The sequence below is a fragment of the Hordeum vulgare genome, chromosome 2H (assembly GCF_904849725.1).
Source record: "Hordeum vulgare subsp. vulgare chromosome 2H, MorexV3_pseudomolecules_assembly, whole genome shotgun sequence".
NCBI classification, from domain to species: Eukaryota; Viridiplantae; Streptophyta; class Magnoliopsida; order Poales; family Poaceae; genus Hordeum; species Hordeum vulgare.
The window spans coordinates 429,667,727-429,811,905 of NC_058519.1; positions in this window are offsets into that span (position 1 = coordinate 429,667,727).

Consider the following 144,179-nt stretch of genomic DNA (forward strand, 5'->3'; position numbering starts at 1 on the left):
TTCAAGGAATATTTTTCTAGGGGGGGGACTTCTCTTGGGGGAGAAAACCTCATTGATCCCATACAATATAAGAGGGAGAATCATCTAGGATCCCTAACATAGGGGAGATAGTTCAAGGAACTCTTATCCATATCAAAGGGGGAGAATCTTCAATGAACCCTTACCTACTATCGAAGGGGGAGAAAAGTTCAGGGAACCTTTATCAAAGAGAGAAGTATCAAGGATCCCTTTCTCTCAATGAGGCCTCTAACCTTTTTGGAAATTAATGCCAAAAGGGGAGAAAATCAAAGCTTCCCATGAACCTATTTATAGGGGAGAAATATCAGCAAGAAGCTTACAAAAAAGGGGGAGAAATATCAATCGGGGAGATATATGTTCCTAAAGGAAGGTCTACCTATGGGGCGATCTACCTTAGGGGAGATATATCAAACCTTACATATTAAGGGGGGGAGAGATAAAATTGTTTCAGATATCATTGCTTTACTATCTTTGGATTGAACTTATCTTACCCGACCTACTCCCAATATCTACAATGCTATCATTGGATTGAACTTATAATACCCCACCTACTCCCAATATCTTGTCCTTCTACCATGTGTGTGCCCATGCAGTCCAAAGCAACTATCCTTTAAAAGGGGATTGCACACACTTAGGGGGAGCTTGTACTAGTCATGTTTCCTTCAAAGCTGTCATATTCTAATGCTTATGTTTACTTGAAGCTTTGATTGTATGCTGTCACCGATAACCGAAAAGGGTGGATTGAAAGCACAATATGCTCCCTTGGTGGTTTTGATATGTAGTGACCCGACTCAAAACGAGTCAAGCCTCTATGTATCTGTGCCATCCCTGGATTAGTATGCTGGCACACACAGTACATCAATGTATATATCAAAGTGCAATCACATGTAAATAGCGTAAAACTGATATATACCTTAAATATCTCAGCGGAAGCAGTCAAGGGAGTGGAGTCCCAATAAACACCAACGGCAAGTTGAGTGTAGACCGTAACCCTGAATCGTACTCTTACTCGTCGAGGAAAATATCTGCAACATAAGACATTGCAGCCGTGTAGGTCAGCATATTGAATATGCCGGCAAGTCACATATGAGAGGGGGTAAAATATCATCTATACTATATGCATATATGGAAGGTGGGGCTGTAAGTTTTAGCGTAAAGCAAATTTTCTCCTACAACAAGAGGGGCTAAAAGCAAAATATTACTACAAGGTTGGTTGTTAACGAGATGGTTCCGCCAACCAGTTCTCATACCCAAGTTATAAATATTACCCTCATCAAATATATATAATGGTGTTGAGAATTCCAGATAACTTCAGTTCCTTTGGCTCAAGTTGTCCATGACCGTGGACACGGCTAATCGATTAGGTTTGAGTACTCTGCACAGTTTTGCACACGTTCCCCACAAGATTTGATCGCCTCCGTGTATGTCCTCGCACTTCAGGGTGTTTGAAGACCGGATGATCAAAACATGGTCTTTCAACGGGTCCCTCTGAATCCGTTTCGGTGCCCATCCAATCCTACCGTTCTTCTACATCTGCTAGCACCGCCTGTCCAAAGTCGCCGCGTTGTCGAACCAAGCCAGAGCCCATAATGACTTGTGGCTGTGTAGGTAAGCCTTGGGTCTTGAAAATATCTGTCCATCTCTTTGAGCCTGGGTGAAGCTTTCCGCAAGATGTCATGGCCGTCTCCAGCATCCCGGGTCATCCACTCGGTTCTCCAGGGAGCCGATCAACCGTCCTTCACCCAGAGTTGCATTGCATCACGAGGTCTTGAAAAGTCTTGACTTAACCGGTCTTGGTTATTAAAGTATCCTCGCATCACTCGTGATAAACTCTCAACCAGAATCCCGTCTACTCAAGCATAGCAATATGAAATTTGTCATCCCGGGCCTAGTAACGGGGTTGTTGGGTGCCTACCACATGATACTACAATATGTAACCATAATTTCCAAGTACCTAGTGAGCATGCAATTGGGCATAGGATGCTAGAACTACGATGCATAAAACATAGGTGATACATGATCAAATGACTTGCCTGGTGATGTTGATGAAGAAGAATTATCGTTCTCGAGAAATAACTTGATAAACTATTCGTCACTCTCCGATGAAATCTATATAACAAACATATCATTCACATAAGCACTCATACTAGCAATCATTCTAGCAATCAAAACAAAAGAGAGAGCGAATAAGAATCCGAAAGAAACTTCAACTAAAACCAGGAGTCTTCTACTACATCAAACACTAAATAGTTTTTTTTGTTCTAATTGAAAATAAAACATTAAATAACAGAGAACTAAGTTATAAATTTAACCAAGATAAAATAAAGTATTTTACATCAAACTATTTTGGAAGTATTTTCAAATGGGAGTTGAAACAGTAGATAAATCAATTGCAAGTTATTAGAGAACTAGAATTGATTTCATGATAACAAATAAAATACAAATAAAAACTTGTTGAGAACCTACTGTTTAACTAACAGAAACTAAACATAAACTTTATGAAATATAAAAGAAATGAATTTAAAAACAATTATAGAAAAAGAAATAGCCATAATCCTAAAAGAACTAAAACTGAATCTGTTTTGGTAAAAACCCCAAGTAAAAATATTTAAAAAAACTGAAACTTATACTACTGAAAGATATGATCAATACAAAGCAGCAGCAAAAAGAATCAAATTAAAAGCTATTTTTAAACTCCCGGAATAAGAAAAACAAGATTTAATTCAAATCTGATCTAGCTCAATTTTTATAAATCCAAACATAGACAAATTATATATCTACAGAACTTGCATAAAATTTGTGATCCAACGCAAAAAGAATCATCTAATTTGGAGTTATACACTAATAGATATGAATTTTATAAGTTTGCTCTTTTTCTGAAAAATAACTCTTACGGGATTTCGTGGATCTCACCGTGGACACAGGAGGCTGTGAGCTCCGGTGGCTGCTCCGGCGAGGGTGGAGAGGCACTCCGGCGAGGGGAGGGATCTCCTGGGAGGGGGGCCGGTGGAGGAGAGGGGGGCTCTTGGGGAAGGGGGGCGCAGGGGGGCGAGGTGCTTATGCTCCTGCCGAGCTCCGGTCGACACAGAAGATGGCGATGGTGGCGCCGAGGTTACGGGCAAGGAAACGGAGATTTTTTTAGGGGAATGGAAAGAGGAGGCCGAGGGGGTTCTTATAGGGGTGGTGGGAGGCGCCGGGAGTGAAAGGATCTTGCGAATCCCGGGGAGGAACCTTCCTCTGAGGTGAGTGCCATGGCCACGGAAAGGAAAGCGCTGGAGGTAGAAGAAAGGAAATAACGGGCGAGATTCGGATTTCCTAATGGGCCCAGATAACTTTGCAAATAAAGTGATTTGTTTCCTTTTATACAAAAACCGGAAAGGAAACTAAATAAAAGAAAATCTGTAATACTTTTATATGGACATATTATATATAAAAATTTGCAGAAAAAGATTTCCTACGAGATGAACATATTTTCGAGACCAAATAAAATTCTCACAAAATCAGAAAATTCAAACATTGTTGCTGGTTTAAGAAAAATGCAAAGAAAACATTTTGAAAATACAAAAATGGATTCAAATTAATTCCTCTCCATTTTTATATTGAAGGGAATCGTTTTACCCTATTTTCCATGTATTTTATTTTTGGAGAAAAAAAATTGAAAACCACTTAAAAAAATTGTTTTTGAAACATAATATAAAACATTTTCAAAATAGCCTTGTGAGTTTCATAAGTTCAAATATAATTTCAAATGGCCCCTGGTTTGGAGTGTCATATTGCTCCTCTCAAGATTCGAATTTGGGCAAGGGGATTGGAATTCATTTAAACTTTAAAATAGGACCAAAAAAGAAATAGATTGCAAAAGGAATTATTTTCACAAACCACTTTTTTTTCGTGTCCTTTATTTTGAAGAAGTCATGTTATCTTCTCTCAGTGATTTGTATCAGATGAAATTGGAATTCAAAAGAAAATGGGAAAGTCATTTTATTCCCTCTCATTCAATAGTTTTAAAAAGTTTAAATTTCACTCAAGTTTCAATCACTCAAACAAACAAACGATCATTCTACTGATATTAACATTTCGAAATTTGGGATGTTACAAACCTACCACACTTAAAATGAATCTCGTCCTCGAGATTCGAAGAGGCTAGAAGGAAAGGTTAGGGTTTGGGGGTATTCTAACAATTCCAACCTCCTGCAAAGTGGGATGCTACCACACTTAAAATGAAGGTTACTGGTCCCTTAAGATTTTAACAAAACTCTGGGGTTTTTGGCATCTGACTCCTCACAGTCTTCATATCTTCCGCTATATTCATAACGTTTCCATTAAAACGAGGGTCCTTTTGTTGATATAAGCTTCTTCCTTTAGTGGGTCTTCTTAACTCACAGTCTCGTGGTCAATTCTAAATAACATATCGATGGTTCTCATGGTGGTCTACCATTTGTGGTTATCCTGCAGAGAGAGGGGTCTTGGTTTCATCCTCACCGTAAAATTTCTTACGCATGACAACAAGTGCCATGTACATGGGCTTTTCTTATACCATTCTAAGGCTTAAACAAAACCTTCAAAGAACGTCATCTCTCACTATGGGTAAGTCTCTCAGATTTACCATTCCGAATAGCAAGAGAATGATAATAGTAAGTCATCATGGTGGCCAAGCCATGTCGCACTGAAATCATTACCTTGTATAAGGCTTAGTGAATCTCGTATTCTAACACTTGGGCATCCTCACAAGCATTGCATAATTTCTCTTGTCCACGAACGAGGTTCGGCTAATCCAATGATTCTGCAAGCTGAACAAACATCTATCGTTTCTTCAGAACTCTCAGGTTTTCGTATGCTCCTAGGGAAATGTTGCTGATACAAGTTTCCTTCTCCAAAAGATAGTACTGGATCCTTGTTAGTCCCGGGGTCTGTGGGTTTCAGGCATACTTGGAGTTACTCCGCTTTTAAATTTCCATAGTGTTTCATTCCGTCATACTCTTGGGGTAACCATCATATGATAATAATCCTCAGACTTATTTTTGGCACACACGCCACTCTTTGAGATACTTTCCATTGGTGTGTTTACCATGAAAAGGTATTGGTTCATCCATAAATCATATTCATTTAATAATCAATCCTTTATTACATCCTTAATTTCTTCAAAATTCTAACTCAAAAGTAATTTATTACAAATGCTGCCATCCACATTGTTCGGTATGGTCAAGCATTTCTGCCAACTTTATTCATCTGTCTCTCCTGGAGATACTTTAGTTCCACTCGAAATTTCCAATGTGCTCCTTGAAATCATCCATCTTTTGCTTCATCATGGTGGTCATGAGCTTCATCTCCATCATCTCCGCACGTACCTCACTTAGGTATTCCTAGGTATGACGGAGTCTTGCTTCAAGTATTTCTCCAATCTGACGTATGGCTTCCATGGCAGCTTCACGAACAGCATCAAAGAAGGTTGCTCGTGGTACATGTGAAATGAAAAAGTATTGCCCCATAGTCTTTGGACAAACTCCTTTCACATGGTGGAGGTGTACTTCCACGTACCAAAGTTCTACTCCACTTTCCATGAATGGGTAGCCTTTGTAGACTGCATCTCCTTCAAGACGAATGTGCTTCATCATGTCCTTCAGGATTTTCGGGTAATCATGCTCACTGGTCAGGGTCATGATCGTTTCTGGGCCCTTGAGGAATGACTCATAGAGAGTTGTCATCTGCAGGTGTCAGTAAATAGGTACTCAGAGGAATGTATGTGTCTCCTTGGTAATCATGGTACATTCCTTCTCAGTGGATCCTGTGGGTTTACCGATTACTACCACACTTAAAATGAATTATACTCATTCCTGCATAGACCATATTTTCTCATATCCTCATAATTGTTCAGAGATCTTGGTTCGAAGAGAAACAACGCATACAGTTTCAACATAGGCAATCAAGAGGCAATAAATTCCATTTATTCATGATGTTATTACAATCTCAGGGACTTCTGTTACAAAAATTTTCACTCCATGATCTCATGAAAAACAAGAGTTCTTCATATTACACTAATTGCCGCGGTCAAAACTTAACTACTCCTTCTTTGCTTTCTTCCTTTGTGGACAATCACTAGCATAATGTCCTGCTTCCTTGCAACGAAAGCAAATGAGTTCTGACAAGTCTCGAGGCTTCTTAGCGTTTGCTTTTGCTCCTTGGGTTTCTGGCTTCCTTCCTGAGCACATGTATTTGTGGTGGCCAAATTCCATACACTTGTAACATCTGACATGACTCAGGTCTATGTCTGCAGAGATTTGGCTCTTCCGAGGGTACTTTTTCTTCTTTCTGGACTCCTTCATTTTGGCCAGTTCTTCTATTTCAAGTGGATCAAACTCCACTTTTTCCGTCGGGAAGTTTCCCAGATACTCTTGGCTTCCCTTCGTGCAATCCTGTGAATAATGTCCTTCTTCTCCACATGAGTAGCATGCATTGGAGAAAAATCTGGTCAGACCTTGTCCATCAGGGTCTTCAATATTTTCGTTCATCACCGGTTCTTCTAGAATCTTCTTCTTGAGTGTTTCCTTCACTGCATCTTTCTGCTGCTTGACAACTTGTTGCACCTTGCGGTAAATGTGACACTAAGCTGGGTAGTGGGTGGTTCCTTCACAAAGGAAACAAGTCACCTGACTACTTGGGCACTCCTCAGCTGGGTGATTTTCTTCACAATGAGTGCATCCATCCTTGTGTTCTTCCTGGGTGCGTCCTATTTCTCCACAGATCTTGCATGCACAAGTCTTCTCCTTCGGATTGTCATAGCACTTCTGAATAAGTCGGGATCTCAACAAAGTGTTCTTGAATTCGTCCCAAGTTTCTGCTCCACTAAATCCTTGTATGGCATGGTGCATTTTCCACCAGATTTCAGCACTTTGTGTAAAGTACTGAAGAGTGTGTTCCACTTCATACTTCCTTGAGATCAAGTTTCTCCCGAAGTGGTTCTCCATGTTCTGAATCCATATTTCAGCCTCCAGCTGGGTCATTGGTCCATAGACTACAAGTCCAGCTTCATACTCCATCTGGTAGGGTTGAGGTTTTGGGGATGAGATGGGTAAGAGAGGGAGGGAGATACACACAATACAAACAATATTTTTGAGAATAGGTTTTTATTTGTGGCCGTCGGAAAACACACACCAATGACGGCTCACAAATCATCGTATCTAACGTGAGTATATAAAAGGGGCTTGGTCTTCTAATGGTCATATAATTATTCGAACACTTCAGGGTCTTCGAGTTCTTCGGGTCTTGAGAGTCCTCTGTTGGTGTAGCTTCAATTCTTCAACGCGTGGTGAAATCCTCTTTACTTTGAAGTAGAACTCCGTTGATTCTTCATGAGGTCGAAGGGGTAAGTGTATTGTCTAACTATTGGAGGTGAGAGAGAACGTTTGATGAAATCAGAAGAGATGAGAAGTGAAAGGTGTTCTCGAAAATAAGATTTTTGAGAGATCCTATCCTAAGAAGTTTCCAGTTTCTAGGGTCACGTCCTACAGTCAACATGTGCTCTGATACCATTTCTGTAGCGACCCGACTCAAAACGAGTCAAGCCTCTGTGTATCTGTGCCATCCCTGGATTAGTATGCTGGCACACACAGTACATCAATGTATATATCAAAGTGCAATCACATGTAAATAGCGTAAAACTGATATATACCTTAAATATCTCAGCGGAAGTAGTCAAGGGAGTGGAGTCCCAATAAACACCAACGGCAAGTTGAGTGTAGACCGTAACCCTGAATCGTACTCTTACTCGTCGAGGAAAATATCTGCAACATAAGACGTTGCAGCCATGTAGGTCAGCATATTGAATATGCCGGCAAGTCACATATGAGAGGGGGTAAAATATCATCTATACTATATGCATATATGGAAGGTGGGGCTGTAAGTTTTAGCGTAAAGCAAATTTTCTCCTACAACAAGAGGGGCTAAAAGCAAAATATTACTACAAGCTTGGTTGTTAACGAGATGGTTCCGCCAACGAGTTCTCATACCCAAGTTATAAATATTACCCTCATCAAATATATATAATGGTGTTGAGAATTCCAGATAACTTCAGTTCCTTTGGATCAAGTTGTCCATGACAGTGGACACGGCTAATCGATTAGGTTTGAGTACTCTGCAGAGTTTTGCACACGTTCCCCACAAGATTTGATCACCTCCGTGTATGTCCTCGAACTTCAGGGTGTTTGAAGACCGGATCATCAAAACATGGTCTTTCAACGGGTCCCTCTGAATCCCTGTCGGTGCCCATCCAATCCTACCATTCTTCTACATCTGCTAGCACCGCATGTCCAAAGTCGCCGCGTTGTCCAACCAAGCGAGAGCCCATAATGACTTGTGGCTGTGCAGGTAAGCCTTGGGTCTTGAAAATATTCGTTCGTCTCTTTGAGCCTGGGTGAAGCTTTCTGCAAGATCTCATGGCCGTCTCTAGCATCCCGGGTCATCCACTGGTTTCTCCAGGGAGCCGATCAACCGTCCTTCACCCAGAGTTGCATTGCATCACGAGGTCTTGAAAAGTCTTGATTTAACCGGTCTTGGTTATTAAAGTATCCTCGCATCACTCGTGATAAACTCTCAACCAGAATCCCGTCTACTCAAGCATAGCAATATGAAATTTGTCGTCCCGGGCCTAGTAACGGGGTTGTTGGGTGCCTACCACATGATACTACAATATGTAACCATAATTTCCAAGTACCTAGTGAGCATGCAATTGGGCATAGGATGCTAGAACTACGATGCATAAAACATAGGTGATACATGATCAAATGACTTGCCTGGTGATGTTGATGAAGAAGAATTATCGTTCTCGACAAATAACTTGATAGACTATTCGTCACTCTCCGATGAAATCTATATAACAAACATATCATTCACATAAGCACTCATACTAGCAATCATTCTAGCAATCAAAACAAAAGAGAGAGCGAATAAGAATCCGAAAGAAACTTCAACTAAAACTAGGAGTCTTCTACTACATCAAACACTAAATAGTTTTTTTTTTCTAACTAAAAATAAAACATTAAATAACAGAGAACTAAGATATAAATTTAACCAAGATAAAATAAAGTATTTTACATAAACTATTTTGGAAGTATTTTCAAATGGGAGTTGAAACAGTAGAGAAATCAATTGCAAGTTATTAGAGAACTAGAATTGATTTCATGATAACAAATAAAATAAAAATAAAAACTTGTTGAGAACCTACTATTTAACTAATAGAAACTAAACATAAAATTTCTGAAATATAAAAGAAATTAATTTAAAAACAATTATAGAAAAAGAAATAGCCATAATCCTAAAAGAACTAAAACAGAATCTGTTTTGGTAAAAACCCCAAGTAAAAATATTTAAAAAAACTGAAACTGAAACTACTGAAAGATATGATCAATAGGAAGCAGCAGCAAAAAGAATCAAATTAAAAGCTATTTTTAAACTCCCGGAATAAGCAAAAAAATATTTAATTCAAATCTGATCTAGCGGAATTTTTATAAATCCAAACATAGACACATTATATATCTACAGAAACTGCATAAAATTTGTGATCCAATGCAAAAATAATCATCTAATTTTGAGTTATACACTAATAGATATGAATTTTATAAGTTTGCTCTTTTTCTGAAAAATAACTGTGACGGGCTTTCGTGGATCTCACCGTGGACACATGAGGCTGGGAGCTCCGGTGGCTGCTCCGGCGAGGGTGGAGAGGCACTCCGGCGAGGGGAGGGATCTCCTGGGAGGGGGGCGGTGGAGGAGAGAGGGGCGCTTGGGGAAGGGGGGCGCAGGGGGGGCGAGGTGCTTAAGCTCCTGCCGAGCTCCGGTTGACACAGAAGATGGCGATGGTGGCGCTGAGGCTACGGGCAGGGAAACGGAGATTTTTTTAGGGGAATGGAAAGAGGAGGCCGAGGGGGTTCTTATAGGGGTGGTGGGAGGCGCCGGGAGTGAAAGGATCTCGCGCATCCCAAGGAGGAACCTTCCTGTGAGGTAACTGCCATGGCCAGGGAAAGGAAAGCGCTGGAGGTAGAAGAAAGGAAATAACGGGCCAGATTCGGATTTCCTAATGGGCCGGGATAACTTTCCAAATAAAGTGATTTGTTTCCTTTTATACAAAAACCAGAAAGGAAACTAAATAAAAGAAAATCTGTTATACTTTTATATAGAAATATTATATATCAAAATTTGTAGAAAAAGATTTCCTACGAGATGAACATATTTTCTATACCAAATAAAATTCTCTCAAAATCAGAAAATTCAAACATTGTTGCTGGTTTAAGAAAAATGCAAAGAAAACATTTTGAAAATACAAAAATGGATTCAAATTAATTCCTCTCCATTTTTATATTGAAGGGAATCATTTTACCCAATTTTCCATGTATTTTATTTTTGGAGAAAAATAAATTGAAAACCACTTAAAAAAATTGTTTTTGAAACATAATATAAAACATTTTCAAAATAGTCTTGTGAGTTTCATAAGTTCAAATATAATTTCAAATGGCCCCTGGTTTGGAGTGTCATATTGCTCCTCTCAAGATTTGAATTTGGGCAAGGGTATTTGAATTCATTTAAACTTTAAAATAGGACCAAAATAAGAAATTGATTGCAAAAGAAATTATTTTCGCAAACCACTTTTTTTTGTGTCCTTTATTTTGAAGAAGTCAAGTTATCTTCTCTCAGTGATTTGTATCGGATGAAATTGGAATTCAAAAGAAAATGGGAAAGTCATTTTATTCCCTCTCATTCAAAAGTTTTAAAAAGTTTCAAATTTCACTCAAGTTTCAATCACTCAAACAAACAAACGATCATTCTACTAATATTAACATTCAAAAATTTGGGATGTTACATGATAATTCATGACAACATACATTGTCTCTTGGACTAACACTTTTACCTAGATATTTCAGGAATAGTCCATGGAGAGCATTGGCTAAAGGCTTATGTGGAGATGCTCCTTGATGCAAGAAAGAAATAGGATTGGCCCAAGCTTCAATCTAGAAGGATCTTCATTTTATATTTGTGAGAAATCACTTTTGAGTCCATAGGAAAGCCAATACTATTAAAACGGGGTGATGTATTAAAATAAACTGGTTGCTCAAGTGCTCAAAGTTAGCCACCAAAATACTGAACCATTTTTCCCACATAACCATTCTGTCGAATTCCACACACTCAAACTCGGTGCCACCAACTTTCCCGTTTCGGCCCCATCGAGTTTGATTTCACACAGAACCCTAGCCATTCCCACTAAATCAGTGAAACCGAAACCATATCGGTGCCACCGAGTTCAGGGTGACCCGCTTCTGTTGCCTCGGTACACAAAATCCTAATTTCCTAGTTTGCGTATCGGTGTCACCGAGTTATGTCATCTAAACGTTAGCCACCTTTTCGGTGCCACCGAGTTGTGTATCTCGGTCCCACCGAGATTCAAATGTTGTTGCATTTAGTGCAAGATGATACCACCGAGCTGATGACTTTGGTGTCGCCGAGTTAGCCACTTTAGGTGTAATGGTTGGATTTTGTGTGCTGCCTATATATACCCCTTCACCCAATTCTCATTCGTGGGAGAAGCACTCAGAACACACACTTCATTGCGAGATCCATTTTTCAGAGACAGAGCCACCTACTCATGTGTTGAGACCAAGATATTCCAATCCAATCATTTGAAAATTGATCTCTAGCCTCCCAAAGGTGCTTTCCACCAAATCAATCTCTCTTACCCATGCCTGTTCTGTGAGATAGTGCATTTTTTGTTGAGGAGACTATCATTAGAAGCACAAGAGCAAGGAGTTCATCTTTCTACGACATCTATTACCTTTTGGAGGGTGGTGCCTCCTAGATTGGTTAGGTGTCTCTTGGGAGCCTCCTACTTCGAGTTGTGGAGTTGAACCAAGATGCTTGTAAGGGCAAGGAGATCGCCTACTTCGTGAAGATCTACCATGAGTGGGGCTAGTCCTTCGTGGGCGGAAGCCGTGGTGGAATAGACAAGGTTGCTTCTTCGTGGACCCCTTGTGGGTGGAGCCCTTCGTGGACTCTCACAGCCGTTACCCTTCGTGGGTTGAAGTCTCCACTAACATGGACATACGATAGCGCCACCTATCGGAACCATGCCAAAAATTGCCGTGTCAACCTCTTTGCGTTTGATTTCCTAAACTCTACTCCTTTACATGTGCAAAGTTTTTATTTTTCCGCTTCCATATATGTGGGCTAGCATGTGTAGGGTGTACTAGACTTATTAGAATTGCTAAAATTATGCCTTCCATAAAATTGGATTAGGCTAGGACTTTTATCTTGACAAGTAGTCTATTCACCCCCTCTAGACACACCTTCTTTTGATCCTACAAGTCTATATCAACATATCGGTGCATTGCTCGTCTATACGAGTCGCCCAATAGACGCACACAAGATGTCGCCCCTGTGGTCGAGTCTACATCAACATATCAGTGCAGTGCTTGCCTATACGAGCCGCCGAACTGATGCACGCAAACCGCCCTCGCGGCCAGTCTCCTCCAACACATTGGAGGAAAGGAAGAAATGACATTCATGTCTTACACAACATCATCAAAACACGCACCAGCTCCCAATCGCGCTGGGTTGCTCAAATGGATAGACGCATTGGCCTGTTATCCTGGCAATACTATCTACTTCAACATATCAAAAATAACAGGAGAGTTTATCATGAAGGAAACATCCCTGGTGATGCTACAATTTGAGCCAACCATCATTGATCCGACAATTCAAAGCAAGTGGTAAAGAAAAAGGAAAATAGCACTGGAGGAGCGAGGAGAGCCGGACTACTTGAGAATAAAGCATGGGCCAAGAAGCATATGCACTCAATTTGGCCATGATATTGGCCAAAGACATCTGATGAGCGTCACAAAGATCATCAGCTTACTACGTTGTCTCCAGTCTGGATAAAATTCATTGTTCAACCTTCGACCTTATGCCAACTTATGTCACAATTAAGTATGGATACTCTCAAGACGCCTCCTTGAGTCGACTTAAGACTTGGGGGCTACACAGACATGGCTCAGTAGATTCAACCGGTGTGCAGAATTCAAGAACCCCGGGTCATTACACGAAAGTTAAGCCGGTCTCGGGGGCTGCTGCCTCATTGGAGAAAAGATTTAATGTCGCCCAAGAGGACAAGCCGCCATGATGCGACCATTCAAACATGGGTGCCCTGCCTCATTGGCGGGTGATTTTAAAGTCGCCCAAGAGGATGAGCCCCCATGATGTGGCCATTCAAACATGGATGTTAATGATGCCAAAGAGGATGAGCCGACATGACGCGACCGTCCAAACATAGGTGTTATGATCCAAAGAGGAGCAGTTGGCATGATGCACGGTTCAAACATAGGCACCAATTGTGGTCAGTGGATTAATGTCGGCTTATCTGGGGGCCAATGGTTCCCGGATTGTTTGGCAGTAATAATATTGTCTTCTGCAATCCTATGCTAGGCTTTTCCCTGATCATGGGTCACTTGGGGACTTCCAACTCACTGAGTTTAGCTTTATCACCCTCTTGGCTTGTGAAAAATTAATGATATACGATGGTTAGACCTGATTGTATGTTTGTGCGCCCCCAAGACCCCATGTACTCTTGGCAAGTCAATCCATTGTGGACCCTGCACTTGTCAAGATTATAACATTGAGTGTGTCGTGTGAGAGCCGGCATACGGAAAAGGGAGAAACCATGGGTTAACGTACCTACTTCATTGAAGCTTGACTTGAGCCTCATCAGCCAGTCTAAATCATAAAGGGTTATTGCAAAAACCCATATTAGGGCATGACTAGAGCCTTGCAAGCCAGTCTCCCTCCCGAGTTTCACTGAGTCAGCCTATTTAAAGTGACTTATTACCATTATATGGTATTACCTTTTTTAGAAAACGGACACTATTATATCATATACATGCATCATCTTGCATTGCATCATGCATCATACATACATATCATGTCGGTCTTCAAACCGGGTCAAATCATAAATTTCTGGAGGAGCAAATAAATCTTTGATAGCCAATATGGATGGATCTTCAACATGGTTTATCATAACCAATATTAAGTGATTGGGGTTTTTAAGAATAATTGACTATTTTTGAAGAGCCGCCCTATCACATATAATGCGAGGTCATCTAATTGACCGACTCTTGGATTTTATTTCAACTTGTGCTCTGTAGTAAACTACAACACTTTTGGATTTCTCAAACATATATATGTCGGATTACATTGCAACCATGGTCAAGGATTTCTTTCATCACAAAGGCATCATCAGTTCACAGAGTGGATATGATTTTATTCTACAATGGAAGGAATAGTCCTGTGTCACTTCAGGCACACGACCCGACACTTGGGAGCTACATTATTCAAATGAAGATTACATCAATGTATGAAAGTCCCATGTCACTGCAAGCATGCAACATGACACTTGGGGGCTAATGCAAACTGCTCTCTCAAATCATCACATCATCAACAGACCCGGCTATCTCAAGGAGATAAGCCGGCCCTAGGGTGCTACACGTCACTTTTTATTCAAGTATGGATTTAAGGAAGAACCGACTGTTCATTTTTATAATGAATCGGTCCTTGGGGGCTACACATTGCTGCTCTTTACATAATGAGATCTACAAAGTCCTTGCTGATTATTGTATAATGACCCGGCCCTTGGGGGCTACACTGGTTGAATTTTTATGAACATAAGACAAATACAAAGTCCTAGGTTACTGCAGGCAAGACAACCCGACACTTGGGGGCTACAATACTGAGTTGTTTTAGAGGTCATGAGGTCCAAATTGAAGACCCGGACCATCACACACTGATGATTCGGCCCTTGGGGGCTACACCAGCTAAAGCTTTATAAATATAACATGATTACAAGTCCCAGGCTGCTGCAGGAAAGACAACCCGACACTTGGGGGCTACATAGTCAAAGATATTATTGCAAATCACAAGTCATCACGAACTGATAAACTTGGAGCTTGGGGGCTACAGGTAATATGGATATATCAAAAATTTGAAGAGAGCTTTCAAGATGTCAATTGTGTGAAAGACCGGCTCAACATGAGATGGATTTTTCATCCCAATAATTTTATTTAGCCGAAGCAACATAAGCCGGTTCAACATCGTGTGGATTTCTTATTCCCAAAATTTTCATCAAGCCAAACCATTGGAGGCCGGTTCAATGGCATATGTATTTTATTGCAAAGGAGACATACCTGCAAGATGATTGTGAAAACGGCTCGAAGAAACCAAGATTTTCGAGGAGACACTTCATTGAAATAAGGCGGCCAAGGATCAAGCCAGTCCCTTAAACATATTTGTTATTCTTATTTCAGGAGCTTACCATGAAAAAATTCAAGCTAACATGGGGACTAATGTCACGGATATACCCCGCGGTGTAACCCGACTTGAAATATAACTCGGCTGGGACTTGGCAACTCATTAGTGACCTGGCGGGCGGCTCATACATGACCCGACAGGTGAGTCAGACAAACGACAAAGACCCAGCGGCCCAGAAGGCGGCTCATGGGAGGGTCGGCTCACACAGAAGGCCCAGGAAGAGGAAAGACTCCCCCGAGAAGGAAACAAGACCCGAATTAGGATTGAAGAGAAACTAGTCCTAGTCCTACTCCTAGTAGGACTCTACATGTAAACCTACCCCTTCCACCTATATAAGGAGGGGTAAGGCGCCCCAAGAGGGACAAGTTGAAGTCATTAGAGATAGACAAATTAGACACCCTCGAGATTAGAGGTAGCGATTCCGCACCCTTGTAATCGAGATCATCATCTTCATCAATGAAACACAAGCACGATGTAGGCCTTTACCTCTATCGGAGGAGCCGAACCTGGGTAATCCCGTGTCTCTCAATTTCGACCAACCCCTCTCAAGCCGCCACATAGCTGCGATGGCTCCACACCTAAGTCCTTGCACGAATGGGAAACAAAAACTTTCCTACGCACACGCAAGACCAATCATGGTGATGATCCTCTACGAGAGGGGAGATCGTATCCACATACCCTTGTAGATCGCTAAGTGAGAAGCGTTAAGAAATGCGGTTGATGTAGTCGGACGTCTTCGCGATCCGAATCGCAATCATCCCACGAACTCCGTCCCGATCCAATACCGAACGGACGGCACCTCCGCGTTCAGCACGCGTACAACTCGATGACGATCTCCACCTTCTTGATCCAGCAAGAGAGACGAAGAGGTAGCTGAATTCTCCGGCAGCACGACGGCGTGGTGGTGATGGTGGTGGAGCTACTCCGGTAGGTCTTTGTCGTGTTGTATCGGACTAGCTACGGGGTGTCACGAAGTGGTGGAGGGAGAGGGCTGCACTATGGCTTAGGGTGCCAAAAGCCTCTCTCACCTCCACTATATATAGGTGGGAGGGAGGGTGGTGCCCTAGGGAAAAATCCTTAGGGTTTTGGTCGGCGCATGGAGGAGTCCTCATCCAATACTTGGACGGAGGAGTCCTCCTTTCCCAATTCGGTTTGGTCCACCTCGCCTTTCCTTTTTCTCCTATTTCGGCTGAATTGACCTCCTTGGGCTGGACACCAGCCCACCAGGGGCTGGTGCGCCACCCTTGGGCCTATTTGGTTCTCTGCTAGGTGGGTGGCCCCTCTTGGTGGAACTCCGGAACCCATTCATCACTCCCGGTACTTTACCGGTAATGCCCGAAAACCTTTCGGAAGCCAAATGGATACTTCCTATATATCAACCTTCGTCTCTGTACAATTCTGAAAACCCTTGTGACGTCTGGGATCTCATACAGGACTCCGAGCAACATTCGGTTACCAACATCCATAATTCAACTATACCAAAAATGTCACCGAACCTTAAGTGTGCAGACCTTGCGGGTTCGAGAACTATGTAGACATGACCTGAGATACTCTACGGTCAATAACCAATAGCGGGACCTGGATGCCCATATTGGCTCCTACATATTCTTTCAAGATCTTTATCGGTTGAACCTCTATGTCAAGGATTCAGTTAATCCCTCATGATGTTCCCTTTGTCCATCGGTATGTTACTTGCCCGGGATTTGATCGTCGGTACCTCTATACCTAGTTCAATCTCGTTACCGGCAAGTCTCGTTACTTGTTCTGTAATAGAAGATCCCGTGACTAACTCCTTAGTCACATTGCTTGCAAGGCTTATTGTGATGTTGTATTACCGAGTGAGCCCCGAGATACCTCTTTGTCATACGGAGTGAAAAATCCCAGTGTCGATGCACGCCAACCCAACATACACCTTTGGAGATACCTATAGAGCACCTTTATGGTCACCCAGTTACGTTGCGACGTTTGATACACACAAGGGATAGCTCCGGTGTCCGGGAGTTGCATGATCTCATGGTCATAGGAACAGATACATTGACATGCAGAAAACAATAGCAATAAAATGACATGATCATATGCTACGTTTATAGTTTGGGTCTTGTCCATCACATCATTCTCCTAATGTTGTGATCCCGTTATCAAGTGACAACACTGTCTATGGCTAGGAAATCTTGACCATCTTTGATCAACGAGCTAGTCAAATAGAGGCTCACTAGGGATCGTGTGTTGTCTATGTATCCACACATGTATTTGAGTTTCCAAACAATACAACTCTAGCATGGATAATAAACGATTATCATGAACAAGGAAATGTAATAACGATGCAATTTATTATTGCCTCCACGGAATATTTTGAACAGCTCCCACTTGCACTAGAGTCAATAATCTAGTTCACATCATATGTGATTGTAATGAATCTAACACCCATGGGGTTTGATCATATCTTGCTTGTGAGAGAGGTTTTTAGTCAATGGGTCTGAATCTTTCAGATGTGTGTGTGCTTTATAAGTCTCTATGTCATGTTGTAGATGCTACTACCATGCGCCATTTGGAAGTATTCCAAATGACGGCTCCACTATACGAATCCGGTTTACTACTCACAGTTATCTGGATTAGTGTCAAGCTTGCATCGACGTAACCCTTTACGCCGATCTCTTTTATCACCTCTATAATCGATAAAAAATTCCTTAGTCCACTAGTTACTAAGGATAACTTTGACAGTTGCCCAGTGGTCCATTCCTAGATCACTCGTTGTACCCCTTGACAAGCTCATGGCAAGGCACACATTAGGTGCGGTACACAGCATGGCAAACTATAGAGCCTACGGCTAAGGCATAGGGATCGACCTTCGCCCTTTCTCTTTCTTCTACCGTGGTCGTGTTTTGAGTCCTACTCAAATTCACACCTTACAATACAGTCAATAACTCCTTCTATGGCTCATCTATTTTGAACTCCTTCAAAATCTTGTCACGATATGTATTCATTTGAAAGTTTTATTAACAGTTTTGATCTATCTCTATAGATCTTGATGCTCAATGTTCAAGTATCTCAATCCAGGTTTTCCTTTGAAAAACACTTTTCAAACAACCCTATATGCTTTTGAGTAATTCTACACCATTTTCGATCAACAATATGTCAATCACATATACTCATCAGAAATTTTATAGTGATCCCACTCACTTTCTTGGAAATACAAGCTTCTCGTAAACTATGTATAAACCCAAAAAAATTGATCATTTATCAAAGTACTTATTCCAACTCCGAGATGCTTGCTCCACTCTATAGAAGGATCGCTGGAGCTTGCATACTTGTTAGCATTCCTAGGATCAACAAAATCTTCTGGTTGTATCACATACAACCTTTCCTCAAGGAAACCGTCGAGGAAACAATGTTTTGACGTCCATTTGCAAGATTTCATAATAAATAATACAGCAACTGCCAACATAATTCAACAGACTTTAGCATCGCTACGAGTGAGAAAGTCTCATCATGGTCAACTATTTCAACTTGTCGGAAACATCATTGCGACAAGTCGAGCTTTCTCAATGTTAACATTTACCATCATCATTTGTATTCCTTTTAAAGATCCATCTGTCCCTAATAGTCTTATGACCATCAGATAGTTCTTCCAAAGTATACACTTTGTTTTCATACATGGATCCTACCTCGGATTTCATGGCGTCCAACCATTCATCGGAATCCAGGCCCACCATCGCTTCTCCATAGCTCATAGGTTCATTGTTTTCCAACAACATGACCTCCAAGACAGGGTTGTCGTACCACTCTGGAGTTGTACATGACCTTGTCGACCTACGAGGTTTGTAGTAACTTCATCAGAAGTTTCATGATCACTATCATTAGTTTCCACTTCAATTGGTGTAGGCGCCACACAAACAACTTCCTGAGCCCTGCTACACACTGGTTGAAGTGATGGTTCAATAACCTCATCAAGTTCTACCATCCTCCCACTCGATAATTTCGAGAGAAACCTTTTCTTGAGAAAGGACCCTTTTTCTGGAAACAAACACTTTGCTTTCGGATCTAAGATAGGAGGTATTCCCAACTTTTTTGGATATCCTATGAAGATGCATTTATTCGCTTTGGGTTCGAGCTTATGAGACTGAAACTTTTTCACATAAGCGTCGCATTCCGAAACCTTTAAGAAATGACAGCATAGGTTTCTCCAAACCATAGTTCAGATGGTGTCATCTCAACAGAATTATGTGGTGCCCTATTTAAAGTGAATGCGGTTGTCTCTAATGCCTAACCCAAAAACGATAGTGGTAATTTCAATAAGAGACATCATAGTATGCACCATATCCAATAAGGCGCAGCTATGACGTTCGGACACACCATCACACCATGGTGTTCCAGGTGGCATGAGTTGTGAAACAATTTTCACATTCTCTTAAATGTTTACCAAACTCGCAACTCAAATATATATTTACCTCTATGATCACATCATAGACATATTATCCTCTTCTCATGAAGATCTTCAACTTCACTCTGAAATTGCTAGAATTTATCAATATTTTAGACTATGTAATTCATCAAGAAAATACACGTGTATCTACTCAAATCATGAGTGAAATAAGAACATAACTATATCTACTGCGTGCCTCAGCACTCATTGGACTGCATACATCAAAATATATTTCTTCCAATAAGTTACTTTCTTGTTCCATCTCACTAGAAAACAAGGCCTTCAGTCATCTTGCCCATGTGGCATGATTTGCATGTCTCAAGTGATTCAAAATAAATTGAGTCCAAATGATCCATCTGCATGGAGTTTCTTCATGCGTTTACACCAATAGGCATGGTTTGCATGTCTCAAACGATTCAAAAACAAGTGAGTCCAAAGATCCATTAGTATGGAGCTTCTTCATGCGTTTTATCGCAATATGACTCAAGCGGCAGTACCACAAGTAAGTGGTACTATCATTACTACTTTGTATCTTTTGGCACCAAAATTATGAACATGTGTATCACTACGATCGAGATTCGATGAACCATTCATTTTAGGTGCAAGACCATTGAAGGTGTTATTCAAGTAAACAGAGTAACCATTATTCTAGTTAAATGAATAACCGTATTGCAATTAACACGATCCAATCATGTTTATGCTCATCGCAAACACCAAGCAACATTTAAGTTCAATGCTAATTTCGAAAGTAGAGAGAGCATGCGTTGGTGATCACATCAACCTTGGAAACACTTCCAACACACATCGTCACCTTGCCTTTAGCTAGTCTCCGTTTATTCTGTAGCTTTTATTTCGAGTTACTAACACTTAGCAACTAAACTGGTATCTAATACCCTGGCGCTACTAGGAGTACTAGTAAAGTACACATCAATATCATGTATATCAAATATACATTTGTCGACTTTGCCAGCCTTCTTATCTACCGAGTAACTAGGGTAGTTCCGGTTGAGTGACCGTTCCCCTCATAATAGAAGAACTTAGTCTCGGGTTTGGGTTCAACCTTAGGTTTCTTTACTAGGGCAGCAACCGGTTTGCCATCTCATGAAGTATCCCTTCTAACCCTTGCCCTTCTTGAAACTAGTGGTTTTACTAACCATCAACACTTGATGCTCCTACTTGATTTCTACCTTCGCGGTGTCAAACATCGCGAACATCTCAAGGATCATCATCTCTATCCCTGATATGTTATAGTTCAACACGAAGCTCTGTAGCTTGGTGGTTGTGACTTTTCAGAACTATGTTAATCACTATCTTATTTGGAAGATTAACTCCCAATTGATTCAAGCGATTGTAGTACCCATACAATCTAAGCACATGCTGAGTGATTGAGCTTTTCTCCCTTACTTTGTAGACAAAGAATCCTGTCGGAGGTCTTATACCTCTCAACATGGTCACGAGCCTGAAATCCCAATTTCATCTCTTGGAACATCTCATATGTCCCGTGACGTTCAAAACATCTTCGGTGCCTCAATACTAAGTCGCTTAAGCATAACGCACTGAACTATCATGTAGTCATCAAAAACGTGTATGTTAAATGTTCGCATCATCTACACACGACACTCGGGGTTTAGCACCCCTAGCGGTCCATTAAGGACATAAGCCTTCTGTGCAGCAATGAGGACGATCCTCAGTTTCTGGACCTAGTCCGTGTAATTGCTACTATCATCTTTCAACTAAATTTTCTATAGGTACATATAAAAAATAATAGAGGTACAACACAAGCTACAACATAATTTGCAAAGACATTTTGACTATGTTCATGATAATGAGTGCAATTAATCATATTACTTAAGAACTCCCACTCAAATTGACATCCCTCTGGTTATTCGAGTGGTCCATGATCCAAATTCACTAACTCAAGTCTAATCATCACGTGAGTTGAGTTCAGCTTCAATGGTGAACATCTCCATGTTGACCATATCCACTATATGACTCATGCTCGACCTTTCGGTCTCTTGTGTTCTGAGGCCATGTGTGTACATGCTTGGCTCGTCAAGTTTAACCCGATTTTTCCGTGTGTGCAACAGTTTTGCACCCGTTGTATGTGAACGTAGAGTCTATCACACCCGATCATCACGTGGTGTCTCGAAACTACGAACTGTCGCAATGATGCACAGTCGGGGAGAACACAATTTTATCTTGAAATTTTAGTGAGGGATGATACGTCTCAAACGTATCTATAATTTTTGATGGTTTCACGCTGTTATCTTGTCAACTTTGGATGTTTTGTTTACCTTTTATATCTTTTTTGGGACTAACTTATTAACTCAGTGCCAAGTGCCAGTTCATGTTTTTCTGTGTTTTTTGACTCTTTTCAGATCTGATTTTGGAACGGAATCCAAACGGAATAAAATCCCCAAAATGATTTTTTCCAGAAAGGAAGAAGATCAGGAGACTTGAGGGCCAAGCAAGTGGGCCCATAGGGAGCCCACAAGCCCTGTTGTCGCGGCCAGGGAGAGGCCATGACAACCAAGCTTGTGGCCTCCCTGGCGCCCCCCTGCCCTAGGTCTTTGGCCTATACATTCCCTAAAAATCCAGAAAAAATCAGGGCGTCCACGAAAACACTTTTCCGCCGTAGCAAGCTTCCGTTTCCGCGAGATCTCATTTGGAGACCCTTCCCGGTGCCCTGCCGGAGGGGACTTTGGAGTTGGAGGGCTTCTTCATCATCATCATCGCCCCTCCAATGACTCATGAGTAGTTCACTTCAAACCTATGGGTCCGTAGTTAGTAGCTAGATGGCTTCTTCTCTCTCTTGGGTCTTCAATACAAAGTTCTTCTTGATCTTCATGGAGATCTATCCGATGTAATCTTCTTTGGTGGTATGTTTGTCGAGACCCGATGAATTGTGGATTTGTGATCAGAGTATCTATATATATATTTGAGTCTTTGCTGATTTCTTATTTGCATAATTTGATATCCTTGTAAGTCTCTCCGAGTCTTGGGTTTTGTTTGGCCAACTAGATCTATGATTCTTGCAATGGGAGAAGTGCTTGGTTTTGGGTTCTTACCGTGTGGTGACCTTTCCCAGTGACAGTAGGGGCAGCAAGGCACACATTGTGTAGTTGCCATCAAGGGTAACAAGGTGGGCTTTGTCGTAGATATGAGATTGTCCATCTACATCATGTCATCTTGCTTAAGGCGTTACTCTATTCTTTTGGACTTAATACACTAGATGCATGCTACATAGCGGTCGACGTGTGGAGTAATAGTAGTAGATGCAGAAAGTATCGGCCTACTTGTTTTGGACGTGATGCCTATAGATATAATCATTGCCATAGATGACGTCATGACTTTGCGTGGTTCTATCAATTGCTCGACAGTAATTTGTTCACCCGCCATTTACTTGCTTTCATGAGAGAAGCCACTAGTGAACACTACGGCCCCCGGGTCTATTCACACCTATCGTTTCCACTTTCGCTTTTACTTTGCTTTGTTACTTTGTTGCTTTCAGTTCTCACTTGGCAAACAATCTATAAGGGATTGACAACCCCTTCATAGCGTTGGGAGCAAGCTCTTTGTGTTTGTGCATGCACTTGTGATACTCCTTCACTGGATCGATACCTTTGTTCTCAAAACTGAGGGAAATACTTACCGCCGCTGTGCTACATCACCCTTTTCGCTTCGAGGGAACACCAACGCAAGGCTCCAAGGCCACGGGGGAATCCTTTGCATATTTTCCAAGGAAGTCCCTAAAGGCGTAGCCGCAACAGCAGGATTCCTGGCGCCGTACCAGGGAAGGTCTGTTGTCGCAGTAGCAAGGGATCACCTTATAATGCTACCGTCATCCTAAGAAAAACAAGGTGCATAAAAGTATTAACATCACATGAAAATCATAAGTGACATGATATGGCCATGAACTTCTCCTTCTTGATCTCCATAACCAAAGCTCCGGCATGATCTCCATCGTCACCAGTACCACACCATGATCTCGATCATCACGATCTCCATCATTGTGCTGCCATCGAGGTTGTCGCGCCAACTATGTTGTTACTACTAAAGCTAGTATTAGCAATAAAGCAAAGCATCACCAAGCACAAAATAATTAAATACAACCCTATGGCTCCTGCCAGTTGTCGTAGCATCGATGTGCAAGTTGATATTTAAATATTACAACATGATCATCGCATACATCCAATATATCATATCATGTCTTTGGCCATATCACATCACATGCATACCATGCAAAAACAAGTTAGACGTCCTCTAATTTGTTGTTGCAAATTTTACGTGGCTGCTATGGGTATCTAGTATGATCGCATCTTACTTACGCAAAACTAGAACGGTGATATGCAAGTTGCTATTTAACCTTCTCCAAGGACCGCCTCGGTCAAATCTGATTCAACTAAAGTTGGAGAAACACACACCCGCCAGTCATCTTTATGCAACAAGTTGCATGTCACTCGATAAAACTAGTCTCTCATAAGCGTACGAGTAATGTTGGTCCGGGCCGCTTCAATCCAACAATACCGCTGAATCAAGAAAATACTAAGGAGGGAAGCAAATTGAACATCAACGCCCACAAACCCTTTTGTGTTCTACTCGAGATGTCATCTACGCATAGACCTGGCTCTGATACCACTGTTGGGAACGTCGCATGGGAAACAAAAAATTTCCTACACACACGCAAGACCTATCATGGTGATGATCATCTACGAGAGGGGAGATCGGATCCACATACCCTTGTAGATCGCTAAGCGGGAAACTTTAAGAAACGCGGTTGATGTAGTCGAACTTCTTCGTGATCCGAATCGCATGCGTCCCACGAACTCCGTCCCGATCTAGTACCGAACGGACGACACCTCCGCATTCATCACACGTACAGCTCGATGACGATCTCCGCCTTCTTGATCCAGTAAGAGAGACGAGGAGGTAGCTGAATTCTCCGGCAACACTACGACGTGGCAGTGATGGTGGTGGAGTTAATCCGGGAGGGCTTCGTCGTGCCGTACCGAGCTAGCTACGGGGTGTCAAGAAGTGGTGGAGGGAGAGAGGGCTGCACTATGGATTGGGGTGCCAAATGTTGGAATTATGCCCTAGAGGCAATAATAAATATAGCTATTATTATAATTCATGTATCAAGATGATCGTTTATTATCCATGCTATAATTGTATTGAATGAAGACTCATTTACATGTGTGGATACATAGACAAAACACCGTCCCTAGCAAGCCTCTAGTTGGCTAGCCAGTAGATCAAAGATAGTCAGTGTCTTCTGATTATGAACAAGGTGTTGTTGCTTGATAACTGGATCACGTCATTAGGAGAATCACGTGATGGACTAGACCCAAACTAATAGACGTAGCATGTTGATCGTGTCATTCTGTTGCTACTGTTTTCTACGTGTCAAGTATTTATTCCTATGACCATGAGATCATATAACTCACTGACACCGGAGGAATGCTTTGTGTGTATCAAACGTCGCAACGTAACTGGGTGACTATAAAGATACTCTACAGGTATCTCCGAAGGTGTTAGTTGAGTTAGTATGGATCAAGACTGGGATTTGTCATTCCCTGTGACGGAGAGGTATCTCGGGGCCCACTCGGTAATACAACATCACACACAAGCCTTGCAAGCAATGTAACTTAGTGTAAGTTGCGGGATCTTGTATTACGGAACGAGTAAAGAGACTTGCCGGTGAACGAGATTGAAATAGGTATGCGGATACTGACGATCGAATCTCGGGCAAGTAACATACCGAAGGATAAGGGGAATGACATACGGGATTATATGAATCCTTGGCACTAAGGTTCAAATGATAAGATCTTCGTAGAATATGTAGGATCCAATATGGGCATCCAGGTCCCGCTATTGGATATTGACCGAGGAGTCTCTCGGGTCATGTCTACATAGTTCTCGAACCCGCAGGGTCTGCACACTTAAGGTCCGACGTTGTTTTATGCATATTTGAGTTATATGGTTGGTTACCGAATGTTGTTCGGAGTCCCGGATGAGATCACGGACGTCACGAGGGTTTCCGGAATAGTCCGGAAACGAAGATTGATATATAGGATGACCTCATTTGATTACCGGAAGGTTTTCGGAGTTACCGGGAATGTACCGGGAATGACGAATGGGTTCCGGGAGTTCACCAGGGGGGGCAACCCACCCCGGGGAAGCCCATAGGCCATAAGGGTGGCGCACCAGCCCTTAGTGGGCTGGTGGGACAGCCCAAAAGGGCCCTATGCGCCATACAAAGAAAAATCAAAGAGAAAGAAAAAAAAAGGGAGGTGGGAAGGAAGGGAAGGACTCCCACCCACCAAACCAAGTCCAACTCGGTTTGGGGGGGAGCCTTCCCCCCTTGGACTCGGCTGACCCCCTTGGGGCTCCTTGAGCCCCAAGGCAAGGTCCCCTCCCTCCCACCTATATATACGGAGGTATTGGGGCTGATTTGAGACGACTTTTCCACGGCAGCCCGACCACATACCTCCACGGTTTTTCCTCTAGATCGCGTTTCTGCGGAGCTCGGGCGGAGCCCTGCTGAGACAAGGTCATCACCAACCTCTGGAGCGCCGTCACGCTGCCGGAGAACTCTTCTACCTCTCCGTCTCTCTTGCTGGATCAAGAAGGCCGAGATCATCGTCGAGCTGTACGTGTGCTGAACGCGGAGGTGCCGTCCGTTCGGTACTAGATCGTGGGACTGATCGCGGGATTGTTCGCGGGGCGGATCGAGGGACGTGAGTACATTCCACTACATCAACCGCGTTCACTAACGCTTCTGCTGTACGATCTACAATGGTACGTAGATCACTCATCCCCTCTCGTAGATGGACATCACCATGATAGGTCTTCGTGCGCGTAGGAAAATTTTTGTTTCCCATGCGACGTTCCCCAACAGTGGTATCAGAGCTAGGTTCATGCGTAGATGTCTTCTCGAGTAGAACACAAAAGTTTTTGTGGGCGGTGATGTGCGTTTTGCTGCCCTCCTTAGTCTTTTCTTGATTCCGCGGTATTGTTGGATTGAAGCGGCTTGGACCGACATTACTCGTACGCTTACGAGAGACTGGTTTCATCGTTACGAGTAACTCCGTTGCTCAAAGATGACGGGCAAGTGTCGGTTTCTCCAACTTTAGTTGAATCGGATTTGACCAAGGAGGTCCTTGGATGAGGTTAAATAGCAACTCATATATCTCCGTTGTGGTGTTTGCGTAAGTAAGATGCGATCCTACTAGATACCCTTGGTCACCACGTAAAACATGCAACAACAAAATTAGAGGACGTCTAACTTGTTTTTGCAGGGTATGCTTGTGATATGATATGGCCAACGATGTGATGTGATATATTGGATGTATGAGATGATCATGTTGTAATAGAAATATCGACTTGCACGTCGATGGTACGGCAACCGACAGGAGCCATAGGGTTGTCTTTATACTAATGTTTGTGCTTGCAGATGCGTTTACTATTTTGCTAGGATGTAGCTTTAGTAGTAATAGCATGAGTAGCACGACAACCCCGATGGCAACACGTTGATGGAGATCATGGCGTGGCGCCGGTGCTTTGGTGATGAAGATCAAGAAGCACGTGATGATGGCCATATCATGTCACTTATGAATTGCATGTGATGTTAATCCTTTTATGCACCTTATTTTGCTTAGAACGACGGTAGCATTATGAGGTGATCTCTCACTAAAATTTCAAGACGAAATTGTGTTCTCCCCGACTGTGCACCGTTGCTACAGTTTGTCGTTTCGAGACACCACGTGATGATCGGGTGTGATAGACTCAACGCTCACATACAATGGGTGCAAAACAGTTGCGCACGCGGAACACTCGGCTTAAGCTTGACGAGCCTAGCATGTGCAGACATGGCCTCGGAACACATGAGACCGAAAGGTCGATCATGAATCATATAGATGATATGATTAGCATAGGGATGCTTACCACTGAAACTATACTCAACTCACGTGATGATCGGACTTGAGCTAGTGTAAGTGGATCATGAACCACTCAAATGACTAGAGAGATGTACTTTTTGAGTGGGAGTTTAACGAATAATTTGATTAAGTTAAACTCTGATTATCTTGAACATAGTCTAAGTCCACTTTGAATATATTTGTGTTGTAGATCATGGCTCACGCAACAGTCATCCTGAATTTTAATACGTTCCTAGAGAAAGCTAAGTTGAAAGATGATGGAAGCAACTTTGTAGACTGGGCTCGTAACCTTAAGCTAATCTTACAAGCTGGGAAGAAGGATTATGTCCTTAATGCTGCGTTAGGAGATGAACCACCTGCTACGGCTGATCAGGATGTTAAGAACGCTTGGTTAGCACGTAAGGAGGACTACTCAATAGTTCAATGTGAAGTCTTGTATGGCTTAGAACCGGGACTTCAACGTCGCTTTGAGCGTCATGGAGCATTTGAGATGTTCCAGGAGTTGAAGTTTATCTTTCAGAAGAACGCCCGGATCGAGAGGTATGAGACCTCCGATAAATTCTATGCTTGCAAGATGGAGGAAAACTCATCTGTCAGTGAACATGTGCTCAAAATGTCTAGGTACTCAAACCGTCTAGCTGAGCTGGGGATTGAACTCCCACAAGAAGCTATCACTGACAGAATCATTCAATCACTGCCGCCAAGCTATAAAGGCGTTGTGTTGAACTACAACATGCAAGGGATGAACAAGTCTCCCGGCGAGTTGTTTGCGATGCTGAAAGTCGCAGAGTCTGAACTCCGTAAAGAGCATCAAGTGTTGATGGTGAATAAGACCACTAGTTTCAAGAGAAATGGCAAAGGCAAGAAGGGCAATTCGAAGAAGAGCGGCAAGCCTGTTGCCAATCCGACGAAGAAACCCAAAGCTGGACCTAAGCCTGAAATGGAGTGTTACTATTGCAAGGGTATGGGTCACTGGAAGCGCAATTGCCCCAAGTATCTGGCAGATAAGAAGGCGACCAAAGAAAAATCAGGTATATTTGATATACATGTTATTGATGTGTACTTAACCGGCTCTCGTAGTAGTGCCTGCGTATTCGATACCGGTTCTGTTGCTCATATTTGCAACTCGAAACAGGAACTGCGGAATAGACGAAGGCTGGCGAAAGATGAAGTGACGATGCGCGTAGGAAATGGTTCCAAGGTTGATGCAATCGCCGTCGGCACAGTGTCACTTCAGTTACCGTCAGGATTAGTGATGAACTTAAATCATTGTTATTTAGTGCCTGCGTTGAGCATGAACATTATATCTGGATCTTGTTTATTGCGAGACGGTTACTCTTTTAAGTCAGAGAATAATGGTTGTTCTATTTCTATGAGTAACATCTTTTATGGTCATGCACCGAATGTGAGAGGATTGTTCATATTGTATCTTGATAGCGATACGCATATACATAACATTGAGACCAAAAGAGTTAGAGTTAACAATGATAGCGCCATATTTTTGTGGCACTGCCGTTTAGGTCATATTGGTGTAAAGCGCATGAAGAAACTCCATGCTGATGGACTTTTGGAGTCACTTGACTTTGATTCACTTGACACGTGCGAACCATGCCTCATGGGCAAGATGACTAAGACTCCGTTCTCCGGAACAATGGAGCGTGCAAGTGACTTGTTGGAAATCATACATACCGATGTGTGTGGTCCGATGAGCGTGGAGGCACGCGGCGGATATCATTATTTTCTCACCTTCACTGATGATTTAAGTAGATATGGATATGTCTACTTGATGAAGCACAAGTCTGAAACATTTGAAAAGTTCAAGCAATTTCAGAGTGAAGTGGAAAATCATCGTAACAAGAAGATCAAGTTCCTACGGTCTAATCGTGGGGGTGAATATCTGAGTTTCGAGTTTGGTACTCACTTAAGACAATGTGGAATTGTTTCACAGTTAACACCGCCTGGAACACCACAGCGTAATGGTGTGTCCGAACGTCGTAATCGTACTCTATTAGAGATGGTGCGATCTATGATGTCTCTTACTGATTTGCCGTTATCGTTTTGGGGTTATGCATTAGAAACATCTGCATTCACTTTAAATAGGGCACCATCAAAATCCGTTGAGACGACACCATACGAACTGTGGTATGGCAAAAGGCCAAAGTTGTCGTTTCTTAAAGTTTGGGGATGTGATGCTTATGTCAAAAAGCTTCAGCCTGAAAAGCTGGAACCCAAAGCGGAAAGGTGCGTCTTCATAGGTTACCCAAAATAGACAGTTGGGTACACCTTCTATCTCAAATCCGAGGGCAAAGTGTTTGTTGCTAAAAACGGAGCTTTTCTCGAGAAGGAGTTTCTCTCGAGAGAATTGAGTGGGAGGAAGATAGAACTTGACGAGGTTGTCGAACCTCTCATCCCTCTGGATGGTGGCGCAGGGCAAGGGGAAACCTCTGTCATTGCGACGCCGGTTGAGGAGGAAGTTAATGATGATGATCATGAAACTCCAGTTCAAGTTTCTGACGAACCACGCAGGTCGACGAGACCACGTGCTGCTTCGGAGTGGTACGGTAATCCCGTCTTATCAATCATGTTGTTAGACAACAATGAACCTGCAATTTATGAAGAAGCAATGGTGGGCCCAGATTCCAACAAATGGCTAGAGGCCATGAAATCCGAGATAGGATCCATGTATGAGAACAAAGTGTGGACTTTGGAGGTACTACCTGAGGGCCGCAAGGCCATTCAGAACAAATGGATCTTTAAGAGGAAGACGGACGCTGACGGCAATGTGACCGTTTATAAAGCTCGACTTGTGGCAAAGGGTTTTTCACAAGTTCAAGGAGTTGACTACGATGAGACTTTCTCACCCGTAGCGATGCTTAAGTCTGTCAGAATCATGTTAGCAATAGCTGCATTTTTCGATTATGAAATCTGGCAAATGGATGTCAAAACGGCGTTCCTTAACGGTTTCCTTAAGGAAGAGTTGTATATGATACAACCCGAAGGTTTTGTCGATCCTAAGAATGCTAACAAGGTGTGCAAGCTCCAGCGATCCATTTATGGACTGGTGCAAGCATCTCGGAGTTGGAACAAACGCTTTGATGAGGTGATCAAAGCATTTGGGTTTATACAAGTGGTTGGAGAATCTTGTATTTACAAGAAAGTGAGTGGGATCTCTGTGGCGTTTCTAATATTATATGTGGATGACATATTGCTGATTGGAAACAACGTAGAGTTTTTGGAGAGCATAAAATGTTACTTGAATAAAAGTTTCTCTATGAAGGACCTAGGAGAAGCTGCTTACATTCTAGGCATTAAGATCTATAGGGATAGATCAAAACGCCTGATAGGACTTTCACAAAGCACATACCTTGATAAAGTTTTGAAGAGGTTCAAAATGGAACAGTCCAAGAAAGGGTTCTTGCCAGTTCTACAAGGTACGAGATTGAGTAAGACTCAGTGCCCAGCAACTGATGAAGATAGAGAGCATATGCACTCCGTCCCCTATGCTTCAGCCATAGGTACTATCGTGTATGCGATGCTGTGCACTAGACCGGATGTTAGCCTGGCCATAAGTATGGCAGGTAGGTTCTAGAGTAATCCAGGAGTGGATCACTGGACAGCGGTCAAGAATATCCTGAAGTACCTGAAAAGGACTAAGGAGATGTTTCTCGTGTATGGAGGTGACGAAGAGCTCGCCGTAAAAGGTTACGTCGATGCAAGCTTTGACACAGATCCGGACGACTCTAAGTCGCAAACCGGATACGTATTTATTCTTAATGGGGGTGCGGTAAGCTGGTGCAGTTCCAAGCAAAGCGTCGTAGCAGATTCTACATGTGAAGCGGAGTACATGGCTGCCTCGGAGGTGGCTAAGGAGGGTGTCTGGATGAAGCAGTTCATGACGGATCTTGGAGTGGTGCCAAGCGCACTGAATCCAATAACCTTGTTCTGGGATAACACGGGTGCCATTGCCTTAGCAAAGGAACCACGGTTTCACAAGAAGACCAGACACATCAAACGACGCTTCAACCTCATCCGCGACTACGTCGAGGGAGAGGACATAAATATATGCAAAGTGCACACGGATCTGAATGTAGCAGACCCGCTGACTAAACCTCTTCCACGGCCAAAGCATGATCAACACCAGAACTGTATGGGTGTTAGATTTATTACAATGTAATTCACATGATGATGTGAGGGCTAGATTATTGACTCTAGTGCAAGTGGGAGACTGTTGGAATTATGCCATAGAGGCAATAATAAATATAGCTATTATTATAATTCCTGTATCAAGATGATCATTTATTATCCATGCTATAATTGTATTGAATGAAGACTCATTTACATGTGTGGATACATAGACAAAACACCGTACCTAGCAAGCCTCTAGTTGGCTAGCCAGTTGATCAAAGATAGTCAGTGTCTTCTGATTATGAACAAGGTGTTGTTGCTTGATAACTGGATCACGTCATTAGGAGAATCACGTGATGGACTAGACCCAAACTAATAGACGTAGCATGTTGATCGTGTCATTTTGTTGCTACTGTTTTTTGCGTGTCAAGTATTTATTCCTATGACCATGAGATCATATAACTCACTGACACCGGAGGAATGCTTTGTGTGTATCAAACGTCGCAACGTAACTGGGTGACTATAAAGATACTCTACAGGTATCTACGAAGGTGTTAGTTGAGTTACTATGGATCAAGACTGGGATTTGTCACTCCGTGTGACGGAGAGGTATCTCGGGGCCCACTCGGTAATACAACATCACACACCCTTTCAAGCAATGTAACTTAGTGTAAGTTGCGGGATCTTGTATTACGGAACGAGTAAAGAGACTTGCCGGTGAACAAGATTGAAATAGGTATGCGGATACTGACGATCGAATCTCGGGCAAGTAACATACCGAAGGATAAAGGGAATGACATACGGGATTATATGAATCCTTGGCACTGAGGTTCAAACGATAAGATCTTCGTAGAATATGTAGGATCCAATATGGGCATCTAGGTCCCGCTATTGGATATTGACCGAGGAGTCTCTTGGGTCATGTCTACGTAGTTCTCGAACCCGCAGGGTCTGCACACTTAAGGTTCGACGTTGTTTTATGCGTATTTGAGTTATATGGTTGGTTACCGAATGTTGTTCGGAGTCCCGGATGAGATCACGGACGTCACGAGGGTTTCCGAAATAGTCCGGAAACGAAGATTGATATATAGGATGACCTCATTTGATTACCGGAAGGTTTTCAGAGTTACCGGGAATGTCCCGGGAATGACGAATGGGTTCCGGGAGTTCACCGGGGGGGCAACCCACCCCGGGGAAGCCCATAGGCCATAAGGGTGGCGCACCCGCCCTTAGTGGGCTGGTGGGACAACCCAAAAGGGCCCTATGCGCCATACAAAGAAAAATCAAAGAGAAAGAAAAAAAAGGGAGGTGGGAAGGAAGGGAAGGACTCCCACCCACCAAACCAAGTCCAACTCGGTTTGGGGGGGAGCCTTCCCCCCTTGGACTCGGCCGACCCCCTTGGGGCTCCTTGAGCCCCAAGGCAAGGTCCCCTCCCTCCCACCTATATATACGGAGGTATTGGGGCTGATTTGAGACGACTTTTCCACGGCAGCCCGACCACATACCTCCACGGTTTTTCCTCTAGATCGCGTTTCTGCGGAGCTCGGGCGGAGCCCTGCTGAGACAAGATCATCACCAACCTCCGGAGCGCCGTCACGCTGCTGGAGAACTCTTCTACATCTCCGTCTCTCTTGCTGGATCAAGAAGGCCGAGATCATCGTCGAGTTGTACGTGTGCTGAATGCGGAGGTGCCGTCCGTTCGGTACTAGATCGTGGGACTGATCGCGGGATTGTTCGCGGGGCGGATCGAGGGACGTGAGGATGTTCCACTACATCAACCGCGTTCACTAACGCTTCTGCTGTACGATCTACAAGGGTACGTAGATCACTCATCCCCTCTCGTAGATGGACATCACCATGATAGGTCTTCGTGCGCGTAGGAAATTTTTTGTTTCCATGCGACGTTCCCCAACACCAAAAGCCTCTCTCACCTCCACTATATATAGGTGGGAGGGAGGGTTGCACCCTTGGGAAAAACCCCTAGGGTTTCGGCCGGTGCAAGGAGAGGAGGAGGAGTCCTCCTCCAATACTTGGAAGGAGGAGTCCTCCTTCCCTAATTCGGTTTGGCCCACCTCTCCTTTCCTTTATATCCTATTTCGGCTGAATTAGACTCCTTGGGCTGGCCACCAGGCCACCAGGGGCTGGTACGCCACCCTTGGGCCTCTTTGTTTCTCTCCCGGGTGGGTGGCCCCTCGTGGTGGAACTCCGAAACCCATTCGTCACTCCCGGTACTTTACCGGTAATGCCCGAAAACCTTCGGGAAGCCAATGGATCCTATGTTGGGGAACATTGCATGGGAAACAAAAAAAATCCTACGCACAGAAAACCTATCATGGTGATGATCATCTACGAGAGGAGAGATTGGATCCACATACCCTTGTAGATCTCTAAGCGAAAGCGTTAAGAAATACGGTTGATGTAGTCGAACGTCTTCGCGATCCAATGACGATCTGTCCCACGAACTCCATCCCGATCTAGTACCAAATGGACGGCACCTCCGCATTCAGCACACGTACAGCTCGATGACGATCTCCGCCTTCTTGATCCAGCAAGAGAGACGAAGAGGTAGCTGAATTTTCCAGCAGCACGCCGGCATGGCGGTGATGGTGCTGGAGCTACTCTGAAAGGGCTTAGCCAAGCTGTACCGAACTAGCTACGCGGTGTCACGAAGTAGTGGACCGAGACAGGGTTGCACAAAGGCTTGGGGTGCAAAAAGCCTCTCAAACCTCCACTATATATAAGAGGAACAAGAGGGTGGGTGATTTGCCTCCTACTCCAAGTAGGAGGGTTCGGCCAAGCCCAAAAGGGAGGAGTCCTCCTCCAATTCTATTTGATGGAGGACTCCTTCCCATATTGTCCACATCCTTCCTTTTATTTTCTTTTTCCTTTTCATTATTGTTCTTAGACGAAATAGGCTTATTGGGTTGGCTTCACCAGACCACTAAAGGTTGGTGCGTGATGACCCACAAGTATAGGGGATCAATCGTAGTCCTTTCGATAAGTAAGAGTGTCGAACCCAACGAGGAGCAGAAGGATTTGACAAGTGGTTTTCAGCAAGGTAAAATCTGCAAGCACTGAAATTATCTGTAACAAGTGATTGTGTGGTGAGATGATTTGTAGCAAGCAATAAGTAACAAAAGTAGCAATGATGTAGCAAACTGGCCCAATCCATTTTGTAGCAAGGGCCAAGCCTGGACAAAGTATTATAGGAGGAAAAATGCTCCCGAGGACACACGGGAATTTCTGCCATGCTAGTTTTCATCATGTTCATATGATTCGCGTTCGTTACTTTGATAGTTTGATATGTGGGTGGACCGGCGCTTGGGTACTTCCCTTACTTGGACAAGCATCCCACTTATGATTGACCCCTCTCGCAAGCATCTGCAACTATGAAAGAAGAATTAAGACAAAGTCTAACCATAGCATTAAACTAGTGGATCCAAATCAGCCCCTTACGAAGCAACGCATAAACTAGGGTTTAAGCTTCTGTCACTCTAGCAACCCATCATCTACTTACTACTTCCCAATGCCTTCCTCTAGGCCCAAATAATGGTTAAGTTTTATGTAGTCCACGTTCACATAAAACCACTAGAGGAAAAGCAACATACAACACATCAAAATATCAAACGAATACCAAACTCGCATGACTACTATTAGCATGACTTATCCCATGTACTCAGGAACAAAAGTAACTACTCACAAAGCATAATCATATTCATGACCAGAGAGGTAATGAGTAGCATCAAGGATCTGAACATAGACTCTTCCACCAAGTAATCCAACTAGCATCAACTACAAAGAGTAATTAACACTACTAGCAACCTAACAAGTACCAATGGGAGTCGCGAGATGGAGATTGGTTACAAGTCATGAACTAGGGTTTGGAGATCAGATGGTGCTGATGAAGATGTTGATGGTGATGAGTCCCCTCCGACGAGAGGAGTGTTGGTGATGACGATCGCGACAATTTCCCCCTCCGAGAGGGAAGTTTCCCCGGCAGGATCGTCTTGCCGCAGCTCTAGATTGGTTCTGCTCAAGTTCCGCCTCGTGGCGGCGGCGAATCCTCCGAAAGACCTCCTCCTTAAAAAAAATTCCGGACGAAACCCTTCATATAGCAGAAGAGGGGGGCCATAGGGCCAGCTGGGTGCCCACAAACCCCCTAGGCGCGGCCAGGGGGTGGCCGCACCTAGCAAGCTTGTGGCCACCTGCTGGCGCCCCTCTGGCGCTTCTTTGGCCCAGTATTTTTTATAATTCCCGAAAAAATCCTCGTTGATTTTTACGGCGTTTGGAGTTGCGCAGAATAGGTATCTCAAACTTGCTCCAATTCAGGCTAGAATTCCAGCTGCCGGCATTCTCCCTCTTCAAGTAAACCTTGCAAAATAAGAGAGAAAAGGCATAAGTATTGTACCGTGAAGTGAAATAACGGCCCAAGAAGCGATAAATATCAACATGAAAGCATGATGCAAAATGGACGTATCAACTCCCCCAAGCTTAGACCTCGCTTGTCCTCAAGCGAAAGCCGAGCTCAATAAATATGACCACATGTTTAGGGAGAGAGGTATCGACAAAACAAGATACGAACATGCATGCATCATGATCATGATCAGAACAACAATACCAACATATAATCTCTCATGCTAAACTGACAATTCCTTCACAAAGTAAAGCATGGATCAAGAACCTTACCGAGAAGTAAGAACTGATAGCCTTTAGTCATTGAAGCAATTGCAATTTATCACAACATCAGAAAGAGTCAAATAAGAGCTTGTAAAGCAAATCCACATACTCAATCATCCTTTCGTTCTCTACAATTGCTACAACTCACGTGGTACTCATGAGATCAAAGTTTCAGCTGGACACAGAGAAAGATAGGGGCTTATAGTTTTGCCTCCCAACTGCTTACCTCGAAGGTAATGTCAACAATAATAATTCATGAATGCTTACCTCCAAGTTGACATATGAATATAGATCTTTCCCTAGCATATGAAATTAGCCAAGATAAATGCGAAATAAGGAATTGGTGAAGATCACCATGACTCTTTGAAGGGAAAAAAGTAAAGGTACAAGATAGGCCCTTCGTAGAGGGAAGCAGAGGTTGTCATGCACTTTAGAGGTTTGGATGCGTGTCCTCTTAGTGTGGAGGAACGTCACTTTATATTGCCTCCTGTGATAAAGAACTTTATTATGCAGTCTATCGCTTTTATGTCTTCCTCATCAGAGGTTCGTACAAAGCTTATTTTCCACACACTAATAGATCATACATATTAGGGAGCAATTTTTATTGCTTGCACCGATGACAACTTACTTGAGGGATCTTATTCAATCCATAGGTAGGTATGGTGGACTCTCATGGGAAAACTGGGTTGAAGGTTTATGGATGCACAAGTAGTATGGATATTATTCCGGTCTTCTTGGGCCCCTCAACATCACGGATGTGCAACATCCCCTCACGCATCTCGATAGATTGAGGGTGTTGCAGCACTCACGTGAGGTAGGGATTGATGACCTTCTCGAAGATCTTGTCATTTGGAGCTTTTGGGGACGTCATAGCGATCTAGATCTGCAACAGAAACAGGCTCGAAACGAAAACAGAGGAAATCTACGTGATACGAGGGTCAGACCTTGCGCGAGAATATATATTATTTTTTCCAGACCAGAAGGAGTATTCCGCACGAAAACGGAGTCCGGGAGGCACACGAGGTGGCCACAAGCCCCCCAGGCGCGGCCAGGGGGTTGGCCGCGCCTGGCACGCTTGTCGCCTCCTCGCGCGCTTTCCGAACTACTTCTGATTTTTCTATTTTTTCAAATATTCCAAAACGGAGAAAAATTCCTACTGGAAAAGTTTTGGAGTCTGTTTTGGAGAAAAATTCCGAATCACATACCTCTTCGTTTTCGGACTCTAAAACAGGCTGATAAATATCCCTTAGGTATTCTTCCGGAGTTATGGTATTGATGATATTGCTTTCAACATTTATGGGAGTACCTGAGATATAATGCTTGATTCTGTGCCCATTTACAACTCTCGAACAATTACCTTCCATGTTGTTGATCTTGATAGCACCGGAACGACATACTTCCTCAACAATATAGGGACCTTCCCATTTAGGGAGAAGATTGCCTGCAAAAAATCTTAAACGAGAATTATATAGCAAGACATAATTACCTACATTGAACTCACGCTTTTGTATCCTCTTATCATGCCACCTCTTAACCTTTTCTTTGAACAACTTGGCATTTTCATATGCCTGAGCTCTCCATTCATCAAGCGAGTTAATGTCAAATAACCTCTTCTCACCAGCAAGTTTGAAATCAAAGTTGAGCTCTTTGATTGCCCAATAAGCTTTATGCTCTAGCTCAAGAGGTAAATGACATGCTTTACCGTACACCATTTTGTACGGAGACATGCCCATGGGATTCTTATAGGCAGTTGTATAAGCCCACAGTGCATCATCGAGCCTCTTAGACCAATTCTTCCTAGACCCGTTGACAGTCTTTTGCAGAATTAGTTTAATCTCTCTTTTGCTTAGCTCTACTTGACCACTGGACAGAGGGTGATAGGGAGACGCAATTCTAAGGTTGACATCATACTTAGCAAGTGTTTTACGGAAAGCACCATGAATGAAATGTGAACCACCGTCGGTCATTAGGTATCTAGGGACTCCAAATCTAGGGAAGATAACTTCTTTAAGCATCCTGATAGAGGTGTTGTGATCAGCACTACTAGTGGGGATAGCTTCTACCCACTTAGTGACGTAATCAACAGCAACTAGGATGTGAGTGTACCCGTTGGATTTTGGAAAATGTCCCATATAATCAAAGCCCCAGACATCAAATGGTTCAATGACAAGTGAATAGTTCATAGGCATTTCCTGACGTTTACCGATATTACCTACTCTTTGACATTCGTCACAAGACAAAACAAACTTACGGGCATCCTTAAAGAGAGTGGGCCAATAGAAACCTGATTGTAATACCTTGTGTGCAGTTCTTTCTCCCGCATGGTGTCCTCCGTAGGCCTCGGAGTGACACTTCGGCAGGATTTGTCCTTGTTCATGTTCAGGTACACAACGTATAATAACACCATCTACTCCTTCCTTATAAAGGTGAGGATCATCCCAAAAGTAATGTCTCAAGTCAAAGAAGAATTTCTTCTTTTGCTGGTATGTGAAACTAGGTGGTATATATTTGGCAACGATATAGTTTCCATAATCAGCATACCACGGTGCACTACGTGAAGCATTGATGACATTCAGTTGTTCATCAGGAAAGCTATCATCAATGGGTTGTGGGTCATCAAGAATGTTCTCCAACCTAGACAAGTTATCTGCTACGGGGTTATCAACACCCTTCCTATCGACAACGTACAAATCAAATTCTTGTAACAAGAGAACCCATCTGATAAGTCTAGGTTTAGCGTCTTTCTTCTCCATGAGGTACTTAATAGCAGCGTGATCAGTGTGAATAGTGACTTTGGAATCAACTATGTAAGACCTGAACTTTTCACATGCAAACACGACTGCTAAAAATTCCTTCTCCATAGTAGCATAGTTTCTTTGGGCACTGTCTAGAGTTTTACTAGCATATGAATAACATTCTACTTCTTATCAACTCTTTGCCCTAGGACAGCACCAACACCATAATCGCTAGCATCACACATGATCTCAAAAGGTAAGTTCCAATCAGGTGGTTGAACAATAGGTGCAGTTATCAAAGCTCTCTTAAGTATTTCGAAGGCTTCCTCACAATCATCGTCAAAAACATAAGGAATATCCTTTTGCAAGAGATTGGTAAGAGGCCTAGAAATCTAAGATAAGTCTTTAATGAACCTTCTATAGAAACCAGCATGACCAAGGAAACTTCTTATACCTTTGATATATGTGGAGTATGGCATTTTCTCGATCGCATCAACCTTAGCCTTATCGACTTCAATACCTCTTTTAGAAATTTTATGTCCTAAGACGATGCCTTCATTAACCATAAAGTGGCACTTCTCCCAATTCAAGACAAGATTGGTGTCTTTACATCTCTGCAAGACTCGATCAAGGTTGCTGAGGCAATCATCAAAGGAAGACCCGTAAACGGAGAAGTCATACATGAAAACCTCAACAATCTTTTCATAAAAGTCAGAGAATATAGCCATCATACATCTTTGAAAGGTGGTAGGTGCATTACATAAGCCAAAAGGCATACGTCTATAAGCAAAGGTACCAAAAGGGCGGGTGAAAGTGGTTTTCTCCTGGTCAGATTGTGCAAGTGGTATTTGGGAGAAACTAGAATATCCGTCTAGAAAGCACAAGTGTGTGTGTTTAGACAGTCTTTCTAGCATTTGGTCAATAAAAGGCAAAGGGTAATGATCTTTCCTAGTGTATTTATTCAATTTCCTAAAATCGATCACCATCCTATAGCCAGTAATAATCCTCTGTGGGATCAATTCATCCTTATCATTAGGGACAACGGTAATGCCTCCCTTCTTAGGGACGCAATGCACCGGACTCTTCCAATCGCTGTGAGCAACAGGATAGATAATACCTGCTTCCAGGAGCTTTAGTATTTCTTTTCTCACTACTTATTTCATCTTAGGATTTAATCTCCTTTGATGATCAGCAACTGGTTTGAAATCACGATCAGTTTTAATCTTGTGCTGGCATAGAGTGGGACTAATGCCCTTCAGATCATCAAGAGTATATCCAATAGCAGCACGGTGCTTTCTCAGAGTTTTTGGTAACTTCTTTTCTTCATGGTCTGAGAGGCTAGCACTAATAATAACAGGATATATCTCCTTTTCATCAAGATAAGCATACTTAAGAGTATCAGGCAACTGTTTAAGCTTGAACACAGGATCACCTTTTAGTGGGGGTGGATCCCCAAGCAGTTCAACAGGCAAGTTATTCTTAAGGATAGGATATTGTTCTAAGACAACCCTATCTATCTCATCCCTTTCATCCATATGCATATCATTTTGATGCTCAAGCAAGTATTGCTCTAAGGGATCAGTAGGAGGCACGACAATAGAAGCTAAGGCAATAGTTTCATCCCTACTAGGCAACTCTTTTTCATGAGGTTGTCTACCAAACTTGGAGAAATTGAACTCATGTGACACACCTTCAAAGCCAACAGTGACAGTTTGCTTCTCACAGTCAATATGAGCATTGACGGTATTGAGAAAAGGTCTGCCAAATGTGATGGGACAAAAGCTATCTTGTGCGGTAGCAAGAATGAGGAAATCAACATGATACTTTCTTTTACCACACAAGACTTCAACATCCCTAAGAATTCCCACAGGGCACATAATATCTCTATTGGCAAGCTGAATAGTGACATCAATAGGTTCTATCTCAACAGGTGCAATCTTTTCTTTGATTTCATCATATAAGGATTGAGGTATTGCACTAACACTAGCACCCACGTCACATAAACCATGATAACAATGATCTCCTATCTTAACAGAAACAACAGGCGTGCCAACAACAGGCCTATGTTTGTCTCTAGCGTGAGGTTTAGAAATTCTAGCAGCATCTTCACATAAGTGAATATTATGTCCCTCAACATCGTCAGACAAAAGATCTTTGATAATAGCAATGCTAGGTTCAACTCTAATTTGCTCAGGGGGTGTAGGTGTTCTAATGTACCCTCTACGTATCACAGTTGAAGCTTTAGAATGATCCTTTGTCCTAACAGGGAAAGGTGGTTTCTCAATGTAAGCACTGGGAACAATAGGATCATTATAGGCAATGACTTTCTCTTCAACTGGATTTGGTTTAACTACATTGACTTCTAAAGAAGGATGATATTTAAACCACTTCTCTTTGGGGAGATAAATATGAGAGGAAAATGATTCACACAGTGAAGCTACTATCTCAGAGTCAAGTCCATACTTAGCGTTAAAATCACTAAAGGTATTTGTTTCAACAAAGGATTTAACGCAATCAAACTTGAAATTCATACTTGACTCCTTACCTTCTTCAAGGTCCCAATCTTCAGAGTTGCGTTTAATTCTCTCCAATAAATTCCATTTGAAGTCAATATCTCTCTTCATAAAAGAATCGGTACAAGAAGTGTCAAGCATGGTGCGCTCATCATGAGAAAGCCGAGCATAGAAGTTCTAAATGATAATTTCTCTCGAGAGCTCATGGTTGGGGCATGAATATAACATTGATTTAAGCCTGCCCCAAGCTTGAGCAATGCTTTCTCTGTCACGAGGCCAGAAATTGTAAATATAATTCCGATCACGATGTACTAAATGCATAGGATAAAACTTTTGATGAAATTCCGATTTCAACGGATTGTAGTTCCATGATCCAGTATCATCACATAGCCTATACCATGTCAACGCCTTATCCTTCAAAGGTAAAGGAAATACCTTCTTCTTGACCTCATCCTCGGGCAAACCTGCAAGCTTAAATAAACCACAAACTTCATCTACATAGATTAGATGCAAGTCTGGATGTGATGTTCCATCTTCTGTAAAAGGATTAGCCAGCAATTTCTCAAGCATACCCGAAGGAAATTCAAAGCAAATATTTTCAGTAGGTGCAGCAGGTTGAGGAGCAACTCTTTGTGCTTCCGTTTGAGGTGAAGATAGCCCGAACAAGCCCCTTGAAGAATTAGTTTCCATAGTGACAAGTGACAATAAATTTCAGCACACTATATGAATGTTTCCTTACCAAGTTCCACTTGCCAAAGGCGCTTCACTCCCCGGCAACGGCGCCAGAAAAGAGTCTTGATGACCCACAAGTATAGGGGATCAATCGTAGTCCTTTCGATAAGTAAGAGTGTCAAACCCAACGAGGAGCAGAACGATCAGACAAGTGGTTTTCAACAAGGTAAAAACTGCAAGCACTGAAATTATCTGTAACAAGTGATTGTGTGGTGAGATGATTCATAGCAAGCAACAAGTAACAAAAGTAGCAACGATGCAGCAAAGTGGCCCAATCCCTTTTGTAGCAAGGGACAAGCCTGGACAAAGTCTTATAGGAGGAAAAACGCTCCCGAGGACACACGGGAATTTTTTCATGCTAGTTTTCATCATGTTCATATGATTCGCGTTCGTTACTTTGATAGTTTGATATGTGGGTGGACCGGCGCTTGGGTACAGCCCTTACTTGGACAAGAATCTCACTTATGATTAACCCCTCTCGCAAGCATCCGCAACTACGAAAGAAGAATTAAGACAAAGTCTAACCATAGCATTAAACTAGTGGATCCAAATCAGCCCCTTACGAAGCAACGCATAAACTAGGGTTTAAGCTTCTGTCAGTCTACCAACCCATCATCTACTTACTACTTCCCAATGCCTTCCTCTAGGCCCAAATAATGGTGATGTGTTATGTAGTCGACGTTCACATAACACCACTAGAGGAAAAACAACATACAACACATCAAAATATCGAACGAATACCAAATTCGCATGACTACTATTAGCATAACTTATCCCATGTCCTCAGGAACAAAAGTAACTACTCACAAAGCATAATCATATTCATGACGAGAGAGGTAATGAGTAGCATCAAGGATCTGAACATAAACTCTTCCACCAAGTAATCCAACTTGCATCAACTACAAAGAGTAATTAACACTGCTAGCAACCTTACAAGTACCAATCGGAGTCGCGAGACGGAGATTAGTTACAAGTGATGAACTAGGGTTTCGAGATGAGATGGTGCTGATGAAGATGTTGATGGTGATGAGTCCCCTCCGGTGAGAGGAGTGTTGGTGATGATGTTGGCGACGATTTCCCCCTCCGGGAGGGAAGTTTCCCCGACAGGATCGTCCTACCGGAGCTCTAGATTGGTTCTGCTCAAGTTGCGCCTCGTGGCGGCGGCGAATCCTCCGAAAGACCTCGTGTTGATTTTTTTTCCGGATGAAACCCTTCATATAGCAGAAGTGGGGGCCAGATGGCTAGCTGGGTGCCCACAAGCCCCCTAGACGCGGCCAGGGGGTGGCCGCGCCTAGCAGGCTTGTGGCCACCTGATGGCGCCCCTCTCGCGCTTCTTCGGCCCAGTATTTTTTATGATTCCCGAAAAAAATCCTCGTTGATTTTTATGGCGTTTGGAGTTGCGCAGAATAGGTATCTCAAACTTGCTCCAATTTCAGGCCAGAATTCCAGCTGCCGGCATTCTCCCTCTTCAAGTAAACCTTGCAAAATAAGAGAGAAAAGGCATAAGTATTGTACCGTGAAGTGAAATAAGAGCCCAAGAAGCAATAAATATCAACATGAAAGCATGATGCAAAATGGACGTATCAGTGCGCCACCCATGGGCCTATTAGGTTCTCGCCCGGGTGGGTGGCCCTTCCCGGTAAAACCCCGGAACCCATTCGTCATTCCTCGTACTTTACCGGTAATGCCCGAAATCTTTCCGGAAGCCAAATGCAACAATCCTATATATCAATCTTCCTTTCCGGACCATTCCGGAGACCCTCGTGATGTCCGGGATCTCATCTGGGACTCTAAACAACATTCGGTTACCAACATCAATAATTATACTATACCGAAATGTCACTGATCCTGAAGTGTGCACACCCTGCGGGTTCGAGAACTATGTAGACATGATCGAGACACTCTGTCGTCAATATCCAATAGTGGGACCTGGATGCCCATATTGGATCCTACATATTCTACGAAGATCTTATCGGTTGAACCTCTGTGTCAACGATTCAGTTAATCCCGTATGTTGTTCCCTTTGTCCATCGGTAAGTTACTTGCCCGAGATTCGATCGTCGGTATCTCTATACCTAGTTCAATCTCGTTACTGGAAAGTCTCTTCACTCGTTCCATAATACAAGATCCCATGACTAACTCCTTAGTCACATTGTTTGCAAGGCTTATTTTGATGTTGTATTACGGAGTGGGCCCCGAGATACCTCTCTATCATACGGAGTGACAAATCCCAGTCTTGATTCACGCCAACCCAACAGACACCTTCGTAGATACCTGTAGAGCATCTTTATAGTCACCTAGTTATGTTGCTACGTTTGATGCACACAAGCCATTCCTCCGGTGTCCGGGAGTTGCATGATCTCATGGTCATAGGAACAGATACATTGACATGCACAAAACAGTAGCAATAAACTGACACGATGATATGTTGCGTTTATAGTTTGGGTCTTGTCCATCTCATCATTCTCCTAATGATGTGATCCTGTTATCAAGTGACAACACTTGTCTAAGGCCTGGAAACCTTGACCATCTTTGATCAACGAGCTAGTCAACTAGAGACTGAGTAGGGACAATGTGTTGTCTATGATCCACACATGTATTTGAGTTTCCAATCAATACAATTCTAGCATGGATAATAAAAGATTATCATGAACAAGGAAATATAATAATAACCAATTTATTATTGCCTCTAGGGCATGTTTCCAACAAGGATATATACCGTGACAAAACCGCGACACCATGTTTTCACATGGAAGCAACTGCACATGCAACTCGCAACGCTATAAGAAGGATGAGCAAGTGGTAACATAGTCAAACCGTGGTTTGCAGGGTTGTGGAAAGGTTAGAGGCTTTTCATGGCAATGTTGGGAAGCTTATTAAACAGGTGGTAGGCAGTCGAACATAGTGAAGAAATGAGACAACTAGCATGGAAAATATAGTAATGATATCAAGGGAAATGGTCATCTTGCCTGTGATCCCGTTTGGAATAAGAACGTATCCATGATGCAAAACAACCAACGTAGTCGAATGAATCCTCACACTCTGACACGCTTGCAGAACCCTATCAAAAAGAAACAATCTTGAAACAACAATCGACACACATTAAACACCACAACATATGCATGACATGATGCACAAACACATATGATGCATGTCTAGTTTAGTTATGCAAGGCATGGCAAATCACAAAATTTATTACTACACATTAAATGAAGCTCAATTTGCTACGAGTTGCATGTTGACGAAACTCCATATTTGGATTACTTAGTTCACTCCCGTTAGGTACATGACAATATTAGATGTTGTTAAACATGGCAAGAGTTGAAGCATAAATAAACTACACTAGCTAGGCATTTTAAATGAGGTCGAAAACTACATATAGCATTTATGAAATGACCCCACATGTTAATTTCAAAATTGATCCAGATCTGTACTAAACATATTTTCATATTTATTAAACAGCACAATAAAGTGGACCATGTGGTTCTACACGTCATTCTAGTCGATTTACATATATAGATCATCTAAAACAGAGTTATGGTTTAAAATATATGAGCAACACAAGATGATATGACATGAATGCAAAATGCATGTAAATGACGACTACAACATGTTAAACAAGGATGCGACAAGATATTATGAAACTACCTAAAATTCTAAGCAAGTTTAAATGAGGCAGGAACGACGAATAATAATTCCGAAAAGTCTCCATATGTAATTTTCAATTTGCTACAGATCTGCCTAAAACACAATTTTAGAGTTGTTAAATAGCAAATTAAGTGTCATCATGTTGTTCCACACATTTTTCTAGCCAAGTTACATATATGAAACATTTCAATCACAACTACGGTTATTTAGTTATGATGAAAATTGTTTTAGCATGGCATAATGCAAATTAAATAAAACAACAAGTTAACTATTTTAAACATGGTTGAAAGCTGGATATTGTGAAACTACTCAAAATTCTAAGCATTTTTCATGTATAAAGTTTTTAAATCCGCCACACACTTATTTTGCTAAGAATTAAATCATTTAATGTGTCATCACGCAAATCAATGCAAACAACAGTCTAAATATTTTTATCATGTGTGCAAGTAGGAAATTATTAATCTACACAAAATCCTACACATTTTACATGTTGAAATCGTTTAACCCAATGCACTGTTAAAGAGTTATTAGCATTTTGAAATGATGCATTTTTTTGTAATTAAGGCGCACTAGTTAATTAGGAAAATTCATAGCAGGGAAAAAATACTATGCGGGCCGAATTATACACGGGTCTAAACACAGAAATGGCGTAGGATATTAAAACGTTCCTGGAGCAGGATTTAGGTGCACTCACCATGGGCCGAAAGGCTGGCCTAGTGGAGTGGCTCGGGCAGGCCGTACGCGGGGCGGTTTGGCCGGCCCATACGGACGCGGAGCTTCGTGAGGCCGAGCGATGCTGGGCTGGGCCTTGGCGGATCAGGGCCGAGATGGAGGCACGCCGGCCTGGAGGTGAGGTGTTGCTGGGGCGATACGCTAGCTTCGGATAGGCCTTGCTCTCGTGCGGGCTTCGCACGTGGGACGAGTTGGGCTGGGGCGTTGCAGATGGCCAACATCGGTCAAGGCAGCGAGCGATGCCCTCCTCCTCGGTCCCGATCGGGAGAAGGAAGCAGGTGGCGGCTACACGATTGCCGGTGAGTGGCGGCGGAGAGGAGGCGTTGTCCGACGGGGAGTGGGGCGGATCTCGGTGCGGCGGCCTCGGATCTCACCGGATCCGAGGGCAGTGGGGAGGGGGAGGCCCTGTGGCAGGGGGCCATGGCGCTTGAGGCCGGCGGGCGGGGAGCGGTGGCTTGCCGGAGGTGGCGGGGTCTGATGGGTCGAGGGGAAGGTGAGGAGGCGACTCGAGCGCTGGTTGTGCACTGCGGCTCTATGGTCATGCTGACAATGCCGAGCGGCCATGGACAATGTTCGGTAGGGCTAGGAGACAAGAATCTGCCCCTAATTCCATATTTCTGTGTTTAGAATGGAGGCTAGGGGTGCATTTCTGGATTATCGGGGTGTGGGGCTAGAAGGTGGGGGTTTTGAGGGGGTGGCTACAATTTTGGCAAGGGGAACCTTAGAGATTGAGGGGCTCTCTCCATAGGGTGGGTTGGACCTCGTCCATCTGATCGTGATCCGATGACCACGAACGGAGGGAGGGGCTAGGTGGATCTAGTGGGCTGTGAAGATGGGCTGGGTGGGGATGAGAGGGAAGGTTGTGGCCCGTGACATGGTTTTTAAAACACCGAAAACGTCTGACCAATAAACCGATGATGGTGTTGATACTGTCGATCGTTCGGGTATCAAAATACATCCTAATGAGATAAAATTCAACACGCGGTCTACCTACAAAATAACAAGACCGCGCACCAAGTTTCAACCCAATCAGAGAAAAGTTATACACACTTTTAAAAACAATATTGTTAACGATGTCGCGGGCGCATGCGTGTGTGGTTGGTCTTGAAACGGTCAACAACAAAAGCGGAGAGAACCGGCAACTAACAACAGATGCAAGTTTTGAAAACAGACGACGACGGAGTATCGATGCAATGCGCATAATGGGATGATGAATGCGACAACCAAATATATCACACGACGATAACGACATAAAAGGGGAATCTTGTGAGCGTCGGTTCCGGGCTGTTACAACTCTCCAACACCGACAAGAGATCTCGCCCCGAGATCTAAGAACGAAAAAGGGGAAGAGGAAGAGGAAAGACCAATAGGTGAAACTTAGTTACTTCTTTGACAAACGAGTGAAACCAACGATCCTTGAAGGTTGTAAAGAGATGAAGAATGACATGAGGAACAATCAAGAATTCAAAAGAAATTTCGGTAGCACTTCGGTAGGAAAGAGAGGCAAAAATTTATAATGGATGAATTTGAAAAGATTTCACAACATATCAGTTAAATGCACAAGCAAGGGAAAAACAAGATACTGATAAAACTAGATAACAGATGAAAGAGAGAAACATCACAAAGACTCCAGAACAAAAAATAGAAACTAGATCATTGAAAAGAAAAGAATGGAGAAGAAAATGACATATACTACCCCAATTGAATTTGAAAAGAATCCTTACAAAGTTGGATTGAATGGAGTTGTTGAAAATCAACAACAATAGAACAAGCTTGATGTGGGCTTATGGAAACCATTTCAAAATTATGAGTTGATAACCAGCCACAATTGGACAACAATTGATTGCTTGTGATCAACAAGAGATGAAAACTTCTCACATCAAGATGATAAAAGGATAATTGGATAATTGACAAGCACCATGATAGCAACATTCCTTAGGAAAAGCTTTAGGTGAAATCCAATCCAAAATAGCTCAATGGAAGAAAAGATGGGTTGAAAATATCCCACGATCAATGAATTTGGTGGGTTTAAATATCTCACTCTTGATATAAACTCCCTTAGAGACTCCTCACGACCCAAGAATGCTATAACACCAAATCAAAGGATAGTGGAGTAAGAATTGCACTTTAGAAAGCAAGATAAAGAATACTTAAGGTACTACCAGAAGAATCTTGAAGAACACCTTGAGAATGAATTACATACTCCATGAACAACCATGAAGAACCTCCGTATACAAAAGAATGATGAAAAGAAATGAAGGTTGTGAAGAATAAGATTAGGACCTTGCAAAGATTTAGATGAAGCTTCACAAAGAGACACTTGAGAAAACTTCGAACTCCGGAAAGGAAAAGATGAACAACTTGAAATCGAGAATTGATGTCATGAGGCACTCCGGAAGAAGAATTGAAATCATCTTGATGAAAGAAGAACAAGAATTATGTTATGCTTATCCTTCATCAAATTAAATTAATGACAAACAATGGATTTGCATACCACTTATTCTTCATGAAAAGATTAAAGAGAGATATGAGCACAAATTTTGAAGAAGTCTTGGAAGAAACACCTGTAAGAATTGGAATGAAAGAGGATAATACAAATGAACTGGGCCACAAGAGGACAAAGAGAACATGATTCGATTAGAGAATGCTTGAACAAGCCGCCGTTAAGAATTGCAAATGAAAGGGGAATTTCCCATGAATGGAAATACACAAAACAAAGAGATCATGATTGACTAGAAGAATTCAGAACAAACGGGGATATTATAAATGAATGGAATACATGAGAACAGAGAGATCACAATCCGACTAGCACCAAACTTCAATGAAGCACCGAAATAATTGAGATACGAACGAAGACTCAACAATTGTGAAGAATTAGAGAACGAAAGCTAAAAGCTCGGAAGGAAGAAATCTTCTAAAATGATTGCCTTCGGAGGATTGATAAAAGAAAACAACTCTGAAATGCACCAGATAGATATGGAAGGAATTACTAATATGAAAAACAATTGAGAGGATAGCATGAACCTGAAACCATCAATCTTCAAGGAAATGAGCAAAGATTTAAGAGAACACTCCTTCGGTCTTCAAGGTGAGAATGATGGCGAGAAACAACACCATGAATTACTGAGACACACTGGAATGATGAATAAGAAATGGTTGAGCTAGTGATGAGAAAATTAATTTGAAGCAATCTTGGAAAAGGAATATGACTAATGAAAATCATTCTTACGTCATACTTGAAAAGAGCTTGAGATCTCCGAAAAAGATTAGGAGAGCCACGTGAGATCCTCGGAAAAGCGTGTGGGTTATGGGACTACTCAAAGAAAACACCATTGAAATGATTTCTAAGAAAGATTGATTGCACTCGTTCAAACGAAAACTTGATGAAGTGAGACCCTCTAATTAACTGAAAGGATTTGAATGAGAAAAAGAATCTTCTAAGATTTCTTCAGCACTCCAGATAGAATAGATAGAAATGAATAAACAAGAGAGGTTTGGATAAGAATTTCCAACATGGAAAAGCATTTAAATGAATAAAAGGATATGATGCAAACCACAAGCTTGAATTGAATCCACCGGGGAAGAACATGGAGATGAAGAAATGATGAACTTAGCACTAAGGGCCTTCACAAAGACTCACCGCATACCAAAGGAAGAGAAGCTAACTGAAGCATTAATGAAAAGAAAGGCACTAGGATGATAATTAAACCAGAGAAGAAAAGGGTAGGAGGGCGGGAAAAACAAAGGCAACTTGGGACAGATGAGACGAACTCCGGAAGAAATATGAGGATTGATCTTGCAAATATTGAAGAAGATTGAATAGTTGAAGAGAAGCACTTTGGGTGAAAGAATTTCATGAAAACTCCGGTTGAACAAAAGAATTAGTGTTCCCACAAAAATATGAGAACACTTCTTAGGAAAGATATGAAATCACCACTTGACATCGAAGCAACTCGAATTACCATATTCCAACAAAACAAAGGACGAGGCTTACTAAACAAGCCAGGAACAAATTCATGATAGAGATTCGATTCGATATTTTCGTGGTAAGGTTTGCACGGGCTCGATCGTACATTGGACTGTCATATTGAAATGAAGCTCGAATATGCTCCCTAGGCGTAGCAAACTACAAGGCTTGGCGGAGCATATGTGATGACATATATCAAAATTGTCATGTGTAAGAAAGACCGTGAACAAACAAATCCACTAGATGTCGAACCCCAACCTCACATCATGTATCTGTTGGAAGATAATCCTAGGTAACTACTTGAATTCCCACCTAAGAGCTCGTGAAATTTTCTGGTGATGCAATCGGGTCCACGGATACAAGGAGTAAAATCCATCACTCAACTCCTAGCAATAACACTACCCATCTAGTGTATCACATCCGTCAACACATAACCAGAGATCTCGGAAACTCATCTACCTCAGACCCTCGTAATCACAGCGATACTAAGTATGGCAGTACATCCAAACTCTCTCCGCCAATACTAGGGATGCCGGACTCCTCTCGCCACTACTAGTATTGAAGCAATTTCGAACATCCTCCGTCCTGAGATACTAAGGAAATTGAACGATAGCGAGTGTGACAAGAATCCCCTGGATATCAACTCCTCGATAACAGGAGGCACCAAGAACAAAATCCCGGTCACAACGATATCATAGAGGTTCCAAAATACCCGCGTGATCCTAAAAATATTAGAGTGAGAAGGGAAGTAGAATTAAAATTCCTACGTCAAGATTCCTCACCAGAGCATAGAAGAAGAGTAACAAGAATCCTACTCTCCTCTCTTCGATATATAACTAGACTTAAAGTTATTATTCACTAGGCTCGACTCGGCTAATTTCGATCAATCAAGGGGCTCCTAGGTCGGTATTGCTCTGATACCAACTTCTAACACCCAAGATGTAATCCTATCCTTATTTTGGCATGAGGGCCTTGACGGGGAAGTGCGTGCATCTCGTCATCTTACAAGAATGGATATCGTTACAAGTACATGTACATAAGAGATGAGTATATGGAATTGGATTACACTCCCCACAAGCTACAACATGTACACATCAATACATCAATGCATACAAACACCATGTAGAAGAGCAGGGTCCAACTACGGACAAAAACAAACAATAAAGGAACGACGTCCATCCTTGCTATCCTAGGTTGTCGGCTTGGAACCAATCCTAGATTAATGAATAAGAAGAAGAAACTCCAAATAGAACAATCATCGTGCTCACGCCAAAGTATCTCTTTACATGTACCTGCAACTGTTGTTGTAGTAATCTCTGAGTCACACGGACTCAACAATCTCATTTCCAAAGGTATCTAGACTATCAAAGCTTAATGTGTGAGGTTTAGTTAAGTGGATAACTTACGAGTACAAGAATAACAGGGGGTGATCTACGCATAACAGACGTGAACTAATCATGATCACCAAGTGATCTTAAACACCTACTTACGCCAAACATAACCCCACCGTGTCCTTTCCGGATGCAGAACTCACGAGAAGAGACAATCACGATTATGCACATGGTTGGCATATTTTAATTATTTACTTCAAGTTATCTGGAACCGGATGTTAAACAAAGTTTCCAAGTTGCCACATAACCACAGAATAGCTCTCCAAAAGATCTAACCCTGGAGGGGTGCTCCAACTAATCCATCACAAAGTACCACATGCTGCGTCGAAAACCTCGACCACAGAGAACCCATGATCTCCTCGGAATCCTGGTGGAAAACCTCAACCTCGAGATAGCCCAAAGTATCCTCGGAATCCCTCGCACAAGACGTCCGAGAAAGGTAAAACAAATCCAGCAATGTCATCCGACGTGCCAACGATCCCGATAGGAGTCACGCATCTCGTTCTCAGGACATGATGGATAAGCTAGTGTATTGTGGCTTGATAGAAATCACCCAAGTTGCCTTGGGTTGGCCCCGCATAGTGCTTTGTTTGGACCAACACTCATAAGTAGCACTGGCCCGGGGGTTGATTAACTACCCGCGGGTGCTGGCGGGTCCCTATGATTTTATTAGTTACAAGGCAAATGTAGTACCAATGTTGGGCCTTGCGAGAAGAGTTTTATCCCAAAACGAAAATAAAGGGGGTCCCTATAAAAACCCCAAGCATGTTAGGATCACTCAATATGGAACTTAACACTGGTAGCCAAAACTAAGGCGGCAAAAGCGGAACAAAACACCCAGTCAAAAGGCCAAGCCTTCCGCCTTTTACCAGGTATATAGGTGCATTAAAATAAATAGTAATAATATGGTGATATAACAAGAAATCCATGTTTTCACATGGAAGCAACTTCATCTGCAACTAGCAACGCTATAAGAAGGCTGAGCAAGAGGTAACATAGCCAAATACTAGTTTGCTGGGTTGTGGAAAGGTTAGAGGCTTTTCATGGCAATGCTGGGAGGCTTATTAAATAGGTGGTAGGCAGCGAGACATAAGACAACTAGCATGGCAATGATAGTAATGTTATCCGGGAAATGGTCATCTTGCGTGTGATCCTGCATGGAAGAAGAACGAATCCATGATGCAAACGAACCAATGTAGTCGAATGAATCCTCACACTCCGACACGCTTGCGGAACTCTATCGAGAACAAACAATCTGAAAACATCAATTAACATGCAATAAACACCACAACATATGCATGACATGATGCACAAACACATATGATGCATGTCCGGTTTTGTTGTGCAAGGCATTGCAAATCACAACAATTTATTACTACACATTAAATGAGTCTCAATTTGCAACGAGTTTCATATTGACAAAACTCCATATTTGGATTACTTAGTTCACTCGTGTTAGGTACACGACAATATTAAATGTTGCTAAACATGGCAAGAGGTGAAGCATAAATAAACTATACTAGCTAGGCATTTTAAATGAGGTTAGAAACTACATATAGCATTTTTGAAATGACCCCACATGTTAATTTCCAAATTGATCCAGATCTGTAGTAAACACATTTTTATATTTATTAAACAGCACAATAAAGTGGACCATGTGATTCTGCACGTCATTCTAGTCGACTTACATATATAAATCATCTAAAACGGACCTACGGTTTAAAATATATGAACAACACAAGATGATATGGCACGAATGCAAAATGCACACAAACGACAGCCACAACATGTTAAACATAGACGCAACAAGGTATTATGAAACCACCTAAAATCTATGCGTGACCCCATATGAAATTTTGAATTTACTATATATCTGCCTAAAACACAATTTTAGAGTTGTTAAATTGTAAAATAAATGTCATTATGTTGTTCTTCACATTTTTCTAGCCAAGTTACATATATGAAACATATTAATCGACACTAAGGTTATTTAGTTATGATGAAAACCGTTTTAGCATGACATAACACAAATTAAATGAAAAAATAATAATTATTTTAAACATGGTTGAAAGTTGGATATTGTGAAACTACTCGAAGTTCTAAGCATTTTTCATGTATACAGTTTTTAAATTCGATGCATGGTTATTTTGCTAAGAATTAAATCATTTTAATATGGCATCACACAAATCAATGCAAACACTAGTTTAAATATTTTTATCATGTGTGGAAGTGGGAAATTATTAATGTACACAAAATCCTACACATTTTGCATGTTGAAATGATTTTAATCCCACGCACGGTTAAAGAGTTATTAGCATTATGAAATGATGCATTTTTTTGTAATTAAAGCGCACTAGTTAATTAGGAAAATCCGTAGCACGGAAAAAATACTATTCGGCCCGAATTATACACGGGCCTAAACAAAGAAATGGCGTAGGATATTAAAACGTGTGTGGAGCGGGATTTAGGTGCGCTCACCATGGGCCGAAAGGCTAGCCTCGTGGAGTGGCTCGGGCAGGCCGGACGCGGGGCGGCTGGGCCGGCCCATGCGGATGCGGAGCTGGGTGAGGCCGAGCGCTGTTGGGCCGGGCCTTGGCAGATCTGGGTCAAGGCGGAGGAAGGCCGGCCTCGAGGCGAGGTGTGGCTCGGCCGGCTGCCGGCTAGGCTAGGGCAACTCGCTGGCTTCGGGGAGACCTTGCTCTCGTGCGGGCTTCGCGCTTGGGACGAGTTGGGTCGGGGCGCTACAGTTGGCCCGCGGCGGTCAACACAACGAGCGTTGCACTCCTCCTCGGTCCGGCGGGCGAAGGAAGTAAGCGATAGCTGCACGACTGCCGGCGGGCGACGGTGCGGAGGAGGCGGTGTCCGACGGGGAACGGGATGGATTTGGGTGCGGCGGCCTAGGATCTCGCCGGATCTGAGGGTAGCGGCGAGGGAGAGGCCATGAGTCGGGGTGGCCATGGCGCTCGAGGCCGGCGGGTGCAGAGCGGTGGCTTGAAGGAGGTGGCGGAGTTCGATGGGATGAGGGTAAGGCAAGGAGGCGACGAGGAGGGCTGACTCGGGCACGCGTTATGCACTACGGCTGTGTGGTCGCCCGGACAATGTCAGGCGGCCATGGGCAATGTACGGCAGAGCTAGGAGATGAGAATCTTCCCCTAATTACAGATTTTTCGGCTGAGAATGGAGGGTAGGGGTGGATTTCGGGATTAGAGGGGTGTGAGGCTAGAAGGTAGGTTTTTTTAGGGTGTTGGCTGCAATTTTGGCAAGGGGGCCCTAGAGAGTTCGAGGCTCTTTCCATAGGGTGGGTTTATATAGGGATTGGTCTATGGTGGGTTGGACCTCGTCCGTCCGGTCATGATCCGATGACCACGAACGAAGGGAGGGGCTAGGTGGATCTAGTGGGATGTGAAGATGGGCTTGGTGGGGATGAGAGGGAAGGTTGTGGCCCATGACATGGTTTTTAAAACACCAGAAATGTTCCACAAATAAACCGATGAATGTGCCGCTACGATCAACCGTTCGGGTATCAAACGATTTCCGAATGAGACGAGCGGTCTACCTAAAAAATAACAAGACCACACGCCAAGTTTCAACCGAATCCAAGAAAGTTTATACACACTTTTGAAAACAATATTTTTAACGATGTCGCGGGCGCGTGCGTGTGTGGTTGGTCTCAAAACGGTCAATGACAAAAGCAGAGAGAACCGGCAATTGACAACGGATGCAAGTTTTCAAAACAGGCAATGACAGAGTGCCAATTTAATGTGCATGATGCTATGATGAATGCGACAACCAAATAAATAACACGGCGGTAACAAAATAAAAGGGAATCTTTGTAGCGTCAGTTCCAGGCTGTTACATGGCATCTCTCTCGAAGAAAGCATATGGTGGGTAAGCAAATTACTTTTGGGTGATAATTTATGAAGTATTCATGCCATATTTGGCTATGTTTACAATACTTTTATATGGTTTTGATGCACTTTCTATGATTTATTTAGAACTAACCCGGGCTAACACTGTTTTTAGAGGAATTACCGTGGTGTTGTTTTTGTGCAGAAAATAAAAGTTCTCAGAACCGCCCGAAAGTTTTTTATGATTTTTCTAGAGGAAATAAGAAATATCAGATTGAAGAACCACTGGATGGGAGCCACCTGTGGTCCACAAGCCAACAGGACGCGCCCACCCCCCTAGATGCGCCCTGATGGCTTGTGGGGTCCACGTGGCTCCATTTAGCATGATTCCAACTTCAAAAGATCTTGTATATACAAAAAATCTCAAAGCCTTTCCAGTACCCTGCCGGAGGGGGGAAATCATCTATGGTGGCCATCTTCATCATCCCTACGGAGACGATGATGAGGAGCGAGTAGTTCACCCTCGCAGCTGAGGGTATGTACCAGTAGCTATGTGTTTGATCTCTCTCTCTCTCTTTCTTGTGTTCTTGATATCTCCTAATCTTGATGTATCACAGGCTTTGTTAATATAGTTGGATCATATGGTGTTTGTCCCTTGCTATCTTGTTGTGATGAATTGAATCTTTGTCACATCCCTAACCCTTAACCAAGATAGCATTGTGCTCATGTCTTCTTTGCATTTGCATCCAAGGAGTTTCAACAAAAACAACAAAGTGGCAAAGGAAAAACTCAAAACCCTAGCCACCATTTCAATTAAAGGAAATTTCAACTAGTTCAAAATCAATGAACCCAACATGGCCTCAAGAAATGTTCAAACTTTCTGATAAACCATGAAAGTAAATGAGCATTAGAGAAAACTATTTTCTTAACACTTTAAGCATTTTAAATAAATGCAAAAGCCACTGGTTTCAAATTTAAAAATTTGAAATCAGAAACTATAATTTTCCAAAAATGTTGAAAGTCTTGGAAATGAGTGGGGATATTATAACAAATATTTCAGGAGGTCAAAATTAGTTTTTACTTTTTCTTTTGGAGCTGAAATAATTAGCAAAGCAATAAATAGCAAAACAGAAAAACAGAAAAAGAGAAAATGGGAAAAAGCTTACCTGTCGCCCAAGCCAGGCCCGGCCCATCTCGCCGCTCGTCCCCTTCCCCGCGCCAGTAGGCAGCAGGAGGTGGCCGCTGCCTCCTCCGGCGCGGCCACGCACCTGCGTGCCTGCCTGGCCGCCGGTTCGCGCTGGCGACGACGGGGATAAGCTCCCCAGAGCTTCCCCTATCCGTTCCCTGCCTCGGTTCTTCCCCTCCTCCCGGATCCCCTCCTTCTCCCTGCTGCCGCCATTAGAGCCGAGCTCGAGCTCGAGCTGGCCGTGCCCCTGGCCATAGGATTCCCTCCCCGAGCACGCCATTAGATCCGCCTCGTCGCCCTGGTCGTCTCTGTAGAAGCCAAAGCCTCCTCAAGCCCTGCAACGCCCGCAACGCCGTCGTCTTCCTCCTCCGGCCGCCGGACCTCTCCCGTCGATTCGTCGCCCCCCAGGCCTTCCCCGAGCCGTCTGAGCTCTTCTCTACACTCCCTGTGAGCATGCGGTGGTTTTCCCTAAGTTTTCCCCGTCGATCCCCTCCTCTAGCCCTAGTTTCACCGGAGCCCGACGAGCACCGCCGCTGCCGCTCGTCGCCGGTAGCCCTCCGATGTCCAGCTCGTCCTCCCGAGAGCACCAGAAGCTCCAGGACGACGCGTAGATGTCGTAGCAGCTAAGAACTAAGTGCGGATCCCTATGATTCAAAGCCCCCGACGACGCCCGAGCTTCGGCCGCCGCTCCGGCTCGTCGCCGACGCCTCTTCCGGCGACCCTAGCCTCCCCAGTTGGTCCTGCCAGATCGGCCACTTCGCGAGCTTGCTGTAGCTGCCAACCACGTGCATTTTCGTGTTGTGCAGCGCCGTCTAGGTCGCCTCCGGCGAGCCCTCCGCCGCGGGTTTGGTCGCCAGCGACCACCCTCCGGTGGCCGTCGACGTGGCCGACCATTAGGGCGTAATCGCCCTCCCCTCAGTCGCTGACAGAGGGCCCCACGCCTGGTCAAACCCCAATTAGGGGCTGGTCAGCGCGGGATTAGCCCCAGAGAGGCTGACCAGTGGGGCCCCCCTATCAGGTTTGACCTGAACAGGTCGGCTGACCTGCTGACGTCAGCCTGATGCAATAAATGGAATTTCCTGTATAAAAATAATTCAGAAAATTGCTAAAAATTGCAAAAATCATAGAAATTAATCTGTAACTCCAATGAAAATAATTTATATATGAAAAAGTATCAGAAAAATTCAAGGATTCTGATTATGCAATTTTCAACTATGTTTGAAAAAGTTACAGAACCCTAAATTGTGAAATAAGGAATAATTCAATTCTTTTAATCACTTTATAAATGGAATTTGCAAAATATCCAAATTTCATTATAAATACAATGATCACACACTGCCCTAGAGATAAATCAGTACCATAACATGACATTTCATGCATATTAACATTAGGTTGATCTGAGCATCAGGTCGAATCAATTAAACCGGTATCCGAGAATACCCGTTTGAATTGCTATTCGAGTGTGATTCAAATCAACTCTAAACCTAAAACATCTTGATTATAATAACTTATCACTTGCTTTCTCATGCCATGCTCATGCATCATTTTGATTGCATATGATTGTTATTGAATGTTGCCATGCATTTCGGTAGGCTCCGCACCCCCGGATTCCACCGAATATCCGTCTGACGGATATCGTTCCTCCTCTGAGCAACAAGGCAAGCAACCCTTTTGATCATCCCGATAACACCTGTGTTCTTGCTCCTGCACCTATTTATTGCATTAGGATCAAATGCTTCAACTGCTTTTGCCACGATAGTTGGACCCACTTCCTTTGCATGACTTAACCTTGTCACAGTAAATAGCCGAACCTTGCAACCTAGCATACCTGGTAGTTGCTTGAGCTATAATGTGCCTTATCCTGCTATGCATGCTATGCTTAGAGTTGTGTATGGTTTGTCATCTGGGAGATGAGCAGAAATGTGGAATGTGTTCGGTGAGCAACGGTCGTGTGTTGAACCTGACTTGGTAAAGGTACCGGTGAAAGGCTGTGTAGGAGTACATGGCGGGTTGTTTCATTGGAACCGTCCATAGGAACTGAGTTCCGTGTATGTAATCCAAGACTAGATACTACCACATGCTGGGCCCTGAAATATGACCCCGCTCGGCCTATTAATCGCTTAGTACTCGGTCGAGGAGTTGCAAGCAGTTTCTGGTGTTTATAGTAATGCTGGAGGCCGTGCATGGTGCTGACCTGAGAGGTGGGCCGTGATGCGGTAGGCAGTGGCATGGTGTACCAAGTGGCACCCGGATGGTGGACTTGGGAACCCTGCGCACATCGTTTGAGGCCGTGGCGGAAACCTCGGCCGGACTTCCGTACGGGTTACTCTCAGATAGGCGATAAACCTGGACTAGGTACTAGTGTGGTTAACGGTCGTGGCCGACTCCCTCGTTGGGCTTCCGCTTGAAGGTTGCTGAGGTGCATGACGTGCACATGGCGATAAGTGGCGGGAGCGTGTGTGATGAAGTACACCCCTGCAGGGTTATGATCTATTCGAATAGCCGCGTCCGCGGATATGGACTACTTGGAGACATATGTTGTTCATAGATAACTTCAATGGCTACTCATAAAATTGTCAAGATAAGCGTGAGTGCCGTGGACGGCATTTCCGTATGGAGACGAAATGATTCCACGATAGTGTATTGTTGTGGTGTTAGTGGACTCGTGTGCGAGAAATCAAGTTGTCAAAACTAATTTCAAAAAGCAAGTTGTCTAGCCACGAGTCAAATGCTGGCTTTCCGCATGAAACCCCACAATACCTTCTTGAAACCTTGCATGAGTAGTTAGTCATCCTAAAGTCTTGCTGAGTACCTTCGTACTCATGTTTGCTTAATAAATGTTGCAGAGGTTGCTAATGACCCTAATGGAGGGTTCTTCGTAGACATCGACGACGACGAGTAGCTGGTGTCCCAGCTACGATCTGGCCCTACGTCGGCTCTGTAGTATAGTCAGGCCATGTGCCCTCTAGTTGCTCTGTCTGTACCCAGACAGTTTATAACTCTTCCGCTGGCTTGTAATTGTATGACTGCTATTATGGGTCGAGAGACCCTTAATGTGTAATATTATGTGTGTGGCTCTTCCGAGCCTCTTAAATAAAGCTTGTATGGTTATGGTTATGTTGTGATGCCATCGATGTATCTATACATATCGGTATGCCATGCGTACGTGTGTCTTACTTGATATGTATGGGGTTCGAATACCTAGTCGTGAACTTTAGTAGCACTCCTTACAAGGAAATGCCCCTTTGTGATCCAACGAGCCTTGGTAGTTCACTACTGCTCCGGACACATTGGTTGACCGGCATGTGTCTTTCTTAGCTGCTGTGTCTGTCCCCTTTGGGGAAATGTCACGCGATGTAATGGAGTCCTTGTAGCTTGCTACGACTCGTCTACGTTCGTTGGTGACCGACACCTGCTTTGTTGGGTCATGTATGCCTGTCCTTGTGCGGAACTGCCACTTTGGTTTATGACTAGACATGTCGATCCGGGTTCTTTGACATTGGACTGCTAGCGACACTATCGCATACGTGAGTCAAAAGACGCAAATGGTCCCGGCTAAGGTAAGGCTGCAGCCGTGGAGTTAACCGTGCGTGAGACCATAAAGGGACGCGTTGTGTTACAGGCTGGATTCCTATGGCTTAGGATCGGGTCCCGACAGCGTTGGTATCAGAGCCTGACTGACTGTAGGATTACTAAGCCAAACTGGTGGAAGTTGAGTCTAGAATTGCTTTAGTTATATATAAGGGAATTGTTTGTGGAAGGGAACGTAACACTCTTGTTCTCTTCTCAAGATATTCTATTCTGGTCATCCTCGTCTTTTCTGCGGGAATTAAGGACTAGGTTACTCATCTTCTCCTAGGCTCGGATTTTTGATCGGTAGATTATAGGACTACGGGTCGAGAGATATTGGGTTCTTTTATTCCTAGGAAGCAGGAAGTAAGTTTGGTGACCAGAGAATTGAACTTGATAGTTGAGTGGTTACGTTATTCCATTTTGGGTTGTCTCAAAATTTGTTTTTGAGCATTTACAGCCGTTATGCTGCCCAATTTTGCATTCAGAGCTCTAATGCTTTTTGCATTACTCTCTATTTACAGATGCCTGGTCGTCCTTCTCGTCAGGTGGTACGTTTGACCAGGTGCATTGATGTACCGGGTCATACGGCCATGCTGGTCAGGGTGATGTCGGTGTGCGGTTACCGCTGGTACCCCGAGTACACAGTGGAGGAACAGTATCGAGACTTCAACCAGAGCCAGTACATTTGCACTGTTAGGGTATTTCCAGACTACCCTGGAGCGGAGAAGCCAATCCATTGGTCCTATGGGTTGGGAGTCACTGTTGACATGGCAGTACAAGATGCTGCCTACTCAATGCTGACTATTATGAGAGCAAGACATGCACTGCTGCAGAATTCAGAGTTCTGCTATGTTCCGGCCTCTCAGTCTGGTGAAGAGGGATACCTCAGTGGAGTCTATTTTGATTCCTCTATGGAGGACCCACTTCTGCAGTCCACTGTTGAGATGCTAGAGAACAGAGACAAGGATGCTCGTGCTCTCCGCGTGGAGCTTTACGCTACCCGTGCCCGTCTGTGGACAACCTTGACGCAGCTGGCACCGGTAGTCCAGACAGGGTATGGAGAGATGGAGATGCTGAACCCTGTTAGGACCCATCTTCCGGCCCACGTTGACTGGCCAGCTATAGGAGGAGTCACACCTCTTCGGGGACCCCTCTTACCACCAGTCAGGGGACCAAGGCCACATCCGTGTCCTTATGGATCCCAGGGATCTCAGGCTAGAGTGTTCCCTGATCCGCAGGTTGAGCTTCCGGGTCATGGAGGTAACCTCTATGAGATGTTCTATGCGGATGCCTGAGCTATGAGCGGAAGGATAGTATGGTAGTAGCCGTATGTTCACAGTCCTGCGTGACTTGTGGAGTATGGTAGTAATGTGAAACAAATTCCAGAGGCCTAGATAAATAATGTATAGGAAGCTTGTAAGCCTCTGATGAGTAGTTCCACCATTTCAGTAGTTTGCTCTTCGAGTAAGTTTGTACTGAACTATGTAAGGGTGTGTATGAACCATGGTGTATATATAGCAGTTGCTTGTTACCATGTTGTTCGGATATTCATTTCCGCATTCCGTGTGTTTAGTACATTCTTAATCCATAGATAGTATTGATATGATATTGGTCTAAGCTATGAGTTTGTTTGTCAGGATGGTGTTCACCAGGTTGAACCGTGCCCCTGCTCATGAGCAAGGTGAGGGTAGTCAAGCGTCGCAGGAAGACCTGCCTCACCCACCTTCTCTGGTAGAAGTGATGCTTGAGGCAGAAAGAAACAAAAGGGAGACCAACCGACTGCTAGAGCGTATTGAGCAGAATATGGCTCGACAGCCTAGGAATGCTGCAGTGTCCCTCAATGACTTTGTGAAGCTGAACCCTCCAAAGTTTCATCATTCCGTCGATCCCCTCGACGCTGATGACTGGCTGTGCAGCATTTCACGCAAGATTCGCTCTGCGAATGTGTCTGAGGCCGACAAGGTGACCTTGGCGGCGTATTTCCTGGAGGGACCCGCCAATCTGTGGTGGGAGAATTTTGAAGCTATGCGTCCTGCTGAACCAGTGGCCACATGGGCAGACTTCAGTGCAGCTTTTCGTCTGCACCATATTCCAGAGGGCCTGATGGACAGAAAGAGAGAGGAGTTCTGTGCCTTCACTCAGGGCAAGTTGTCTGTGGATGCCTATAGCTGCGAGTTCGGTAACCTCGCCCGCTATGCAATGGAGGAGGTGTCTACTGATGCCAAGAAGCAAGCAAGATTCCGTAAGGGTCTGAGCCCTGAGCTCCGTCGAGACCTGCGCCTCCATGAGTGTGCAAGCTTTCAAGCCCTCGTCAACAAAGCGATCAGTGCGGAGACTGGTCATACTGACTTCGAAGCCACAAGGAAGCACTCCCGTGACTTTGGCTCGTCTTCTGGTTCCGCGTTTCCAAAACGCAGGCTGTGGGTTCCAAACAGTTCTCTGCCGCCAAGATACACTACGAGGCCATCCTACGTGGCGCCTCAGACGAATCAGGCCAACCCTCCAGCAAAAGCTTATGGTGGTCCAGCTAGCAATGCTGCACCACGTGCCAACCATGTCATATGCTACAAGTGTGGAGAACCAGGGCATTATTCGCGTGAGTGTCCTCAGAATGTGGGTGCCAAGCAACCCGGAAAGTCCGTCGGGCAGGCGAAGTCGGGCAAAGCGTTTTATGTGAAGCCAACTCCTGCACGTGGCCGTGTGAACTATGTGTCAGCAGAAGAAGCTGCAGAGGATCCCGACGTCATGCTGGGTACGCTTCTGGTTAATCATCACCCAGCGTCCGTTCTCTTTGACACTGGGTCTTCTCATTCCTTCATTTCACAAAGTTATGCACAGTTGCATAACATGTCATTTTGTGATATGCCAATCCCATTGGTTGTCCAAACCCCTGGTAGTAAATGGCAAACCTCTAGGATAACCTATGACAATGAAATTCTAGTAGACAGGCTAGTTTTTCTAGCCTCATTGATAGCGTTGAAATCTTCGGATATTAATATCATCTTGGGCATGGACTGGATGTCAGCTCACTATGCCAAGATTGATACTCGCTCTAGAAATGTCCAGCTTACCCATCCCTCGGGTGAGATAGTAAATGTCTCTACTCAAGTTGCCAAATGCCAGCTCTATTCCCTAAATGCCAACCCTCTTCCGGAACTTGAAGACATTCCGGTAGTCCGTGACTTCCCGGATGTTTTTCCAGAGGAACTGCCAGGAATTCCACCTGACAGAGATGTAGAGTTTGTGATAGATCTTGTTTCGGGAACTGTCCCAATAGCCAGAAGACCTTATAAGATGGCACCCCTGGAGCTAGCCGAACTTAAAAAGCAATTAGATGAGGCCTTGAACAAGGGTTTCATTCGTCCTAGCTCTTCTCCTTGGGCTTGTCCCGTCCTCTTCGTCAAGAAGAAAGACGGAACGGATCGGATGGTTGTAGATTACCGACCAGTTAACCTGGTCACCATAAAGAACAAGTATCCGCTCCCCAGGATCAACGATCTGTACGATCAGCTCGCTGGATCCTCAGTCTTCTCCAAAATGGATTTGAGGTTGGGATACCATCAAATCAAGATTAAGAACGGGGACATTCCAAAAACGTCCTTTGTTACTCGTTATGGCCAATATGAGTACACCGTTATGTCCTTCGGTTTAACCAATGCCCCAGCCACCTTCTCTCGACTGATGAATTCAATCTTTATGGAGTATTTGGATAAATTCGTCGTAGTATACCTCGATGATATTCTCATCTACTCCAAGAATGAACAAGAACATGCCGAGCATCTAAGGCTGGTATTGATGAAACTTCGAGAGCATCGCCTTTATGCCAAATTTTCAAAATGTGAATTCTGGTTACCAGAAGTGACCTATCTAGGCCACGTAATCTCTGGTAAGGGTATTGCTGTCAATCCCGAGAGAGTTCAAGCTGTCCTTGATTGGACTCAACCTGAATCGGTTAAGCAAGTTAGGAGTTTTCTTGGTCTAGCGAGCTATTGTCGCCACTTCGTCGAGAATTTCTCCAAGGTTGCAAAGCCTCTGACTGAACTCCTCAAGAAGGATAAAAAGTTCGAGTGGACACCACAGTGTGAGCATAGTTTTCAGGAACTGAAAAGACGCCTGACTTCCGCACCTGTGTTGCTACCACCAGATTTTTCGAAGGACTTTGTTATCTATTGCGACGCCTCGCGACAAGGATTAGGTTGCATTCTCATGCAAGATCGTCATGTGATCGCATACGCATCTCGACAGTTGCGTCCACATGACGATAATTATCCCACACATGACCTTGAGCTTGCAGCTATGGTCCATGCACTAAAAACCTGGCGACGTTACCTTCTGGGTAATCGTTGCGAAATATTCACTGATCACCAAAGTCTGAAATATATCTTCACCCAGCCGGATTTGAATCTCAGGCAAAGACGGTGGGTTGAGTTGATCTCGGATTACGACTTAGGGATAACTTACACCCCGGGGAAGGCCAATGTTATGGCCGATGCACTAAGTCGTAAATCTTATTGTAACAATCTGATGCTACAACAAGGTCAACCACTTCTCCATGAGGACTTTCGGAAGTTGAATCTTCATATTGTTCCTCCAGGATTCCTTTCTACCCTGGTGGCGAAGCCTACTCTTAAGGATCAAATTATAGCTGGCCAAAAGCGTGACAAGGGTATATCACGGATCAAGGAGAATATTTTTAGCGGAAACGCTAAAGAATTTTCCATGAATGGTCAAGGTGTGGTATTCTTCCAGAATCGTTTAGTGGTTCCTAAGAACCCACATCTAAGGAACTTAATCCTTAAGGAGGCTCATGATTCCCCTCTCACCATTCATCCTGGTAGTACTAAGATGTATCAGGACCTACGCCAGAGGTTCTGGTGGACTAGGATGAAGAGAGAAATTGTTGAGTTCGTTGCTAACTGCGATGTTTGTCGTCGAGTTAAGGCAGAACATCAAAGGCCTGCTGGCACCCTTCAACCTCTAGCTATTCCTGAATGGAAATGGGATAAAGTTAGCATGGATTTCATTACCGGATTTCCCAAGACCAAGAAAGGAAATAATGCTATCTTTGTGGTCATTGACCGTCTTTCCAAAGTGGCTCATTTTCTTCCTGTTCGTGAGAGTATAACAGCTAGCGAGCTAGCAGAGTTATATATCTCTCGAATAGTGTCTCTTCATGGTGTTCCCCTGGAAATTAACTCGGACCGTGGAAGTATCTTTACTTCTCGTTTCTGGGAAAGTTTTCAGAATGCCATGGGGACTCACTTATCTTTTAGCACTGCTTTCCATCCCCAATCAAGTGGTCAAGTAGAAAGAGTGAATCAAATCCTAGAAGATATGCTCCGAGCTTGTGTTATTTCGTTCGGTATGAATTGGGAGAAGTGCCTTCCATTCGCCGAATTCGCTTATAACAAAAGTTATCAATCAAGCTTGGGCAAAGCCCCTTTTGAAGTTCTCTATGGACGAAGATGTCGAACACCTCTTAATTGGTCAGAAACCGGGGAGAGGCAACTCTTTGGCCCGGACATGATCCAGGATGCAGAAGAGCAGGTTCGCATTATTCGTGAAAAGTTGAAAACAGCCCAGTCTCGTCAAAAGAGCCAATATGATCGTCATCATAAGGCTGTGACCTTTGAAGTTGACGAGAAGGCTTATCTTCGGGTTACACCTTTGAAGGGTACCCATCGTTTCGGTATCAAGGGCAAGTTGGCTACTCGTTACATTGGACCTTTTCGCATTCTTGCCAAATGAGGAGAAGTTGCCTACCAGTTGGAACTTCCTCCGCATCTTTCCAAGGTTCATGATGTTTTCCACGTCTCGCAACTCAGGCGTTGCTTTTCGGATCCTATCCATGAAGTAGACCACAAAACGCTTGATCTACAAGATAACCTTTCTTACCGAGAATACCCCGTGCGTATTCTTGATCAAGCTGAGCGTACCACTCGACGTCGAAACCTCAAGTTTCTTAAAGTTCAATGGTCAAATCATTCAGAAAAGGAGGCAACTTGGGAAAGAGAGGATCGTCTCCGACTCGAATATCCTGCAATATTCCCGACGACTTCTAAATCTCGGGACGAGATTCTTTTGAGTGGGGGTGAGTTGTCACATCCCTAACCCTTAACCAAGATAGCATTGTGCTCATGTCTTCTTTGCATTTGCATCCAAGGAGTTTCAACAAAAACAACAAAGTGGCAAAGGAAAAACTCAAAACCCTAGCCACCATTTCAATTAAAGGAAATTTCAACTAGTTCAAAATCAATGAACCCAAAATGGCCTCAAGAAATGTTCAAACTTTCTGATAAACCATGAAAGTAAATGAGCATTAGAGAAAACTATTTTCTTGACACTTTAAGCATTTTAAATAAATGCAAAAGCCACTGGTTTCAAATTTAAAAATTTGAAATCAGAAACTATAATTTTCCAAAAATGTTGAAAGTCTTGGAAATGAGTGGGGATATTATAACAAATATTCAGGAGGTCAAAATTAGTTTTTACTTTTTGTTTTGGAGCTGAAATAATTAGCAAAGCAATAAATAGCAAAACAGAAAAACAAAAAAAGAGAAAATGGGAAAAAGCTTACCTGTCGCCCAAGCCAGGCCCGGCCCATCTCGCCGCTCGTCCCCTTCCCCGCGCCAGTAGGCAGCAGGAGGTGGCCGCCGCCTCCTCCGGCGCGGCCACGCACCTGCGTGCCTGCCTGGCCGCCGGTTCGCGCTGGCGACAACGGGGATAAGCTCCCCAGAGCTTCCCCTATCCGTTCCCCGCCTCGGTTCTTCCCATCCTCCCGGATCCCCTCCTCCCTGCTGCCGCCATTAGAGCCGAGCTCGAGCTCGAGCAGGCCGTGCCCCTGGCCATAGGATTCCCTCCCCGAGCACGCCATTAGATCCGCCTCGTCGCCCAGGTCGTCTCTGCACAAGCCGAAGCCTCCTCAAGCCCTGCAACGCCCGCAACGCCGTCGTCTTCCTCCTCCGGCCGTCGGACCTCTCCCGTCGATTCGTCGCCCCCAGGCCTTCCCCGAACCGTCTGAGCTCTTCTCTGCACTCCCTGTGAGCATGCGGTGGTTTTCCCTAAGTTTTCCCCGTCGATCCCCTCCTCTAGCCCTAGTTTCACCGGAGCCCGACGAGCACCGCCGCTGCCGCTCGTCGCCGGTAGCCCTCCGATGTCCAGCTCGTCCTCCCGAGAGCACCAGAAGCTCCAGGACGACGCGTAGATGCCGTAGCAGCTAAGAACTAAGCGCGGATCCCTATGATTCAAAGCCCCCGACGACGCCCGAGCTTCGGCCGCCGCTCCGGCTCGTCGCCGACGCCTCTTCCGGCGACCCTAGCCTCCCCAGTTGGTCCTGCCAGATCGGCCACTTCGCGAGCTTGCTGTAGCTGCCAACCGCGTGCGCTTTCGTGCTGTGCAGCGCCGTCTAGGTCGCATCCGGCGAGCCCTCCGCCGCGGGTTTGGTCGCCGGCGACCACCCTCCGGTGGCCGTCGACGTGGTCGACCATTAGGGCGTAATCGCCCTCCCCTCAGTCGCTGACAGAGGGCCCCACGCCTGGTCAAACCCCAATTAGGGGCTGGTCAGCGCGGGATTAGCCCCAGAGAGGCTGACCAGTGGGGCCCCCCTGTCAGGTTTGACCTGAACAGGTCGGCTGACCTGCTGACGTCAGCCTGATGCAATAAATGGAATTTCCAGTATAAAAATAATTCAGGAAATTGCTAAAAATTGCAAAAGTCATAGAAATTAATCTGTAACTCCAATGAAAATAATTTATATATGAAAAAGTATCAGAAAAATTCAAGTATTCTGATTATGCTATTTTCAACTATGTTTGAAAAAGTTACAGAACCCTAAATTGTGAAATAAGGAATAATTCAATTCTTTTAATCACTTTATAAATGGAATTTGCAAAATATCCAAATTTCATTATAAATACAATGTTCACACACTGCCCTAGAGATAAATCAGTACCATAACATGACATTTCATGCATATTAACATTAGGTTGATCTGAGCATCAGGTCGAATCAATTAAACCGGTATCCGAGAATACCCGTTTGAATTGCTATTCGAGTGTGATTCAAATCAACTCTAAACCTAAAACATCTTGATTATAATAACTTATCACTTGCTTTCTCATGCCATGCTCATGCATCATTTTGATTGCATATGATTGTTATTGAATGTTGCCATTCATTTCGGTAGGCTCCGCACCCCCGGATTCCACCGAATATCCGTCTGACGGATATCGTTCCTCCTCTGAGCAACAAGGCAAGCAACCCTTTTAATCATCCCGATAACACCTATGTTCTTGCTCCTGCACCTATTTATTGCATTAGGATCAAATGCTTCAACTGCTTTTGCCACGATAGTTGGACCCACTTCCTTTGCATGACTTAACCTTGTCACAGTAAATAGCCGAACCTTGCAAACTAGCATACCTGGTAGTTGCTTGAGCTATAATGTGCCTTATCCTGCTATGCATGCTATGCTTAGAGTTGTGTATGGTCTGTCATCTGGGAGATGAGCATAAATGTGGAATGTGTTCGGTGAGCAACGGTCGTGTGTTGAACTTGATTTGGTACAGGTACCGGTGAAAGGCTGTGTAGGAGTACATGGCGGGTTGTTTCATTGGAACCGTCCTTAGGAACTGAGTTCCGTGTATGTAATCCAAGACTAGATACTACCACATGCTGGGCCCTGAAATATGACCCCGCTCGGCCTATTAATCGCGTAGTACTCGGTCCAGGAGTTGCAAGTAGTTTCTGGTGTTTATAGTAATGCTGGAGGCCGTGCATGGTGCTGACCTGAGAGGTGGACCGTGATGCGGTAGGCAGTGGCACGGTGTACCAAGTGGCACCCGGATGGTGGGCTTGGGAACCCTGCGCACATCGTTTGAGGCCGTGGCGGAAACCTCGGCCGGACTTCCGTACGGGTTACTCTCAGATAGGCGATAAACCTGGACTAGGTACTAGTGTGGTTAACGGTCGTGGCCGACTCCCTCGCTGGACTTCCGCTTGAAGGTTGCCGAGGTGCATGACGTGCACATGGCGATAAGTGGCGGGAGCGTGTGTGACGAAGTACACCCCTGCAGGGTTATGATCTATTCGAATAGCCGCGTCCGCGGATATGGACTACTTGGAGACATATGTTGTTCATAGATAACTTCAATGGCTACTCATAAAATTGTCAAGATAAGCGTGAGTGCCGTGGACGGCATTTCCGTATGGAGATAAAATGATTCCACGATAGTGTATTGTTGTGGTGTTAGTGGACTCGTGTGCGAGAAATCAAGTTGTCAAAACTAATTTCAAAAAGCAAGTTGTCTAGCCACGAGTCAATTGCTGGCTTTCCGCATGAAACCCCACAATACCTTCTTGAAACCTTGCATGAGTAGTTAGTCATCCTAAAGTATTGCTGAGTACCTTCGTACTCATGTTTGCTTAATAAATGTTGCAGAGGTTGCTAATGACCCTAATGGAGGGTTCTTCGTAGACATCGACGACGACGAGTAGCTGGTGTCCCAGCTACGATCTGGCCCTACGTCGGCTCTGTAGTATAGTCAGGCCATGTGCCCTCTAGTTGCTCTGTCTGTACCCAGACAGTTTATAACTCTTCCGCTGGCTTGTAATTGTATGACTGCTATTATGGGTCGAGAGACCCTTAATGTGTAATATTATGTGTGTGGCTCTTCCGAGCCTCTTAAATAAAGCTTGTATGGTTATGGTTATGTTGTGATGCCATCGATGTATCTATACATATTGGTATGCCATGCGTACGTGTGTCTTACTTGATATGTATGGGGTTCGAATACCTAGTCGTGAACTTTAGTAGCACTCCTTACAAGGAAATGCCCCTTTGTGATCCAACGAGCCTTGGTAGTTCGCTACTGCTCCGGACACATTGGTTGACCGGCATGTGTCTTTCTTAGCTGCTGTGTCTGTCCCCTTTGGGGAAATGTCACGCGATGTAATGGAGTCCTTGTAGCTTGCTACGACTCGTCTACGTTCGTTGGTGACCGACACCTGCTTTGTTGGGTCATGTATGCCTGTCCTTGTGCGGAACTGCCACTTTGGTTTATGACTAGACATGTCGATCCGGGTTCTTTGACATTGGACTGCTAGCGACACTATCGCATACGTGAGTCAAAAGACGCAAACGGTCCCGGCTAAGGTAAGGCTGCAGCCGTGGAGTTAACCGTGCGTGAGACCACAAAGGGATGCGTTGTGTTACAGGCTGGATTCCTATGGCTTAGGATCGGGGTCCCGACAATCTTTCCCTTTGAGATCTCGTTATGTTGGATTGAATATTTTGGGTTTGAGAACACTTGATGTCTGTCTTGCATGTGGATACATGTGGTGATAATGGGCTATTCTATTCATTCACTTGATATATGGTATGGCATCAACTTGCGGATTCCGGTGACCTTGGGGATCTATGCATAGGGGTTGATTGCACGTTTTCATACTACGTATCCGATAAAAATCTTGGGGTACTCTTTGAAGTTCTTTGTGTTGGATTGATATGATAGATCTTAAATTGTTTGATGCATGTCACATAACTTACCATAGGTGTTTTTCTAGTACGAACTCTAGGGCTTTCTGTGACACTTGTACGAATAGCTCAAAAGATTGATCCGAAAGAAAGGTGGTTCTACTTCCTATGCCAATTTCTTCTTATGTTCTCCGCTACTTATGAACTTTGGAGTGATTCTTTGTTGCATGTTGAGGGATGATCATAAGATTCTACTATGTTAACATTGTTGGGAAATTGATATAAAAGTGGATAGTCATGCAATATTTATTCACGACAATGATCATGTATATAGGAATCATGTCCATAAGAAAGTACAGTGACTCCTACCTGCATCTACTACTATTACTCCACCCATCGATCGCTATCCAACATGCATCTAGAGTATTAAGTAAAATAGAGTAATGCTTGGTGAATAATGACATGATGTAGACAAAGTAAACTCAATTAATATGAATGAAACCCATCGTTTATCCGTAGTGTCAACAATACAAATATGTGGCATGTCCCTTTCTCTCACTGGGATTGAGCACCGCAATATTGAACCCACTACAACGCATACCTCTGAGTGAAGATAGACCAATCTAGTTGGAAAAACCAAATCAATAGACCAGAGAGATTTAAGAAGCTATAATAATCATGCAAATAAGAATCATATAATTCAGAAAAAATAAAATCATTATCATGAATAATCTGAACATAAACCCACACTTCACCGAATCCCAACAAACGCACCTCACAAAGTGATTACTGATAACCCACAAGTATAGGGGATCGTTTGTAGCCCTTTTCAATAAATAAGAGTGTCGAACCCAATGGGGAGCTAAAGGTAGAAAAAAATATTCCCTCAAGTTCCGTTGACCACCAATACAACTCTAGCACACCTAACGTTTGCTTTACCTAAAACAAGAATAAAACTAGAAGTACTTAGTAGGTGTAATATATAGGTTTGCAAGATAATAAAGAACAAGTAAATAAAAGTTAGGTGTAGTTTTGAAAGAAAATAAATAATATGGAAATAAAAGTTAGGGGTTTTTTAGTAGAAAGATTTTTGTGTAACGCAAGAAAGAGATTGTCCATAGGCAATTGAATATAACATGATAGATAATTATCATGTGCAATGAGGGAGAGGCATACGCTAACACACTTTCCGTACTTGGTTCATATGCACTTATGATTGGACCTCTAGCAAGTATCTGCAACTAGTAGAAATCATTAAGGTAAACCCAAGCATAGCGTTAAACATCAAGTCCTCTTTGCTCCCATACGCGCACAACTCCCTTACTCGGGTGTAAGTTTTTGTCACTCTCGCCACCCACTATAAGCGAATCATGAACATATTGCAAACCCTCCAACGTGTATCCTTCACGTGTGTGACTCACGGAAGGCACCTTAGGATATTACCATGTCAACACACAACTCATATCAATAACATCATATTACAATTAACCTGTAGGACAAAACGAATCTACTCAAACATCATAGGATAGCCACATATCATTAGGAAATAGTATATAGTATTGAGCACCATGTTTAAGTAGAGAGTTACAACGGGAAAAGAGGTTTTACATGGGTGCATAGAGGGGGAGAGAGTTGGTGTTGACGGTGGCAAGATTGTTGATGTAGATCGCCGCCATGTTCCTTGCCCCGGCGGCACACCGAAGCCACCGAGTCAGAGGGGGAGAGACCCCCCTCCTTCCTCTTCCTCCTTGTCCTCCCCCTATATGGGCGGAGAGTTCACCCTCTAGTCCATGTTGTCCATGGCGGCGGAGGGGAGGGAGCCCCTCCAAGATTGGATCTCCCTCTTTGTTCTCTTCTGTTTCGCGTTCCTGTTTTCTGGCCCTTCATCATTTCTTAAATTCCTGGAGAACCAGAACTCTGATCGGGCTGAAATTTTTACACGATTTGTTTCCATAAATTATCTTTCTTGCAGACGAAGTAGAGCCCAAACCGACTTACGGGGAGAGCACTAGAGGTCAGGGCGTGCCAAGGGGTATGGGTCGCGCCCTGGTGGGTAGTGGAGGTCGTGGGCCTCTATTTACGTTGATTCCACCTCCCAAACATCACATATATTCCAAAAAATACTCTTAAAATTTTATCGTGTTTGGACTTCGTTTGATATGGATATTCTACAAAACAAAAAAACATGCAACAAACAGGAACTCGCACTTGGCACTGGATCAATATGTTAGTCCAATAAATCATATAAAATGTTCCCAAAAATATGTGGAAGTTGTATAATACTGGCATGGAACAATCAAAAATTATAGATACGATAGAGACGTATGAGCATCCCCAAGCTTAATTCATGGTTGTCCTCAAGTACGTAAATGATAAAAAGATATGTTTGATGTGGAATGCTACCTAGCATAATATTGATCATATATCTAATCATGGCATGAATATTAAGATATAAGTGATTCAAGGCAATAGTCTATGATTTGATAAAAAGACATCCATACTAAGGTTTACTAGCAAACAATCATGTCCTTTCCAAATAACAATGCTTGAAGAATTATATCCCTACAAAATCATATAACTTGTTATGCTTGGTCTTCCAAGCATAAGGTATAAATTATATTGATACCTAGAACAATGTATGACTCTATATGAATGCATGTGGAAGTGTACCAGGACGTGCAATGATCTAGCATAGCACAGACATCAAAAAAGGACAAGCCATGGAAATATCATGCTAGCTATCTTACGATCATTCAAAGCAATATGATAATGAATGCTCAAGTCATCAAAACGTAAGCGATTGAAGTTGCATGGGAATATATCTCAGAATGGCTATGGAAATGTCATAATAGGTAGGTATGGTGGCTGTTTTGAGGAACATATAATAAGGCTTATGTGCGATAGAGCGTATCATATCACGGGGGTTGGATGCACCTGCGAAGTTTGCACCGACTCTCGAGGTGAGAAAGGGCAATGCACGGTACCGTAGAGGCTAGCAAATTGTGGAAAGGTAAGACTGTGTATAATCCATGGAATCACATTAGTCATAAAGAACTCATATACTTATTCCAAGATTTTATTATCTCTCTTGAAGCAAAGCACTACTCGCATGCCCCTAGGGAGAAGGTTGGGAGGGGTTAACCATCGCGCGATTTCGATTATAACAGCACAAAGGATTTCAATCAAGGATAAATTATGCTCCAACTTCATCGCATAACCAGAGACTATACGTGCATGCTTTGGGAATCACAAACCTTAACATCAATGTTCTTACTAATCCAAAATCATCAACTAGTGCTCCCACATATTACTATCTTAATGTTGCAAAACTATTGCAAGGAATCAAACATATCATACTCACTGATCTGCAAATTTTATGTAGGATTTTATGACTAACCATGTAAATGACCAATTCCTTTTGCCTCTCTAAATATATATATAAGTGAAGTATGAGAGTTTAATTATTTCTACAAATACCATGCTCTAATAAATATAAGTGAATCAAAAGAGCATTCTACAAATAACGGTTTTCTATATGTAGAGAAACACGCAATCCAAACTTCAAATGATATAACTGAAGCACATGAAGCATTCTATAAAGCCATACTCAAAATATATAAGTGAAGTGCAATGATCATTCTATAAATCAACCATGGACTATATCATAGCAACATGGTGCGTAAAATAAAAGTGAAAACTAAACACAAAAGGCGCTCCAAGATTTACGCATATCGCGTGAACAAAACGAAGACAAAAACATACCGATACTTGTTGAAGAAAGATGGGATACCTTTCGGGGTATACCCAAGCTTAGACGATTGAATCTCCTTGGATATTTACTTGGGGTGCATTGGGCATCCCCAAGCTTGAACTCTTACCTCTCCTCCATCTCCTCATATGGAGACCTCCTCGAACTTCGAACACTTCATCCACACAAAACTTAACACAAAACTCATGAGATCCGTTAGTATAATAATGCAAATTACTACCTTAAGTACTCTTACAAACCCATTAATATTTCGTTTTTTTTGAATTATAGCTACTGTAGTATAACTTCTCTATGTCTTATACCATCGATACGATCAATAGTTTCATCAAAACGAGCAAAACAATGCATCAAAAACAGAATCTGTCAAAAACATGACACTCTTTAGTAATCCGAACATTGACCATACTTATGTAACTTGATAAATTATAACAATTTAAGAAGAAAAAAATATTCATAGCATTACTTTGTAAAAATTTCGTAAACTTTCAAAATTCCATTTAAAAATGTAAATTCACGCACTACAGCCAAAGTTTCTATTTTTGCACCGCACATACTAACAAGCAATGTAATCATCCTAAAGGCAAATCTTGGCACATTATTTTTATAATACAATGGATTTGTACAAGGGGATAATTATTTTAGTGAGAAACTCATATTTTTTACATTTTTTCCATGATCATGAACACAAGTGTTCGAGTTCGACCCTCAGATCTCCAATGCATAACTTTCCAATTGCTTCTTTTTATGAAAAAGTTTTAAGTTACCCTCTATATTTTTTGTTTGTAGACCTTTTAAAAGCACTCAACAGAAATAAATGACTCTTTAAAACTTTCGGGTTGTCTCCCTGGAAGCGCTTTCTTTAAATCCATTAAGTTAGGCATAAAGCGCTCAAGTAATGGATCCGTCCGGATCCCAAGGTATATCAAAGCCAATTTTAATTAACAATGATTTGTAATTTAATAGTGAGAACAAAGCAACATATATCATGCGACAAAAAAGTCCAAATCTATTCCTATGCATCGGTGTGTCATAAAATAACAATTCATGCACATCAAGTAAAGGTCAATACATAGCATATGCAGTTTCTTGCAATTTTATCGTGTTGGAAACATCAAAAAGGTGGAGATGTAGTTCCTCTCTCATATAATTGCAAGTAGGAGTAGCAAGCACATGCATATTATATCCATCAAAATCATCATGTGTAATGGTAAAACGCAACCCATCAATATAATCCTTAATAAGAGCAAACTTCTCTGAAATTATGTAGTTGTGAGAACTCAAAAAGATAATAGGACTATCACATGTGGGTGCAATAGCTACAACATCATTCTTAACATAAGGAACTATAGCAACTTAGTCTTCACAAGCATAATTCATATTGGCATCTTGACCACAAGCATAGCAAGCATCAATTTCATAAAAAGGGATATTTCAAAAGAATCAACGGGATCATAGCAGTTATCATAGCATTCATCCTTCGGTAAGAGAGAAGGGAAATTAAACAATGTATGAGTTGAATAGTTACTCTCATTAGAAGGTGGGCACGAGTAGCTAATCTGCTCTTCCTCCTTTTGTTCTTCACTCTCCTCATCATCTTTTTCATCCAACGAGCTCATAGTTTCATCAATTTCTTCTTCCATAGCCTCCTGCAAAATATTATTCTCTTCTAGGACAACAGAGTCCTCAATACATAGTTTAACATAAGCATTAGAAGCATAGTTTTCGTAGCAATATTTAAGTATGGCAAAATTTTCTTATTTGTAAAGAGTAGCATCATACTTTTCAATCAAAGAAGCAATTTCATAAGCACCCTTAAAAGAAACAAATTCTTCAATTTGTTCAACATCATAATAACTATAAAAACATTTATCATAAGAATATAATATTCTATTATCACTAAACTCACATTGGTAGGGAAGGTGTTTCTTAGGGTGTTCACAACAACAAGTAAAATCATATATTTCACATAAATTCCAAACATAGCAATGCAAAGTATTAATATGATGCCATAAAAGTTTCCCTTGTTTAGATAAGCGGTGCCGCACATAATAATTATTCTCATCTAATGATTTTCCCTCAACTAAACTAGTTAGGATTTCAGCATGAACACATAGGGATCTAAGATGATCCAAGTAAGAAAGCTTCAACAGTATGATAGATTTTGGGTGGTTCTTCAACCATTGGTTCGGTAGGTACAACTTGTTTTTTGAATTTTGCGTTTCCTGCCCATAACTAAAGATAGAAAACAAGAACAAAATAAAAACTACTTAGTGACAAAGCAAATAAGCACACACGAGAATATTCACCCCACGCTATTGCTCCCCGGCAATGGCGCCAGAAAAAGGTCTTGATAACCCACAAGTATAGGGGATCGTTTGTAGTCGTTTTCAATAAATAAGAGTATCGAACCCAATGAGAATCTCAAGGTAGAACAAATATTCCCTCAAGTTCTATCGACCACTGATACAACTCTACACACACTTAACGTTTGATTTACCTAAAACAAGAATAAACCTAGAAGTACTTAGTAGGTGTAATAGATAGGTTTACAAGATAATAAAGAACAAGTAAATAAAATTTATGTGTCGCTTTGCAAGAAAATAGAGCGTGGAAATAAAAGTTAGGGGTTGTTTAGTAGAAAACTTTTTGTGTAATGCACTTATGATTGGACCACTAGCAAGCATCCGCAACTATTAGATATCATTAAGGTAAACCCAACCATAGCATTAAACATCAAGTCCTCTTTACTCCCATACGCGCACAACTCCCTTACTCAGGTGTAAGTTTGTGTCACTCTCGCCACCCACTATAAGTGAATCATGAACATATTGCAAACCCTTCAGCGTTTATCCTTCACGTGTGCGCCTCATAGAAGGCACCTTAGGACACACCATATCAATACACAACTCATATCAATAACATCATATAACAATTAACTCGCATGACAAAACGGATCTACTCAAACATCATAGCATAGCCACATATCATTGGGAAATAGTATGTAGTGTTGAGCACCATGTTTAAGTAGAGAGTTACAGTGGGAAAAGAGGTGTTACATCACTACATAGTGGGGGAGATAATTGGTGTTGACGACGCCAAGATTGTTGGTGTAGATCGGTGTCATGCTCCTTGCCCCGGCGGCACTCCAGCGCCACCGGGAGAGAGGGGGAGAGATACCCTCTCCTTCTTATTCTTCTTGGCCTCCACCCTAGATGGGAGGAGAGTTCCCCCTCTGGAGCATGGTCTCCATGGCGGCAGAGGGGCGGGAGCGCCTTCGAGATTGGATCTCCCTATCTATTCTCTTCTGTTTCACGTTCCTATTTTCTGGCCCTTCACCATTTCTAAAATTCTTGAAGATCCGTAACTCATATCAGGCTGAAATTTTTACACTATTTTTACATAAATTATATTTCTTGCACCCGAATTAGAGTCCCAACCAATTTACGGGGTGGCCACTAGAGGGCAGGGCGTGCCAAGGGGTATGGGCTACGATCTGGTAGGTAGTTGAGGTCGTGGGCCTCCGTTTACGTTGATTCCAAATCCCAAAAATCATATATATTCTAAAATAATTTTCCATAAATTTTTATTGCATTTGGACTTCATTTGATATTGATATTCCGCTAAACAAAAAATATGCAACAAACAGGAACTGGCACTTGGCACTGGATCAATATGTTAGTCCAATAAATCATATAAAATGTTGCCAAAAATATGTGGAAGTTATATAATATTGGCATGGAACAATCGAAAATTACAGATACAACATAGATGTATCAACTATATCGAATAGATCAACGCAAAGATGCGATGAATTTCATTTTGAAGAACCTAGAGAGAGAGAAAACTAGATACTAGCTATAGACTCCTAGGTATGTGGTAGTCTACTCACACATCACCATGGGAGCAGAAAGGTTGATGTAGAGGCGTGATACATCTTCGTCGTATCTACTTTTCCGAACTATTTTGCCCTAGTTTCGGACTCTAATTTGCATGATTTGAATGGAACTAACCCGGACTGACGCTGTTTTCAGCAGAATTGCCATGGTGTTGTTTTTGTGGAGAAATAAAAGTTCTCGGAATGGCCTGAAAATTTACGGAGAATTTTTCTGGAATAAAAGAAAAATACCTGCGCAAAGATCCACCGGAGGGGGCGTGCTGGTGGGCCACAAGCCCCTAGGCCGCGGCCACCCCCTAGGTCGTGTCGTGAGAGCTTGTGGGGCCCATGTGGCACCACCGCCCCCAAACTTAGCTCTATACCTTCCGTCTCGCCCAGAAAAAAATCAGAGAGAAGGTTTCATCGCGTTTTACGATACGGAGGCGCCGCCACCTCGTGTTCTTCATCTGGAGGGCAGATCTGGAGTCCGTTTTGGGCTCCGGAGAGGGGAGATCGTCGCCATCGTCATCATCAACCTTCCTCCATCGACAATTCCATGATGCTCTTCATCGTTCGTGAGTAATCTCATCGTAGGCTTGCTGGACGGTGATGAGTTGGATGAGATCTATCATGTAATCGAGTTAGTTTTGACGGGGATTGATCCCTAGTATCCACTATGTTCTAGATTGATGTTGCTACTACTTTGCCATGCTTAATGCTTCTCACTAGGGCCCGAGTGCCATGATTTCAGATATGAACCTATTATGTTGTCGCCAATATATGTGTGTTTTAGATCCTATCTTGCAAGTTGTAGTCACCTACTATGTGTTATGACCCGGCAACCCCGGAGTGACAATAGCCGGAACCACTCCCGGAGATGACCATAGTATGAGGAGTTCATGTATTCACCAAGTGTTAATGCGTTGGTCCGGTTCTTTATGAAAAGGAGAACCTTAATATCCCGTAGTTTCCATTAAGACCCCGCTGCCACGGGAGGGATGGACAATAGATGGCATGCTAGTTCTTTTCCCTGAGCACGTATGACTACATACGGAATACATGCCTACATTAGATTGACGAGCGGGAGCTAGTTACATATCTCTTCGTGTTATAGTTGTTACATGATGAATCACATCTGTCATACTCATCCATCACCGATCCACTGCCTACGAGTCTTTTACTACTGGTCCTTACTACGTTACTTTTTCCAGGCTTGTCCCTTGCTACAAAAGGGATTGGGCCACTTCGTCGCTACTGTTGTTACTGCTGCTGCTGTTACTCTGCTGCTACTGTTGTTCCTTGCTACTTTGTTGTTACTTGTTGCAAGATCCTTTTTCGACACCGTTGTCGGGGAGGAATAGTTCTCCGTCCGCGTGCAACTTACTGGCGCCATTGATACAATAGTTAGGAATAGTCTGCCGTCAACATATCTTTTTCTAACACCGTTGCTATCATACTACTTTGCTATTGATACTTTGCTTTCAGACACTAATCTTTCAGGTGTGGTTGAATATGACAAACTCAGCTGCTAATACTTGAGAATATTCTTCCGCTTCCCCTTGAGGTGAATCAATAAATTTGGGTCGAATACTCTACCCTCGAAAACTGTTGCGATCCCCTACACTTGTGGGTTATCAAGACTATTTTCTGGCGCCGTTGCCGGGGAGGCACAGCTATATTCTCTGAGTCACTTGGGATTGACGTCTGCTGGTCACTATGAGGAATCCGATAGATCCAGGAACTAAAGTCTTGCCTTCCACTACGAGACAGGTAAGGAACTGTCATCTAGCTCTACACACTATTCACCTTCAGTTATGAGTAAGTTTGCGACATCACCTCCTACTAGAAATCTTGATATGTCACATGTGCTTGATGATGCTACTTCTGATGCCCATGATGCTTATGATGATGCTATGCTTGATACTATGCCTGATGATGCTATGCTTGATACTGCTTTGCCACTAGGTGCATTCCTTGATGCACAAATTGCTAGAGTTGCTGCTAGATGTGATGACACTTCTGAAACTGCTGATACTATTGAAGTAGAACCTGCTATTTTGCATGCTAGAACTAGCTCTCCTGATATGCCTGAATTGCCTGATATGACTGATATGAATTATGTTATGGAGGGAGAGATAGATGAGGATTTTCTTGTGTGTAAGGATAGCTATGATGTTGAGAAATTACTGTGCAAGTGGAAAGAAAAATCTCTGAACGCTAGGATGAAATACGACCTGAAGTTTGCCACTTCGCCTATCTTTATGACCGATAAGGATTGTGAATTCTCTGTCGACCCTGAGGTAATCACTCTGGTCGAATCTGATCCTTTTCACGGTTATGAGTCTGAAACGGTTGTAGCCCATCTTACCAAACTGCATGATATAGCCACCCTATTCACTAGTGAGGAAAAGATCCGCCACTACTATATGCTCAAGCTGTTTCCTTTCTCGCTAAAGGATGATGCTAAGACCTGGTTCACTTCTCTTGCTCCTGGTTGTGTGCGTAGTCCCCACGATATGGTCTAGTACTTCTCTGAAAAATATTTCCCTGCCCATAAGAAGCAAGCTGCCTTGCGGGAAATATACAACTTTGGTCAAGCTGAAGAAGAGAGTCTCCCACAAGCTTGGGGGAGGCTTATCCAGCTACTGAATGCTTTGCCTGATCACCCTCTTGAGAAGAATGAAATACTTGATATCTTCTATAATGGACTTACCGATGCTTCCAAAGACCACCTAGATAGTTGTGCCGGTAGTGTTTTCAAGGAACGAACTGTAGAACAAGTTGAGATTCTATTGAATAACATCTTGTGCAATGAGAATGCTTGGACTATTCCCGAACCACCTCCTAAGCCAACTCCAAAGAAAAGAGGTATTCTATTCCTCAGTCCTGAAGATATGCAAGAAGCTAAGAAATCTATGCGAGAGACAGGCATTAAATCTGAAGATGTCAAAAATCTACCACCTATTGAAGAGATCTATGGTCTCGATAACCCGATACAAGTAGTAGAAGTAAATTCTCTATGTAGGTTTGATGAGAGTGATATTACTTTTGATAAACCTGCTAGCTTATGCATGGATGAATTTGATAACTTTGTTGCCAAACAACAGAGTTTCAATGATTATGTTAGCAGACAATTGGAACAGAATGCTCATATGCTTAGTCATTTAAGTGCTTGTGTGGACAGAAACGTCAGTGATCTTAAAGTTCTGAGTAAACATGCCTCTATGGTTACTACTCAGGTAGAACAAGTACTTAAATCTCAAAATGACTTGCTCAATGAGTTGAATGACAATTCCGCCAGAGTTGTCACTAGAGGCAGTAGAATGACCCAGGAACATTTGTATTCTGAGGGTCATCCTAATAGAATTGAACAAGATTCTCAAGGAGTTAGCACTGATGCACCTAGTCATCCTAGGAAGAAGAAGAAAGATGATAGGAATTTGCACGCTAGCAACCCTGTTGCTGCTACACCTGAGAGTCCAAACGATGTCTCTGTCTCTCATGCCGAAACACAATCTGGTGATGAACATGAGCCTAATGATAATATCAATAGTGATGTTCATGAAGATGCTCAACCTAGCAATGAAAAGGATGTTGAGATTGAAGTTGATCTTGATAACCCACAGCCTAAGAATCAGAGATACGATAAGAATGACTTCGCTGCTAGGAAGCATGGTAAAGAAAGGGAGCCATGGGTTCAGAAACATATGCCCTTTCCTCCCAAACCATCCAAGAAAAAGGATGATGAGGATTTTGAGCGCTTCGTTGAAATGATCAGACATGTCTTTCTGCAAATGCGTTTGACGGATCTGCTCAAAATGTCTCCGTATGCTAAGTACATGAAAGATATTGTGACTAATAAGAGGATGATACCTGAGGTTGAGATTTCCACCATGCTCGCTAATTATACCTTCAAGGGTGGAACTCCTAAGAAACTAGGTGATCCCGGTGTGCCCACTATACCTTGCTCCATTAAAGGCAACTACGTTAAAACTGCGTTATGCGACCTTGGAGCCGGTGTTAGTGTTATGCCTCTCTATCTTCATCGTAGGCTTGAACTGGATAAGTTGAAACCCACTGAAATCTCTCTGCAAATGGCCGACAAATCAACTGCTTTCCCTATCAGCATTTGCAAGGATGTGCCTGTTGTGGTTGCTAGCACCATTATCTTAACAGACTTTGTTATCTTGGATATTCCCGAGGACAATGCCATGGCTGTCATCCTCGGAAGACCCTTTTTGAACACTTCAGGGGCTGTTATAGATTGCAACAAAGGTAATGTCACTTTCCATGTCAACGGTAATGAGCATACGATGCACTTTCCGAAGAAACAATATCGAGTACATTGCATCAATGCTATCGAAAAAACTTCATCGATTCTTATTGGGAGCTTTCAATGCCCTATTCCTCGTGTCAAGATGAAGTATGATTTGCTTGTTGGGGAAATACACATCCCCATTGAGGTGACCTTGTGACTATTCGAAAATTCTCCGTTCTCTTTTGCGATTCGAAAAGTTTTGTCAAGGGGATTTGATCAACCCCATTGACGGATTTCTTTCGATGACCATGAGATGGATGAATCAAGGAGTCGCGAACCTCTGTTTTAAGCTTTCACCTTCGGTTGCTTAGAAGAAAAATGATAGGTTTAGTTTAGTTTTCCCTGTTTTCTGTTTTAGCATCCGGTAGAAAAGTACCCCAAAAATAAAAGTTCTCCGAACTGTTTTGGGGAAATTACTCCTTGGTAGGTGATTCCTCCATTGGTCCAATTAGTGTTTGCTCTAATGCCTTATACTCCGTGTATTTTGCTGCCTTGGTGACCATGTTATTGAGCTTTGCATGCTGATTTTAGCTGGTCCCAAGTAGTTTTGATGCGTAATATGGCCTCTAGGCACTTGCGGGAGTAGTTGCTACTAGTTTAGTTGAGCCTTGTTCACTTTTCCTTTGGGTCACTGAAAATTTTAGAAAAGGAAGATGTTCAGGAGAAACTTTCATGGTGGTTCCTCAAGCAAGAGAGGTCCCTGTCTTGCGATTCGGGAGCCTGATCCTTACCAACCAAGGGACGCGCAGGTATAACCATGTGAATGGCCTTCTGATGAATTTATGATTGAGGCAGGTTTCGAAGATGAGTTTGATGCACTTGTTCACAACGTCGAACTCGAAGAATTCATCTCCAATAAATGTGAATAGTATGTTGCTCTCACTGCCTCTTTTGTTCGTAGATTCAAATTTTCAGCTCGCCGTAATACATCTGTACTATTTGATATCTATGATAAATCGTATACCATGGATTTAGAGGATTTCAATAGGATTTGCAAAATACCTATTTGGGGTAGCCTCAGTGATCCTCCTAAATCTTCGGTTAGAGATTTTTGCTCTGGTATTATAGTTGGAGAAACTAGAGACATTACACAAGCTACCATGGGGAGTATTCATTTTCCTGCCTTGCATTACTTTGCCCTCTTCATAGGCAGATGCACTAATGGCAAGATTGAGCATTGTCACCTCTGCGCACCCGACCTTAGTATCCTTAAGAGCGCAGTGACGGGTGACAAAAGCTTCAACATGGGAGCTATTATAGAAAGGAGGCTGAATAAGAATGCTATTGAAGGGGATTTCTTTGGTGGGATCTATGACACTCGCATAGCAAATTTTCTTGGAGTACCTATCCATGAAGGAGTTCCCCCGCTCCATACAGCTTTCCTTGACCACGTCGCTTTGACACGCTACCAGATCCTTGAGAGGGATGATGAATCCCTCCTATACCATTTGATATTTAACCGACATCGTGGTTTCCATATTACCCTTCCTGCTCCTACCTTCTTTGACTTTCAGGTAAAACGGAGATATTACATAACCAGAGGAGAGGCAGAGGAGTATGAGAGGGAGGCAAGGGTTGCTCGTCTCCGTGAGGCAGTGATGACCCACAAGTATAGGGGATCAATCGTAGTCCTTTCGATAAGTAAGAGTGTCGAACCCAATGAGGAGCAGAAGGCTATGATAAAAAAAAATTAGCAAGGTAATAACTGCAAGCACTGAAAGTAGCGGTAACAAGTGATGGTGTACTGAGGTGAAACGTAGCAGGTGAAAAGTAACAAGTAACTAGTAGTAGCAACGGTGCAGCAAGATGGCCCAATCCCTTTTGTAGCAAGGGACAAGCCTGAACAAAGTCTTATTGGAGGAAAAACGCTCCCGAGGACACACGGGAATTTCTGTCATGCTAGTTTCATCATGTTCATGTGATTCGCGTTCGTTACTTTGATAGTTTGATATGTGGGTGGACCGGCGCTTGGGTACTGCCCTTACTTGGACAAGCATCCCACTTATGATTAACCCCTCTCGCAAGCATCCACAACTACGGAAGAAGAATTAAGACAACGTCTAACCATAGCATTAAACTAGTGGATCCAACTAAGCCCCTTATGAAGCAACGCATAGACTGGGGCTTAAGCTTCTGTCACTCTAGCAACCCATCATCTACTTACTACTCCCCAATGCCTTACTCTAGGCCCAAATATGGTGAACTGTTATGTAGTCGACGTTCACATAACACCACTAGAGTAAAAGACAACATACAACATATCGAAATACCGAACGAATACCAAATTCACATGACTGTTATTAGCATGACTTATCCCATGTCCTCAGGAACAAAAGTAACTACTCACAAAGCATAATCATAATCATGATCAGAGGTGCAATGAGTAGCATCAAGGATCTGAATATAAACTCTTCCACCAAGTAATCCAACTAGCATCAATTACAAAGAGTAATCAACACTACTAGCAACCTTACAAGTACCAATCGGAGTCGCGAGACGGAGATTGGTTACAAGAGATGAACTAGGGTTTGGAGAGGAGATGGTGCTGATGAAGATGTTGATGGAGATGACTCCCCTCTAACGAGAGGAGTGTTGGTGATGACGATGGCGATGATTTCCCCCTCCGGGAGGGAAGTTTCCCCGGCAGGTCGTCCTGCCGGAGCTCTAGATTGGTTCTGCTCAAGTTCTGCCTCGTGGCGGCGGAGAATCCATGAAAAAGCTCCACCCTGACGTTTTCTCGGACGAAACCCTTCATATAGCAAAAGAGGGGGGCAGTGGGCCGCCAGGGTGCCCACAAGCCCTGTAGCCGTCGCCAGGGGGTAGGTGGCGGCTACCAGGCTTGTGAGCTCCTGGTAGCTCCCCTCTGGCACTTCTTTCACCCAGTATTTTTTATATATTCCCAAAAAATTCCACGTTGATTTTCAGGGCATTTGGAGTTGCGTAGAATAGAGGACTCAGACTTGCTCCTTTTCTAGTCTAGAATTCCAGCTGCCGGTATTCTCCCTCTTCAAATAAACCTTGCAAAATAAGAGAGAAAAGGCATAAGTATGGTACCACAAAGTAATATAACAATCCATAAAGCGATAAATATCAACATGAAAGCATGATGCAAAATGGACGTATCAGGCAGCTATTCAGCCAGTGGCTGCAACGCTCCCTCATAACCCCCATTATGATTTTGGGTTTCGCCAGGACCATCCTTGGGAGTAGACCAACTTAGGCCAAAAGCCTAAGCTTGGGGGAGTACGTGTTCTCACCGACTTTACATTCTTGCTTATGCTTTCACTTTCTTAGCCGGTGTTCACACTTTGCCACTGTATCATCCATGCTAGTTTATTTTCTTTTTCTCGTTTTCTTTTCGTGTGTCTGTCTAATTTGAGAAAAAAACCAAAAAGATTTTCTTTTTCTTCTTTTGCTTGTTGGGAGCTTTCCCGTGTAGATAGTTTTCTTTTTCTTTGGGTCAAGGCAGAAGATATTGGTTACAATGTTTAGTGGCTCTTGCATGCATACCTGCTTAGCTTTCAAAGAGCCATATTACTTTGTCTTCTCCTTTGTGTTTGCGTGCAGATTCCAGCGTAGTCCAATGCACAAGCATGCTTATTATTGTTCACATCGTTCGGTCGTGCAAGTGAAAGGCAATAATGACGATATATGATGAAGTGACTGAGCTTGGAAAAGTTGGTATGAACTCGACCTATTTTGTTTTTGTAAATATGACTAGTTCATCATGCCTGGTTCAGCTTTGTTGTGAGAGAAACATGTTTGCAATGACAACTTAGAGATCATAGTTGCTTATGCCATGCTTACTTAGCTAGGAGCTTATAATGGTTTGTCTTGGTTGCCCACATGAATGTTGAGATGACTATGATGTAGTATGATAGGATGGTATCCTCCTTTGAATGTTTCAAGTGGCTTGACTTGGCGCATGTTCACGCATGTAGTTAAAACAAAATCAACATAGCCTCTATGATATTCATGTTCATGGTGATTTATGTCCTACTCATGCTTGCACTCAATGTTAGTTAATCCCAATGCATTTTGATGATTGTTGTCGCTCTCTAGTTGGTCGCTTCCCAGTCTTTTTCAAGCCTTCACTTGTACAAAGCGAGAATACTGCTTGTGCGTCCACTTCCATAAACCCAAAGTTGTGCCATATGAGTCCACCATACCTACCTATGTGCGGTATCTACCTGCCGTTCCAAGTAAATTTGCATGTGCCACTCTCTAAATCTTCAAGAAATAATCTGTTTTGCATGCCCGAACTGCTCATGTAGTGACATGGGGCTATTAGTATCTTCCATGCTAGGCGTGTTATCCTCGATATGTGTTTATTCACTATCATTCACGAGAAAGGGGCCGGTAATTGGAATTCCCAGTTCCATGCTCAAATCGAAAAGATAATTGCAAACAAAACTCCCCCAAGATTGATGTTGGTATGGACGGTACCCGAGGATTCGGCTAGCCGTGGAGTGTGATTGCTTGGTGGTGGGGGAGTCAAAACATTACTTTTCTGTTTGGGAACCGCCTATAGCATGTGTAGCATGGAAGATGTCGAGAACTCTTAGTCATTATGTTGACAATGAAAGCACCCAAAATTATTATCTCTGTTTTCAAAGCTTGAGCTCTGGCACCTTTGCAAATCAATGCTTCCATCTGCGAAGGGCCTGTCTATTTATGTTCCTGTTGAGTCATCCTCCTCTTATAAAAGCACCAATTAGAGAGCAACTCTGTCATTTTTATGGTTTGCTTTTAACTGTGTTGAGTATGAATCTGACTGGATCTTCTTTGCCATGAATTACAATGTTTAGTCAGCCCTTGGTCTTTGAAGGTGCTCTGCATTTATGTTTTGTGGTCTCAGAAAGAGCTAGCAAGATACCATCTATTTGTACTGCTTCATGTTGCTTTGATTGAAGTCTTGACGTTTGAGGCTTATTATTATTTGCTCGCTAGCTGATTATGCCATTGATACGAGTTTACTGTGAGACCTAGATGTCGTTTGCTTATGTGGTTTACTTGTGATCTTGCTGAAATTCTGGTTATGAGTTAGACATAGTTGCAACAACAAGATCAAACAGAGTTCATCAAAGTTTTTCTTTTTTTCTCTTTTAGTTTGTCAACTGGATTGCTTGAGGACAAGCAAGGCTTTAAGCTTGGGGGAGTTGATACGTCTCCGTCGTATCTACTTTTCCGAACTCTTTTGCCCTTGTTTTGGACTCTAATTTGCATGATTTGAATGGAACTAACCCGGACTAACGCTGTTTTGAGCAGAATTGCCATGGTGTTGTTTTTGTGAAGAAATAAAAGTTCTTGGAATGTCCTAAAAATTTACGGAGAATTTTTCTGGAATAAAAGAAAAATACCTGCGCAAAGATCCACTAGAGGGGGCGTGCTAGTGGGCCACAAGCCCCTGGTCCACGGCCACCCCCCCTAGGCCGCGCCGTGAGGGCTTCTGGGGCCCTCGTGGCACCTCCGCCCCCAAACTCAGCTCTATATCTTCCGTCTCGCCCGGAAAAAAATCAGAGAGAAGGTTTCTTCGTGTTTTACGAGAAGGAGGCACCGCCACCTCGTGCTCTTCATTTGGAGGGCAGATCTGGAGTCCGTTTTGGGCTCTGGAGAGGGGAGATCGTCACCATCGTCATCATCAACCTTCCTCCATCGACAATTCCATGATGCTCTTCATCGTTCGTGAGTAATCTCATCGTAGGCTTGCTGGACGATGATGAGTTGGATGAGATCTATCATGTAATCGAGTTAGTTTTGATGGGGATTGATCCCAAGTATCCACTATGTTCTAGATTGATGTTGCTACTACTTTTCCATGCTTAATGCTTGTCACTAGGGCCCGAGTGCCATGATTTCAGATTTGAACCTATTATGTTGTCGCCAATATATGTGTGTTTTAGATCCTATCTTGCAAGTTGTAGTCACCTACTATGTGTTATGACCCGGCAACCCCGGAGTGACAATAGCCGGAACCACTCCCGGAAATGACCATAGTATGAGGAGTTCATGTATTCACCAAGTGTTAATGCGTTGGTCTGGTTCTTTATGAAAGGAGAACCTTAATATCCCATAGTTTCCATTAGGACCCCGTTGCCACGGGAGGGATGGACAATAGATGTCATGCAAGTTCTGTTATCTAAGCACGTATGACTACATACAGAATATATGCCTACATTAGATTGACGAACGGGAGCTAGTTACATATCTCTCCGTGTTATAGTTGTTACATGATGAATCACATCCGTCGTACTCTGTAGCGACCCGACTCAAAACGAGTCAAGCCTTTGTGTTTCTGTGCCATCCCTGGATCAGTATGCTGGCACACACAGTACATCAATGTATATATCAAAGTGCAATCACATGTAAATAGCGTAAAACTGATATATACCTTAAATATTTCAGCGGAAGCAGTCAAGGGAGTGGATTCCCAATAAACACCAACGGCAAGTTGAGTGTAGACCGTAACCCTGAATCGTACTCTTACTCGTCGAAGAAAAATATTCTGCAACATAAGACGTTGCAGCCGTGTAGGTCAGCATATTGAATATGCCGGTAAGTCACATAAGAGAGGGGTGAAAAGTAATCATCTATACTATATGCATATATGGCAGGTGGGGCTATAAGTTTTTAGCGAAAAAGCAAGTTTTCTCCTACATCAAGAGGGGGCTAAAAGCAAAATGTTACTACATTGTTGGTTGTTAACGAGATGGTTCCGCCAACCAGTTCTCGTACCCGAGTTGTCATTAATTACCCTCATCAATTATATTTAATGGTGTTGAGAAATCCAGATAACTTCAGTTCCTTTGGCTCAAGTTGTCCATGACCGTGGACACGGCTAATCGATTAGGTTTGAGTACTCTGCAGAGTTTTGCACACGTTCCCCACAAGATTTGATCGCCTCCAAGTATGTCCTCGCACATCAGGGTGTTTGAAGACCGGATGATCAAAACATGGTCTTTCAACGGGTCCCTCTGAATCCCTGTCGGTGCCCATCCATTCCTACCGTTCTTCTACATATGCTAGCACCGCCTGTCCAGAGTCGTCGCGTTGTCCAACCAAGCCAGAGCCCATAATGACTTGTGGCTGTGTAGGTAAGCCTTGGGTCTTGAATATATCCGTTCGTCTCTTTGAGCCTGGGTGAAGCTTTCCGCAGGATGTCATGGCCGTCCCCAGCATCCCGGGTCATCCACTCGGTTCTCCAGGGAGCCGATCAACCGTCCTTCACCCAGAGTTGCATTGCGTCCGAGGTCTTGAAAATCTTGTCTTAACCGGTCTTGATTTATTTAATCAACCTCGCATCACTCGTGTTAAGCACTCAACCGAAGTCCCGTCTACTCAAGCATAGCAATATGAACTTTGTCGTCCCGGGGCCAAGTATCGGGGTTGTTGTGTGCCTACCACATGATACTACAATCTATACTAAAATTTCCAAGTACCTAAGCAGCATGCAATTGGGCATAGGATGGTAGAACTACGATGCATAAAACATAGGCGATAGTATGATCAAAGTGACTTGCCTGGTGATGTTGACGAAGAAGAATTTCTCGAGAAAATAACTTGATAGACTACTCGTCACTCTCCGATGAAATCTATATAGCAAACATATCATTCACATAAGCACTCATACTAGCAATCATTCTAGCAATCAAAACAACACAGAGAGCGAATAGGAATCCGAAGGAAACTTCAAATAAGACTAGGGAGTCTTCTACTACGTCAAACACTAAATAGTTTTTGTCTAACAGAAAATAAAACACTAAAATAGAAAAAATAACAGAAAACAAAATATAACTTGTCACAATTACAAAAAAAACAAATTAAGAACAATTAATACAAAAGAAATAGCAAGAAAACAAAAAAGGCTAAAACAGAATCTGTTTTGCTTAAAACCCTAAGTAACATTATTTAAAAAAAATTGAAACTTAAACTACTGAAAGATATGATCAATAGGAAACAGCAGCAAAAAGAATAAAATTAAAAGCTATTTTTAAACTCCCGGAATAAGCAAAACAAGATTTAATTCAAATCTGATCTAACTCAATTTTTATAAATCCAAACATAGACAAATTATATATCTACAGAAACTGCATAAATTTTTTGATCCAACGCAAAAAGAATCATCTAATTTGGAGTTACACACTAATAGATATGAATTTTCTAAGATTGCAATTTTCTGAAAAAACTGCAATACGGGATTTCGTGGATCTCACCGGAGTTAGTCGCCGGAGTTGGAGAAGACGGCGGGAAGGTTGCTCCGGTGGCCGGCCGAGGAGGTGGAGGGGTCCAAGTGATGGAGGAGGGCTCGGGCAGAAGGTTGGTGGCGTCGGCGGGGCGTGGGGGCGACGGGAGGGAGCAGCAGGAGCTCCGGCGAGTTCCTGTTGGAGGCGAACTCCGGCGAGGTGGGGGCTGCGTTCCGACGAGGGGAGGGGCTGGGCTATGGGGAAAATGGGGAGAGGAGGTTGAGGGGAGTATTTATAGGGGCTCGGGGTGCTTGGAGAAGGAAGGAGCAAGGAGATCGGGAAGGTGGAGATTCCTCTCACCATGGCTATGGAAGTTTCCTGTGCACGTGAGGAAGGAGGTAGAGGAAGAAGAAGATCCTGTTGGGCCAGTTTTTGGAAAGGTCTTAATGGGCCACCGTTTATTTCCATTTAAACACGATTTCTTTCCTTTTTCAAAACTAGGAAACTAAAACGATAAAAGAGAAATCAAATCAATTCGGAATATAGAGTTTCTATATACTAAAATTATCAGAAAAATAAAATCTAAATGATGGGCATTTTTCCACGGCAAAAATAAAAACTTCAGAAAAAATTATTTTCACAAAATTGCCTAAAAGATTTATTTTCTTTTGCAAATAATTTTCAAATGACCCTCTAAGTTTTAGGGTTCAAATAACTTTCAAAATGCCCGTGGGTTTGAGGGTCATGTTCCTCCTCTCTAGAATGTATTTCCCGGCATTTCTTGCACGAAGAAAACAAATGGAAATGCAAAAGAATTCAAATGCAAATATCTCCGTTCAAATTATTTATAGTTGAAGAAGTCATGTCATCTTCTCTCTTTGCTTTTAAAAGATTGAATTTGAATTTACCGGAGAAGGGGAAAGTCATTTTATTCCCTCTCATTCAAAAGTTTTTGAAAAGTTTCAAATTTTACACAAGTTTCAATCACTCAAGTAAACAAACAAACAAACTAATAATTTTATTAACATTCCAAAATTTGGGATGTTACATACTCATCCATCACCGATCCACTACCTACGAGTCTTTTACTACTGGTCCTTGCTACATTACTTTGTCCAGGCTTGTCCCTTGCTACAAAAGGGATTGGGCCACTTTCTCGCTACTGCTGTTACTGTTGCTGTTGTTACTCTGCTGCTAATGTTGTTCCTTGCTGCTTTGTTGTTACTTGTTGCAAGATCCTTTTTCGACACCGTTGTCGGGGAGGAATAGTTCTCCGTCCACGTGCAACTTACTGGCGCCATTGATACAACAGTTAGGAATAGTCTGCCGTCAACAGATCTTTTTCTAACACCGTTGCTATCATACTACTTTGCTACTGATACTTTGCTTGCAGACACTAATCTTTCAGGTGTGGTTGAATCTGACAAACTCAGCTGCTAATACTTGAGAATATTATTTCGCTTCCCCTTGAGGCGAATCAATAAATTTGGGTCAAATACTCTACCCTCAAAAACTGTTGCGATCCCCTACACTTGTGGGTTATCAAGGTCCTCCGTGATCGATCCCCCCTCTAGTAGGGCACCAGAATAGGGTTGCAGATGGGCACACGGCGGAACACGGACTTGCGGCAGCAGAAAACGTGTTTCGAGAGCTCCCATGGGGTTTTTAGACTATACGAGGTTTTATAAGACAAAGAACAAGGGTGGGAGACGAGGGGTAGCCCACAAGCTAACAAGGCACGACCACCCCCTGGACGCGCACTGTTGGCTTGTGGGGCCCTCATGTGTCCCCCGACTTTCTCCCAAAGCTCCCAAGTCTTCTTTTTGTCTAGAAAAAATCATGAAAAAGTTTCATGGTATTTGGACTCCGTTTAGTACTGTAACCTGAAAAGCCAAAAACATGTAGAAAACAACAATTGGCACTTGGCACTAGGTGAATAGGTTAGTTCTAAAAAAATATGAATCAGCAAATTATTGCCCAAAAAGTATCCTAGAAGGATAATATTATAGCATGGAACAATAAAAGATTATTGATACATTGGAGATGTATTGGCATCCCCAAGCTTAATTCCCGCTCGTCCTCGAGTAGGTAAATGATAAAAATAGAATTTTTTTGATGTGACATGCTACCAAACATGTTATATATTGCATGTGTGATCATCGAGAAATGATGAATTAACAAACAACAACATAGTAATATCAATGAACATAAGTAACATGATCATTCAATGTTCAAAATATACGACCGTTAAAGAATGTTTACCCTCCATTTATTTTATCATATTAGCATGTCATGGATCCATATTCATCACATAAATACAAATGTCAAGCACGACAGTGTTATGCCACGCAATTGGATCGTACTTTTTGACGCGCTTCAGTTTTTTATTACTCGCTGAATACATGAGCATGAACCAAGGGCATATTATATAGGTGGAATAGAATATGGTGGTAGGTTTCAAAGGGGTAAAAGTGGAGAATAAACTCTCGCATCAACTCGGAATACCAATGGGCTATGGAGATGCCCATCAATAGATATAAATGCGAGGAGTAGGGATTGCCATCCAACGGATGCACTAGAGCTATAAGTGTATGAAAGCTTGACTGAAGCTAAGTGGGTGTGCATCCAACTTCCTTGCTCATGAAGACCTCTGGCATTTGAGGAAACCCGTCACCGGAATATACAAGCCAAGTTCTTTTTTATTTTTTTATTTTTTTCATCTGGAGTTTCATCCAACTTGTGGGGGATCATTGTCTCCATAATCCTTTCCTCACTCAGACAATGCCCTAAATAATGAATAGCATCACCATTCTATTTACTTACAACTTCATATCAAAAAATACTAAACTACTCTATATGAATGCCTCTGGCAGTGTACAAGAATGTGCAATGATCTAGCGTAACACGTATGATAAAGATGAATGGTGTCTTTGCCACAAATACTATGTGAGCTACATGATCATGCAAAGCAATATGACAATAAATGTACTAGTCATATGATGTGACGGTGGAAGTTGCATGGCAATATATCTAGTAATGGCTATGGAACTGCCATTATAGGTAGGTATGGTGGCTGTTTTTAGCAAGATATAAGGTGGCTTATATGAAACAGAGCCTATCATGTCGTGGGGTTTGGATGCACCGGCGAAGTTCGCACTGATCCTCGAGGTGAGAATGGAATGCACGGTACCGAAGAGGCTAGCAAATATGAGGTGGTGAGAGTGCGTACATACATGGATTCATATTAGTAATTAATAACTCACATACTTATCATAAGGTTTTATTAGCTCCCTCGAAGCAAAATACTAATCGCATGCCCCTAGGGGGAGGTTGGTAGGAGTTAACCATCGCGTGCCCCTGACCTAAGAAACACAGGATTTCAACGAGGAATAAGAATGCTCACACATCATCACCATGCCATAACCAATATTTAGATGAACAAAAAAATTGACATCCTTTAACTATCGATATTTTTACTAACCAACAATCATGCACTCATACCCTTTTATATTACCACATCAATATCATTAACCCACAATTTCTCCTTTGTGTGCTACATGTGGTTTTGATTATGCACTCCTTGAATATCTATTATTTTTGGACTAGTCTTATAACCCATGCAAATTACTGTCGCTTTTTATTAACTCTCAAACAAATTAAGTGAATAAAGAGAATGCAATTATTACTATAAAATATATATGCCACTGTGCTCTAAAAGATATAAGTGTAGTACCAAAGCAACTGCTTAGCTCAAAAGATATAAGTGAAGCACAAAGAGTATTCTAACAAATCATGATGAACATGTGTATCTCTCAAGTGGGTGTGTCTAGAATGATTGTGGAAAATTAAAACAAAAGCAAACATAAGCAAACGACGCCCCAAGAAAAACTCATATCATGTGATGAATAAAAATATAGCTCCAAGTGACATACCGATGGATTGAGACGAAAGAGGGGATGCCTTACGGGGCATCCCCAAGCTTAGACGCTTGAATCTTCCTAGAATAGTACCTTGGGGTACCTTGGGCATCCCTAAGCTTACACTCTTGCCGCTCCTTATTCCTTCATCCAGCGTAATAACACCCAAAACGTGAAAACTTTAGCAAACAAAACTCAACAGAAAATTCGTGTGATCCGTTAGTAGGATAGGCGAACCATAAACGTTAGCTACTGTTATAAATTGATTCATATATTATAATTTCATAAGGTAATGTATTCTAACTTCTCCATGACTTATACCCCCTATATAATCCATAGCATCATCAAAAGAAGCAAATTATGCAAGCAAAAACATAATTTGTCTAAAACAGAATAGTCTGTAGTGATCAAGAAAGACACCCTACTTGTGTAACTCCTAAAAATGTCACAAATTAGGAATTCCTGAGGAATTTTTAATACAATAATGTGTAAAAAGTTCAAATCAAAAAGACGTTCCAGTAAAATCAGAGAAATTCTTCACTGGACGCTAAAGTTTATGTTTTTGCACCATATCGATTCTACTTATCATTCAATCATCCCAAAGGATATACTTGACAAAAACACTAATTTAAACATAAAAACAAGCATTAATAATCAATAATCATGTTATCATGCACAAACAAAAAGTATTGGGTTGTCTCCCAAGAAGCTCTTTCTTTATAGCCATGAAGATAGGCTTGGGATAATGATGATGCTCACATAATCGGCAAGAATTGAAGCAAAGAGAGAGCATCATAAATCATATGAAAAACACATCTAAGTCTAACATACTTCCTATGAATAGGCATTTTATAGGAAAACAAATCATGAAGACAAGTGATATCTATCATATGCAAATAGGTGGAGGAAGCATTAATAATTTCAACACAAAGAGAGGTAATTGAGTAACATGCAAATTTCTATAACCATATTTGCCTCTATCATAATAATTACATGTAGGATCATAATCAAACTCAACAATATAAGTATCATATAAAACATTATCTGTATGATCTATAAGCATACAAGTCTTATAATCTTCCAAGGTAGTGGGATTAACATCAACTAAAGTCATGACCTCTCCAAACCCAGCTTTGTCGATAATTTCATAAGATTGATGTTTCTTCAAAGTAGTGTGATCATTATTACCTAAAGTTGACGCTCTTATAAACCCACTTTTATTAGTATTTACAATATCATAATCAATAATAGATTCATCATGAAGCTTAGAATTATCAAGATCACAAGAAACTTCATGATTATCACCCCAATCATGATCATTAGCATAATTGACATTCATAGAATTTATACTAACAACATTGCAATCATGATTTCCATTCAAGGAAGTATCATGAATCAACTTATAAATTTCTTTTAACACTCCATCACAATTTTCAGATTCATGATTTTCAAGAAAGACCTCATAAAGATAATCTAGTGCACTCAACTCACTAGAAATTTGTTCAACATAATCAGATCTTTTGAAAAGATTAGCAAGTGGATGAGGATCCATTTATCTTAAATTTTCTTGTTTTACTTTCTGATTTTGAGTGAAAAAGATAAAGATATCATGGTGACACTCCCCGACAACGGTGCCAGAAATCCTTCCTCATACTTGTGATCTGCGTTGGGTTTCTTCGCGAAGAGGGGCGAATGATGCATCACATTATAGATAAGTATTTCCCTTAGTGAGAACCAAGGTTATTGAACCAATAGGAGTACCACGCAACTCCCATATTAAGCACCTACGCATGAAAGAGCAAACACTTGCACCCAACGCGGCCAAGAGGGTTGTCAAGCCCCTTGAACTCGTTACTTGCAAGAAGATAAGTAGTGTAGATAGATAGTTCGAATATATTAAATATAAAATGTAAAAGAAAATAATAAAAGGGAGCAAGGAAATAGTATCGATTGTAAATTTATAAGTGAATAGACATCGGGGCCATAGTGTTCTCTCGTGGCATCTCTCAAAGAAAGGATATGGTGCGTAAACAAATTATTGTTGGGCAATTGATAGAAAAGCGCATAATTGTGCAATATTTATTCATGGAAATAATCATGTGTATATAGGTATCACATCCATAAGCAAGTAGACCGACTCCTCCCTGCATCCACTACTATTACTCCATCCATCAACCATTATCCAACATTCATCTAGAGTATTAAGTAAAACATAGTAATGCTTGGAGAACAATGACATGATATAGACAAAGTAAACTCAATTAATATGAATGAACCCCATCGTTTTATTCTTAGTGGTAACCATACAAATACGTCTCATGTCCCTTTCTATCACTGGGATTGAGCAGCGCAAGATTGAACCCACTACAACGCACACCACCCACTTAAGATAGATAAATCTAGTTGGCCAAACCAAATCAATAGATCAGAGAGATTTAGGAAGCTATAATAATCATGCAAATAAGAATCATATAATTCAAAGAAGACTCAAATATTTATTATGAATAATCTGAACATGAACCAACAATTCATCGAATCCCAACACACAAAGTGATTACATCAAATAGATAATTGCGAAGATGCGATGAAATTTGTATTGAATAACATAGAGAGAGAGAGAGAAAGACATCTAGATACTACCTATAGACATGTAGGTCTGTGGTAGACTACTCACACATCACCATGGGAGCAGCAAGGTTGATCTAGAGGCCCTCTGTGATCGATCCCCCCTCCAACAGGCCACCGGTACAGGGCTCCAGATGGGAACACAACAGAACAGAGACTTGTGGCGGCAGAAAAAGTGTTTCAAGAACTCCCCTAGGGTTTGCAAAATATATGAGTATTTATAAGCCAGAGAACAACGTCGGAAGACGAGGGGGTGTCCCACAAACTAACAAGGCATGGTAACCCCCTGGGCACGTCCTGTTGGACTGTAGGGCCCTCGTGTGGCCCACAGCCTTCTCCCCAAGCTTCGAGGTCTTTGTTTGGTCCAAAAAAATCATCTAAAAGTTTCTTGGTATTTGGAATCCATTTCATAATGTAAACCTGAAAAGCCAAAAACATGTAGAAAACAACAACTAGCACTTGGCACTAGGTTAATAGGTTAGTTCTCAAAAACTAATACAAATCAGGAAACAAATGCCCCAAAAGTATCCTAGAATGATAGTATTATAGCATGGAACAACAAAAAATTATCGATACATTGGATACGTATCATGGCGCCAAGCCAACAAGGCGCGCCTAGGGGGTGGCCACGTCATGATGACTTGGGGCCACCTCCCATGGACTCTGGCATTGATCTCTTTGCTATAAGTTCCATATATTGGGAAATCCCTAGGGAGACTCGTGTAACACCTTTTCCGTTGTGTGCCCATGTGGAGCCCTGTTCCGGTGCCCTGTCGGAGGGGGGATGGATCACCGAGGGCCTCTAGATCAACCTTGCTGCTCCCATGGAGATGTGTGAGTAATTTACCATAGACCCGCGGGTCCGTAGTTAGTACCTAGATGGATATCTCTCTCTACGTTCTTCATTGCCAAGGTCACTGCGATTCACGTGGTGATCTATCTTATGTAATCACTCTTTGTGGTGTGTTTGTTGGGATCCAATGAATTGTGGGTTTATGTTCAGATTATTCATGAAAAGTATTTGAGTCATCTCTGAATTCTTATATGAATGATTATAATAGCTTCTTATTTCTCTCCAATCTATCGGTTTGGTTTGGCCAACTAGATTGGTTTATATTCAGTGGGAGTGGTGCATTATAATGGGTTCAATCTTGTGGTGCTCAATCCCAGTGACAGAAAGGGACGTGACACGTATTTGTATCACTGCCATCAAGGATAAAACGATGGGTTTAATTCATATTAGTTGGATTTACTTTGTCTACATCATGTCATCTCGCTTAAAGCATTACTTTGTTTTACTTAATACTCTAGATGCATCTTGGATAGCGGTCAATGAGTGGAGTAATAGTAGTAGATGCAGGCAGGAGTTGGTATAATTGCTTACGGACATGATGCATATATGTTACATCATTGTCATGAATAAATATTGCTAACTTATGCACTTTTCTATCAATTTCCCAAGAGTAATTTGTTTACCCACCGTATGCTTTCTATGAGAGAGAAACCTCTAGAGAAAACTATGGCCCCCAAGTCCTCACAAATCAAATTACAAAAACACTAAAAATATTTCTTCCACTTATTTACCATTATTTTATTTTGCATTTATACTATCTATGTATCACTACTTATCTCTTGCAAGTAAGGAGTTCAAGGGGATTGGCAACCCTCTTGCTCACGTTGGGTGCAAGTGTATGCTCTTTTCTATGTAGGTGTTGAAGACGGGCATTTGTATGGTCCTCCTATTGGTTTGATAACCTTGGTTCTTAGTGAGGGAAATACTTATCTCTACTGTGATGCACCTACCCTCCTCTTTGGGGAAAATCCCAACGCAATATACAAGTAGCAGAGGCGGGGAGGGCGACTGGGTGGAGATCGACAACCCACGCAGAGGAGGGACACATGAGGACTCCGAGCCTCTCAAGGAGGAGGCCCACTTAGGCGCAACGGGTATGAGCTCCAACACGCATCACGAAGCACCCTCCGGATGGAGCTCGGGCAAGCCCCACGGGAGCGGGAGCGGCAACCGTTCCGACAATATATTGAAGAAGAGTCGTTGGGTAGCGTGGACAACTAAGTTTTCTTGCTTGTTCTCTATTTTGGTTTTGTATTTCATTTCTCAAGGCGCGGGGCTGAGTTGCCATCTCAGCGGGGCACCCCCGCGGAAGAAGAAGAAGAAGGTCGTGGCACCCTCGCCCACGACACGCGCTCAAGGGGCTCGCACGCCCCCCTCGAGGCCCTAAGGGGCGTGAAGCGATCGCCCATTGAGGCAGAGAGGGAGCGGAGGCGACCCGTGCGCCACCTGAAGACCTGCCTCCCCCAGGTGGGGGGAGCCAGCCTGGGGAGAAGCCCTTAGGAGGAGCAGAGGAGCCTCAGAGGCATTTTACGCGGGCGGCACCGCAATGATGGAGGGGGCTGATGAATGACCCCCCTGGAGCTCTCCACACGTGCGAGGGAGGACAACACCGACCGGGAGGCCACGATGAGCCCCCAGCACTCACCCATGCACCATGCTCCAGAGGTCACCGCCACGATCCCGCGGCACACGCCGTTGCGGCAAGATGAAGTGGAGGTCGCGTGGAGCCCCCAGCATGCGGCGGATGAGGCAACCTTGCTAGGAGCAAGAGCAAGGGGCCTGTGGAGGGGACTGGCGTAGGGTCCTCACGGACGATGATGGCGGGGGCTAATGCAGAGCGCTGCCAGGCCCTACAGCTGATCAACTGCGGTGCGGTACTCCAACACGGAGCCCTGCGAGGCGCTAGGGAGGCCCTTGATGCGCTAGAGGTGGACCTCCATGCAAAGGAGGCACGCCTCATCGACGAGCGCGAGTGCTTCCCGGACGGCTGGCACCAGCTTGATGTGCTACTCAAGTTGGGCCGCCGACATGAAAACACTGTGTGAGAGAAGCGCGAGAAGGCCGCGAGGGTTGCTGCTGAGCTGTGAGAAAACTCCGTGCAAGAGGTTGACGAGGCCAGCCATCAGTGTGAGGAGGCGGAGCCCCGCGAGAAGGTGGTGCTGAAGCAGATCTCCCTACGGGAGGAGGAGCTCTGGACAACTCCGGACGCACAAGAGGCACGCATGGTCCACAGGAGTTAGCTCAGTGCATGTGAGGAGAAGCTCGCCAAGAAGGAGGAGGCCCTTGCGGCTTGTGTGGGGGACGTGGAGATCTAGGAGCACGAGCTCGCTAGGACCACGTCTGATGAGTAGGCGGAGCGTGAGCGCATGACGATGCTCTAGCATCAGATGGCAGCCGTCTAGGCCTACTTCAAGGCCGGCTGCACCAAGGCCAATGAACACCTCACAGCGGGGGAGGCGAAGGTCAAGGAGGATGCCAATGCGGTGATCAAGAAGGAGCGTGAGGCGCTCCACAAGAGCCATGGCAAGAAGCTGAAGCAGCAGGAGGAATGCTTCACCAAGAAGTGGGCTGAGCTCTAGGACGAGGTGGGCACGGTGAAGGAGTAGCTCCAGGAGGCGGAGGCAAACTTCCATCTTACCGTGAAGGGCAAGGAGGAGGACGAGATGGAGTTGCAATCTCTTCAAGCGCGGGTGGGTGGCGTCTTCGACGTCGTCGAACATGCTAGGTAGGACGCTGCCCGGGAGCGGACGATGTAGGCCAAGCATGTCAAGGTATTCTGCAAGCTCGTGAAGCGCGCCCGTGGTGATGTCTCCCACTTCATCGACGAGGTCCCAGACTTCCCACCAACGCTGATGTCGACTACCTTGAATTTTCACCCAGATGGTGGTGACGCTGGAGACGGGGATCTCAAGGCAGGACGTCGTCATTGAGGAGGAGTCACATGATCTCCTAGACCTATCGGCTCGTGTGGGGGGCGTGGAGATCCATGAGCACGAGCTTGCCAGGACCAAGTCCAACTAGGAGGAAGAGCGTGAGCGTGTGACGACGCTGGAGCGTCAGCTGGCAGTCGTCCAGGTCTCCTTCGAGGCCGGTCGCACCAAGGACAACAAGCTGCTCGCAGCGAGGGAGGCGAAGGTCAAGGCGGGCGCCGATGCGATTATCAAGAAGGAGCGTGAGGCGCTCTAGAAGAGGAACGGTGTCATCGAGGAGGAGGCCCACGATCTCCAAGTCCCCCACGTCCACCATACGGTGAGAGAGCTCTCTCGATTAATCCCTCTCTATGGTGGCAGCACTGCCCCTCTTATTCTTGCCTTGGTCCTCTTCCCCAAAAATATCGGTGGTAAAGGGTGGCCACAAGGCGGCAAATCAAAGGGTGACAAACGCCAGTCTATCCTGACAAAAGGTGGTCTCCATGTGTAAAGGTGTCGTCCATGACACGCTTGTAGGCTCATTGATGATCCACATCCTCATGCGCAGCGTCAGCTTGGTCTCCTTGCACCGAAATGGCAAGCCTTGGGTGGTTCCTTTGGGGAGGACAACCGCACGATGCCCTTTAATCATTAAAGAGAAAAACAAACAATGTCCGTGCCCGCTGGCGCGGTCTTATTGTCCTGTCCTACGCTAAACATCACCCAGTGATGGACACATGACCGTGCGACCAGTGTCACGCGGTCCCTCGAGGTGGAGGGCTTCGTGGGAGGCTGTCTCTCTAGGCTCCTCGTGAGGCTACCCACAACTTGAAGATAAACGCCTTGAATTTCCTCCTCTTCGAGAGAGGGGAGCCTCGTGGGGCTGAGCCCTCACGAGGTGCCTTGAGCCTGCAGAGCCCAAAAGTGGGCCGCTTTGGGAGTTTGGCCCTCCAAGTGTCGTTGATTGAACTACGAGTCGATGGATCATGGTACCATGGTATCCACTAGACTAACACTACTTGTTTTAACGCAAACTGCATGGATCCACTGTAGTTATGATAAGAAATGTGATAAATATTGGACGGGAAGCCCTTCAAGAAATATATTGGGATGCCTACGTGTTGGGGAACGTTGCATGGGAAACAAAAAAATTCCTACGCACACGAAGACCTATCATGGTGATGTCCATCTATGAGAGGAGATTAGATTTACGTACCCTTGTGGATCGCTCAGCCGGAAGCGTTAAGAAACGCGTTTGATGTAGTGGTACAACTTCGTGATTCAAATCACCGTCGTCCCACGATCCGTCCCACGAACGGTTCCGATCTAGCGCCGAACGGACGGTACCTCCGCATTCAGCAGACGTACAGCTCGATGACGATCTTGGCCTTCTTGATCCAGCAAGCAAGACAGAGAAGTAGATGAGTTCTCCGGAGCGTGACGCCGCTCCGGTGGTGGTGATGATCTACTCCTCCAAGGCTCCGCCCGAGCTCCGTATAAATCCGATCTGGAGGTAACACTATGTGGAATAGGCTAGAGTTGCACGTGGCAAAGTTGTGTCTCAAAAATCCCTAAACCACCAATATATATAGGAGGAGGGGAGGGGCTAGCCTTGCGGCACAAGGGCCCCAAGGGTGCGCCGTCTGCCAGGGAGGAGGAGGACTCCTCTTCCTTCCCACCTCCCTCTTTCCTTTTTTTTCTTCTTTTCCTTTGGTATTTTTACATGTGGTGCCATAGCCCTCTTGGGCTGACTCCACCAGCCCACTAAGGACTTGGTGCGCCACCCTAGGGCCTTGGGCTCACTCCCGGGTGGGTGGGCCCCTCCTGGTAAACATCCGGAACACACTCGTCACTCCCGGTACACTGCCGGTAATGCCCGAAACTTTCCGGTGGCCAAATGAAACCATCCTATATATCAATCTTCATTTGCGAACCATTCCGAAAACCCTGGTGACGTCCTGATCTCATCCGGGACTCTGAACAACATTCCGTAACCACACATATAACTCAACTATACTAAAACATCATCGAACCTTAAGTGTGCAGACCCTATGGGTTCGAGAACTGTGTAGACCTGACCCGAGACACTCCTCGGTCAATATCCAATAGCGGGACCTGGATGCCCATATTGGATCCTACATATTCTCCGAAGATCTTATCGGTTGAACCTCAGTGTCAAGGATTCATATAATCCCGTATGTCATTTCCTTTGTCCTTCGATATGTTACTTGCCCGAGATTCGATCGTCGGTATCTGCATACCTATTTCAATCTCGTTACCGGCAAGTCTCTTTACTCGTTCTGTAATACAAGATCTCGTCACTTACACTTAGTCACATTGCTTGCAAGGCTTGCGTGTGATGTTGTATTACCGAGTGGGCCCCGAGATACCTCTCCGTCAGACGGAGTGACAAATCCCAGTCTTGATCCATACTAACTCAACGGACACCTTCGGAGATACCTGTGGAACACCTTTATAGTCACCCAGTTACGTTGCGACGTTTGATACACACAAGGTATTCTCCCGGTGCCAGTGAGTTATATGATCTCATGGTCATAGGAATAAGTACTTGACACGCAGAAAACAATAGCAACAAAATGACACGATCAATATGCTACGTTCATAGTTTGTGTCTAGTCCATCACATGATTCTCCTAATGATGTGATCCAGTTATCAAGTGACAACACTTGCACATAGCCATAAAACCTTGACTATCCTTGATCAACTGGCTAGGCAACTGGAGGCTTGCTAGGGACATTGTTTTGTCTATGTATCCATGCATGTATCTATGTTTTCATTCAATACAACTAAAGCATGGATAATAAACGATTATCTTGTAACAGGAAATATAATAATAACTATTTAGCATTGCCTCTAGGGCATATTTACAACAGTCTCCCACTTGCACTAGAGTCAATAATCTAGTCCTCACATTGCCTTGTGATTTACATTGTAATAAATCTAACACCCATATAGTTCTGGTGTTGATCATGTTTTTCCCGTGGAAGAGGTTTAGTCAGCGGGTCTGCTACATTCAGATCCATGTGCACTTTGCAAATATTCACGTCCTCTCCTTCGACGTAGTCGCGGATGAAGTTGAAGCATCGTTTGATATGTTTTGTCTTCTTGTGAAACATTGGTTCCTTTGCTAAGGCAATGGCACCAGTGTTGTCAGAGAACAGAGTTATTGGATTTAGTGCGCTTGGCACAACTCCAAGATCCGTTATGAACTGCTTCATCCTACACCCTCCTTAGCTGCCTCCAAGGCAGCCATGTACTCCTCTTCACATGTAGAATCTACTACGACGCTTTGCTTGGAACTGCACCAGCTTACCGCACACCCATTAAGAATAAATACGTATCCGATTTGAGACTTAGAGTCATCCGGATCGGTGTCAAAGCTTGCGTCGACGTAACCCTTTACGACCAGCTCTTCGTTACCTCCATAAATCAGAAACATTTCCTTAGTCCTTTTCAGGTACTTCAGAATATTCTTGACCGCCGTCCAGTGATCCACTCCTGGATTACTTTGAAACCTGCCTGCCATACTTATGGCCAAGCTGACGTCTGGTCTAGTGCACAACATTGCATACATGATAGAACCTATGGCTGAAGCATAGGGGACGGAACTCATTTGTTCTCTATCTTCCGCAGTTGCTGGGCACTGAGTCTTACTCAATTTTATACCTTGTCACACTCGCAAGAACCCTTTCTTGGACTGTTCCATTTTGAACTTCTTCAAAACTTTACCAAGGTATGTTCTTTGTGAAAGTCCTATCAGGCGTCTCGATCTGTACCTATAGATCTTAATGCCTAGAATGTAAGCAGATTCTCCTAGGTCCTTCATAGAGAAAGTTTTATTCAAGTAATCATTTACACTCTCCAAAAACTCCACGTTGTTTCCAATCAGCAATATGTCATCCACACATAATATTAGAAACGCCATAGAGCTCCCACTCACTTTCTTGTAAATACAAGATTCTCCAACCACTTGTATAAACCCAAATGCTTTGATCACCTCATCAAAGCGCTTATTCCAACTCCGAGATGCTTGCACCAGTCCATAAATGGATCACTGGAGCTTGCGTACTTTGTTAGCATTCTTGTGATTGACAAAATCTTCGGGTTGCATCATATACAACTCTTCCTTAAGAAAATCGTTAAGGAACGCCTTTTTGACATCCATCTGCCGGATTTCATAATCGAAAATTGAAGCTATTGCTAACATGATTCGGACGGACTTAAGCATCGCTACCGGTGAGAATGTCTCATCGTAGTCAACTCCTTGAACTTTTGAAAAACCCTTTGCCACAAGTCGAGCTTTATAAATGGTCACATTACCGTCTGCGTCCATCTTCTTCTTAAAGATCTATTTGTTCTGAATAGCCTGGCAGCCTTCAGGTAATACTTCTAAAGTCCATACTTTGTTTTCATACATAGATCCTATCTCGGACTTCATGGCCTCCAACCATTTGTTGGAATTTGGGCCCACCATTGCTTCTTCATAATTTACAGGTTCATTGTTGTCTAACAACATGATTGATAAGACAGGATTACCGTACCACTCAGGAGTAGTACGTGATCTTGTCGACCTACGAGGTCCGATAGAAACTTGATCCGAAGTTTCATGATCATCATCATTAACTTCCTCCTCAACCGGAGTCGCAACGACAGGGGTTTCCCCTTGCCCTGCGCCACCATCTAGAGGGGTTAGAGGTTCGACAACCTCATCAAGTTGTATCTTCCTCCCACACAATTCTTTCGAGAGAAACTCCTTCTCATGAAAAGCTCCGTGTTTAGAAACAAACACTTTGCCCTCGGATTTGAGATAGAAGGTGTACCCAACTGTCTCCTTTGGGTAACCTATGAAGACGCACTTTTCCGCTTTGGGTTCCATCTTTTCAGGCTGAAGCTTTTTGACATAAGCATCACATCCCCAAACTTTAAGAAACGACAATTTCGGTCTTTTGCCATACCACAGTTCGTATGGTGTCGTCTCAACGGATTTTGATGGTGTCCTATTTAAAGTGAATGCAGTTGTCTCTAATGCATAACCCCAAAACGATAACGGCAAATCGGTAAGAGACATCATAGATCGCACCATTTCTAACAAAGTATGATTACGACATTCGGACACACCATTACGCTGTGGTGTTCCAAGCGGTGTCAACTGTGAAACAATTCCACATTGTCTTAAGTGAGCACCAAACTCGAAACTCAGATATTCACCCCCACGATCAGAACGTAGGAACTTGATCTTCTTGTTACGATGATTTTCAACTTCACTCTGAAATTGCTTGAACTTCTCAAACGTTTTCGGCTTGTGCTTCATCAAGTAGATATATCCATACCTACTCAAATCATCAGTGAAGGTGAGAAAATAACGATATCCGCCGCGTGCCTCCACACTCATCGGACCGCACACATCGGTATGTATGATTTCCAACAAGTCACTTGCACGCTCCATTGTTCCGGAGAACGGATTCTTAGTCATCTTTGCCATGAGGCATGGTTCGCACGTGTCAAGTGATTCAAAATCAAGTGACTCCAAAAGCCCATCGGAATGGAGTTTCTTCATGCGCTTTACACCAATATGACCTAAGCGGCAGTGCCACAAAAACATGGCCTATCATTGTTAACTCTACATCTTTTGGTCTCAATGTTATGTATATGTGTATCATCGCTATCAAGATTCAATATGAACAATCCTCTCACATTGGGTGCATGACCATAAAAGATATTACTCACAGAAATAGAACAACCATTATTCTCTGACTTAAATGAGTAACCGTCTCGCAATAAACAAGATCCAGATATAATGTTCATACTTAACGCAGGCACTAAATAACAATTATTTAAGTTCATAACTAATCCTGATGGTAACTGAAGTGAAACTGTGCCGACGGCGTTTGCATCGACCTTGGAACCATTTCCCACGCGCATCGTCACTTCATCCTTCGCCAGCCTTCGTTTATTCCGCAGTTCCTGCTTCGAGTTGCAAATATGAGCAACATAACCTGTATCGAATACCTAGGCACTACTACGAGAGTTGGTTAAGTACACATCAATAACTTGTATATCGAATATACCTGATTTTTCCTTGGCCGCCTTCTTATCAGCCAAATACTTGGGGCAGTTGCGCTTCCAGTGACCGAGTCCCTTGCAATAATAACACTCTGTTTAGGTCCAGCCTTGGGTTTCTTCGTTGGATTTGAAACTTGTCATAAATAAGTTTATTCCCCACCTACCTTTACTTTATTTTGAATCTTTTTTTTCTTCTTAATCTTTCTATTCAGAATTCATTTAATGACGAGATTTGGTATCCTTTCTTGCATTTCCATAACTCGTAAAATGCCGAGTAGGCACGAATTCTCCCAATTTGCGACCTACCCAACAGGCTTGCCGCTCTTCTTGGAGTTACCCTTCTTGCCTTTGTCGTTTCTCTTGAAACTAGTGGTCTTATTGACCATCAACACTTGAAGATCTTTCTGGAGTTCTGACTCTACGACTTTCAGCATCGCGAATAACTCGCCGAGTGACTTGTTCATCCCTTGCATGTTATAGTTCAACACAAAGCTCTTGTAGCTTGGTGGCAGTGATTGAAGAATTCTGTCAGTGATAGCTTCTTGCGGGAGTTCTATCCCTAGCTCAGCTAGACGGTTTGAGTACCCAGACATTTTGAGTACATGTTCATTGACAGACGAATTCTCCTCCATCTTGCAAGCATAGAATTTATCGGAGGTCTCATACCTCTCGATCCAGGCGTTCTTGTTAAAGATAAATTTCAACTCCTGGAACATCTCATATGCTCCATGACGCTCAAAGCGACGTTGAAGTCCCGGCTCTAAGCCATACAAGACTGCACATTGAACTACTGAGTAGTCCTCCTTACATGTTAACCAGGCGTTCTTAACATCTTGGCCAGCCGTAGCGGGTGGTTCAACTCCTAGCGCAGCATTAAGGACATAATCCTTCTTCCCAGCTTACAGGAGCAACTTAAGATTACGAGCCCAGTCTAGAAAGTTGCTTCCATCATCTTTCAACTTAGCTTTCTCTAGGAACGTATTAAAATTCAGGGTAACTGTCGCGTGAGCCATTGATCTACAACACATATTTAATATAATTAGAGTTTAACTAATCAAATTACTGATAAACCCCCACTAAAAAAGTACATCTCTCTAGTCATTTGAGTGGTACATGGTCCAAATTCACTAACTCAAGTCCGATCATCACGTGAGTTGAGAATAGTATTAGTGGTAAGCATCTCTATGCTAATCATATCAACTATACGATTCATGCTTGACCTTTCGGTCTCATGTGTTCCAAGGCCATGTATGCACATGCTAGGCTCGTCAAGTTTAACCCGAGTGTTCCGCGTGTGCAACTTTTTTGCACCCATTGTATGTGAACGTTGAGTCTATCACACTCGATCATCACGTGGTGTCTCGAAACGACAAACTGTCGCAACGGTGCACAGTTGGGGAGAACACAATTTCATCTTGAAATTTTAGTGAGAGATCACCTTATAATGCTACCGTTGTTCTAAGCAAAATAAGGTGCATAAAAGGATTAACATCACATGCAATTCATAAGTGACATGATATGGCCATCATCTTGTGCTTCTTGATCTCCATCACCAAAGCACCGGCATGATCTTCTTGTCACCGGCGCCACACCATGATCTCCATCATCATGATCTCCATCAACGTGTTGCCATCGAGGTTGTCGTGCTATCTATGCTATTACTACTAAAGCTACAACCTAGCAATATAGTCAACGCATCTGCAAACACAAACGTTAGTTTAAAGACAACCGTATGGCTCCTCCGGTTTGCCGTAGCATCGACGTGCAAGTCGATATTAACTATTACAACATGATCATCTCTTACATCCAATATATCACATCACGTCATTGGCCATATCATATCACAAGCATACCCTGCAAAAACAAGTTAGACGTCCTCTAATTTGTTGTTGCATGTTTTACGTGGCTGCTATGGGTATTGCAACCTCTTGAGCTTGCGTTGGTTTTTCCCTTGAAGAGGAATGGGTGAGGCAGCAAAGTAGCGATAAGTATTTCCCTCAGTTTGAGAACCAAGGTATCAATCCAGTAGGAGTATCAAGATGAGGTACAAATGTGCCTGTGCAAAAACAAACAAACTTGCACCCAACACGAAAAAAGGGTTGTCAATCCCTTCACGATTATTTGCAAGGTGAGATCTGAAGGTGAAAAGTGCAACAAAGTATTTTTGGTATTTTTGTAGATCTGAATATAGGATGTGAAGTAGACCCGGGGGTCATAGTGTTCACTAGAGGCTTCTCTCATGATAGCAAGTATTACGGTGGGTGAACGAATTACTGTCGAGCAATTGATAGAATCGCGCAAAGTCATGACGATATCTAAGGCAATGATCATACATATAGGCATCACGTCCGAGACAAGTAGACCGATACTGTCTGCATCTACTACTATTACTCCACACATCGACCGCTATCCAGCATGCATCTAGTGTATTAAGTTCATAACAAACGGACTAACGCCTTAAGCAAGATGACATGATGTAGAGGGATAAATTCAGGCAACATGATATAAACCCCATCTTTTTACCCTTGATGGCAACAACACGATGCGTGCCTCACTACCCCTTCTGTCACTAGGTGAGGACACCGCACAGTATGAACCCAAAACCAAGCACTTCTCCCATTGCAAGAATTATAGATCAAGTTGGCCGAACTAAATCCATAACTCAAAGAGAATTACAAGGATACGACATCATGCATATAAGAGATCAGAGGAGACTCAAATAATATTCATAGATAATCTTATCATAAATCCACAATTCATCGGATCTCGACAAACACACCGCAAAAGAAAGTTACATTGGATAGATCTCCATGAAGATCATGGAGAACTTTGTATTGAAGATCCAAGAGAGAGAAGAAGCCATCTAGCTACTATCTATGGACCTGAAGGTCTGTGGTGAACTACTCACGCATCATCGGAGAGGCAATGGTGTTGATGGAGAAGCCCTCCGTGTCACGTATCCCCCTCCAGAGGGCACCAGAACGGTCCCCAGATGGGATCTTGCGGAGACAGAAGCTTGTGGTGGCGGAAAAGTATTTTCGTGGCTCTTTTCTTTGGTTTCGGGATTTTCGAGAATTTATTGGCGAAAGAGGTAGGGCAAAGGAGGCACGTGGGGCCCACAAGCCTGTGAGGTGCCCCCTAGGGCGCGCCTAGGGGGCTTGTGACCTCCCATGAGCTCTCATGCCTTGTTTCTCAAGTCCCCTGCGTATCTTCTGTTATGGAAAAAATTACCCCACAGGTTTTATTCGTTTGGACTCCGTTTAATATTCTTTTCTGAAAAAGGTCAAAAACACAGAAAAACAGAAACTGGCACGAGGCACTGAGTTAATAGGTTAGCCCCAAAAAAGATATAAAATATCATATTCATGCATATAAACATCCAAAGTTGACAAGATAATAGCATGGAACCGTCAAAAATTATAGATACGTTGGAGACGTATCAAGCATCCCAAGCTTAACTCATGCTCGTCCTCGAGTAGGGAAGTGATAAAGACCGAATTTTTGATGTGGAATGCTACCTAAAATATTTGTTCTTTGTAACTTCTTTCTTGTGGCATGAATGTTCAGATCAATTAGATTCAAAACAAAAGTTTACTATTGACATGAAAACAATAATACTTCAGGCATACTAGCAAAGTAATCATGAACTTTTGAAATAACAAGGCCAAAGAAAGTTATCCCTACAAAATCATATAGTCTGGCTATGCTCCATCATCCCCACACAACGAATTTAAATCATGCACAACCCCGTTATTGGCCAAGTAATTGTTTTCGCACTCTTACTTTCTCAAACTTTTTCAACTCTCACGCAATACATGAGCGTGAGCCATGGATATAGCACTATAGGTGGAATAGAGTGTGGTGGAGGTTGTGAGGCAAAAAGGAGGAGATGGTCACATCGACTCGGTGTATCAATGGGTTAAGGATATGCCCATTAATAGGTATCAATGTGAATGAGTAGGGTTTGCCATGCAACGGATGCACTAGAGATAAAAGTGTATGAAAGCTCAAAAAGAAAACTAGTGGGTGTGCACCCAACTTGCTTGCTCACGAATACCTAGGGCTATTTTGAGGAAGCCCATCATTTGAATATACAAGCCATGTTATATAATGAAAATCCCCACTAGTATATGGAAGTGACAAAACAAGAGACTCTCTAACATGGAGAACATGGTGCTATTTTAAAGCACAAGTGTGGAAAAAGATAGTAGCATTGTCCCTTCTCTCCTTTTCTCTCATTTTTTTGTTTGGGTTCTTTGGCCTCTTTTTTTCATTCATTTTTTTGGTGGGCTCTTTGGCCTCTTTTTTTTATTTTATCACATGGCACAATGCTCTAATAATGATGATCATCACACTTTTATTTACTTACAACTCAATACTTAGAACAATGATGACTCTATATGAAATGCCTCCGGCAGTGTACCGGGATGTGCAACGATCTAGCTTAGTGTATGATGTTGAAACATCTCGCTAGCTATCTTACGATCATGCAATGGCAATATGAAAGTGACGGCACATGTCATGAGACGGAACGATGGAAGTTGCATGGCAATATATCTCGGAATGGCTATGAAAATGCCTTAATAGGTAGGTATGGTGGCTGTTTTGAGGAAGGTATATGGTGGGTTTGTGCACCGGCGAAAGTTGCGCGGCACTAGAGAGGCTAGCAATGGTGGAAGGTGAGAGTGCATCTATACCATGGACTCACATTAGTCATGAAGAACTCATATACTTATTGCGAAAGTTTTATTAGTAATCGAAACAAAGTGCTAAACGCATACTCCTAGGGGAAGGGTTGGTAGGTGTTAACCATCGCGCGATCCCGATCGCCACACAAAGGATGACAATCAATAAATTAATTATGCTCCGACTTCCTAACATAGCGGTTCACCATACGTGCGTGTTACGGGAATCACTAACCTCAACACAAGTATTTCTAGATTCACAACACCCTACTAACATGACTCTAATATTACCATATCCATATCTCAAAACTAATTGTGAGGAATCAAACTTCTCTTACTAATCAATGCACTTGAATACGAAAGTTTTGATTATATCCTCTTTGGATGCCTATCATATTTAGGACTGATTTTATAGCACACGCCAATTACCAAGTTACTTAGAGAGAGCACTCTCAAAAAGATATAAGTGAAGATCGAGAGTTTTTATTTCTTCAAAATATGACACCGTCGTGCTCTACAAAGATTTAAGTGAAGCACTAGAGAAAAATTATCTAGCTCAAAAGATATAAGTGAAGCACATGCGAGCTAAATTGCCTAACTCAAAAGATATAAGTGAAGCTCATTGAGTATTCTAACAAATTCACGATGAGTGCATGTCCCTCTCAAAAAGGTGTGCATAAAGGATGATCGTGACAAAACAAAAAGCGAAGACTCCTATAATACACGACGCTCCAAGAAAAACACATATCATGTGGTGAATAAAAATATAGCTCCAAGTAACGTTACCGATGAATTGAAGACGAAAGAGGGGATGCCTTCCCGGGGAATCCCCAAGCTTAGGCTTTTTGGTGTCCTTGAATTTGGCTTGGTATGTCTTGGGCATCCCCAAGCTTAAGCTCTTTCCACTCTTTATTCCATTGTCCATAAGAACATCACCCATAACTTGAAAACTTCACAACACAAAACTTAAACAAAAACTCATGATATCATTAGCATAACAAAACAAACAACTAACTCTTTAGGTACTGTAGTAATCTTGATTTCCATTTAGATTTATGTTATATTACTGTATTCTCACTTTTCCATGGCTATTACCCCCCGATACTATCCATAGTTTCATCAAAATAAGGAATCAACACAACAAAAACAGAATCTGTCAAAAACAGACCAGTCTGTAGCAATCTGTATACTTTGTATACTTATGGTATCCCAAAAAATTTGAAAAATTATGACAATTAGGGAAATTTGCAAATTAATCAGAAGAAAAAAATAATCAACTCAAAATCTGTTTCCGGATAGGAATTAAAAATAATTTCGTGAGGACAAAGTTTCTGTCTTTTTCAGCATGATCAAACAACTATCACCAAAACTAATCATAAAGGTTCTACTTGGCACAAACACTAACTAAAACATAAAAAACACAATCATAACAGAATTATGATGGCGTAGACACAACAAAACAGAAAGTGAAAAGCAAAAAATAAATTTATTCATTGGGTTGCCTCCCAACAAGCGTTATCGTTTAACGCCCTTAGCTAGGCATAAGGCGATAGAATCAAGTATCGTCATCTTTGGTGCTGAAACCATAAGTAGCTCTCATCATGGACTCATAAGGCAATCTTATTTTCTTTCTAGGAAAGTGTTCCATGCCCTTCTTTAATGGAATTTTAAATCTAATATTCCCTTCCTTCATATCGATAACAGCACTAATAGTCCTAAGGAAAGGTCTACCAAGAATGATGGGACATGTCGGATTGCAATCAATATCAAGCACAATGAAATCTATGGGCATATAGTTCCTATTTGAAATAATAAAAACATCATTGATCCTTCCCATAGGTTTCTTAATAGTAGAATCCGCAAGATGCAAATTAAGAGAGCACTCATCAATCTCATTGAAGCCTAGAACGTCACATAAGGACTTTGGAATAGCGGAAACACTAGCACCCAAATCACACAAAGCATTGCATTCCTAATTTTTAATCTTGATTTTGATAGTAGGTTCCCACTCATCATGAAGTTTTCTAGGAATAGATATCTCCAACTCAAGTTTCTCTTCAAGAGATTTCATCATAGCATCAACGATATGATTGGTAAAGGCATTATTTTGGCTATAAGCATGTGGAGAGTTTAGCATGGATTGCATCAAGGAAATACATTCAATCAAAGAGCAACTATCATAATTAAATTCCTTGAAATCCAAAGTATTAATTTCATCACTACTCAAAGTTTTGATATCCTCTACTCCACTTTCAGTGCTTTTACCATCAAGATAAATAGATTCCGAATCATTGGGGCGTTTCTCAACCAATGTGGATTCATATCCAGCCCCATCATTATTGGGATTGACATTATAAAACAAGGATTAAATAGGAGTCACACCAAGCACTTTAAGATCTTCATGATTCTCATCACATATTTCAGGTTTAGCAGCCATTTTATTGACTAAGGTAGCTTGTTTATTAGAAATCTAGCCTACCAATTTTTCAAGACGAGCAACTTGATAATTTAACGCAAGGAATTCTTTGAACATATCATCAACCTCCTTATTCATATAAGCCATAAAAGAATTTTGCTCCCTTAGTTCTCTATGAAAGTAGCTATTATGATCAAACTGTGTAGACATGAAGCTTTTAACACTAGTTTCAATCTCTTCCAACCTTTTATAGTAAGCATAATAATCATTGGTTGGGCCATACAGGTCTTAGCAAGCAGACAAGCACACAAGCAAACAGAAAGAAAGCGAAAGAAAAGGGCGAGCGAAAAAGGAAAATATTTTTGTAAATTTTGTTTTTTTCAGAAGTGGGGGAGAGGAAAACGAGAGGCAAAAGGCAAATAATGTAAATGCAAGAGATGAGTTTGCGATAGTTACTTGGAATGCTTCACTTTGAATACTCCCCGGCAACGGCGCCAGAAATCCTTCTTGCTACCTCTTGAGCTTGTGTTGGTTTTTTCCTTGAAGAGGAAAGGGTGGTGCAGCAAAGTAGCGATAACTATTTCCCTCAGTTTGAGAACCAAGGTATCAATCCAGTAGGAGTATCAAGATGAGGCACCAATGTACCTGCGCAAAAACAAACAAACTTGCACCCAACGCGAAAAAGGGTTGTCAATTCCTTCACGATTATTTGCAAGGTGAGATCTAAAGGTGAAAAGTGCAACAAAGTATTTTTGCTATTTTTGTAGATCTTAATATAGGATGTGAAGTAGACCCGGGGGCTATAGTGTTCACTAGAGGCTTCTCTCATGATAGCAAGTATTACGGTGGGTGAACGAATTACTGTCGAGGAATTGATATAAGGAAGCCACTACATAGCGGCACCGCATGGGCTCCTTCCCGTGCGGCGGTTTACCTTATGCATGCAAGCTAATCCATCAACGTGATTTTAACATAGATTATTTTAATGTTGAATTTTCAAAAAGTTTTATCTCTTGAACTATAAATCCAATTGACGATCCATTTTCACCGTTAGCTTCCTCGCAACGAGATCTTCAAAACTAGATCCCATGTCGACATGTTTCGATAACTTTTTTTTCATCGATAGTTGCCAGATTATTATTATTTAGTTGTTAGATTATGAGACACTTAGTAGCCACATTTAATTAACTTAGTTGTCAACTTTGGCAATTGTGTGTATAGATTTTTGTCAAGCTTGCTTAAACCCGACGACCGTGTTTGACAAATGATTGTTATCTTGTAGCAATTTTCATTATACATGATATAAAGACATGTCATAGGTTTGGTTTGCCAATTTAAATATGTCAACTTGTCATATTTACATACAACTTTGCCAGAAAAATATTTTGTGTGTTTGCTAGTTTAACTATGCCGACTTGTCATATTTACTAACAAGGACCAAAAAAAGATTTTTGTGGTCGTCGATTTTAAATATGTTGAGTTGTCATATTTTTACAAGTTATTGTCCTAAAAATGTTGTTTGTGCTTGCTCGTTTGATTATGTCGAGATGTCATATTTATACGCAATTTCCAAATAATATGACGATTAAATTATTTTTTATCAGACAAGTAAGTACTTACTAATATGACAAGTACGTACAACAAATGTGGTAAGTACGAGAAACAAAAAAGTTGTCGAAACATGTCGACATGGGATCTAGTTTTAAAGATTTCGTCGAAACAAAGTCAACGGCGAAAACGGATCATCGATCGAATTAACGGTTTAAAGATAAAACTTTTTGAATTTCGATCATTTAAAACGAATCTGCATGCATGCATGCATGACGAAGAGTGTGCAAGCCGCCGCACGCTAATAACAATATGCGGCGCTGTTAGTTAGATTTTCCCTTGGTAGAATCACGCAAAGTCATGACGATATCTAAGTCAATGATAATACATATAGGCATCACGTCCGAGACAAGTAGACCGATACTGTCTGCATCTACTACTATTACTCCCCACATCGACCGCTATCCAGCATGCATCTAGTGTATTAAGTTCATAACAAACGGACTAATGCCTTAAGCAAGAAGACATGATGTAGAGGGATAAATTCAGGCAACATGATATAAACCCCATCTTTTTACCCTTGATGGCAACAACACGATGCGTGCCTCACTACCCCTTCTGTCACTAGGTGAGGACACCGCACGGTATGAACCCAAAACCAAGCACTTCTCCCACTGCAAGAATTATAGATCAAGTTGGCCGAACGAAACCCATAACTCAAAGAGAATTACAAGGATACGAAATCATGCATATAAGAGATCAGAGGAGACTCAAATAATATTCATAGATAATCTGATCATAAATCCACAATTCATCGGATCTTGACAAACACACCGCAAAAGAAAGTTACATCGGATAGATCTCCATGAAGATCATGGAGAACTTTGTATTGAAGATCCAAGAGAGAGAAGAAGCCATCTAGCTACTAGCTATGGAGCCGAAGGTTTGTGGTGAACTACTCACGCATCATCGGAGAGGCAATGGTGTTGATGAAGAAGCCCTCCGTGTCCGAATCCCCCTCCGACAGGGCACCACAACGGTCCCGAGATGGGATCTTGCGGAGACAGAAGTTGCAGCGGTGGAAAAGTATTTTCGTGGCTCTCTTCTTCGGTTTCGGGATTTTAGAGAATTTATAAGCGAAAGAGGTAGGGCAAAGGAGGCACGTGGGGCCCACAAGCCTACCAGGCCCCCCTAGGGCACGCCTAAGGGGCATGTGACCTCCCACGAGGTCTCCTGCCTTGGTTCTCAAGTCCCCTGCGTATCTTCTGTTATGGAAAAAATCATCCCACATGTTTTATTCCGTTTGGACTCCGTTTAATATTCTTTTCTAAAAAAGGTCAAAAACACAGAAAAAACAGAAACGGGCACGAGGCACTGAGTTAATAGATTAGTCCCAAGAAAGATACAAAATTGCATATTCATGCTTATAAAATATCCAAAATTGACAAGATAATAGCATGGAACCATAAAAAATTATGGATACGTTGGAGACGTATCAGGTATCTAGTATGATCGCATCTTACTTATGCAAAAAAGCACAACGGAGATGTGCAAAGTGCTATTTAACCTCTCTCCAAGGACCGCCTCAGTCAAAACCAATTCAACTAAAGTTGGAGAAACCGACACCCACCAGTCATGTTTATGCAATAAGGTTGCATGTCAATCGATGAAACCAGTCTCTCGTAAGCGTACGAGTTATGTCGGTCCGGGCCACTTCAATCCAACAATATCGCCAAAACGAGAAAAGACTAAGGAGGGCAGAAAATCGAACATCACCGTCCAGAAAACATTTTGTGTTCTACTCGATATAACATCTACGCATGAACCTAGCTCATGATGGCACTGTTGGGAACGTTGCATGGGAAACAAAAAAATTCCTACGCACACGAAGACCAATCATGGTGATGTCCATCTACGAGAGGAGATTAGATCTACGTACCCTTGTAGATCGCTCAGTGAGAAGCGTTAAGAAACGCGGTTGATGTAGTGGTACAGCTTCGTGATTCAAATCACCGTCGTCCCACGATCCGTCCCACGAACGGTTCCGATCTAGCGCCGAACGGACGGCACCTCCGCGTTCAGCACACGTACAGCTCGATGACGATCTCGGCCTTCTTGATACCGCAAGCAAGATGGAGAAGTAGATGAGTTCTCCGGCAGCCTGACGGCTCTCCCGTGGTGGTGATGATCTACTCTGCAGGGCTCCGCCCGAGCTCCGTAGAAATCCGATCTAGAGGTAAAACTATGTGGAATAGGCTAGAATTGCACGTGACAAAGTTGTGTCTCTAAAAGCCCTAAACCACCAATATATATAGGAGGAGGGGAGGGGCTAGCCTTGGGGCACAAGGGCCCCAAGCGTGTGTCGGACGCCAGGGAGGAGGAGGACTCCTCGTCCAATTCGGTTTGGGAAGGAGGAGTCCTCCTCTTCCTTCCCACCTCCCTCTTTCCTTTTTTTTCTTTTCCTTTGGTATTTTTACATGTGGCACCATATCCCTCTTCGGCTGACTCCACCAGCCCACTAAGGACTTGGTGCGCCACCCTAGGGCCTTGGGCTCACTCCCAGGTGGGTGGGCCCCTCCCGGTAAACATCCGGAACCCATTTGTCACTCTCGGTACACTGCCGGTAATGCCCGAAACTTTCTGGTGACCACATGAAACCATCCTATATATCTATCTTCGTTTCCGAACCATTCTGGAAACCGTCGTGACGTCTTTGATCTCATCCGGGACTCTGAACAACATTCGCTAATCACACATATAACTCAACTATACAAAAACATCATTGAACCTTAAGTGTGCAGACCCTACGGGTTCGAGAATTATGTAGACATGACCCGAGACACTCCACGGTAAATATCCAATAGCGGGACCTGGATGCCCATATTGGATCCTACATATTCTCTGAAGATATTATCGGTTGAACCTTAGTGCCAAGTATTCATATAATCCTGTATGTCATTCCCTTTGTCCTTCGGTATGTTACTTGCCCGAGATTCGATCGTCGGTATCTCCATACCTATTTCAATCTCGTTACCAGCAAGTCTCTTTACTCGTTTCGTAATACAAGATCCCGTGACTTACACTTAGTCACATTGCTTGCAAGGCTTGTGTGTGATGTTGTATTACTGAGTGGGTCCCGAGATACCTCTCCGACACATGGAGTGACAAATCCCAGTCTTGATCCATACTAACTCAACGGACACCTTTGGAGATACCTGTAGAGCACCTTTATAGTCACCAGCTATGTTGCGACGTTTGATACACACAAGGTATTCCTACGGTCCCAGTGAGTTATATGATCTCATGGTCATAGGAATAAATACTTGACACGCATAAAACAATAGCAATAAAATGACCCGATCAATATGCTACGTTCATAGTTTGGGTCTAGTCCATCACATGATTCTCCTAATGATGTGATCCAGTTATCAAGTGACAACACTTGCACATAGCCAGAAAACCTTGACTATCCTTGATCAACTGGCTAGCCAACTATAGGCTTGCTAGGCACATTGTTTTGTCTATGTATCCACACATGTATCTATGCTTTCATTCAATACAATTATAGCATGGATAATAAATGATTATCTTGTAACATGAAATATAATAATAACTATTTATCATTGCCTCTAGTGTTGGGGAACGTCGCATGGGAAACAAAAATTTTCCTACGTGCACGAAGACTTATCATGGTGATGTCCATCTACGAGAGGGGATGAGTGATCTACGTACCCTTGTAGATCGTACAGCAGAAGCGTTAGAGAACGCGGTTGATGTAGTGGAACGTCCTCACGTCCCTCAATCCGCCCCGCGAACAATCCCGCGATTTGTCCCACGATCTAGTACCGAACGGACGGCACCTCCGCGTTCAGCACACGTACAGCTCGACGATGATCTCGGCCTTCTTGATCCAGCAAGAGAGACGGAGAGGTAGAAGAGTTCTCCGGCAGCGTGACGGCGCTCCGGAGGTTGGTGATGATCTCGTCTCAGCAGGGCTCCGCCTGAGCTCCGCAGAAACGCGATCTAGAGGAAAAACTATGGAGGTATGTGGTCGGGCAGCCGTGAGAAAGTCGTCTCAAATCTGCCCTAAAAGCCCCATATATATAGGAGGAGGGAGGGGACCTTGCCTTGGGGTCCAAGGGACTCCCAAGGGGTCGGCCGAGCCAAGGGGGGGAGGACTCCCCCCCCCAAACCGAGTTGGACTTGGTTTGGTGGGAGGAGTCCCCCTCCCTTCCCACTTCTTCCCTCTTTTTTTTTCTTTTCCTTTGATTTCTTTCTCTTGGCGCATAGGCCCCCTTGGGGCTGTCCCACCAGCCCACTAAGGGCTGGTGTGTCTCCCCAAAGCCTATGGGCTTCCCCGGGGTGGGTTGCCCCCCCCCCCCCCCCCGGTGAACTCCCAGAACCCATTCGTCATTCCCGGTACATTCCCGGTAACTCCGAAAACCTTCCGGTAATCAAATGAGGTCATCCTATATATCAATCTTCGTTTTGCGGACCATTCCGGAAACCCTCGTGACGTCTGTGATCTCATCTGGGACTCCGAACAACATTCGGTAACCAACCATATAACTCAAATACGCATAAAACAACGTCGAACCTTAAGTGTGCAGACCCTGCGGGTTCGAGAACTATGTAGACATGACCCGAGAGACTCCTCGGTCAATATCCAATAGCGGGACCTGGATGCCCATATTGGATCCTACATATTCTACGAAGATCTTATCGTTTGAACCTCAGTGCCAAGGATTCGTATAATCCCGTATGTCATTCCCTTTGTCCTTCGGTATGTTACTTGCCCGAGATTCGATCGTCGGTATCCATATACCTATTTCAATCTCGTTTACCGGCAAGTCTCTTTACTCGTTCCGTAATACAAGATCCCGCAACTTACACTAAGTTACATTGCTTGCAAGGCTTGTGTGTGATGTTGTATTACCGAGTGGGCCCCGAGATACCTCTCCGTCACACGGAGTGACAAATCCCAGTCTTGATCCATACTAACTCAACTAACACCTTCGGAGATACCTGTAGAGCATCTTTATAGTCACCCAGTTACGTTGCGACGTTTGATACACACAAAGCATTCCTCCGGTGTCAGTGAGTTATATGATCTCATGGTCATAGGAATAAATACTTGACACGCAGAAAACAATAGCAACAAAATGACACGATCAACATGCTACGTCTATTAGTTTGGGTCTAGTCCATCACGTGATTCTCCCAATGACGTGATCCAGTTATCAAGCAACAACACCTTGTTCATAATCAGAAGACACTGACTATCATCGATCAACTGGCTAGCCAACTAGAGGCATGCTAGGGACGGTGTTTTGTCTATGTATCCACACATGTAAATGAGTCTTCATTCAATACAATTATAGCATGGATAATAAACTATTATCTTGATACAGGAATTATAATAATAACTATACATTTATTATTGCCTCTAGGGCATAATTCCAACATCTAGGGTATATTTCCAACAGTCTCCCACTTGCACTAGAGTCAATAATCTAGTCCTCACATCGCCATGCGATTTACATTGTAATAAATCTAACACCCATACAATTCTGGTGTTGATCATGTTTTGCCCGTGGAAGAGGTTTAGTCAGCGGGTCTGCTACATTCAGATCCGTGTGCACTTTGCAAATATTCACGTCCTCTCCTTCGACGTAGTCGCGGATGAGGTTTAAGCGTCGTTTGATATGTCTGGTCTTGTTGTGAAACCTTGGTTCCTTTGCTAAGGCAATGGCACCAGTGTTGTCACAGAACAGAGTTATTGGATTTAGTGCACTTGGCACAACTCCAAGATCCGTTATGAACTGCTTCATCCAGACACCCTCCTTAGCTGCCTTCGAGGCAGCCATGTACTCCGCTTCACATGTAGAATCTGCTACGACGCTTTGCTTGGAACTGCACCAGCTTACCGCACCCCCATTAAGAATAAATACGTATCCGGTTTGAGACTTAGAGTCATCCGGATCGGTGTCAAAGCTTGCGTCGACGTAACCCTTTACAATGAGCTCTTAGTCACATTCATAAACGAGAAACATTTCCTTAGTCCTCTTCAGGTACTTCAGAATATTCTTGAACGCCATCCAGTGATCCACTCTTGGATTACTTTGAAACATGCATGCCATGCTTATGGCCATGCTGACGTCTGGTCTAGCGCACAACTTTGCATACATGATAGAACCTATGGCTGAAGCATAGGGGATGTAACTCATTCGTTCTCTATCTTCTGCAGTTGCTGGGCACTGAGTCTTACTCAATTTTATACCTTGTAACACTCGCAAGAACCCTTTCTTGGACTGTTCCATTCTGAACTTCTTCAAAACTTTATCAAGGTATGTGCTTTGTGAAAGTCCTATCAGGTGTCTCGATCTATCCCAATAGATCTTAATGCTTAGAATGTAAGCAGCTTCCTAGGTCCTTCATAGAGAAACTTTTATTCAAGTAATCCTTTACGCTCTCCAAAAACTCCACGTTGTTTCCAATCAGCAATATGTCATCCATATATAATATTAGAAATGCCACAGAGCTCCCACTCACTTTCTTGTAAATACAAGATTCCCCAACCACTTATATAAACCCAAATGCTTTGATCACCTCATCAAAGCGCTTATTCCAACTCCGAGATGCTTGCACCAGTCCATAAATGGATCGCTGGAGCTTGCATACTTTGTTAGCATTCTTCGAATCGAAAAAACCTTCGGGTTGCATCACATACAACTCTTCCTTAAGAAAACCATTAAGGAACACCGTTTTGACATCCATCTGCCAGATTTCATAATCGAAAAATGCAGCTATTGCTAACATGATTCGGACGGACTTAAGTATCGCTACCGGTGAGAATGTCTCATCGTAGTCAACTCCTTGAACTTGTGAAAAACCCTTTGCCACAAGTCGAGCTTTATAAACGGTCACATTACCATCTGCGTCCGTCTTCTTCTTAAAGATCCATTTGTTCTGAATAGCCTGGCAGTCTTCAGGTAATACTTACAAAGTCCATACTTTGTTTTCATACATAGATCCTATCTCGGACTTCATGGCCTCGAGCCATTTGTTGGAATCCGGGCCCACCATTGCTTCTTCATAATTTGCAGGTTCATTGTTGTCTAACAACATGATTGATAAGACAGGATTACCGTACCACTCAGGAGTAGTACGTGATCTTGTCGACCTGTGAGGTCCGATAGGAACTTGATCCGAAGTTTCATGATCATCATCATTAACTTCCTCCTCAACCGGTGTCGCAACGACAGGGGTTTCCCCTTGCCCTACGCCATCGTCTAGAGGGGTTAGAGGTTCGACAACCTCATCAAGTTGTATCTTCCTCCCACTCAATTCTTTCGAGAGGAACTCCTTCTCAAGAAAAGCTCTGTTTTTAGCAAAAACACTTTGCCCTCGGATTTGAGATATAAGGTGTACCCAACTATCTCCTTTGGGTAACCTATGAAGACGCACTTTTCTGCTTTGGGGTCCATCTTTTCACGCTGAAGCTTTTTGACATAAGCATCACATCCCCAAACTTTAAGAAACGACAATTTCGGTCTTTTGCCATACCACAGTTCGTATGGTGTCGTCTCAACGGATTTTGATGGTGCTCTATTTAAAGTGAATGCAGCTGTCTCTAATGCATAACCCCAAAACGATAACGGCAAGTTGGTAAGAGACATCATAGATCGCACCATTTCTAACAAAGTATGATTACGACGTTCGGACACACCATTACGTTGTGGTGTTTCAGGCGGTGTCAACTGTGAAACAATTCCACATTGTCTTAAGTGAGCTCCAAACTCGAAACTCAGATATTCACCCCCACGATCAGAACGTAGGAACTTGATCTTCTTGTTACGATGATTTTCAACTTCACTCTGAAATTGCTTGAATTCTCAAACGTTTCAGACTTGTACTTCATCAAGTAGATATAGCCGTACCTACTCAAATCGTCAGTGAAGGTGAGAAAATAACAATATCCTCCGCGTGCCTCCACACTCATCGGGCCGCACACATCGGTATGTATGATTTCTAACAAGTCACTTGCACGCTCCATTGTTCCGTAGAACGGAGTCTTAGTCATCTTGTCCATGAGGCATGGTTCGCACGTGTCAAGTGATTCAAAATCAAGTGACTCCAAAAGCCCATCGGAATGGAGTTTCTTCATGCGCTTTACACCAATATGACCTAAGCGGCAGTGCCACAAAAACATGGCGCTATCATTGTTAACTCAACATCTTTTGGTCTCAGTGTTATGTATATGTGTATCATCGCTATCAAGATTCAATATGAACAATCCTCTCACATTGGATGCATGATCATAAAAGATATTACTCATAGAAATAGAAAAAACATTATTCTCTGACTTCAACGAGTAACCGTCTCGCAATAAACAAGATCCAGATATGATGTTCATGTTTAACGCAGGCACTAAATAACAATTATTTAAGTTCATAACTAATCCTGAGTTATATGACCTCATGGTCATTTAAATAAATACTTGACACGCAGAAAACAATAGCAATAAAATGACACGATTAATATGCTACGTTCATAGTTTAGGTCTAGTCCATCGCATGATTCTCCTGATGATGTGATCCAGTTATCAAGTGAAAACACTTGCACATAGCCAGAAAACCTTGACTATCCTTGATCAACTGGCTAGCCAATTAGAGGCTTGCTAGGGACATTGTTTTGTCTATCTATCCACACATGTATCTCTGTTTCCATTCAATGCAATTATAGCATGGATAATAAACGATTATCTTGTAACAGGAAATATAATAATAACTATTTATCATTGCCTCTAGGGCATATTTCCAACGCTACCATTACGTGGGGCCTCACAAATTTTTGGTTTGATCATATAAAATTATAAATGAGGGAATGAGGTCTTGGGGTCCAAGTTTAGAGAGAGAGGTTGTTGACTTATGCAGCAAAAGTAGTACTTCTTAAATCTAAGGTCCAAGGACTACTAGCCTTTTCAATGAATTGTTTCACGCCCTCGCAAGGGTTGTGCTCCAAATTAAAAATGACGATGTCTAAACTTTGGTAGGATAAATCACTAGCCAAAAGATATATGCATTGTCAAGATTGGGAAAAACATGCAATTCCAAATAATCGAGAAGGATTGGGATTATTTTAGTTTCAATCCTTCAGTGATGCTATGTTCGGGACGTGAGGCGTTTGGAAAATTGAGCAAGTCTCTAATAAGTTGAGTGAAGCATGAATTTAATAGAGCTCAAATGCTTTTGGATGAAGAGTAAAAAAAATATAAAAAGAATTCAAGAATTTTGTTTTTATGACAAATTTTAAGGAATGTTTGGAATACATGTAAAAATCTATCACAAAATCAGATCCGTGCAAGGCATGGTAAAAAAATAAAATCAAAGCTCTCAAAATGTTCCTTTGAAACACATTTTTGAGTTTTTTTATTTTGCCACCACTTCCACCTATATGTTTTCGTGACAAAAAATTGCATGCACGTCAAACATTTCTTAAAGTTTGGGACAAAATATTTTAAATTTTTTAATGTTTTTCAATTTTAATGTTCACTGCTGGAGCATTTGAGCTCCACATTAGAAAGGTACTTTGGAATTCACCTTTCCTAGTGTTGTGGTGAACGCTATGTATTGATCTATCATCACTCTCTGCTATCAATCATTTCAATCGCTTGGTATGTCCTTCCATCGAGTCGGTCCACAAACTAGAGGAAGCTAATCCCTAGAGGAATTATCTGTGGGTTTTAGGAAACCTTTGGAGCGGCTTTTAGAAGTGATACATCTCCGTCGTATCTACTTTTCCGAACTCTTTTGCCCTTGTTTTGGACTCTAATTTGCATGATTTGAATGGAACTAACCCGGACTGACGCTGTTTTCAATAGAATTGCCATGGTGTTGTTTTTGTGCAGAAATAAAAGTTCTCGGAATGTACTGAAAATTTACGGGGATTTTTTCTGGAATAAAAGAAAAATACCTGCGCAAAGATCCACCGGAGGGGGTGTGCTAGTGGGCCACAAGCCCACAAGCCGCGGCCACCCCCTAGGCCGCGCCGTGAGGGCTTGTGGGGCCCACGTGGCACCACCGCCCCCAAACTCAGCTCTATATCTTCCGTCTCGCCTGGAAAAAAATCAGAGAGAAGGTTTCATCGCGTTTTGCGATACGGAGGCGCCGCCACATCCTGTTCTTCATCTCGAGGGCAGATCTGGAGTCCGTTTCGGGCTCCGGAGAGGGGAAATCGTCGCCATCGTCATCATCAACCTTTCTCCATCGCCAATTCCATGATGCTCTTCATCGTTCGTGAGTAATCTCATCGTAGGCTTGGTGGACGGTGATGAGTTGGATGAGCTCTATCATGTAATCGAGTTAGTTCTTGACGGGGATTGATCCCTAGTATCCACTATGTTCTGAGATTGATGTTGCTACTACTTTGCCATGGTTAATGCTTGTCATTAGGTCCCGAGTGCCATGATTTCAGATCTGAACCTATTATGTTGTCACCAATATATGTGTGTTTTAGATCCTATCTTGCAAGTTGTAGTCACCTACTATGTGTTATGACCCGGCAACCCCGGAGTGACAATAGCCGGAACCACTCCCGGAGATGACCATAGTATGAGGAGTTCATGTATTCACCGCGTGTTAATGTGTTGGTCCGGTTCTTTATTAAAAGGAGAACTTTAATATCCCGTAGTTTCCATTAGGACCCCGCTGCCACGGGAGGAATGGACAATGGATGTCATGCAAGTTCTTTTCCCTAAGCACGTATGACTACATACGGAATACATGCCTACATTAGATTGACGAACGGGAGCTAGTTACATATCTCTCTGTGTTATAGATGTTACATGATGAATCACATCCGTCATACTCATCCATCACCGATCCACTGCCTACGAGTCTTTTACTACTCGTCCTCGCTACGTTACTTTGTCTAGGCTTGTCCCTTGCTACAAAAGGGATTGGGCCACTTTGCTCCTACTGTTGTCACTTTGGTGCTACTGCTGCTACCGTTGTTCCTTGCTACTCCGCTGTAACTCGTTGCAAGATCTCTTCCGATACTGTTGTCGGGGAAGAATAGTTGCTCGTCAACGTACCTTTTTCTGGCGCCATTGATACAACAGTTAGGAATAGTCTACCTTATCAACAGATCATTTCTCGCACCGTTACTATCATACTACTTTGCTATTGATATTTTGCTTGCACACACTAATCTTTTAGGTGTGGTTGAATCTAACACACTCGGCTGCTAATACTTGAGAATATTCTTTCGCTTCTCCTTGGCGAACCAACAAATTTGGGTTGAATACTCTACCCTCGAAAACTGCTGCGATCTCATACGCTTGTGGGTTGTCAAGAAGCTTCTAGAAGGTTTTTTGTTTACCGTATTTTCGGATTCTCGTACGGATTTTTCTTTCTATTTCTTTTCTTTTTATTCTTTATTCTATTTTTTATTTTTCTTTTTTTTTTCTTTTTCTTCATGTTTAAATTAATGCATAATTTCTTAATTCAAGATTTTTTATAAAATTTTTAAATACTTCATTTCACATACAATTTTTAGATTTGTCAATATTTTTTAGTTTGTGACATTTTTCAACTTTGCAGATTCTTTTTCATGACTATTTTTGCATTTTCAGTTATTTTACATTCAGGGACACTTTTTCAAATCTTGATTGTTTTAAAAATTGCATTTTTTGAATTTCATGAACACTTTTTGAAATTGTAATTAAATAACTAAATTCATGAATATGTTTTGAATTTTGAACATTCTTTTGAAGTCGTGTACATTTTGTAGATTCATGATTTCTAAATTTGAGAACAATTTACAAATCACAAATAATTTTCGAAGCCATGGACATTTATGAAATTCACATGTATTTTTGAAAACCAGACCATTTTTTCAAAATCATGAACACTTTTCAACAACATTGTACGAAATTCCTGGACTTTTGTAAAATTTGTTAACACTTCTTGAATTCACTTGCATCTTTTCAAATTCCTGCTTTTTTTTAATTCATGTTATGTGAATATTTTTTGAATTATGAAATATAATTTATAATTTTTTAATTAGGAAATTTATACATAAAATAAATCATGGGCCGCTTCTGGTCGTTCGCCACGCCATTTTGTGAATAACCCCCTCAGTTTTTTATAGATTAACGCACAAAATACTTTTAAAACAAATTCGAACCTTTTTTGCATTTTCTCAAAAAACCACTCATGTTTTAGGTAATTAATACGCCGCCCATATTTAAGGCAGTTGAATTCATTTTTCCATTTTAAAAGAAAACCCCTTGATGTTTCGGTTAATTAATCCATAGTTTATGTAAAACAAAATTATTCATATATTTTAAATCATAACTCCGATTCTAACATATTATATATGAAATTTGACTCGAACAATATTTAGAATCTAAATGTTATATTAGTTTTAGTTGTTAAATATTTCTAAAATATTTTTTTAAGTGCAAATTTAATCTATAGTGCATGATCTTTTTCTTTCGTATCGGTGGTAATCCGAATTGCAAATAAACACTCATTAAAACCATATTGAGATAAAAAAAACATCAAAAACCATGCATACACACCTATAAAAAACCTCACGGGAAAAGACAACATATTTCTCATCTTATTCCGAACGAGAGAGAGAGGGAGGGAGAGAGGGAGGGAGAGAGAGAACATTGAAATGCATTTTCATTATGTGAGCATTAAAGCCATTGTCGACAACACAAATATGATTTGTGTTATATGAAACTAAAGGACATGGTCTTGAGTCAAGGTTATGGGGTTAAGGGTGTGTGTTATTTTTGGTCTAGTATATGTATAAATTCATATGAAAGATATAATAATCTAAGGAGAAAAATAGGAAACCCATACGTATATTTTTTTTCTCTGAAGAAATAAGACATGTATGTATGTATATCCATACAATGATCATATTTGGGGTTCACATTAGGTCTCCTTATGCGCTCGGCCTAGCCCAAATGTTGCCATCGTTCTAGCCCAATGAACAAGAGTAGCGGGTGAAACTAGAGAGCAACTAGTTAGTGAGCGTTCCTTTCGAAGTCTTCCAGCAAGCACTCCCATGCACCGCTACTTGGCCCATTTTTAGTCGCCTCCACGTGGCGCACACGAAGTGTTTTCTTCGGATTTCGCTTTTATTTTGCCGCACGTGTTTTTGGCTTTTTAAATTGATTTTTTTCTGGGTTTTTTTGGTGTTTTCGTTTTTCAGCGGTCTTTCTTAGTTTTTTATGAAAAAATCAAAAAAAATTGCATGAAAAAACATATTTTCTGTTTTTTTGCGAGAGACAGAGTTTTGCTTCTGCGAGAGGCATTGTTTTGCCTTTGCGAGACCGTGCCTCTTAGAAACAAAAAAATGTATTTTTGTTTTCTTCGAGAGGCATGGTTTTGCTTCCGTGTGAGCCATGGTCGTGCCTCTTAGAAAAGGAAAAAAACGTGTTTTCTGTTTTTTTGTGCGAGAGACATGGTTTTGCCTTCGTGAGAGGCACGCTCGTGCCTCTTGGAAAAGGGAAAATGTGTGTTTTTTGCAAAAGGCACAGTTTTGTTTCCGCGAGAGGCATGGTTTTGTCTTAATAAGAGGCACGGCCGTGCCTTTCGAAAAGGAAAAAAACAATAAAAAAATCGCATTTTCGTTTTTTTCTATCGTGAGAAGCATGGTTTTTTGTGGTCTGGTTTTTCATGAAAAGAAGTTCATAAAAACTTACCAATGTGAGATCTAGTTTTGAAGATCTCGATGCGAGAAATTCAACGGTGAAAACGGTTCAAGATTTGGACACGCGGTTTAGGAGATAAAGCGTTTCTAAAATACGAATCTACGGAAAAAAAACTTTCGGGTTGCGACAAGTGACACGCATGCAGTGCGCCACTTGTCGCAACCTCGGAAGATGGGAGTAATCTTTGAAAGGTGTATTCCTAAGTTGGTGACTTCGGTGCAACTAACGAAGGGTTATGCCCTGCGAGAGAGTTCGCTGCCACGGTTCGTGTGTTGTGCGCTTTTTTGGGATTTTTAATCCTTATTATTTTTTAATACACGTTTTCAGGTTTGCATGGGTTATTTTCTGGATTCTTTTGACTTTCTTTTTTCTGCTCGGTTTTTCTAGATTTTCAAGAAAACAATTCTAGAAAATAAATTTTTTTTTTGTGAGAGGCACAACTATGTCTCTAAAAATAAGTAAAGGTTACATTTTTTTTCTTTTGCAATATGCATAGATTTGCTTCTCGTGAAGGCTCATTTTTTTATTTTACGAAATGCACGACCATGCCTTCAAAAATGGAAAAACTTGTTTTTTTTGTTTGCGTCAGAGCCCCATGTTTCCTTCCACGTGAGTCATATCTATGCCTTAGAAAACATGTTTTTTTGCTTCCGGGAGAGGCACATATTTGCCTGAAATGAAGGCAGAAGTTCGTTTCCATGAGGATTACGGTTATGCCTCTTGAAAAAAAAAATATTTTTTATTTCTACAAGAGGTACATATTAGCTTCTTGTGGAGGCACATATCTACTTCCGTGAAGTTCATAGATGTGTCTCTTGAAAAGGGAAAAAGGTAAGGGAAAACCGTGCTTCCGGCTTGGGTTTTTTCTTTCATTTTTATTCTTGAAAAAAATCCATCAGAATGTATTAGCATAGAATTTAGTTTCAAAAAACTCAACGCAGGGAATCTAACAATGAAAACAGTTTAGGATTTAGACACACGTTTTAAGAGATAAAATATTTTAAATAAAAGAATCAATCAAAAATGGAAAGTCACTGACAAATCATGCACACGCAATGTATCACTTGTTGCAACCTGAAAAGATGAGAGTGGCTTTTATAAGGAGACCCTTTTAATGATTTCGTTGTTCAATGCCTTAAGCACTGGATACACAACCGCGGACGCCGCTATGTGCCACAAGGATGAAGCCCGGGACACAAGTCCACCAAGGAAATGTCGTCACCACGATATCACTATGTGAACAGACTAATTTCTAAATCCATCATCGACTGCAAGACGTCTCATCGACGAACGATCTGTATCGTTTCTATTTTGCGTCGTTATAGTCGTTGCTATAGCCAAGACGTCGAACGACCAAAACTTGAAAACTAATAGGGTCCTAACCCTATAGCTACACATGCCTCCATGCATGATATTCGACGATCCCCTCACCACCGGCGAAAAAAGGCCGTCAGCGGAGGGGAGCCATTAGAAAATGATGCAGAAAAGCGAGCCACCTAGTGGCGTCGGCTATATCATCTTCCTTTCTTTGAGAAAAAGAAAACAAGTTCATTTTTTGTGTAATTCGGATAAATGATTCATACATTTAAAAGATGTGTGTAATGTTTAATTATTTTTCAAAAAAATTCAAAATGTATTCGGAACATTTTTCCAAAAACAATCTGCACAATGCTAATTTTGAATTTGAAAATGTTAAACATATGTAAAAAATTGAGGAAGTGAGCCTACCGCACTTGGCTAGTGGAGTGGATGTACAAACCAGCCATCCAGGTTCAAGTCTCCAAAAACACGAATTTGGATTCTTATTATTTAAAAAAACTCGTTGTGGATGGTTTTCCTTACAGTTTTTCTTAAAAAAACATGTCTAGAAAAATTCTGAGCCGTACAAAAAAGTAGAAAGACATTAATCATGTATATGGGAAAAGTTAACCATATGTACGAAAAATGTGGCACACATGTGTAGAAAAGGGACAAATACAAAATGTTCACATTTCAATAAAATAATAAAGTATTCAAAGAATGTACGTCACATTTAAACAAATCATCATAACTTTTATATATGTTATCGTGATTTTTTCAAAACAAAATGTACAATTCACTAAAAATATTTACGTAGTGTGTAATAATATTTTTATCGTTCAAAAACGTCTCCACATGTATTTAAAAATAGCACATATTTATATTAAAAATATTAAACATGTATTTGATAAAGTTTAATATACGAAAATCTATTAATATATATGAAAATGTACAACATATATGAAAAAATGGAAGTGTATTAAAAATATAAATCAATGAAAATTTGCAAGGAAAAAATCAAAGAAAACCTATAAGGAAATAAACGAAACAAAAGTATAAAGAAGGAAAAAGGAAAACAGAAAACCTTGAGAATAATAATAAAACCAAAGCATAAAATGCGAGAAAAAGATAAACCAAAAACCAGCAAATAAACAAAAGGCACTGCTGGGCGCCGGTCTGTACCCCCAACCGTTTGATGTGAGCATGTACTACCGTTAGATTAGAGCTTCTCATGTCGTCTTTCTTAGAGCATCTTCAACAGCTGTCAAAAAAACTACTCCGCGCGTTAAAAGATTCGTTTTTTAGCGCCGGACAGGTCCAATAGACACTGCAAAACAGTGCGCTCGCTAAAAACTTTTGGGCACACGCTTAAAAACACTATCGCGCGCAATATTTGGTGCGCCGGCTTGCGCGCGCATCAAACTCTGAGCTGCTGTAGGTGGGGCCGCTGGACCGGACTAGATCGGGCGCTGCACTAGTGCGCTTCTTTGGAAGATGCTCCGGATCGTGCGCTTTAAAAGTGCTACAGTGGTGCGCTAGAAAAATTATAGTGGCATGAACGAGTGAACGACTAACCTCGAAGCACCGCCTCCCAGGTTGTCGGTTCGCCGTCTGCGATGCCGGTCGTTGCCCTCGCCGGCGGTCACTGCCATGGATGTAGCTACACCTCCTACACTCGCCATGGATGGATTCCTGTGCTCGCTGTCCGCGCACGCTATGGACACCGTCTTCAGCCTTCGCTTTGCGTCACCGCTCACGCCCGCCGTCGGAATGCTACTCAAGGTCGACTCCTCCGATCGCCTGCTCCCCCACGGCGGCGCGCGCCACGCTCCCCGCCGGCTGTAGCTTTTACAGGTGCCGACTGCAGCCATTATAGCAAAAGTCGATACCGGTCGTAACAAAAATCGATACCGTTGTAGCAAAAAAAATCATTGGATGAAGGTGGCTACAACTCCGACGGACTCGGATTACAACTCTGACGAACATGGATGCAGCTTTTTTAGTGGATGATTATTGCAAAAATCGACAACTGTTGTAGCAGAAATCGATACCGGTTGTAGCAAAAGAATCCGACAAACTCGGGTTGCAACTCTGACGAACGTGAATGCATCTTTTTTAGTGGACAGTTATAGCAACAATCGACATCGGTTGTAAAAAATCGACATCGGTTGTAGTAAAAAAATCATCGGACTTGAATTGCAACTCTGACAAACATGAATGAAGCTTTTTAATGAACGATGTAATAAAATTTGACATTGATTGTAGCAAAAAATCACTAAGACGGCCAACGCACAATAAAATTAACCTTAATCCTATCACGCGCACTAGGCCGACCGAACCGTTCGAACGACCGGCTGCCCCAAACATTTCCCATAAACAAATAGCCAAAAAAGAAAAAAAGAAAAAGAGGAACTCTACTGACAACTACGAGCCACTGCCACAAGAATGCGAAGTACCGGCGCTGCAAAGTGGGTCGGTCGGCCTCTGTCGCCCGCAGGCGATTGCTGTTAGGAATCTACTAGCAAAAGAGCCCGTGCGTTGCAACAGAAGAGAAAATAACATACGCTCTGAACGTAACATGGCATCACATTTGTGTTGCTGACGATGGCCTTAGTGTTCACACAACGAAAACGCGTTTGAATGTATAGTCACTCGGAATAAGATGAGAAATATATTGTTTCTCCCCACGAGGTTTTCCAAAGGTGTGCATGTGTGGTTAACGATGTTTTCTTTCCTCTCAATTTGGTTTTAGTTTAATGAATGTTTATTGCAATTCGTATCGTCGTCGAAAATAGAGAAAAAAATGACCGTGCACTACAGATTAAGTTTGCACCAAAAATAATATTTAAGAAGTATTCAACAGTTAAAAATAACATCCTATTTAAATTCTACACATTTTTTAATCAAATTTCATATATAACATATAAAGAAGGTATAGTATCCGATAGGAATGAACATCCCATATAATGCCAATAATTGTTATTGCGAGAGCATCAAATAATCATATTTACGGCATTTAAATGAGTATGAAACATAAACAATAGACATTTTCAGAATACCACATATAAAGAAGGTATTAAAATATTAATTAAGGTTGCAACCAAAACATAATTATAAAAATATGTTAGATTTGAATTCTTGGTTTAAATAATATGAATATTTCGAAAAACATTTTGAATCTGCTCCTACACCCACAAAAAATTAAAGAGAAAAGAAGGCAAAAATAAAAAAGCTAAAACATTTTGAATCTGCTCCTACACCCATCAAAAAATAGAAGAGAAAAGAGGGCAGAAATAAAAAAGCTAAAACATTTTGAATCTGCTCTTACACCCATCAAAAAATCAAAGAGAAAAGAGGGCAAAATAAAATGCATGGATGCGATTCGAACCCAGGCTGCCTGGCTAGAGGCGCACTAGTTGAACCACCAGGACACCTTTGTAGTCGTGATAATATTTAGGATTGCCTGCTCTTAACCAACCCAAACAGCCGGTGTAAACAAACGAACCGTTTTTCTCACTTGCGGGTGGCATAGTGGGTAATTATTTGCAACTTCAGGGGTATATATTATGACGTACGGCAGAAGCAATATCTCCTTTATTATTAGGAAAAGATACGGGCGATATATAGCCCCGACAAAGAGCCGATGCCCATTCACTAACGGGCCGCAGCCGAATATATTTGGGCATTTTCTATTTGGTGCCACATGCGTTAGTTAATGTTCATTTTTGTTAACTTGCGCATGTGGCTTTCGTAAATGGAAGGTCCATCTAGGCGCTGGTTAACATTTGTTTTTTAAAGTTCTATGAACATTTTATATGTGAATGGACTTTTTAAAATATTCAATGTATATTTTTTTAAGATTGATGTACTTTTTTCTAAAAATCGACGAACATTTTCTAAAATATTAAAATTCGATGATCTTTTCTGAATATTAAATAACTTTTTTGAAATTTTATGTACATCGTTTTGAAAATGGATGATTTTTTATCAAATTGATGAACTTTATAAAGATTTTTTTAAGTTCAATGAAATTTTTAAAAAATACATGAACGAAACTCTATGAGATTTTTTCAAATTTTATGAACTTTCTAAATATTAATGAACTTTTTCTAAATTGGATGATTTTTTTTCTTAGTTCTAATCAAGTTTTTTTTTCAAATCGGACTTTTTCCAATATTAATGAACCTTTTTTAAGCTATACTCCCTCCATCCCAAAATAAGTGTCGCAAATTTAGTACTAAATAAGTTGGTAAAATTTAGTACTAAAACAACGACACTTATTTTGAGATGAAAGGAGTATTTCTTTTCAAATGAATGAACCTTTTTTTAATCTGTAAACCTTTTTTGATTTCATGTTATTATTTTCGTAACAAATAGAAAATCTGGACGTTTCTGGTCAGCACGCTAGTAGGCCGGCCCATACTAGCAACCCTCTAAGCGCCGGATCATTGGCCGGCGTGTTCAGCGCTGCATAGGAGCTCCCGTACATTTGTCTCACTCAAAATACGGTTTGCTACCGTCATGGCTGCATTCGGTCGTCTGGCTTTAGTTACGTTTCACTCAAAATAAAAGGGTGCGGTTACGTGGTGGAAGACACGATTTGTCTTCTCTCATGAAAAATATTGGTACAACAAAAATGATTGGATGCCAAAAAATACTCAAGAATTTGAAAATAAGTTCATGAATACGATAAAAGATTGTGAATTCGAAGCAAGAACACAAATTGATTTTTTCATGAATTTTTAAATGTGCATGGATTTGGAAAATAGTTCAAAAATTCCGAAGAAAGTTCACAGATTTGAAAAGGTTTGTTATATTTATGAGTTTAAAATATGTTCGTGGATTTTAAAAAAGTTTATTGTATTTTAGAAATATTAGCAAATTGAAAAAAAGTTTGCAACTTTTAGTAGAGTACGTGAATTTGATTTTTTCATAAATTCGAAAATATTTCATGAGGTTGAATCAAAAGTTCACATATTTGAAAGAGCTCACATATGAAAACTTTCATGAAATTTAAAAAGTTCAAGGATTTGAAATAAATGGATAAACTTTTAAAAAGTTCACGAACTAAGTTCATGGCTTTTAAAATGTTCATGAATTTGGAAGAGTTCAGAAATAAAGGATGTTCAAAAAACTGCAAAAGAATTCAAGAATTCAAGAAAGTGCATGAATTTGAAAAAACGTTTGCAAATTTGAAAAAAAAAACTTCCTGAATTTAGGAAAACTTTGGTAATTTTTAAAAAGTTCATGATTTTAAAAAAGGCACAAATTTCACAAATGAGTTAATAGTTTTGAGATTGTGACCTTATTTGGAGCTCCAGTAAATATATTCTGGGGCAGTTTCATTAGCTTAACCCTGTCAAATCTACTTCGATGTAGTTTTACACAGGAGTTGCAGCTCTACCAAAGAGCAGTTTATCATATTTGCCTTTCAGCTAGCTACAATTGCAAGAATGAGAACTTTGATGAAAATGATCTATCAGATTGAATGACGAAAAAAAGGATATCCACTTATTGATGCGAGTGGTTGGTAATTTTATTCCAATTCTAACTTCTAGAGTTTTAGGAGCATCCCTTGAAGAACTTCACCGAAAATAACGAGTTGCACTTTATATTTTAATTTTTGTGCGCAGCGGCATATGATGATCTCGCTTCATTTGGCTTGCAACTCTTTAGAGCGGACTTGAATTTCAAAATGTGAAGCGGTGCCAAACAGTGTCAAACAGACCCTATGCAACAACGCCCATATATATGTGTCACAGCAAGATGTGTCACGGTTCATTCAATAACTCTCTGAACCTGAAATTATAACTATGCATTGGGTTACTGTATTACCAAAATTTTTACAGCTTAATCCAGAAACAAGTCGCATCCGATATTTTTAGGATCCTGATAAGTGTCACAGGTCAGTTACAAACAGAAGGCCAGCCTGAGAGAGCCTTGGCCCATAGTACTAGAAGCGCTGGAATAGGAAGAACTGCTGATCGCTCGATCCCAGCGGCCAGCGATAGAGTCGTTTGTTCTCAGAAAAGATAACGGCAGATCCTCAGAAATAAAGGAAACGTCGAGAGATCCGCGGCTGGACGGTTTCATTCCTGTTGCATCACGAAGAGCCCACGTCCCGAGCCCTAGCTACTGGCCGCCGCCGACGTCGTCGTAGTGGCCGTACACTACACGCACACATCAGAGACACGCACGCAGCGTCGCAGCAGAGACACACGCAGCAGAGAGACACATGACCCCTATACTACTCGCACCTGCCCGGGCATCTAAGGCCACTGCCGCCGTCCCCTGGTAATTGGCTAATTATCTTCCTAATCTAAAACGATTTCAGTTCACAACTCACAAGTACAGACTGCAGTCTACAGAAATAAGGACGCTATTGGCCCTTGCTCAGTTCCTCTCCTTTCATTCATGTGCGGACCATAGACACGTACAGACTACTAAAAATCTGAAATTTGGCATCAGGATTCAGGATCAGGTATTGAAGTATGTATTCATACAACAAATTTTTTGATTCAGAGCTGGCACCGTTCAACAACTGATGCAACATTCTTTTGTTTTCAACATTGTGTTTGTTGTCATGCCGCCCAGCAAAAGAAAATATCCATTAGGCAACGATAAAAGGAAAAAAAAAAGGGAGTCAAAAAATTGATAAACTCACAATACGGAGGTATTCGGCAATTTCTCAAGCCAGGTAATATTGGTGCTTCCACTACTTCGCCAAACCTAGATGATGCGTTGACGATTGTTGCCATAGTGAAAGAGCAACAGACTAACGAAAATTCGAACTCTCATTAGCAAGAAGAAAATATCAACTCCAACATCGGCGTTAGCAATGTAAATAAGGATGACAATGGTTACCCATAACCCACGTATCTTGCGGGTAAAAATCCTATTAGGATAAGGGTATGGGATAAAAATTTACTCATGAATAATAAATAGAAAAATCTGAAATCCATCGGGTATAGCGGGTACCGGTATGTGATCATATAAAATCTTTGTAAACTCAATATTATCTCTACAATCTACACTATGTCAAGAGTTTGTGAAATCAAGATGTCTGACTATGCATTGTTGTTTATGACTATATGATGTTGTTTATAAGTATATGTTGTTGTTATAATCTATTTTTGTAAACTATGATTATATGTTGTTGTTTATGACTATAAATTGTTCAACTTGTTAATTTGCAAACATGAGTAATTCTACCTGCGGTTACCCGTATACCCCGTCGGATAACGGATATGTGAAAAAATGTACCCATTGACGGATATGGATAAGGGTGATGGATAAGCTCAGGGAGAACGGGTAAGGGTATGGGGTGGCTCCACTCATACTCATATCCTACGGGTGCCATCCCTAAATGTAAGTGGCCCCAAGAATGTAGGCAATTCATCGGATGCACATGCCGAATCTGCTAGCGTTGATTAGCAGCCAGATTATACTGCTGATATTTATGATCCAAGAAATTAGGACAATCTTGATAATAAAAGCAAGAGATATCTTAGTTGAGAAAGGGCGTGCTAGAGAGGATAAAATGTAATACCATGTAGAGGATGCTGGAAGACATTTTTCGTATACTCATTATCATAGAAAGTTAAGCAATGGAGAGAAACATGATAGGAAATGGCTAGTTTATTCAAAAGATGTCAACAAAGTTTTTTTACTTAAGATCTTCAAGTCTAGCACCAATAGGATTCGAAGTTCCTTAGCACATGATGGATTGGGACGTTGAAGGCATATTAGTGAGAAGCTTAAAGAACGTGAAAATATCATCGAGCATATTAATAACATGAACAAGTGGAACAAATAGCTATGAGATATTACCTAGTATCTCCATTGCCTATCACATCTTACTTATTGTGTTTGTGAAGGTCGCATATGCCGAAAGAAACTTTCAAAGTTGAAGTTATTAAAGAATTATTTGAGATCAACAATGACTCAAGAGAGGTTAAATGGTTTGTCTGCATTATGCATCGAGAAAAATTATTGGTTGAGTTTGACATCGATCCCATGATAAGTGACTTTGCGTCGAGGAAGGTTAGATTTTTTTACGGTAATACGTACAAATTATTTGATAGGTTTAGGGTTGATTTTGATTGCATCCAAGTGTTACTGATAATAATTTATATATACTTACTTATACATCTCTCCCTAATAATAAAGCACGCAGCGCTTTAGCCGTCCGTCATGGCGTTTTTGCAAAAAAGCCCCCGACATTTCATGAAATCAACCCGCAGTCCGGATTTAAGTCAGAAAACGAATAGTTTTTTGCATTTTTTTAAAAAAACCCTGATGTTTCAGGTAATCAACCCGCAGTCCGGATTTAAGTCAGAAAACGAATTGTTTTTTTGCATTTTTCCAAAAACCCCGAAATGTTTCAGATAATCAACCCGCAGTCCGGATTTTAACAAAAAAACCCTAACTTTTCAGTTAATCAATCCATATTTTATCTAAAACAAAATTATCCATATCTTTTAAACCGTAACTCCGATTTTGACATGTTATATATGAAATTTGATTAAAAAAAGGTGTAGAATCTAAATGTGATGTTATTTTTAGCTGTTGAATACTTCTTAAATATTATTTTTGGTGCAAACTTAATCTGTAGTGCACAGTTCTTTTTTCTCTCTCTTTCCGACGATGATACGAATTTCAATAAACATCCATTAAATTAAAACCAAATTGAGAGGAAAAAAAACATCGTTAACAACACATGCACACTTTTGGAAAACCTCGTGGGGAGAAACAACATATTTCTTATCTTATTTCGAGTGATTGTACATTCAAACGCGTTTTCGTTGTGTGAGCACTAAAGCTATCGTCGGCAACACAAATGTGATGCCATGTGAAAATATATTACGTTTAGAGCGTGTGTTATTTTCTCTTCCGTTGCAACGCGCAGACTCTTTTGCTAGTATATTATATTACTTATATATTAAGGGCCTCCAATTTGTTCACCCCGGGCTTCCGAATTATCAGGACCGGCCCTGTACAAACACATGGTAATTTTGAACTTTCATGCTTCAATTTATTTTTGACAAAAATTTACCATATGTCATTGAAATTTATCATTCGCTTGTGACTGAAATTGTCATAAAAAAACATTAAGGCCGGAGTGCCATACACCTACCTTTTCATGAGGAAAATGGATTTTATTCGATCAGCACCTTTCTTAACAGCAAGATAGGTCTTTTATTTTGTAGTATATATATATGTTCCGTCGATGACTCTTTCAATTCTTCCTTGCCTCGTGACTCTTTCAACTCGACGTCAAACTGCCGCAAATCCAGCGTAGCATTAGACCATCTATGGAGACGCATGTATGATTGCCTTGACTTTTTCTCAGTTGTGCCCTTCTGCAATTCCAACCACCAAAAACCCTACTACTAGTATTATTACTACTAGCTTTTTGCTTACCATGGCCCATATTAGCCTTGACAAAACGAGTTTAAATACAAGGCGTTCATTCACACCGAAAACGATCTGGAAAAAAGGCAACCCCATCTACCGCACCAAACTCGCCCGCGCAAATGCAATCCACATCGATTGGTCTTATCCGACCGCCACCAGTACATGTTAATTATGCCCGAAAATGCATAAGTGCCTCACCAACCCTTGTAGATAAATTAGGAGGCTGTCAAGTGTCAAGTATAACCGGACAATGCTTGCCACATCAATGCCTGTTGGTTTGTGGCTAGGCTTACTGAGAAATCCTACTCTGTTTCCATACATGATTAGTTGTTTGTTAGCTTACTTTACGATGAGGTCAAGCTATCGCCCGATGCAGTTCAGAATTCGCTCGGGCAGCGCAACTCATTGGAAAAGCATCATCCAGATTACAAACTTTGGCTATGTATGGTTGGCTTTATCCAACTGTGTGGTTGAGTGATCAGTTGTACATCTCTGCTGTGTTTGTGTGAGGTTTGATGGCCGTGTGCAGTGATCAACCATTATACATGTTCTAATCTATTTAAAATTCGGGTCGGCCCTGTACGTGGTTCTTTCCATTTTCTCTTTGTCTAGGCCACCGAGGGGCACGGCTATGTATGACAGATCAGGGACTCGCGCCTACCCTGAGCGTCCACACGGCCCGGACCAATTAGCTTCCTACATGTTAGTCGTTTTTCTCTATTTTTATTATATAGCAAAAGGGCTCATGCGTTGTAACGGAAGAAAGAAATACCACACGCTCTTAATTTATAAAAAATGATCTATAATCTCAGAATTTGTAGTTACAACACAAATAAAGATCGTCTTATCCTACAAAAATGCAGTTTAAAATTTCAGAGGTCTTCTATTTTAACACGGCTTGCATGTAGATTTAGTACGTACAAAGAATCAGTCAAGTGACCTTCAGTTTCATCTCTAATCCTGATTTTGTTGACATGTTCATCCCCAACCCGGATGAGTACCGGTATGAAAAAAAGACAAATAATGACTTATTTATTAAGATTGCACCGTAGATAGTATTTTTATTAAACGTTTAACAGATAAAATAATATCATATTTAAATTCTACATATTTTTCTAATCAAATTCCATATATAATATGTTAAATTTGGAGTTACGGTTTAAAAGATATGAGTATTTTAAAAATCATTTAATATATACTACGAGTTTAATGTCATAAACAGTAAGGGCTTTTTTTAAAATCACCTCGGTGGGTTTTCCAACGGAAGCGATAGCCTCTTTATTATTAGGTAAAGATTTTTGCTCAGGTTTAGAATACCATGTAAATACATATATTATAAAAGTATATGAATTACTTTAGAAACTTTAAGAACTCCATATTCAAATCTGTTGACATCCTAAAAATTCTACTTTAAAACATGTTGTTAATATTTATTTTTAAAATCATAGCATTAAAAAATTCAATAGTTTAAAACCAATTTATGTGACATTACTAAAGTCTTTATAAAATGTAAAAAATATATTCATGTAATTACAATGGACCATTCAATAAAAAGGCTACATTTTAAAAAATATCCACGTGTTTAAAAAACATATTTTTTTCATTTAAATATGTATATAGAATTTAAAAAACTGTTTGCATAGCTTGATAATGTTTCGAGTCATTAAATAATGTTTCAATGTGTATTTTAATTTAATTTTGACATATACTATTTTTTTTGTAAAAACACATATATTCGAAATGATAAGTGTCTATAAAAACTGTTTTATATCTATCCCAAGAATGTACAATGTGTATGCATATAAATAGACATCCAAACATATATTAGAAATAAATGTGGATCACATATTTCAAAACGTTCAATGCATATAAATATATATAGAAAATGCTCAACGTGTATGAAAAATTAGACATGTGTAAAAAGAGAAAAAAAAAGAAAAACCAAAAGAAAATCACTGAACCAAAGAACAAAAGAGGAGACCAATCAAAACCAAAGAAAAAAGGAAAGCAAGTAATACCCAAAGGAAATCCTTCAAAAATATAAGAAACCCTAAAAAACTGGTGCAAAACAATTTAAAGCCCTATAAAAACAACATAAAATGTTTGGTGCAACCAGAATATTTGGGTGACACATAGTATTTGTCAGTACGAGCAACCCATAGCCCTTGAGGTCATTGCGTATTCAGGGGGTCTGTATTATAATACGAGCTTCAATTTATTGGATCTTAGATCCAAAGCAATGTGCATGCGTTTTAAGCATGACGAAAGATAAGTGTTTAGAAAAAGGGGATGCTACACGTCGGTCGACGAATTTTTTTAAAAGATCCGTCACCTCAAGCGGGCGTCCTCCAGCGAATTGGCGTTAGATACGGCACAATTTAGCTGCTTGACGAATTTCTCTATTCTATAACAAGGTCTTGTTGTAGAAACATTAACAATAAAAATTATGGTTCAGATTCTTTTGTAACATATGTTATGCTACAAGATTTCTTTTATAACATAGGGTGTGTTACGGGGATTTTTTTTGCAAGAGAGTTTTTGTCGCAGATATTTTTTGCAACTAAGGTTTTGTTGCAACTTTTTTACATCAAAGCTCATGTTGCAAAAGGCTTGTCTAAGTTTTCGTTGTCGTTCGCTGACGTGGTTTGCAACATCGTTGTTGATAAGATAAACGGTATGCGTGCCTACTTAGGACATGTGGATCAAGGATAATCCAACAACCGCGTGGTGGCAGAACTCTTTGCGCGATCAGCTGGTAGACCATTAGCATTTCCCTTACGATGTGTTTGGATTTAGGAGTGAAAGTGCGTTATATCGACTAGAGGAGGGTGAATAGGCGATTTTTATGAATTTGTCACTGAGAAATTTCCCTATGAGGAAATTGCTAAGTCACGAACAACTTGCAGCGGAATAAGTAATCGGGCATAAGCGTTACGTGACAAAAGTATGGCCATCATGATGAAATGAAACAAACACTTAGCGCAAGTAGTGTGATCAGGATAAGCAGGTGAAGAACAAGTGATGTGAAGAATTTAAGATGAGGAAATTGAGAAAGTCTTCAGTTAAATTCTTCAAACAGTAACAATCAATTTCATCAACACGTAAATGAGGAAATAGAAGGGTTGAGGAAATAGAACCAGGTACTCACTGAAGACAGTGATTTGATGACCCAGTTCCAACTACTGTCATAGTCGTACGTCTCGTTTGGAGCGCCTTGGTATTTAAACCAAA